The sequence below is a fragment of the Lepus europaeus genome, chromosome 2 (assembly GCF_033115175.1).
Source record: "Lepus europaeus isolate LE1 chromosome 2, mLepTim1.pri, whole genome shotgun sequence".
Classification (NCBI taxonomy): Eukaryota; Metazoa; Chordata; class Mammalia; order Lagomorpha; family Leporidae; genus Lepus; species Lepus europaeus.
Genome location: NC_084828.1, coordinates 83390605 through 83531059, shown reverse-complemented (window position 1 = coordinate 83531059; position 140455 = coordinate 83390605). Strand labels below are relative to the sequence as shown.

At 50.8% G+C, this 140455-nt stretch overlaps 5 protein-coding genes and 1 non-coding gene across 9 annotated transcripts; 3 read left to right on the top strand and 3 right to left on the bottom strand.

The window, feature by feature from the left end:
• Positions 1-2840: 2840 nt before the first annotated feature.
• On the top strand, positions 2841-22138 carry MELTF (melanotransferrin). The gene is made up of 16 exons (XM_062209705.1): positions 2841-2982; positions 3799-3953; positions 5382-5481; positions 6435-6617; positions 7562-7718; positions 8368-8435; positions 12000-12187; positions 12579-12759; positions 13338-13489; positions 14363-14459; positions 16422-16616; positions 17385-17541; positions 17627-17694; positions 19311-19498; positions 21581-21779; positions 22053-22138. Exons 1-16 carry the CDS (start codon positions 2934-2936, stop codon positions 22124-22126), a joined length of 2211 nt encoding a protein of 736 aa, XP_062065689.1. The 5' UTR covers positions 2841-2933; the 3' UTR covers positions 22127-22138.
• Positions 22139-77878: 55740 nt separating this feature from the next.
• Positions 77879-81915, top strand: PIGZ (phosphatidylinositol glycan anchor biosynthesis class Z). Its single transcript, XM_062209668.1, has 2 exons — positions 77879-78064; positions 80348-81915. The coding sequence occupies exons 1-2, from the start codon at positions 77947-77949 to the stop codon at positions 81913-81915; spliced, it is 1686 nt and encodes a 561-aa protein (XP_062065652.1). The 5' UTR covers positions 77879-77946.
• NCBP2AS2 (NCBP2 antisense 2 (head to head)) lies at positions 77879-84022 on the bottom strand. Its single transcript, XM_062209690.1, has 2 exons — positions 81931-84022; positions 77879-78279 (listed from the first exon to the last, which is right to left on the bottom strand). The coding sequence occupies exon 1, from the start codon at positions 83924-83926 to the stop codon at positions 83627-83629; it is 300 nt and encodes a 99-aa protein (XP_062065674.1). The 5' UTR covers positions 83927-84022; the 3' UTR covers positions 77879-78279; positions 81931-83626.
• A 70-nt stretch (positions 84023-84092) lies between these two features.
• On the top strand, positions 84093-97454 carry NCBP2 (nuclear cap binding protein subunit 2). Its single transcript, XM_062209678.1, has 4 exons — positions 84093-84246; positions 87691-87872; positions 93355-93493; positions 93894-97454. Exons 1-4 carry the CDS (start codon positions 84169-84171, stop codon positions 93963-93965), a joined length of 471 nt encoding a protein of 156 aa, XP_062065662.1. The 5' UTR covers positions 84093-84168; the 3' UTR covers positions 93966-97454.
• A 54-nt stretch (positions 97455-97508) lies between these two features.
• Positions 97509-137707, bottom strand: SENP5 (SUMO specific peptidase 5). Of its 4 annotated transcripts, none has more exons than XM_062209636.1 (10): positions 137543-137707; positions 125591-127131; positions 119421-119526; positions 119138-119276; positions 118832-118879; positions 116000-116077; positions 109477-109614; positions 103746-103829; positions 102351-102401; positions 97509-100647 (listed from the first exon to the last, which is right to left on the bottom strand). In XM_062209636.1, exons 2-10 carry the CDS (start codon positions 127098-127100, stop codon positions 100537-100539), a joined length of 2265 nt encoding a protein of 754 aa, XP_062065620.1. In that variant the 5' UTR covers positions 127101-127131; positions 137543-137707; the 3' UTR covers positions 97509-100536. The 4 variants fall into 4 exon arrangements, with proteins under 4 accessions (XP_062065620.1, XP_062065630.1, XP_062065610.1 ...); XM_062209646.1 differs by having other exon boundaries at positions 137565-137707; XM_062209626.1 differs by lacking the exon at positions 137543-137707 and adding an exon at positions 132793-132906.
• LOC133752941 (small nucleolar RNA SNORA8) lies at positions 101003-101089 on the bottom strand. The gene has a single exon (XR_009865003.1). It is a non-coding gene; the product is annotated as a small nucleolar RNA SNORA8 (small nucleolar RNA).
• Positions 137708-140455: the final 2748 nt, after the last annotated feature.

The following is a 140455-nucleotide window of genomic DNA, read 5'->3' as shown; positions in this document are numbered from 1 at the left end:
TACCAAAAGGTTTTCTAAATCTTGTGAGAGTCGTTGCATCAAAAATATCTACTTCCCCAGTGGTATTTAAGACGAGAGAATACATCTTTTGAGGATAGATCACTCTGAAACTTCAGCGCACAGTTCAGATCAGTTAACTGACTGACACATGCGCTCTTGCTAGGGTGAAGCGTCGCTACGCTGACCTTGCCACTGCTTTTCTACCAGTGCCCCAAGTGGGGGCGCGGGCTTTGTGACGCGTGCTCGGGCACCTGAGCTCTGACCATCGGGCTTTGGACACTTCCCTCTCGCCCTCCCTCCTGCTCGTCACACTGGTTATGCTCTCCTCTCTCCCTGCTGTCCCTCCAACCCAGGTCCCTGCCCACCCCCACCACCAGGCCCAGGTATTGCTGTGGCCCCTTCCAAATCCCCTCCCAGCCTCTGCTGCTCCGGCAGACTTGTCCTCGGGGACCCTCTAATTAAGCTGCCTGTCTCCTCTCTGTGGCTGGGAAAGCACCTGCCGCACCACTTCCACACCTGCAGCTTGTCACCACCCTCCGACTGCTGTGTCCCTCTTCCTCCTGGAGCCCCTGATGCCTGACACCTGCAGTGTTTGTCGGGTGCCCACTCAACCCTGAGCGTCTGCTTCCCGGGCCACGTCCACCTGGTCTGGTGGCTCAGGACAGGGGCCACCTCTCCTTGGTTCTGCTGCCTGGCAAAGCACCCAGGGCAGGTGCTCCTGTGCTGGTGCACCTGCCCATGGCGGGTGGTGTGGGAAAGGCCCAGCTGCTATGGTGGGAGGGAGCGGGTGGAGGAGGAGTGGGAGGGGATAAAAGGCGGCCAAGTTTTTGTCTAATTATGGTCCTTTCCTTTCTGATTCCTGCCACAATCGCCTCCCTTCCTGAGCCCCTCTGTGGTTTTCTCTTTTTGCATCGGTTTCTCTTCCTTGCGCATGTGTGTTTTCATTCTAAGCTGAAAGGCTGCCTGGAAGGAGCTGGGGTATAAATAACTTCCCTGCTGGCCTCGCTGACAGAGCCAGATATAGTGTGCGGGGGTGGGGGGGGCTGCCTCACCCCAGCTCAGCCGCACTGCTCCCGGCTCGGCTTCAACCCCCAGGCCCGCGAAACCGCTGCAGGTGCCTCCGTAGCTGTCAAGCTCGCTCGCCTCCTGTCAGCTCTGAACCTTTAGGATCCTCTTCTCCACCTGAAAATCCACCGCAAGGAAACCTCAAGGAAAAGGAACACCCACGGTTCCATCACCGATGTAAGAAACGGAGCGCAGGGTTGAGGGGCCCGGCCGGAGCCCTCGCCGGTCCTGCCTGGTCCCAGCCTCAGGACAGACACGCCGCCTCTCCTTCCCCGTCAACCTCTCTGCCCCTCCCGACGGCTTCTCACCTCTCCAGGGAGCCCCCCCAACACACTTCTGCTATATCTTCCTTTTTTAAGTTTATTTATTAGAAAGAAAGAGAGACAGAAAAAGGAAAATCTTCCATCTGCTGGTTCACTCTCCAAATGCCTGCAAACAGCCAGGACTGGGCCAGGCCAGGCCAGGAACCTAGAACTCCATCCGGGTCTCCCACATGGCTGGCAGGGGCCCAAGCACTTGGGCCATCCTCTGCTGCTTTGCTAGGGGCATTTGCAGGACGTTGGACCAGAAGCAGAGGAGCCAGCCCTTGAACCAGGCACCTTGAACCAGGCACTCTGACGTGAGCCGCGAGCCACCGTGCCTGCTCCTCCCCGCTCTGTGTCTTCAGTCCCCGTCCTGGGCTGTTCATACTCTTGGCTATGTGAGCGAATCTCCCCTCTTGAATAAAAACTTACTCTTGGCCCTGAACTCCCTGGAAACAAGCCCTGTCCTCGCTGACAGCCTGAGAGAGACCCTCCATCCTCCACCCTCGTCTCCGTTCGCTTATGAGCAGTAACGCCCCGTGGTGAGGGCTCTGTTCCACACGCGGTGGAACAGGGGGCGCTGGCGCACTCCCCCAGCCTCTGGGACCTCAGCGTCCAGCCCGAGCCTCCGCCCTGGCCGGGCACGCCGCTGCAGCCCACGGGGCCAGACCCTGAGCGCTTCCCACGCACCCACCTGGCTGCAGCAGAGCCCGCTAACGCTAACGGTGCTGGATAACCTGCGGCACCCCAGGGCTCATGCTGGGACTCGCGCTCCGCGTGCTGGCCCCTGTGTCGAGCTCTGGAAGACGCCAGAGCTTCCCCTCCCCAAACTGGCTCACTCCGTCCGCCCCGTTCTCAACACGAGATCGGCGTGCCGCCGGTCAGCAACAGGGGTAAGAAAGTAATCTCTTTAAAAAACAAAGAGAGAGAGAGCTCCTCCGACACCCCCAGGTACATCTGTGCCCCAGAAATGGCAGAGCCGGGCTCAGGCTGCCCATGATCCAAAGCATGCTGGAAGGCCCCAGCTCAGCTGGGCACCGGGCGTCTGGTTCCAGCCCGGCTGCTGACCCAGTGGGTGACCCGGGGCAAGTCGCTGGCCCTCTCTAGACCCAAGGCGAGGCTGTCGCCTGCACGGTGCGTTCCCGCGGCCCGCCAGCTCACCTGGCTCCACCTGGGCTCGAGGGAGGCCGGTGGCTGCACTGGGCGGCCTTTGCGCATCCCTCCAGCTCAGACCTCGGATTGCGGCCCCTTCCCCCTCCCCAGTCGACGGGACATTTGGGACGCTCTGCCTACCCACTAGGAATGCGCCGGCAGCCACCGCGGGACCCCCACGCCTGCCGAGGCTCCACCAGGGGGCGCCAGAGCGAAAGTCAAGGCCAGCCGGGTCAGCCCAGGTGTCCAGTCCAGGCTGGGGACTGTGCCCAGGGGCGTGGACGCCGCCAGGCCCGCCCGGACAGCGCTTAAGTAGCTGCGGGCCCCTGCGAGGAAACAGGAAGCCCGGGCCGCCGCTCACTCGTTCGCACTCGCACTCGGACTCAGACCCAGTCCGACCCCCTGGACTGCGCCATGCGGTGCCGAAGCGCTGCTGTGTGGATCTTCCTGGCCCTGCGCACCGGTGAGACCCCGCCGCCCGGCCGTGAGAGCAGGGTCCCGGGGGTCCTGAGCCCGCGTCCTCAGGGCAGGGGCAGAGAGCCAAGGCGCGAAGCGAAGGCGTCCAGCGAGGATGGTGGCGGGGACTGGAGGGCTTCTTGGAGGAGGCGGCCTTGAGCCTGGCCTTGCAAAAACGAAGCTTTGGACGCGTCAAGGAGCGGTGTCGGGAAGGGTCCCAGGGTGGGGGGAGCTCTTGATGGGCGTAGGGCGGGGACGTAGGGGTTCGGCGAGGAGAGCCTCGCAGATGCTCGCATACGGGAGACCGGGAGACCGAGGCAGCCGGGGGAGTGCGGGCTTGGGAGGCCTGCAGGGATGCGATTCACAGGGCCGGGAACCCGCAACACCGGCTCCCGCCTTTGCGGTTGCCGCCTCGGGCAGGGGGCCTGGAGTAGCTGCAGGGCGAGCAGCCCGGCTCTCCGGGGTGCCAGGCGGGGCGGGAGCCTGAGCCCAGCCTGCGCGCTCCTCCCACGGCGCCCTCCGCGCCCCCTGACAGCCCACCCCAACCCCCTCATCCTGCTCTCCCGTCCTGGCTGGTGGGGACGGCCAGGGGACGCTGCAGAGAGAGGGACCGGAGCCAGCCCAGACACAGGCCACTGCTCCAGGCGCGTGGGGCAGGCGGCCTCCATGTGCCAAGGGCTGGGTCCCTCCCTGGCCACAGGGCTGGGCTCAGAAACCCTCAGTGCCTCCCACTCCGCAGGACGCGCCCCTGGGGGCCCCTGGAGGTGCGGGAGTCGCTGGGTCCCCGGCTGCCTCACCGTCCCCCCTGTCCCCGCGCCCGCAGCACTCGGCAGCGTGGAGGTGCGGTGGTGCACCGCGTCCGAGCCCGAGCAGCAGAAGTGCGAGGACATGAGCCGGGCCTTCCGCGAAGCCGGCCTCCAGCCGGCCCTGCTGTGCGTGCAGGGCACCTCGGCCGACCACTGCGTCCAGCTCATCGCGGTGAGTCCTCGCCGCCGCCCCCGCCTGGCGCAGCGGGCTCTGAGTCAGGAGCGGGTGCACAACAGGCTCATTCACCGCGTTTCCTGCCGCGTGCTGCGGGAGGGGGACCCCGCCCACCCCGCCAGGGGGGCCCGGACCTCCGAGACACCCTGCCCCGGCTTCCCAGAACAAGTGCTGGGGGGTTCTGGGACGGGGGAGCCAGCGGTCCTGGCGGGGGGGGGGGGGGGAGCAAGTCAGGAGATTCGGGAAACTGGCACGGGAGGTCTTCAGAGGGGACAGGAGGACCAGCCCCAGGGCAGGAGGAGGAGGCCCCTGATGCGCCCCCAAGACCTAACACAATCAGGCCCCACTGTGAGGGCAGAAACCACTTACACTGAACTAGAATTCCTTTTTGTATTTTGTTTATTTTAGACACACAGGTCTCCCATCTGCCAGTTCCCTCCCCAAATGTCTGCAATGGCCAGGGCTGGGCATACCAAGCCTGGGAGCCAAGAACTCCATCCGGGTCTCCCGTATGTGTGTGGCAGGGAGCCATCACCTGCTGCCTCCCAGACATTGGCCGGCAACAGGAATCTGGAGTGGCGTAGGGACTTGAACCCAGGCATCCTTACGGGATGCAGGCATCCCGAGTAGCACTGCAGCAAACACTTGCCCCTTGAACTGAAGGCCCGTGGGCTCCATGACGGCCACGTGCACCGCCAGCATCCCATTCGGGCACTGCGTCAACTCCTGGCTGCTCCACTTCCAAGCCAGCTCCCTGCTACTGCACCTGGGAGGGCAGTGGAAGATGGCCTGAGTGCTTGGGCCCCTGTGCTCATGTGGGAGACCCAGATGGAGTTCCAGGCTCCTGGATTTGGCCTGGTCCAGTCCACTGGAGCCATTTGGCCATTTGGAGAGTGAACCATGGGTTGTAAGATTCTCTCTCTCCCTCCCTCCCCTCTCTTCTCACCGTAACTCTTTCAAGTAAATAAAATAAAATCTTAAATAAATAAAGAGGGCCTTTATGGGATTCTGTCTACACAGGCCATCTTGGACAGAACACAAACCGAGTTCATCAGGGGCGGGGGGCTGGGAACAGGACCGTGGGAGCCTCACCTCCCCCTGCCTCTGGTGTGAACCAAGCACAGGCGCATTCCAAACAGCTGGTGGGAAGTACGCTCTGCCTTTTCAGTCCATTCCTCTGGGCACTTGTTGAAGAGCCCCCACATGCCTGCTAAGACTCCTATAAAGTCGATCGGTGATCGTTTCAAATGGCACAGTCAGTAAAAGGTGAGGCCTTGGCCTGGCGCGTGGGGAGCGGCTGCAGCCTGAGCCCACAAGGAGGACCGCCAGGACCGCCAGGCTCCTTGGGGGCCCTGGGCCCATGCTGGCTGTCGCCGAGTCCCCACTCGGGGGGCAGGAACGGGCTGACCAGTGGTTTCTTGCCAGGCCCACGAGGCCGACGCCATCACTCTGGACGGAGGAGCCATTTATGAAGCGGGGAAGGAACACGGCCTGAAGCCCGTGGTGGGCGAGGTGTACGACCAAGGTACGAGGGCGGGGTGGGGGGGGCGGGGTAGGGGTCAGCCTCAGGGGGCAGCTCCCCCCGCCCTGGCTGCCCTGGCACAGCCCCTGAGCTGGTCATCGGCCCTATCTACCCCACAGTCCCCAAGTCCCAGCTACACAAATCCTCTAAAGACCTCTCTCTCGTTCGCTCTCTTGTTCTCGCTCAAGATTTAGTTATTAAAAGGCAGAGTTACAGGCAGAGAGATCTTCCATCTGCAGGTTCACTCACTACCAAATGGCTACAACAGCCAGGGCTGGGCCAGAACGAAGCCAGGAGCCAGGAGCTCCATCCCAGTCTCCTACGTGGGTACAGGGGCCCAAGCACTTGGGTCATCTTCTGCTGCCTTCCCAGGCGCCTCTGCAGGGAGCTGGGTCAGGAGTGGAGCAGCTGGGACTCGGGCCAGCACTTGATGTCCGACACCAGTGTCACAGGCAGCAGCTTAACCTGCCGCACCACGGTGACAGCTCCAGAACCCCACTTCCTTCTGCTCATAGGCACCCCAGGATAGGCATGGTGCGTCTTGTGGGCACCCCTCTGGGCCACGCTCAGCCCAGGGCAGTCTTTTGCAAGACTGTAGAGCCCAGCCATTCGGGCTCTTGAGTGACGTGGGGCCACACTGCTACTTCTGTCTCCAGCTCTGTTTCTCCCTCGTACTCACTCCACTGTGCCCACAGCACCAGGAAGTCACCTGCCCTGCTCCCCACCCTCCCCGCCACCCCCAATTCCTCCAAGTTCTCCGAGCACCTAGGCCTTCGGAAAGCAAATGACACGCTGGCTGCTCCTGCTCTCTCTGCAAACACAGAGCGCCGCCACGCACAGCCACAGACCCAGTGAAGCACCAGCTGTGCACACACACACACACACACACCTCCCAACTCCGTCTGGGCAGCGGGGGCAGGGCGGCCTCCCTCAGGACTCCTCCTCTCTGCTCCTAGAGGTGGGCACCTCCTACTACGCCGTGGCCGTGGTCAGGAGGAGCTCCAACGTGACCATCAACACCCTGAGAGGCGTGAAGTCCTGCCACACGGGCATCAACCGCACGGTGGGCTGGAACGTGCCTGTGGGCTACCTGGTGGACAGCGGCCGCCTCTCAGTGATGGGCTGTGACGTGCTCAAAGGTGGGGCGCCGGGCCGGAGGGTCTCCTGACTGCCGCCTTTCTCTGCTCACACTCACCACATCACACCAGGGGCAGCCCCTCCGTCCTCACTGCCACCCCGCGGCCCCTTTAAAGTGAGATATAGCCCCGCCTCCTCCAGGGCCCCCCCCTCACACGTGGTCAGTGGACTCACACCCTCTGCACCCCCGGCCAGCCCTGTACGGCTGCACCTGGGCTTCTGGCTAACCCGTCCCCTCCAGGGCACGGCTCCTGCTCGCTCATCCCAGGGGCATGAGACCCAATCCACAGAGGGCCAGGCGGGTGAGCCACGAAGGAGTGGCCGCCCCTGATGGGCCTGGAGCAGGTCACGGTGTCAGGAGGCAGGTCCCCGGCTTTCCAGGGTTGGAGACACTGACCAGCTTCTGACCCACCCCCAAAATCTCCCAAGTGGCTCACAGCCCGGCCAGCTGCGGCAGCCACACAAGCCCAGGTGGGAGCCCTGGCTCGGCCACTCACCGGACTTATGTGGTAGCTGCCCTCTGGAGGGACACAGGGGACACACCAAGAAGGGGGCTGGCCAGGGAATAGCGAGGCCCGCTGGGGGTGCAGGGGCGCCTGTCTCGGAGGCAGCGGGACATCCGCCCTCAGCTCAGCGCAAGTATTTGCCGAGGGGCGGACAGGGGCCTGGGCACCGGCCGCGGATCCTGACCCGGGCCGCAGGGCTGCTGCCCCGCCTGGGCTCTGAGAGGTCGCTCGGGAAGTCGCGCCTTCGGTCACCCTCCACGTGGCTGCGCTGGAACTGCAGCCCCGCGCGGCAGCGTTTGCGAGTGGGCCGCCTCTCCGCAGCACTCCCTCCCAAGGCGCCTGGCTCCTCGGGTGGCGCGGTCTGAAAAGACTTTTAGGGGAGCCCCGGCGGGGTCCCCCGGGGGGCGGGGCCGCCGAGTGACCTCTGTCTCCCCCCGCAGCGGTCAGCGAGTACTTCGGGGGCAGCTGCGTCCCTGGGGCAGGAGAGACCAGATACTCCGAGTCCCTCTGTCGCCTCTGCCGGGGCGACACCTCCGGGGAAGGCGTGTGTGACAAGAGCCCCCTGGAGCGGTACTACGACTACAGCGGGGCCTTCCGGTGAGGGGGCCGTGGGAGGGGGGCCCTGCAGGGCGCACAAAGAGCCTCTATTCAGTGCCCTGGGGAGCTTCCAGAGGAGCCGGGGAGTGTGCCAGGCTGGGCCTGCTCAGAGTCAGCAGGCTTGGTGGATTGAGAGGCGCGGGCACAGAGGGAGCAAAGCACACCGGCCCTACAGGCGGCGGCCGCAGGTCCCCTGTCCCCGGCGCAGATCGGCAGGCCCGGGGGTGAGGCAGGGGAGGGCCGCTCCCGGATGGAATATGCCCGACCCACAGCTTGCCCCAGAGTAGGGGTGGGGCTGCGGGTTCTGATACAGCACCTCCAAGTGGGAGACCCTGGCCGGCCCCCTCTCCAGTGTCCAGGCCACCGCGGTTCTCCCCCTCTCTCCCAGCCCTCAGAGCTCGCCCCCACCCCACCAGGGAGGATCCTGAGCAGGCCCCCACTCCCTCCCACAGGGGGCAGTGAGAATAAGGAAGGTGCAACCCCTGCCTGGGCGCTGTCATCTTCAGAACTCCCCGGAGACCAGGCTGCTGTGATGGGGGGAGGCTAGGAAGGGCCCACACAGCCAGCGAGCGGGGGGGCCACGGCTGTGGGGCCTGTGCTCCCGGGCCGGCACACAGGCAGGCTCCGCAGCACGGCTTCTCCTCTGCAGGTGCCTGGCAGAAGGCGCTGGGGACGTGGCCTTTGTGAAGCACAGCACGGTGCTGGAGAACACGGATGGTGAGTGGGCGGCTCAGGCCAGGGCCACCCAGGCTCGCGGTCCCCAGAGGCAGCGGGGAGTGGGTGCTGGAGTGCAGGGCTGCTCTTGAGGAGGTCCCAGTGCCCCAGGACCTTCGCGCTCCCATCTGCAACAAGGGAGAGGCGGGTCTCGCCCGCCCACAGGGTCCCCAGCGCTGTGAGGGCAGAGGGCCAGACGCCGCTGCTCTGGCTCCCCCTCCCCTCAGACTGGCATCTACCATTCAAAAGAGTTTGCACGAGGCCTCATCCACTGTCCCCCGGGCACCTTGCTCCCCTGAAGAAGCCACTCCTTGTGCCCCCGCACAAGAGGCCACTAGGTTGGCAATGTGTGGGTCCCTTGGATGGATCCAATTTACGTTTGAAAGCCGAGTTTTGGAAAAGTTCTAAGAGCAGATTACATGCTGTCTGTTCTTATATTCATTTATTGTTTAAGATGTATTGTTTATCTGAAAGGCAGAGTTAGAGAGATAAGGAAAGACAGAGAGATCTTCCACCCACCATTTCACTCCTCAAATGACCACAAGAGCTGGGTCTGGGCCAGGCGGAAGCCAGGAGCTTCATCGAGGTCTCCCATGTGGGTGGCAGGGACCCAGGCACTTGGGCCAGCGTCTGCTGCTCCCCCAGGTGCATCAGCAGGGAGATGGATTGGAAGTGGAGCAGCAGGGACCAGCACTCACATGGGATGCCGGGGTTGCAGGCAGCAACATAACTGGCTGCCCCTTCCAATCCCTGTGTGCGTGTGTGTGTGTATACGTGTGTGTGTATATACGTGCACGCTGGCACATTCAAGCCGGCCTCTGCCTGCTTCTTCCACCGTGAAAACTTCCCGGAGATGTGTGCCTGGCCACAGTCGAGTTCAGAAGCTGTAATGCTGGCCGTGTGGCCCAATCTCCCGGCGATGTTGCAGGCTCACCACTTGTCCCAGGCTGTCCCCCGTGGCCGGGATTCACCTGTGGCCTCACCTGTGGTGGCGCACGGTCTGTCATTGTTGGAGCGCCTTCGTTTCCCCTTATCTCACAGCAGTTTCTAGTTGCTCCATGTTTTGTATGACACTGATGTTTTTCAAGAGTCAGGCCAGTTATTTTATAGCCTGTCCCTGAATTTGGATCTGCCTGAAGATCATTTCTTTTTTTAAACTAGATATCATTTACATGCTGCAAAATACACTCTTTTTTGAAGTACAATTCTGTGCGTTTTTCCAAAAACATGGAGTTGTGTAACCACACCAGTTGGGGTGCTGGTGGGGACAGACTTTCACCCCAAAGCTTCACTCCTGCCCTGCTTCCTATAGATTTATTTACTTCTTTATATACTTGAAAGTCAGAATTGCAGGGTGGGGGGGATCTTCCACCTGCTGGTTCACTTTCCAAATGGCTTCAATGGCCTGGGCTGGGCCAGGCCAAAGCCAGGAACCCGGAGCTTCTTCCAGGTCTCCCATATTGGTGGTGGGGCCCAAATACTTAGGGCATCTTCCACTGCTTTCCCAGGAGCATTAGCAGGGAGCTGGACAGGTGGAGCATCCAGGACTTGAACTGGTGCCCATCTGGGATGCTGGTGTTACCTGCTACACCACAGCGCCAGCCCCACTCCCGTCACCCCCCTCTCCCCCAGTGACACCGGCAGCCTTCTGTCTCAGGTCTGTTCTGGGATGTCTGACCGGCGCGGTTTCTTGCTAACCAGTGTCTTGCTGTTGCTCAGTGCATTTCGAATCAGAACGTCCGCCGTGTTCGCAGTCAGCACTCTCGCATGAAGGCCCGCTGGGCACAGATCCGAGACAGAGGAAGGCAGGGGACCTAGAGAAGGAGAAAGCTAGCAGAGCTCTCCAGAGGGCAGCCCTATGAAAGCAGGCACGCCTGGGTGGAGCCCCAAGACGAGTGGAGCCAAGGAGAATTTGGAAGGTGAAAGGAGTAAGGATGTGTTGTGTTTAAGTCAGCTTTTTTAAGGCTTTAATGGCCATCACCAAGACCCAAGGAAGTCATTTTTTCCAAAGAGGGTTTTTATGCCAAAGGAGCCGAAGAGTGGGATGGACAGAAGGGTCTGTGGTCGCCCCCAGCTGGCGGGAGGTGGAAGTGCCTGGCTGGTGCATCGGCCTCACCGGGGCCACACTACCCCAGGGTCTACCTAGAGACTGTGCAGCTGTTTAAAAACAGAGAAAGGTTGGGAGCAGGAGATGGGGAGAGCATTGCATCCAGCCGTTAGGAGTGCCAGGAACTTCCAGGCAGCCTTTACAAACAACCTTTATGGAGTTTTCCAAACGCTTACGCTGTTGTTTTTGGAGTTTTGTTTTAAAATAGCTTGGGAGTGAATATTTTCATGACCCCACAAATTATCCTTTCCCGTCTACTCCCTGATGGAGGGTTTTAATTTAAAAGTCATCCAAATGGGGGTGGGCATGGGGCTCAGAGGTAAGATGCTGCCTGGGCTGCCTGCCCGGGTTCAAGGCTCAGCTCCACTTTCAAGTCCAGCTTCCTGCTAACATGTGCCCTGAGAAGCAGTAGTGATGGGTCAAGTATTTGGGTCTCTGCCACCCACATGGGAGCCCTGGATTGTGTTCAGGGCTCCTGGTTTCAGTCTGGATCATTCTCTCTCTCTCCATCTCTCTGCCTTTCAAATAAACAAAAAATAAAAATTTTTGGCATAAAAATACTGTTCCATAGGACCATTGTGGTTTTGTTACAGTCCATTAACTTTAGTCTTCTTAATATTCCTATTTGGTGTCAATAGTCACTCTTCCAAACAGATCTTGTTTTCTATTAAGACACTAACGAGTATCAAAAACTTCTGGTACTGTGGAAAAACACCTTATAGAGAGAAGTGGGGGAAAAAACAGGATACAAAATTGCCTGTCAACTATGTTCTTGACCATATTAAAAATGGTTAGAGGAGGCGGTGCTGTGACACAGCAGGTAAAGCCACCTGCAGTGCTGGCATCCATACCGGTTCGAGTCCCAGCAGCTCCACTTCAGATCCAGCTCCCTGCTAATGCGCCTGGGAAAGCAGTGGAGGATGGCCAAGTGCTTGGGCCTGGCCTAGTCCCAGCAGTTGTGGCCATTTGGGTAGTGAACCAGCAGAGGGAAGATTGTGTGTGTGTGTGTGTGTGTGTCCTCTCTCACTGTAACTTTGCCTTCCAAATAAATAAATAGAAGTATTTAAAAAAAAAAAAAAGTGGTTAGAAAAGGTGAACAGAAACAACAGTAGGAGAAAGGCCTTCAGGAGACACAGCAAACCGTGGCCAGCAGGGCTGCAGGTAAAGCTTCAGGGAGTTAACCTCTTGCTGTCCAGAGCGCAGTTCCAGGAAGATTCTGTGGGGCTTGTCCCCACCCTGCCCCAGCCCCTGCCCCTGTCCCACCCTGCCCTGCAGCAGTGAGCTTCGCCTGGACTCCTGGTGCCTCCCCCTCTCCTCCCCAGCTCTTACTTCGCTCCTGTGGGTCTAGTTGGCAGAGGCCTCCCTCGGGTCCAGTTTATTAACAGACCTTGGTGAGAGGTAGGAGTCTGTGCAGACGGCCAGCCCCTCGCCCTCGGCTCAGCCCGGCTCCGTCTTCCCAGGGAGAACACTGCCCTCCTGGGGCCACATGCTGATGTCACGGGACTTCGAGCTGCTGTGCCGGGACGGCAGCCGGGCCAGCGTCACCGAGTGGCGGCGCTGCCACCTGGCCCGGGTGCCCGCCCACGCCGTGGTGGTCCGGGCCGACACCGATGCGGGCCTCATCTTCCGGCTTCTCAATGAGGGCCAGGTGAGTTTGGGGCCTCCCGCACCACCGCCCTACACACAGCTCCCCAAGTGGTCACTCCCGGGCTGAGACCAGGAGGGCCTGGAGGAACAAGCCCGAGCTGGGGAGCCAAGCTGGTGAGGGGCGGAGGGCAGCGAGGAGGGTGGCCAGAGGGGCCAGGCATCCGAGTGGCTGACTGTGGCGGGGCCCAGTGAGCTCGAGCGAGGCCCAGAGGAAGAGAGCACGGGAAAGGCAAGCTCCGACCCGGGGAGGCTCCCTGGAGGAGGGGTCTCCCTGGCCCTGAGAATGGGTACCTGGCTGAGGTCACAGGGAGAAGCAGGTGGCGGCTGAGCTGGGGAGGGAACGGCGCACCAGCGGCACCCTCTGCAACCCCCACCCTCACCCCTCGGCACAGCGGCTGTTCAGCCACGAGGGCAGCAGCTTCCAGATGTTCAGCTCAGAGGCCTATGGCCAGAAGAACCTGCTGTTCAAAGACTCCACGCTGGAGCTGGTGCCCATCGCCACACAGACCTACGAGGCCTGGCTGGGCCCTGAGTACATGCACGCCATGAAGGGTCTGCTCTGTGACCCCAACCGTAAGTGCACTTGTCCACCCACGTCCACCCACATGGACTGTAGCATGGCAGGGCTCCCTGGTGAGGTGGCAGGGGAGGTTAGCAGGGGTCTCTTGTCTCCATGGGACCCTGTCACGCCTCACCCCTTCTTCAGGGGTGTAGGGAGGAAGCGTGTCTGCAGGTGGACGCCCTCTGTGCTCCCGGGGCTGGGGTCCAGGTCTGTCTTAAAGGTTGGCCACCGACTCCTGCCAGTGCTCCCTCTTTTGCCTCTCACTGCTCCCTCTCTCCACCCCGGCTGCAGCCATGGCTCACGTGTTCCTCTCGCCTGGACTGGTGCAGTAGCTTGTCAGTGGGCTTCCTGCTTGCAGCCCCACTGTGCCTGTCTGACACAGACCCGGAGTCAGGTGCATGGCAGCCGGGCTGCCTCCAGGCCAGGTGAGACGGATACTTAGTCCCGCTCTGTGTAAGCAGAGATCAGGTATTTAAATAACTTAACCTGACCACGCAGCCAATGAGAGAAAGGCCCAGAATTTCCCTTGGGTCTGACTCCAAGTTCTTCCCACGAATGTGCCGGCCTCCCACGCCCACCACCGCCACAGGGCTGCCCCCATACCTGCGCTGGTGCGTGCTGTCCACCCCCGAGATCCAGAAGTGTGGAGACATGGCCGTGGCCTTCAGCCGGCAGAGGCTCAAGCCGGAGATCCAGTGTGTCTCGGCGGAGTCCCCCCAGCACTGCATGGAGCAGATCCAGGTGGGAGCCGTGCCCCCCCGGGGAGGGGAGGAAGGGTGGGTCAAGTGGGCAGATTGCAACCACACAGGTGGTCCTTCCCGCCGGCCCCTGTGCCCTGGGAGGAGAGGGGCATCTCTCCTGCACAAAGCCCACTGACATGGGGCCAGCAAGGCCCTCCGGGAGCAGCAGCCCTCTCCAAGGGAGCCCCGCCTCCTTAATGAGCAGGGCGCTGCGGCCGACCCCTGGCCTTGGACAACTCCCTTCCCCTTTCTGAATCTCGGTTTCCCCTTGTGCACAAGACGGGGTGGGCTTGGGTCATTGTATGTTAAATGTTTTTTGATATTTATGTATTTATTTGAAAGGCAGAGTGACAGAGAGGAAGAGGCAGTGAGAAAGAGAGCTATCTCCCATTTGCTGGATTATAACCCAGATGGCCACAACAGCCAGGAGTTAGGAACTCCATCCACCTCTCCCATGTGGGTGGCAGGGGCCCAAGTACTTGGGCCACCATCTGCTGGCTTCCCAGGCGCATTAGCAGGGAGCTGGGTCAGAGGCAGAGCAGCTGGGACTACAACTGGTTTCGTAAGCGGCGGCTTACCCACTGAGCCACAAGAGGGATGCCTGTGTTAAACCTCTTTGATAGCAGCCTGCACTTAGGAAGAGATCTTGCATCCATCACAATCTAGCGCAAGCAACATGCAGATACAGACAGACCCAGGGCCTGGAGAGAGGGGAAGCAGGGTGACTCCGGATGCTGGGGCGCTCGCTGCTGCACTGCACTCTGCTCTTCATCCTGGCCCCGCCAAGACCAGAGCCGGCCCCTCCATCAGATCCTGACACCCAGAGCCGCCGAGGGGCCCACGCCAGCCCAGTGGTTCTTCCTGTTCCCTTTAGGCTGGGCACATCGACGCTGTGACCCTAAACGGGGAGGACATTCACACGGCGGGGAAGATGTATGGGCTGATACCGGCCGCCGGGGAGCTGTACGCCGGTGAGTGCCCTGCCAGCGCCTGGCCTCGGCTGGGTGGGCCTTGGTTTTTTTTTTGTTTTGTTTTGTTTTGTTTTGTTTTTTAAGATTTTATTTTTATTTATTTGAAAGGCAGAGTTACAGAGAGAGAGACAGAGATCTTCTGATCTTCCATCTACTAATTCACTCCCTAAATGGTCACAACAGCCAATCCAAAGCCAGAAGCCTCATCCGGGTCTCCAGCTGAGTGCAGGAGCCCAAGAACTTGGGTCATCTGCTGCTTTCCCAGACCATTAGCAAGAAGATGCTTTGGAAGTGGAGCAGCCAGGACTTGAACTGGTGCTCATATGGGATGGCAGCAGAGCTGCAGGCCATGGCTTAACCTGCCATGCCACAATGCTGCTCTGGTGTTGACATTGTTATGAATGCAAACGCTTGCCCCCTGAGCCATTTTTGGAAGCTCCAGCTCTCCCTCCATGCCTCTGTGTGCTGCCCCCAGGCCAGCCCCTCTGGCCCAGCCTCAGTCCCCTACCTGTTCAGCAGATGTCTCCAAGGAATCAGAGTAAATACGCCAGGCTTTGCAGATAGTCCAGGTACATATTCTTCGTTTTATGTATTTGAGAGGCAGACTGACAGAAAAGGAGAGACAGAGATCTTCCATCTGCTGGTTCACTCCCAAATGGCTGCAACAGCTCAGGCTGGGACAGCCTGAAGCCAGGACCCAGGAGCTTCATCCGGGTCTCTCACATAACTGGCAGGGGCCCAAGGACTTGAGCCATCACCTGCTGCCTCCCAGGATGCATCTGCTCTCCCTGGATGGGAAGGTGGAGGCACTACTCAATCCAGAAAGTTCCATATGGGCTGTGGGCATCCCATGTGGTGGCCTGGCCCACTGTACTGCAACACCCACCCCAAGTCTTCCTTCAAAATAACCCTTAGAGAAATACCTAAGGCACTCAGCTTGCAACCCAGGCCACAAAGCTGGCAGACCGTTGCGTGCCTGAGGCTCCCCAACCTCGTGCTGCCCTGCCCATCGTGACCTGTGGAAGGGGTCTCAGATGTTCCCTGGTCAGCCAGCGCACACCTTCTCAGGCCTGGGCAGGAGCTTTGGTTTATCTCTTAAAAAAAAAAGAAAATTAAAGGGCCAGCGCTGTGGTTAGCGCTGTGGTAGAGGGTAAAGCCGCTGCCTGCACACAGGCATCCCATCTCGAGTCCTGGCTGCTCTTCTTCCGATCCAGCTCCCTGCTAATGCACCAGGGAAAGCTCAAGTCCTTGGTCTCCTGCACCCACGTGGGAAACCGGATGAAGCTCTTGGGTCCTGGCTCCACTCTGGCCCAGCTCTGGCCATTGTGGCCATTCGGGAAAGTAAAGACCAGCAGATGGAAGAGTTCTCTGTCTCTCCCTCTCTGTAACTCTGCCTTTCAAATAAGTAAAATGAATCTTTAAAAAAAATTAATTTTACCTAAGAGGTTAGCGGGAGACAGCGAGAGCTCCCACCCACTGGTTCACTCCCCGAATGCCTCTATTTGGGGCTGAGCCAGGCTGAATGAAGCTGGGAACAAGGAACCCAATCCACATCTCCCACGTGGGTAGGACCCCAATTCCTGGGGCCATCGCCACTGCCTCCCAGGGGCTGCACCGGCAGGAAGCTGGGAAGCAAACCCAGGCACCCCGACGTGGCCAGGGTGTCCTGAACACCAGGCCAAACCCCCTACTGGTTTGTCCCCTAAGTGGTGACCTCCGGGCCTTGTGTGCCTCCCACCTGGATGTGAGAAATCTCTGGGTTGAGGGAAATGCTTCTCCCAGGAGGTGAGGAAAGTGCCTCCTGGGTGTAAGGAGAGAAAGGAATCCCTTCGGGTGAGGGCTGCTGGGAGAAGTGGGGGCCACACAGGCTGCTCCCCGCCCTGGGCAGGGCAGCGGCAGGCTGGGCTGTGCCCCCGCCCTGGTCGCAGGGGAGGGGCGGCTCATGGCGCCCGTCTCCCCCAGCGGACGACAGGAGTAACTCGTACTTCGTGGTGGCCGTGGTGAAGCGAGACAGCGCCTACGCCTTCACCGTGGACGAGCTGCGCGGGAAGCGCTCCTGCCACTCCGGCTTCGGCAGCCCGGCCGGCTGGGACGTCCCGGTGGGCGCCCTCATCCACAGGGGCTACATCCGGCCCAGGAACTGCGACGTCCTCACAGGTACCGCCTCCGCGGGGCTGCTGCAGCCAGGGCCCAGCACAGGCGCTCCTGACAGGGCGCCGGCCCCTGGGGAGGTGGGGGGTGTGCTTGGCCACCTCTGCGACCGGCAGGGTGTCAGGTGTTCTAGGGGGGACACCGTGGACCACAGCCCATCGTACCCCTGGAATGCGGCCAGCAGCCCTGGCCCCAGGGGTTGGGTGTGTGCATAGATCTGTGCCTGGCTGTGTCACCATGCACGGTGGGACTGTCCCCAGCCTCTGGCAGTGCCTGGATGCCTTATGGGAAAGCAGCTGGGCGCCCACCCAAGTGTCCAAGCGTCCCCATGAGCGCTAGGCTGGGGACAGAAGGAAAGCCCCATCCGTGTGTTCACGCAATCCTCGTGGCAGGGGAAGGCGGTGGACAACAGGCAGGACCCATGTGCCCGGGAGGGACCACACCCTTCTGTCCCCCACTGGTAACTCAGAAGAAATGGAAAGGCTTTTCTCAGCCGGCCCCTGGGGTCGCAGGGACAGCGACAATAGCTTATGAGGTGGTGAGCTCCCTGTTCCCAAGGGAACTCAAGCACAGGCTGGCTGACCACAGTTCCTCCCCGAGGCTATAGCGACAACCTCTGCCTCCTGTCTGTCCTTGCGCCCTTCCCAGGGGGACGCGCCCCCTCCCATGGAAGGCAGGACAGAGGGTGGCCTGGAGCCCCAGGGCCAGGCCAAGCGGAGGTGGGGGTGGGGACTCACGGGCCCAGCCACTCACCCCCATCCCACCCTCCCCCAGCGGTGGGCCGCTTCTTCAACGCCAGCTGCGTGCCGGTGAACAACCCCAAGAAGTACCCCTCCTCGTTGTGCGCGCTCTGCGTGGGCGACGAGCAGGGCCGCAACAAGTGCGTGGGCAACAGCCAGGAGCGGTACTATGGCGACAGTGGCGCCTTCAGGTACTGGGCCACCAGGGGGCCTGGGGCCGGGGTCTGCTCAGAGGCCGGCCCCCTCCTGACTCCCGCCCTGCCCCGTGTGCGGCAGGTGCCTGGTGGAGGGTGCAGGGGACGTGGCCTTCGTCAAGCACACAACCATCTTTGACAACACGAATGGTATGTGAGCCGGGTCAGGGGGCCGCACCCCACCCCCAGCACTGTCCAGGCACCAGGATTCCCTAAGTTTGGGGGCCACGAGGCAGCTGGAGAAACTGAGTCAAGAAGGCCCTGCCTGGGGCATCCTGGGGACCTGGAGGAGCGGAGCGGGAGACACGGTCAGAACAGACCTCCAGCCACAGGCCTGGTGTGCAGGACGCACGGAGGCCGTTGCTGGTCCAGGATTCCAGTCCCTAACCCACTGGAAGGGTAAAAACTCGGACTCACTGCATTTGGAAACTCCTGCCTGCCCCAGATGAGTCAGTGGGCCAGGTGTGTCTGGGTGGGGATGCAGCAAGGCCTCGGGCACGGGTGCACATCAGCATCTGGTGTCAGGTCCTGAGCGGTTCACTGTCACACGCAGGGATGTCACTCTGCAGCCCCAAGCCACACGGAGGCAGGGCCCACCCCCGGAGCGTTCTGTTCTGCAGGTGGTGCTTCAGCCGGAGTAGCTTTCTTGGGCTCCAGCTGGGAAAAAGAGCCTGGAGATGCGGTGCTGCAAACCCTGAGGTCCAGCCAGAGCTGGGCTTCCCGGAGGGTGGCCCCGCCCCTCAGCCAGAGGACCCCATTGGCCCGGGGACAGGACGCTGCTGGGCCCAGCACCTGGTGCTTCTACCTTCTGCCTGCAGCCCAGGCTGTGAAACCCCAGCCTTCCCCACTCCATCCCAACCCCCCTTCCCAGTGGCACAGCCCAGAAGGGCCCAGCTGTGGCCCACAGTGATGGGGGAAGCCAGCCATGCAGGAAAAGCCAGTACTGGAAGGCTCAGATGCCCTCTGCCTCAGGTCACGCAGGTGGTGGGCTGGGCTGGCACCTCCAGGCCCGGAGCCCTCACTACCCAAGTTGCCACTCCACTACCCAAGCTCCCACAAAGACCAGCCAGGGCCAGGTCAGGGGCTCTGCGTACTCCTGCCGAAGCCACCAGTCCCACCTCGTGCAGGACCCCAGCCAGGTGGCCCCGGGAAGAGAAGGGTAGAGCCAGAGAAGCCCCTTAGGAGATTCACCTGCGGTGAGGCACCCACTGCCCACAGGCTCGCTTCCCTATCATCGTGGGCTCTACTGGGACCCACCTGGAGCTCCTTTGGGAGAGGAGACGAGGGTGGGTACTGAGTGAAGCACAAGCAGCACAGGGACCAGCCACCTGCCCCAGCATCACCTGGTTCAGAATGCAGATTCCTGGGCGCCACAGAGACCTACCAGACAAGCAGAAAAACGGCCCCTAAGGCCCTCACGTGGTGTTCTGCCCCCTCCAGTTTGAGGTCAGGCCCAAGGGTATAACACACAGATGGGACTCTGCCTGGGGCTGCTTAACAGCCCCCATTCCCTCACCTGGGGGCCGTGGGGCCTGCCCCGCACCACGGCCAGGAGGGTTGGGCAGTGTTGTAAAGCGCACATCACTCAGTAGGAGCGCCCACGCCCTGCCCATGGCAGCCCTCGCTCACAACGCAGCAGGGCTGGCTTCCCTGTGCTGCTAAGAGAGCAGGTGCTGGGACCACAGAGCACGCTGGGGACCCGAGCAGATGGATCCAGGGTCAGGAGCACAGCAGCCCCGAACACCGCCCCTGCTCCGTCCTCTCAGGCCACAATCCCGAGCCGTGGGCTGCCCATCTGAGGAGCCAGGACTATGAGCTGCTGTGCCCCAACGGCGCGCGGGCAGAGGCGCACCAGTTCGCTGCCTGCAACCTGGCCCAGATACCGTCCCATGCTGTCATGGTGCGGCCCGACACCAACATCTTCACCGTTTACGGACTGCTGGACAAGGCCCAGGTGAGCCAGCCCCGGGGCACAGGGGCACCAGGGCCCCCAGAGCAGCCTGGGGGAAACTCTGCGATTGTCACTTTGGGATGTCCCTCCAGCAACCCTCACCCCATCCCCTACATCATTCATTTTCCCTTTTCAACTGCACCATTCTCACCAATGTACAAATAGGTGGGTAATTATTTATAAAGATTTATTTGAAAGGCAGAGTTACAGAGGCGGAGGCGTGGGAGAAGGGGAGAGAGAAACAGAGATCTTCCATCCGACAGTTCACTCCCCAAATGGCTGCAATGGCTGGAGCTGGGCCAATCCAAAGCCAGGAACCAAGAGCTTCTTCCATGTCTCTCAAATGGACGCAGAGCCCCAAGGACTTGCGCCATCCTGTGCTGCCTTCCCAGGCCATAGCAGGGAGCTGGATTGGAAGTGGAGAAGCCCAGAATCAAACCAGCGCCCATATAGGATGCTGGCACTGCAGGTGGCGCTTTACCCGCTATGCCACAGTGTCAGCCCAAAACTGTTATTTTTATGAACTTTTAAAAAGTGAACTATTCCTCTCAGTTTCTCATCCTCCTGTAGCCATAATTCCACTCCCTCGCAGAATGAGCGCAGTCGGCTCGTCCGTCATCTCCTCTCCTGGTCTCGGGGGTGGACAGGCCCTTCGCAAGGCCACAGCAGTGCAGTTTGCTAGGTGCAGCGGTCGTCCCTCCGTTCTCCCAGCAGTTTTGGCCTCCTCCCACCGGAAGCACTCTGCCCCTGCCTCCCCCACCTCTCTGGCCACTGCTTTCAGTCCCTTTGGCTTCGCCCTCCTCACCTCCCTGTCCATGCTGGAGCAGCCAGGCTCCAGCCCCAAGCCTCCTCTCTGTGTACAACTTCTCCCTTGCTGATGCCACCCAGTTCTGTGCCATCAAATACCTTCCGTTCACAGAAGGGCCCTGCCTGTGCACCTCAGCCCTGGTCGGAGCCCAAGCTCGCGCACTGCACAACTGCCTGCCTGACACCCTACTTCCACCAGACAGCTCACTGGTCAGGTCCAAAGCTCTCACTCCTCCCAGCCTCCCCTGCTCTGGTCGACGCCAACCCCAGTCTTTGCGTTTCCTCAGGAGCCGTATTGGACTCCTGGCTTCTCCCCGACTCTGTATCCAGCCCATCAGCAGGTCCCAATGACTGCACTTCCAGAACACATCTGGAATTTGAACTCTGGTTCCTAACCCCTCAGCACCGTCTCTCTCTCTCTCTCTCTCTCTCTCTCTCTCTCTCTCTCACACACACACACACACACACTCTTTCACACTGATTTAGGCTGAAAGTGCCCTCCTGCCACCCACCTGCAGCACAGAACAGCGGACGCTGCTGGCTCTCCAAGAGCTCCCGTTAAACTTGAAATGACCTGTGTTCTTACCTCCTTCCCAGAGTCCCCCGTCCCAGCAGTTCTTTGCCCTGGGTCCCTGGGCTTCCCCAGGGGGCTAAGCGCCCTGTGTGGGTGCGTATTGTTCTTGAGGAAAAGGCTGACGGCTGCCACCAGCCCATCAAGAGCATCCGTGCGTCCTCTGGCAAGCGCTGACCGCCGCCCTGCTCCTTCTCCAAGTTGACAGAGGCCACGCCTACCCCCCACGCGGCTTCATTCCTAATACGCAGGCGGTTGAACTTTCTCATTCGGGCTAAAGCCATTGCACACTCAACCCCAGGGGTCTCTGCAGGGACTGGAGCCCAGCACTGCGTTTGGGACCCCAGGGAGGAGGTGTAAAGACCTCCCCCACTCGTCCACTCTTTTATCACTGTGATGGAACAGGCGAAATTGTTGGGGCTTGTGGGAAAGGACACCCATGCAGCCAACAGGGAAGGCATCTCAGGAAAGGCTGGGATGCTGAGCGCGCCCAGCAAGGTGCACAGGCATCCGCTCTCCTGGGGGGGGTCCCTTCCTGTAACCCTTCCGCTTCAGTTCTGCACCCACGACCTGGCTCGCTGGGTGTCAGCACCCGTGTCCACCCCAGCCCTCTCTGAGGAGACGTTGGTCAGTGGTGCCTTCTCTTGGGGCCACGGCGTGACGGCGTGTGAGCCGCGGTGGTCAGCAGGTGTGCTCTGTGCTTGCAGGACCTGTTTGGAGACGACCACAACAAGAACGGGTTCAAGATGTTCGACTCCTCCAGCTACCACGGCCGAGACCTGCTCTTCAAGGACGCCACGGTGCGTGCCGTGCCTGTGGGCGAGAGGACCACCTACCAGGACTGGCTGGGGCCGGACTACGTGGCCGCTCTGGAAGGGATGAAGTCACAGCGGTGCTCAGGGGCAGGTAGGCCGCGGGGACAGCCGAGGACCTGGCCGCTCCCCCCTTTGCCTCGCAATCCTTGGGGACCCCAAGGCGCCCTGGGTGTTGGTGCCCGAGCAAATCATTGGGGGGGAGACTCTAAGCGAGGGAGACGTGTCACCCAGAGAGCAGAATGCTGTAATTCTGAAAGGAATGAATACGTAAAAACAAGGGGGGGGGGTAACACGGGGGCGGGGGGCACGGCGCCAGCGGGCGCCCCGGGCGCTGAAGCCCCTGACCACGGTGTTTCTCTGGCAGCCGTCGGCGCCCCCGGGGCCTCGCTGCTGCCGCTGCTGCCCCTGGCTGCCGGCCTCCTGCTGTCTTCGCTCTGAGAGCAGCTCCGGGCAGCCTCGGCCCCGGCGCGGGAGCCTGCGCGAAGCTTCCTGAACGAGCCCGCGCCCTGGCTGGATGTGGTTACCTCGGTGCGCCCCGGGGCCGCGCCTCCCCCGTCCTCCCCGCACCCCGGTTGTCCTCCCCGCACCCGGGGCGTCCTCCCACCGCTCGCGCCCGGAACCGACGCCAGTGCGGGGGCACGGCCGGCCCCAAGCCTGGCAGCGGCGCCTCCCGCGGGCCTGGCGCGCTTCCCGAAGCCGGCGGCGGGGGCCGGTTGCCACGGGAACCGCTGCCCACGAGGCCGCCGAGAGCCCCTGCAGCCCGCACGCCGGAGCCCCTGGTCCTCAAGGCTCCGGGGCCGCCTCCCTCCTGAGGACACAGCCCAGCCGCCAGAGCATGGCAGCTGTTGGCCACGGTCAGCGCTTTGTCCTTGTCTGCTGAGGCCTGGCGTGGCCCCGGCTTTGCACAGGTCACTGTGCGGGGCTGCGAAGGGGCAGGAGCCAGGGTTGGACTCTAGGAACCCCCGGAAGAGACTTTGGTGGGAGGGCGCGGGCCGCAGGAGTGGGGTCCGCAGCTCCCTCTGACCCCCTGGTGTGGAAGTCTGGCCTCCCGCCTCTGCGTGCCCTGCCCCTCCCTGGGGTGCCCCGGGCCGGCTCCTTCTCGGTGATGGTCCTGCTGGAACCCCTCTCCTGAGTGTCCTGCTTAGCTCAGGCACTGCTTATCCTCTCCCTCCGCCCCCAGCACGGTGCCCATGACCCTCCCCTCTTGCTGGGCATGTCGGCCACGGTCGCCTCCGGGGCCTGGAGCAGGAGGTGACCTGGGCCTGGGAGTCCCCGGCCAGGGCTCAGTATCAGGGTGAGCTCCCGCTGGGCTCCCAGCCCGCACCTCTCGGACCCCAGCCACTCCAAAGGGAGCCAGCAGGTGGAGCCTGCAGTGGGGCCTCCCGTACCGCCATACTCCTGCCTTGGAGGAGAAGTTCCAGAACTGCCAGCTCTTACTCTGAAGTTTGCTCCCTTTAAAAAAAGAGAGCAGAAGAAAGAGGAGCAAGCCTCGCTGTCAGGAGCCTGGGGACAGCGTGGGCCTGGAGCTATTTGCATCCCGGTGTGCGGGGGCCTGGGGACACTCACGACAGGCTGGGTTCCCAGCAGCTCGCCCCCGCCTGTGGGCTCTGGGATCCCGGCCATCTCTCAGCACCTGAGGAGGCCCCAGCAGCGCCCGAGCCTCCCCCACGCTGTCCTGAGGGCCCAGCCACCTCCAGCCCCTTGCCCCAGAGACAGCCAGTGACTCTCACGACCTGATGATTGTTTATTTTCAGGTTTTTTTGGTTTGTTTGTAAAGGCAGTGTGTGCAGCGAGAAGCGTATATTTGGGTGGCTCTCCTGGGCTGGTGTGCTGCCCAGGCCGGGACACCGTGCCCTGTGCCGCTGGGGTGTGTCCTGTGTGAGTGCTTCGTGAGTCGTGTTCCTTTATCAGGCGCTGGGCCAGGCTCGTTAGTGCTAACGAAAGATGATGATTTGTTTAATAAATAAAGCTGAACAGCCCTGCCCAAGCAGAAGCTTGGATCCTAACAAACTCTGCTGCTACTCTGGGGTCTTTACAGGTGCTCACGAGTGGCAGAGTCGGCTCGGAGACCTTTCTCACAGAGCCGGGATCGAGGAGCACATGGGCCTCTGGCCGGCCCCCTGCCTTCTCCCATCTGTCCTGGCGCTCTGGCCCCCACAGCACCTCCGGCTGTCCCCAGGGCGTCCCAGCAGCCTCCGCCCCCTCGGACTCTTGGGTGTCCACTCCTCTGGGGCCCGTGTGCGGAGGACGCAGACTTCCCTGCTGCCCCTGCCCCGAGTCTCAAAAATAATCCACCCCCGCCTCTTCGGCAAGCTCCCTGCAGACTACACCCAAGCAAGAGTTGACCTGGCTTTGTGTGTAAGAGCAGTGCCCTCAGACAGGGGCGTGCACGCAGGTTCCTTTTAAAAATAGATTTATTGTATTTATCTGAAAGGCAGGGTTACAGAACGGGAAGAGAGAGAGAGAGAGAGAGAGAGAGAGAGAGAGATCTTCCATCTGCTGTTCACTCCCCAAATGGCTGAAGCCAAGAGCAAAGAATTCCATCCGGGTCTCCCACATGGATGCAAGGAACCGAAGCTCTAGCCATCTTCTACTCTGTTCCCAGGAGCATTAGCAGGGAGCTGTATCGGAAGTGGAGCAGCTGGGACTTTGAATGGGCGCTCACAGAGGGTGCTGGCCCCATTCAAATGTACATTCTGATTCTGCAGGTCTGGAGTGAGGCTGGGAGGCTGCAGCATAGTGAGGTCCTGGGTGGGCAGTGCCCAGGCTCCTAGTCTGGGACCGCACTCTGAGCCGCGAGCCTTCAGCGGTCTCTGCTGCAGGCAACTCAGACCTCGCTCCACCCACGGTGGGAGGGGTGCCAGAGAGGGGGATGTGCTGGCCCAGAGCCCACACCTCATCTTTCAGCCCATACTGCAAATCTCCAGGATCCTGGAATTCGTACCCTACACAGTCCTGGGCCAGCTTGCAGGGCTCAGATGGGGCCACTTTCCCAGGTCCTGCGTCCCAGGCTTGGGCAAGGGTGACTGTGCAGGAGATGCAGATGATCTGAGGAGTGGGCTGCAGGGCTCCCCTGCACGTGCCGGAGGCCCTGGGAACGCAGGCCTGGGTGGGCAGGAAAGGCGAGACCTTGGGGTGAGAGCGTGTGCTCTCTGTACCCCCTACACCTGCCTTCCAACTCTTTTTTTTTTTTTTAAGATTTTATTTATGTGCAAAGTAAAGTGACAGAGTGAGACAGACAGAGAAAAAGATCTTCCATCTACTGGTTCCCTCCCCAAATGGCCACAGTGACCAAGGCTGGGCCAGGCCGAAGACAAGAGTCCTGAACTCCATCTGGGTCTCCCATTTAGGGGGCAGGGGTCCAAGTAACTTGGGCCGTCTTCCACTGCTTTCACAGCGCATTAGCAGGGAGCTGGGTTGGAAGCAGAGCAGCCAGGACTCAAACCACCATAGAGGCCTGGTTCTGGAGCAGAGCTGCACCCCCCCCCCCAAGAAGAGCGAGGCCTGAAATTGAAGCAGGAGGGGAACTCAGGGGCCACGACCCAGAATTAAAACCTGGGAGGAGAGGCAGGCCACCCCTGCGCAGCCTGCGCACCTGCAGCCCCACCCTGGGGGCCCCCGGGAGGCCCCTGCTGGTTCTGGTTCTGCGAGCTGCTGGGGAGGAGCCGGGGGGGGGGGGGGTCCTGCTGTGTGAAGAACACACTAGACGCTCTTCCTGGGCAGAGGCACCAAGCGGAGGCTGGCACAGACGTCCCCTCAGGAACAGTCATTCGCCCCCTACACACAGGGCCAGCCTGGGGCTGTCCGTACAGTAGGGTCCCCAGCTCACTCGTGCCCGCCCTGCCCCTGGGGAGGCCTCCTGCAGACGCCAGCCTAGCCCTTGAAGCGGGGGCATGCGCACGGGAGGACAGCAGGTACGGCAAAAGCTCTGTGTCTTCCTCTCACTTTGCTATGACCCTGAAACTGCTCATTGAAATAACCCAGCGAGGGACAGGCATCTGGGGACGCCTGTCTCAGGAATGTTGCTGCTCCACTGGTGTGAGATTCCAGCTTCCTGCTGTGTGCAGCCTGGGAAGCAGCACATGATGGCTCAGGTGCTTGGGTCCCACACAGGAGACCCGGATGGAGCTCCAGGCCCTGGCTTCTTCCTGGCTGTCGTGGGCATTGGGAAATGAGCCTGTACGTAGCAGATCACTCTCTGTCCATCTGTTCCTGTCTCTCTGCCTTTCAAATAAGTGAAAATTTAGGAATAAATGCAAGCAACACATAAAATGAATAAGTAAAGATTACCGAAGAAGTTAATGTGTGGCATAGCCGTGGGCGCCCAGATCCCCATACTGAAGCACTCGGGTTCCAGTCCCAGCTCGTCTTCTGATCCAGCTTCCCACTAATGCACCCTAAGAGGCAGCAGGCGATGGCTCAGGAGTCCGGGTCCCTGCCCCCCACACGGAGTTCACGGCTCTTGGCTTCAGCCTGGCCCCGTTCTTAGCATTGTCGGCATTTGTGGCGTGAACCAGTAGATGGAGGATTTCTCTGTCGGTCTGTCTCTCTGCCTTTCAAATAAGTTGATTAACAGATTGATTATGTTAGTTTTGTTTTTAAGTTCCAGGGGCTTGCCTGGCCCGGGAGTGAAATTGGAGAATGCAGGGACTACAGCCAGCATCCTCCAGTCCCCACCCTCCTCCCCTCCCTGCCCTACTGCCCCTGAGAGCTGTCACCCTTATGACCGTCTCTGGGGACCCCTCTCCTACCAACAGTGACCCTGCCTGCTCCACCCACCTACTCAGCCCCGCCACACAGCCTGGCTTGCTCCATCAAAGAATGAACCTGCGCAGCACCAACCCAAGACATCCCGCCAGCACTTTTAGCCCCCTGCCCAGGCTGGCCCTGGGGTCCCCTGGAAGGAAGCCAGGCCCCTTGCAGAGCTGCAGGCAGCAGCAAGCCCCCCTACCCCCCCAAAACCCTGCAGCCTCGGCAGGAAGCTGAGCAGTTGGGTGCCTCAGGACAGCTGGTCTTGTCTTTGGATTTGAACTTAGAAACTCCACACTTCAGGGGCAAGGGCTCCTCCCTGCCCAGAACCCAGAACCGACCACAGTCCCAAAACTGCCCCCGCTACGTGTGTGGCCTGACTGCTGGCTTTGGTTCACCCAGGCTGGAGGCCATTGGCCCCTTGGGGGAAAACTGCAAGCTTCCTGGAAACCCAGGGTCCCCAAGTGGGCCGAGGCAGCAGTGCGGCCTCACGGCTGTGGGAGATTGCCCTTTGCTGCCACGCCCCTGCTCATTGTGCAAAATGCTGCCGGTGGCCTAAAAGCCACTGGGCTCTGGGCGGTCACGTGGCAGGGGCACTGATGGGTAGATGAAGGGCGGAGCTTGTCCACGGAGGGAAAGGGTCCCGAAACAGTCTGTAGCGTAGAAAGGGCAGGTTACGGAGCAGCACACCCACCCCCGTGGCCGTGAAATCCCACTGGCGCTCACGCACACGCAGGGCCTCTGGCAATCTGCTCGCCAGACCGTCAACAGCACTGTCTCCACCTGGCGGAATTTAAGGGTAATTTTCACTTTCTTTAGATTTTATTTTGAGCTTCCTCAACTCTATATTTTAAGTTTGAATGCACTTTAAGAAACTAATCATTTTCATTCTGGAATGGATCAATAGACAAGCAAACAGAAAAAGACACCTTCCACCGCCCTGGTCCCTGTCGTCTCACCTCCTCTTCTGTCTCTGGCTTAGCAACCCTGTGTGGCCTGGGGAGGAGCCGAGCAGCTACAGGAGGGGGCCAGGCTTAGGGCCACTCTGTCCTGGATGTGGACGTGGCTCTGCCACCAGCTGTGTGACCTCTGAGCAGTCACTTAGCCCTTCCAAGTCTCCACTTCCTCCCTGAGCGACTGCCTCGTGGGCCGGGTGTGGGGCGTCAACAGGTGGATCGAGTGCCTGGTGGTCTTCCAGGGTGGCTGGCAGGAGCCCTGCCTGCCCGGCCCCTTCCAAGGAGCTCAGGCTCAAGGCCCACAGACCAGAAGCCTGGGCTCGCAGCTCTGCCCTCATCACTACCCACCATTGTCCGTGTTCCTGCGCCCACAGCACCTGCCTGGAGGCAGATGTGGGAGAAAGAAAGAGAAGTTGATGGGACAAGGCTGTCCTGATCCAAGTGGACGAACATGTAAGCTCCACACAGGCAGCTGCAGGTGTCCCAGCGCCAGCATCCCCGGGCCTGCTGTGGGCTGGTGAGGAGGGAAAGGCCCAAGCCAGAATCGAGCCAACTGTGTAGGCATGGCGGGCGGGGGAGCAAGGTCCCCTCCTGGCCCCTCCATCCTCTGCCCCCGCCCGGCCCTCCCTCCTGAGCTCACAGCCCTGACTAGGGTGCTCAAGCTGGTACAGTCAGTGCACCTGCCCCTCAGCGCTTGGGAAACCAAGGCCACCAGGCTCAGGATCTGCTGCTGATGGGGGCTTCACTGTCTCAGCTCCAGAGCCTGATTCCACTGTGGGGTAAGAGGCCGCGGGGTCCAAGAGGCCAGCACGCCCTTCTACCGGTCCCAGTCCCGGCCATATGCATGAGCTGCTCACCAGCAGGTGGCCTAACACCAGCACCCACTTTACCTTCTGCCCCTGGGCTCCTTCCTGGCACCAGCTGTCACAGGTAGGATTGCCCAGAAGGTGTGCTCTGTGGGGTCCACCCAGGAACCACACCCACAAGGGGCAGGTGGCCATGGGTGGGCAGAGAGAGGTCGCATGGGTGCAGGCACCTGCAGAGGGATCCTGCCTCAAGCGACAAGATGCAGGTTTGGGAAGGCATGACCTGGGGCAAGGCGTTCCTCTTTGGGGAGCGCAAGTCCCAGAGGGGAGCCCGGGGCCCTGGGAAGTGCACCCCAGCCACCCTGGGGCCATGTAGTCAGCAAATGGTGGCATTGAACATAAATGCAGAGGGCCAAAGCCCACAGCTTAACCCCAATAATAGTGGGGATGTCTAACACCCTAAGGGTGCGCTTGTTGGGAGCTAGCCACTGCCTCTGAATGCAGTCATGATGTGCTGTGCCGTTCTGCGCATGGAGAGCCTGAGGCCTGCAGCTCCTCAGTAGCTTGCCCAAGGCCACTCGGCGGATAAGCCAGGACTTGAGCCAGAGCCACTGCAGAGCGAGGCCAGACCAACAGCTGGGTCTTTGCCCAGCAGTTTATGGAGAACACGTGTCCGGTGGACGATTTTGGAGTAAAGGGAGAGTGGCGAGCCCGGACCTCAGCAAGCTGCTCAGGGGTCTGCAGATAGCCAGGCTCTTCAACAGGCAGGCCCCCTGCTCTGAGCCCCTCCCCTGAGCTGCCGCACTTAAGGAGTACAGGCTGCTGGGAGGAGCCGGCCCCCTCGCCCCTGCTCTCACCCCAGGCCGCCTGGTCAGCCGCACAATCTGCAAGCTCTGGTCCCTGGAACGTCAGGAGCCTTGGCTCATAGAACTGCTAAACAACGGATCATCTCCTGTGGCAGAGCAGGTGCACTGGGGCTGGCACTGTGGCATAGGTTAAGCCTCTGCCTGAGGCACCAGCATCCCATATGGGTGCTGGTTCTAGTCACAGCCACTCCTCTTCCAGTCCAGCTCTCTGCTCTGGCCTGGGAAAGCAGAGGAAGATGGCCCAAGTGTTTGGGCCCCTGCACCCATGTGGGAGACCTAGAAGAAGCTCCTGGCCTCAGATCAGCCCAACTCTGGCTGCTAAGGCTATTTGGGGAGTAAACCAACAGATGAAAGACCTCTCTCTCTGTCTCTCCCTCTATCTGTAACTCTAGTTCTCAAATAAATAAATCAAAAGAAAAAAAAAAAAAAGAAGGCTTATGGTCTGCAGTACCACCACTACCTTGACACCCAGCACCTACATTCCTTGTGAGCATCCCTCCTGGCACCCAGCCCCTTGTTCCTCAAAGATGGGCCAGGAGGGGGAGGGGAGATGCTGGGGCGCAGGACCCACTGCCCCCTGCAGCCCAGCTCTCCTCTGTCCCACTGCAGCGAGCTCTGCCTCTGCCACAGGCCAGCGAGGTGTTCCAGAAGGACCCGGCACTGGGCACGCCTTCTGCCCAAGGCATCCCCAGGCCTGAGCGTCACCCGGAATGTAGCTGGGACTGGAACACGCTTGCTGAATGACTAAGCAAGCGCAGGAGATGCGAGCCCCAGAGTGGATGGCTCCCCCCCCCCACCCCGGAGTGCTGAGTGCTAGCCACGCCTAGAACTTGCAGCTGTCAAAGACAGGGATCACTGCTGTCCCCAGGTTGAGACCCACCCCGTCCCGTGCCATGCGCCTCGTTGGCCAGGGCTGGCCGGGGCTGCCAGAGCTGCTGGGGCTGCGTTCCACAACCCGGTGGCCTGAGGGACCCAGTTTCTGTCTATCGTCCTGAGGCCAAGGAGCTGGCGGGGTGGGTTCCTTCACCTTGGTGGGCATTCGACACCTGCCGTGTCAAGCTTTCCGACATGACACCAGCCACAGAGGGACCTCCCTCAGCTCACCTCATCACTCCAACCTGATTTCTGGACAAGGCGCTGGGGCTTAGGGCTGCCCCACCCGACACCAGCAGGGGCCCGAGTTAGCCCACACTGGCCAAGGCAGGCACCAAATGCCCCAGAGCCTCTCTGTCCCTCCCCTTGGTTCCAACCCCCCACAAAATACCCAGCTGGATGATGAGGGAGCCGCTGATGTAGGGACAAGCTGACACACTCAGACCCTCATCTGCGCTCCCAGGGTACAGACGCAGGGGCAGGCCCAGCAGGCCTGAGTGGCAGGTGGACCGGCTCAGAGCCCTCCCCGTGCCAGCCGTGGCATGTCTGGGAGGGGAAGGAGCTGGCTGTCCCAGTGCCCTGGTGGTGCTCATGGCCCAGCCCCATCGCCCCCACCCCACTGCCTGTCTCTTCCCCACCCCCTGGCTCCCCTCTCCAGCTCCAGCTGCCCCTAGCATTGTCTGCCGGTGCCTGGAGCCCAGCTCACCCATCCAGGCTGCAAAGGCAGCAAAGACAGGCAGAGGCAGTCTCCAAGGACATTGCTTTTTACCGTCAACTCCAAACCTAGAGCCACCCCTCCTCCCTCCCAGCGACCCCAGGGGAGCTAGTATTGTCCCCATCCTCTGGGCCTGGGAGGTGAGGCCATGGGCGTGGAGGGACCTGCTGGGATTTGAGCTTGGCAACAGCAGGTCTCCTCCAGGCCACATGAGGAAGCCAGCTCCCAACAGGGCTGGACCAGCTGCCTGCCTACCCACCTGCCTGCAGCCCCTGGCCAAAGTCCAGGTTCAGCGCCCTTATCTCTTCTGCTCCAGATCTCAGGGATCATCTCGGGGCCACGGCCGAGCGGCCCCCAGAGCAGGAGGCCTGGTCAGCATCTGCCGGGGTGGGGGCCCCCTCCTGATAACAGAAGTGGGGCCACATCGGGGTGGGGGCTCCCTCCTGATAACAGAAGTGGGGCCACACTGACTCAGGGACAGCAAGGGACTGAGTTTATCTCCGAGAGGACAGAGTCCCACACTGGTGAAGGCCAGCCCACGCAGGGGGCTTCCTCCTTGTGCAGGGGACCAAGAGCCCCCAGAGGTTCTGCCTGTGGCTCTGCCCTGCTGCTGGCCCTCCTGGCTTGGGTCTCTGAACCCGCATCAGAGGCAGGAGTGGCTGGGAACAGTGACCATGGGCTGGAAAGGGCCACTGGCACCAGCTCCCAAGGCACAGAGAATGACTTAATTTACCAACTTCCAACACTAACCCCCTCTCTATCCCCACTGGGGCCGGCCCTGTGACATGGTGGCATCTCATATGGGTGCCAGTTAAGTCCCAAGTGCACCACTTCTTTTTTTAAAGAAAGAAAGAATTATTTTATTTATTTGAAAGACATAGTTACAGAGAGAGAGAGAGAGAGAGAGAGAGAGAGAGAGAGAGAGGTCTTCCATTCTGCTGGTTCACTTCCCAAATGACTGCAACGGCCAGAGCCAAGTTGATCTTGAAGCCAGGAACCAGGAGCTTCTTCCAGGTCTCCCACATGGGTGCAGGGCCCAAGGACTTGGACCATCTACTACTGCTTTCCCAGGCCATAGCAGAGAGCTGGATCAGAAGAGGAGCAGCTGGGACTCGAAACAGTGCCCATATGTGATGCCAGTGCTGCAGGCTGAGGCTTTAACCAGCTGTGCCACAGCACCAGCCCCTGGTCGACTTCTGATCCAGCTCCCTTCTAACGTGCCTAGGAAAGCAGCAGAAGATGACCCAAGTGTTTGGGTCCCTGCACCCACGTGGGAGACCTGGAAGAAGCTCCTGGCTTCAGCCTGGCTCAGCCCTGGCTGTTGCAGCCATTTGGGGAGTGAACCAGTGGATAGAGGATGTCTCTGTTTCTGTCTCTCCCTCTGTCTTTGTGTGGTAGAAAGAGCTCCCATCTACTGGTCCACTCTCCAGATGCTCCTAATAGCCTGAGGAGGCCAGGGCCAAAGCCAGGAACCAGACATTCAATGCGGCTTTTCCACTGGATGGCGGGGACCCTATCACTGAGCCATCGCCACGCTTCCCGGGGTCTGCATTGGCAGGAGGTGGGCATCCTGGCCACTACACTAAATGCCCACTCCCTCCCTGCCCGTTCTGAAGACCCCTCATATGTGCATCTGGTGGTGGACACGTGGGGTGACTCCACCTTTTTGATGTCACTGTTTACACAAGTGTACAAATATCTGCTTGAGTTCCTGCTTCCAAGTTTGGGGCACATAGCCAGAAGCGGACAAATTCTCTGTTTAATTTGTAAGGAGGAGCCACCCCGTCTTCGGTGCCAGTTATACCAGTGCACATCCCACCGGCGGTGCACAGGGGTCCCAGTGTCTCCACAGCCTCCTCAACACCAGTTAGTTTCTATCTTAAATGTTTAATTTTTGTATTTTGTGTATTTGAAAGGGAAAGATGATAAAGACAGGGAGAGAAAAAGAGAGAGAGATTTCCCATCTTCTGGTTTACGCCCCAAATACCTGCAAAATCCATTCCTGGTTCAGACCAAAGCCAGAGCCCAGAACTCAGTCTGGGTCTCCCACGTGGGTGGCAGAGACCCAAGTACCTGGGCCATCACTGCCGCCTCCCGGGGTGCGCAGGAGCAGAAGTGGGGATCGGGAGTGCAGCCAGCACTGGGACACAGCACTGATGGGGGATGCCGTGTCCAATGCCTGCCCCGTGGTGCCTTTTCTAAACAGTCGCCCTCCTGGGCGAGGCGTGCTGTCTCACAGTGGTTTTGACTTGCGTTTCCCTGACGACGGATGAGGCTGCATGTCCTTCCATTCCGCGTGCTTCCTAACCACTCGCATGGCTTCTTGGAGAAACCTCAGCCCAAGTCCTCGGGCAACCTCGCAGTTCCTAAAAACTGCTCCCCCGATGCCGCGAAGGTTGTCATTGGGACTGTTTCTCTCTGAAGTTCTTGTGGCCCATCCCACAGGAAGCTCGAGCTGTGTATGTTGGGGGGCCGCCAGGGGAGGGCCAAAAGGAGACCCCTCGCCTGGCTTTTCCGGGATTTCAGCCCCATTGCTTGAGAACTCCTGAAACTCAGCCTGAGCTGAGCTCACCCTTGGATGGGGCCACGTAAGTGCACTGGGTCCCCCCCCCCCCAAAGACGGAGAGGCAGGGGAGGTGGGGGGCTGAGAAGGGAGCTGACCCAGCTCCCAGACTGGGACTGGGCAGTGCCACCCCTGGCCCCCAGTCACGACTTTCCAGGGACGCTGTGTTGTGTGCCGGCCACATGACACCCAGGGTCACATGCACATAGGAAAGACGGCCCTTGTGCCTGTCCCTGGAGGTGAGCGTGCAGGTGCTGATCTGTCTCGGTTCAGAGTTCAGCAGTGGCAGCGGCCACTCTCTTGTTTCTTGCCTTGTTTCCTGTCTCCCCTTCGTCCCTGGTTCAATTCCTGTCCCGCTTGTCCCTGCTCCGGGGGCATCGATTCTACTGTGTTCGTTGTGCAGCCTCGCATCTTCTTCTCTTGGGAGATTTCTTTATTTATTTGAAAGGCAGAGTTATAGAGAGATAGGGAGAGTCAGAGATCATTCATCCTCTCGTCCACTCCCACAATGGCCAGGGCTGGGCTAGGCTGAAGTCTCCCACAGGGGTGCAAGGGTCCAAACACTTGGGCCTTCTGCTGCTGCTTTCCCAGGCCATCACCAGGAAGCTGGATCGGAAGAGAGGCAGCTGGGACTTGAACCCAGACTTGAACCCATATGGGACGCTGGCACTTCAGGCAGATGCTTAATTTACTGTGCCACGGTGCCAGTCCTTATTTATTTTTAATACTGTTACATGAAGACTTATTTTATATACTCTATTTAGCAAACATTTTGTTAATGTTTTTTCTTTTTCTACCTTCAAGGTTAAATAGACCGATTTTCTTCTGTTGCCGTAAGTGGTTTTGTTTTGTTTTGTTTTTCATAGCCATGTAAAATACACCTCTGTGGGGCCAGCGCTGTGGCGTAGCGGGTGAAGCCGCTGCCTGCAGTGCTAGCATCCCATATGGGCGCTGGTTCAAGTCCCAGCTGCTCCATTTGCAATCCAACTCTCTGCTATAGCCTAGGAAGGCTGCAGAACCTTGGGCCCCAGCACCTGCGTGGGAGACCCGGTAGAAGCTCCTGGCTCCTGGCTTCGGATCCGCCCAGCTCCAGCCGTTGCAGCCATTTGGGAAGTGAATCAGTGGATGGAAAACCTCTCTCTCTCTCTCTGTATCTCTCTGCCTGTCCTTCTCTCTGTGTGTAACTCTGACTTTCAAATAAATAAATAAATCTTTAAAAAAAAAAAAATGCACCTTCCGTGAGGCAAGTGTTCCGCTCAGCGGTTAAGCCGCCAGCGGAGATGTCTACACCCCATGTCAGAGAACCTGGCTTAGGTCCCAGCTCCCCCGCTCCCAATCCCAGCTCCTTGCTAACGCACACCTGAGAGGCAGCAGCGACGGCTCAGGTACTGGGAGCTGCTTCCCACATCTGAGACCTGGATCGAGTTCCCAGCTCCGGCCAGGCCCAGCCCCAGATGTGTGAGCATTTGAGGAATAAACCAGCAGATGGGAGATCTCTGTGTATGTCTTTCTTGATATATATCTAGCACTTTCTTTCAAATAAATGTCTTTAAAAAAAAAAAAAAAGAAAGAAAAAGAAGGCCGGCGCCGTAGCTTAACAGGCTAATCCTCCACCTTGCGGCACCGGCACACCGGGTTCTAGTCCCGGTTGGGGCACCGGATTCTATCCCGGTTGCCCCTCTTCCAGGCCAGCTCTCTGCTATGGCCCGGGAAGGCAGTGGAGGATGGCCCAAGTCCTTGGGCCCTGCACCCGCATGGGAGACCAGAAGAAGCACCTGGCTCCTGGCTTCGGATCAGCACGATGCTCTGGCCGCAGCGGCCATTGGAGGGTGAACCAACGGCAAAAAGGAAGACCTTTCTCTCTGTCTCTCTCTCTCACTATCCACTCTGCCTGTCAAAAAAATAAAGAAAGAAAAGAAAAAGGGGAAGAAAGAAAGAAAGAAAGAAAGACAAAAAGAAAAGAAACCTGCCCTGGAGGAGAGAAAAGTTGACTTCAGGAGCAAGATAAGCTACAAGACAAAAGAGGAGGAGCCAGCACTGTGGCGTAGTGGGCTAAACCTCTGCCTACGGTGCCAGCATCTCATATGGGTGCTGGTTCGAGTCCCAGCTGCTCCACTTCCAATTCAGCTCCCTGCTAATGGCCTGGGAAAGCAGTAGAAGATGGCCCAAGTCCTTGGCCCCTGCACCCTCCTGGGAGACCTGGAAGTTCCTGGTTCTTGGCTTTGGATTGGCCCAGCTCTGACTGTTGCAGCCATTTGGAGAATGAACCAGCAAATGAAAGACCTCTCTCGCTCTCGCTCTCTCGCTCTCTCTCTCTCCCTCTCTCTCTGTAATTCTTCCTCTCAGATAAATAAATAAATATTTTTTTAAAAAAATAAAAGGAAATGCAGAATAAATAAGTGGAAAAAAATATATGTATAAATAACAATAATGATTGTATATTTTTAGATTGCTCTGCTCAGATGCTGCATGAGTTGGCCAGGTAACCTAAGCCGGTCCCGTTCCCAGCTCCGAGCAGCTGTTGTCAGTCTGTAGAGTTCTCATGGGACCCGCAGGTGGAATCAGTCCCTCGGGGAGGTCTTTCCTGTGCGTGTGACTCTGTTAGACACTGCTGCTTCTCTCCTGGCTCTGTCTTCACCGCTGCCGTTCTGAATTTGTTAAGGTAGTCAATTTTGTCCTTTCCTTTCAAGGCTGCTGGGTTCTACGCCACACTTCAAAGTGCCTTTCCACTTCCAAATTATTTTTATTGTTTTTTAAACATTTATTTATTTATTTATTTGAAAGGCAGAGTTACAGAGTGGCAGAAGCAGACAGAGAGAGAGAGAGAGAGAGAGAGAGAGAGAGAGAGAGAGAATCTTCCTTCCATCCGCTGGTTCACTCCCCAAATGGCCACTGGGCTGATCCAAAGCCAGGAGCCGGGAGATTCTTCCAGAGCTGAATCAGAAGTGGAGCAGCCCGGACTTGAACCAGCACCCCACATGGGATGCTGTACCATGCTTTTCACAGCACTGGCCCCCCAAAATTATTTTTTTTTGACAGGCAGAGTTAGACAGTGAGAGAGAGAGACAGAGAGAAAGGTCTTCCTTCCGTTGGTTCACTCCCCAAGTGGCCTCTACGGCCGGCACGTTGCGGCCAGTGCAATGTGCCGATCCGAAGCCAGGAGCCAGGTGCCCCTTCCTGGTCTCCCATGCGGGTGCAGGACCCAAGCACTTGGGCCATCCTCCACTGCCTTCCCGGGCCACAGCAGAGAGCTGGACTTGAAGAGGAGCAACTGGGACAGAATCTGGCGCCCCGACCGGGACTAGAACCCGGTGTGCCAGCACCTCAGGCGGAGGATTAGCCTAGTGAGCCGCAGTGCTGGCCCCCTCCCCCAAATTATTTTTAAAGTCATCCATTGCTTTGCCAGCATTTTCCGGTTTCTTATCCACATGCACACACTTGGGCCACTGGGAATCATTTTGCAGTAAGTATGAGGTGCTGACACAACTCTGCTTTTTTTGAATGAACATCACCTCACCAGAAGAGTTTTCTTGAACAGTTCCTCCGCTGACTTGGGATTTTGACTTTATCAACTACGAAGTTCCCATGTTTTGGAAGCTGTTTCCCTACTCTCTGTTCAGTTCTACCAGGTTGCCTATTCCTGCACCAGCACCATACCCACTTAGTGATCATAGCCCAGGCTGGTGTTGTGGCCCGGGGTTAAGCTGCCACCTGCAATGTCAATGGGCATCCCATATGGGCACTGGTTCAAGTCCCAGCTGCTCCACTTCCAATGGGAAAGCAGGAAGATGGCCCAAGTGCTTGGGGCCCTGCACCTATGTGGGAGCAAATGGATTTTCTTTCTTTCATTGGAAAGATGTATTTATTTATTTGAAAGGCAGAGTTATAGAGAGGCAGAGAGAGAGGGAGAGAGAGGTCTTCCATCTGCTGGTTCACTCCTCAAATGGATGCAACAGTGGAAGCTGTGTCGATCCATAGCCAGGAGCCAGGAGCTTCTTCCAGGTCTCCCTTGTGGGTGCAGGGACCCAAGGACTTGGGCCATCCTCTACTGCTTTCCCAGGCCATAGCAGAGAGCTGGATTGGAAATGGAGCAGCCAGGACTCGAACCGGTGCCCATATGGAATGCCGGCACTGCAGGTGACGGCTTTACCCGCTACACCACAGTACTGGCCCTGGAAAATGGACTTTCTAAAATTGTGATATGACTTTCTGTATATTTGGATCAACTTTTGAAGTCCTTAGAAGAATTTTAAAGTTTAATTCATAAATAGATTGTATGTGTCTCATTAAGTTTACCGCTAACAGTTTCATTTTGTTGTTGTTGCTGTTGTTTGCTCTTTTGTTGTCACTGCTGTTATTATAAACAGTTAAACACACTCGCTTCCCACTGGCTTCTCTAACTAGCTGCTATTTGCAATGTGAAGTCCGTAGTTTCTGGATATTAATCTAAGCCACTTACTGAATTATTTGTTGTTTGTAACATTTTTTAATTAGTAAATTATATTTTAAAAATTTTTTGTTTATTTTCAGAGAAACAGAGACAGAGATTCTCCATCCACAGGTTCACTCCCCAAAAGCCCTCAACACTCACAGCTGGACCAGTCTGAAGCTGGGACCCCAGAACTTGACCTGAGCCTCCCCCATGGGTGGCAGGGCTCCAGCTACTAGAGCCATCTCCTGCTGTCTCCCAAGGGCCACATCAGTAGGAAGCTAAATGGGAAACAGAATGAGTGGGGCATTGTGGTGCCATAACTGCTGCATCAACCCCTGGATTTTACTTTGGTTAAGATTTATTTATTTATTTCAAAATCAGAGTTATACAGAGAGAGGGAGACAAAGAGAGAGGTCTTCCATCAACTGGTTCACTCCCCAGATGGCTGCAATGGCCAGGGCTGGGCCAGGCTGAAGCCAGGAGCCAGGAGCTTCTTCCAGGTCTCCCATGTAGGTTCAGGGGCCCAAGCACTTGGACCATCTTCCGCTGCTATTCCAGGCCATTAGCAGGGAGCTGGATCAGAAGTGAGGGAGCCAGAACATGGACCGGCGCCCATGTGGGATGCCAGCGCTGCAGGCAGTGGCTTTAGCTGCTATGCCGCAAAACCAGCCCCTAGATTTTACTTTTTTTTTTAGATTTATTTATTTATTTGAAAGTCAGAGTTACACAGAGAGAGAAGGAGAGGCAGAGAGAGAGAGGTCTTCCATCCGCTGGTTTACTCCCCAGATGGCCGCACCGATCCGAAGCCAGGAGCCTGGAGCTTCCTCTGGGTCTCCCACATGGGTGTAGGGGCCCAAGGACTTGGGCCATCTTCTACTGCTTTCCTAGGCCATAGCAGAGAGCTGGGTGGGAAGTAGAGCAGCCAGGACTTGAACCGGCGCCCATATGGGATGCTGGCGCTGCAGGCAGCAGCTTTACCCGCTACACCATAGCACCGACCCCCAGATTTTACTTTTTAGTTTTAGGTTCCCAGCAAAACTGAGTGGACTTCCTACATGCTCCCGGCTCCCTGCTCACCTACCCTCCCGCACCAACGAGGTACATTGTGACTGCAGAGGAGCTGGCACTGACACATGGTTAACCTCTGCCCCCGTCCACAGGGGGAGCCGCTCCTGGCACCGCTCCTCTCGGTTTGGGTGCGTGGACAACGACACGCATCCACCACTGGAGCCTCGCTCAGAGCAGCCTCGTGGCCCCCAACTCCATGCTCCGCTGATTCGTCTCCCTCCTGCCCAGCGCCTGGCACCCGGTGCTCTCTGTGCCCTTTCCCAGGTCACGCGGCTGCAGTCACGCGGTGTGTGGCCTTCGCAGCCTGGCTGCTTCCACTGAGCAATATGCACTTCCAAGTCCACAGCTCACTTCCTGCTAGTGCTCCATAGTACTCCACTGCCCCGCTGTGTCACAGTCCATCCGTTCACCCTCTGAAGGGCTCCCGGGCGGCGCCCAGACTTGGATCAAATTGCTTACACATTCACGCGGAGGTTTGGATGAGGACATCAGTTTTCCGTTCATTTGGATGAACACCAAGGATCTGACTGTGGGATCGTGCAGCCAGAGAACGTCACGTTTTATAAGGAACAGTGGCGCCCTCTGGCAAACTGCCTGTTCCAGCGCGCGTTCCCCCAGCCGGGAGTGAGACCCTCTGCTGGTTCCATCGCTGTCGGCACCCTGTATGGAAGACTTCTGAAAGAAGAGTCAAAGCGTTTGGGTTTTCCAGGGGTAAAAGTATGCCTTCTGGAAATGATGATTTCCCTTCATTTTGTCTTCTGTCTGTCTTATCTCTTTTCAAATCTGGATGGCTAAAACATCCAGAAAAAAAATGTTAAATAATAGCCTTCAAAATGGACAAATCTCCCTTATTCTTGACTTCAAGTTGGGCTGGAAGGAGGCAGTTTCTGTCATATCCCTACTAAGCATGAAACTGGGGATCAGCGCTGTGGCGTAGCGAGTAAAGCTGCCGGTTGCAATGCTGGCATCCCATATAGGTGCCAGTTCAAGTCTCGGCTGCTCGACTTCCGATCCAGCTCTCTGCTATGACCTGGGAAAGCAGTAGAAGATGGCCCAAGGACTTGTGCCACTGCACCCACGTGGGAGACCTAAAGAAGTTCCTGGCTTCTGGCTTCAGATCAGCACAGCTCCAGCCATTGCAGTCATCTGGGGAGTGAACCAGCAGATGGAAGACCTCTCTCTCTCTCTGCCTCTCTTTCTCTTTCTGTAACTCTGACTTTCAAGTAAATAAATAAATCTTAAAAAAAAAAAAAAGCATGAGGCTGGCTTTGGTACAGCGATAAATATTTTTTTATCATATTAAGAGTGTTTACTGGGGCTGGGCCAGCAGTGCCGGCATCCCATATGGGTGCTGGTTCAAGCCCCAGCTGCTCCTCTTGCCACCCAGCTCTCTGCTATGGCCTGGGAAAGCAGTAGAAGATGGCCCAAGTCCTTGGGCCCCTGCACCCATGTAGGAGACCTGGAGGAAGCTCCTGGCTCCTGGCTCTGGATTGGCCCAGCTCTGTCCATTGCAGCCATTTGGAGAGTGAACCAGAGCGTGTGCGCTCTCTCTCTCTCTCTCTCTCTCCCTCAAATAAATAAAATAACTCTTCGTCCTGCACCCACTGGCGTTGGGTCGATTCTACTTCCTGGACAGGGAGAGGCCGGGTGCCCCGAAGGACTCTCAAGAGTACTGTCATTTCCGTGGCCCGACCAGAAGGGGGCGCTCGGGCCCCGCACCCTCTCCCGTTCCGCGGCTTTCATCCCCGCGGTGGCTGAGCTGATCCAGGGAGACGTGGCGAAGCAGCAACAGCTACCGAAGGACTTGAGCAAATCCACGTCAGGGAGGCAGCAGCTTGAGCCCAACTAACGGAAAGTAAGGTCGTGAGGAGGAGCTGGCTCCGCGCCACGGATCCAACCTGCCCTTTAACCTGCTGCTCCGGTGCCGGTTAGGCAGGAGCTGGGGGACTGGGCCACAGCCGGGAAGAGGCTGGACTGCATCACGGCTGACAGCAAGCGATGCGAATCCCAGCTGCGGGACAACGGAGGGAGACCCCTGCTCAGCTGCGGCAGGCGCCCGAGGCAGGGGATCCTGCGAAGGCCTGACCTCGTGGCAGGGGTGAGGGTGGGACGGGGCCACACTAGCTAGTAAAATGTAAAAACACCTGGAAAAAAATAAGTAAAAATAACTAAAATCCTTAACAAAAAAGTGCTTACCAAGAATAAGCTGTTAGAGTTTTCAGTATCTATGGAGATGCTCATAACATCTCTCTCCTTTGATGCAGGAACAAGCTAAGTTACACAGACTTCCTAATAGTAAACCAGTCTGCAGTCTGATAGTTCTTTTTTTTTTTTCCCTAAGATTTATTTATTTACTTGAAAGGCAGTCACAAAGAGAGAAGGCCAGAGTTCTTCCATCTGCTGGTTCACTGTTCAAATGGCTGCACTGACCCGGGCTGGGCCAAGCTGAAGCCAGGAGCCTGGACTCCATCTTGGTCTCCCAAGTGGGTGCAGGGGCCCAAGCACTTGGTCCATTATCCTTTGCCTTCCCAGGCACATTAGCAGGGAGCTGGATGGGAAGTGGAGCAGCCGGGATTCAAACCAGCATCCAAATGGGATGCTGGCACTGTTGATGGTGACTTAACCCACTGTGCCACTGCACCGAACCCCATTCTTATATTTCTGAATGGTAACCTTTTTAAAAACCCTCCTGGAATTCTTGGAAGGGAAAAAACTTTGTTATCTGAGCCTTGTGAAATAAGTGCATAGATATGAACATTGGCTCAGCCAGCGTTCCTGTCTCTTCCACGCCGGCAGGTTCATCTTTCTGGTCTTGTGTGGGAGAGGCCCGGGGGAACGCCCGCAGGTCCTCCCTCGTGACAAACACGCGCAGCTTAGGTCAGGCAGGGGATCCGAGCCGGGGGTGCTGTGGGCACCCTCAGCTGAGCCCCTCCCGTTCCCGGGGTCACCACTCCACTCTGTTAATGATCTGCGATCTTCCCGAAGGTTTCCCAACTTGTTTTACAATGGAAGGGCCCAAAGCCAGCCCCGCTGCTGGGGGACACGAGGCAAGGAACACAAGTTCAGGTCACCTGGCCATGGTGTGTCCTTTGGTTTCTCGGGAAATGTTCCTGGGCACAGCGAGGTGAGCTCTGCACACGTGACAAGGTTAAACTGCCGGCCCCGCCAGCGCGGCTCTGACTTCCGCCGCTGCTGTCCCGGCGCTGCCTTTCCGCTTCGGGTGGGCCCTTGACCCCAGACTCTGGGGCAAGTCCTGACGGGCTCCGGGGAGCCCTGGGCTCCTGGACGGCCCTGCAGCTCGGGCAGCACGCGGAGTCCTAAGGGGTGTGCGGAGCCCCAGCCGGCGCCTCCACGGAATGGGGCGGTGTTTAGCTGAGATAAAGGAAACAGCCAGGGCAGGGGCACCGCAAACTGGCTAGAACCTACGAAACTGCCCCTAAGTTGCTGTTTTTGAACTAGGAAAAAAGGCGCTGTACGATGGTCAGCCGATCCCAAAAGCTGCCCTTGAGACCAAAACAGTCACAAAACCCAGTCTGTGGCTCCACCCAGCGGTCAGAGCAGGAAAACAGTTTTTATTTGATCAGTAATGGGAACAGTAAGAGAAGAGCTTCCAAGACCCCACCGGCACAAGTGGCTATTTAGTGCTATTGTGTTTACAATAATAATTATCTATAGGAGCATACTTCAATTATGAAAAACAGAATTAAAAGATAAGTTTATTTTGATGAAAAATTTGGAAACCTATACATAGTTTTTTTTGTTTTTTTGTTTTGTTTTGTTTTGTTTTTTAATTTATTTGTTTGAAAAGCACTTTACAGGGAGGGAGGCAGAGAGACAGGAAGAGATAATTTCTCAGGCCAGTGCTGTGGCCTAGAAGGTTAAGCATCTGCCTGTGGAGTCGGCATCCCATATGGGTGTCAGTTCGAGTCCTGGCTGCTCCACTTCCTATCCAGCTCCTTGATGATGACTTGGGAAAGCAGAAGTTGGCCCAAGTGATTAGTCCCCTGCACCCTCATGAGAGGCCTGGAGGAAGCTCCTGGCTCCTGGCTCCAGATAGGCCCAGCTCTGGCCATTGCAGCCACTTGGGGAGTGAACCAGCAGGCGGAAGACCTCTCTCTAACTCTGCCTCTCACGTAAATAAATCTTTAAAAAAAGAAAGAGAGAGAAACATCCATCTGCTGGTTTATTCCCAAAATGGCTGGGGCTGGGAGAAGACAGGAGCCTGGAACTCCATCAGAGTCTCCCACGTGGGTGCAGGGCCCAAGTACTTGGGCTATCCTCTGCTGCCTTCCCAGGCACATTGGCAGGGAGCTGGATCAGAAGTGGAGCAGCCAGGTCTTGAAACAGGGCTTGGGTATGGGATGCTTGTGTCCCAGGCAGCGCTACAACACTGGCTCCCATGAATAGTTTTCTCCTAAAATATATTTTCCATGAACTTTTGAAGGACTTTTCTACAAACAGGTTTTCTGTGGTGAGTAGCTATTACTTTAATCATCCCCATTTTAGTGGCGAGAAAAATGAGGCTCAGAGGACTGAAATGAGTGGGACAAAACCCCCAGGTGAGAGGAGGCAGGCTCAGGCTGAGCTCAGGGTGTGGTAGGGAGTCGTGCCCCCAGCTGTAGATCCAGCCTCTGGAGTCCCGTTGAAGCCCATCCTGCAGTCCCAGCCCGTTGCAGTATAGGGAGAGCATGGATGGGGGCCGAGGGTTCGGTGCAGTGGTCAAAGTGCTGCTTAGGGCCTTGGCATCTCACAGCAGTGCCTGGGTTCAGCTCCACTTCTGATTCCGGCTTCCTGCCGAGGCCCAGCCTGGGAGGCAGCAGATGATGGCCCAAGTGCTTGGATCCCTGCCACTCTCGTGGGAGAGCAGCAGATGGAAGACCTTTGTCTGGCTCTCTGCCGTTCAAATAAATAAATTAATTTGTAAATGTAAATTAAAATGAGAAAGACCAATCAGACCCCAGAAAAAGCACTGCCTAGTCAATCAGGAAGGGGAAGACACCCCGCCCCATTGGGGGCATCGGCCAGCGGGGCCAGAGCAGGGGAAGGGTTACACGGGGGTCGGATCCTGCCCTGCAGGTGAGCCCACATCTCCCAGCCTGGGACCCCCTCGTGAGAACAACAGCTCATGCATGCCACGCACACAGCCTCACTCATTCCCTGGGCTCCTGGGCTCCTGGGCTCCAGGTAGGAGCTGCGTCTGTTCACTGACTCCAGCCAGACTGCTTGTGTCGACACTCTGATCTCCAAACCCAGGCGTTCAGCTTCCTCTGCAAATGTCCTGGGATAGCTCCCACTGGAACTTGGACTCCTCCCCCAGCACTGGCGCCGCCTCCACGTTCCCCCTGCAGGTACTCGGTTGCTGTGTCCAAGGCCTGCCAACAGCCTGGAGTGGGGGTTCAGAATCTACTCCTGAAAACATGAGGCCTGGGCCTCCCCTTCACCACCAAGTCAGAGTCTGGCCGGGGAGCCAGCATGGCCAGTCCAAACGCGTACACAGCTTCCTTCTCTCGCTCTCACTCCGGACACTGAGTCCTGTGGCTTCTCCCTGCTGAGTTTCACGGCTTTTGTTTTGAGTGGGTCATTCTAAAACATGATAGCCAGTCAAAGTGCAGAAAAGGATGGCCAGGGGCCAGCGCTGTGGCACAGCCAGTGAAGCCACCGCCTGCCACACCAACATGCTGTGCTGACACCAGTTCACGTCCCGGCTGCTCCACTTCTGACCCAGCCCCCTGCTTATGCACCCCAGAAAGCAGTGGAAGATGGCGCAAACCCTTGGGCCTTTCACCTGTATAGGAGACCCGGAAGAAGCTCCTGGCTCCTAGCCTCAGCCTGGCTGAGCCCTGGCCAATGTGGCTATATGGGGAGTGAACCAATAGATGAAAGATATCCCCCCGCCTCCACACACACACCTAGTAGCTCTGACTTTCAAATAAATAAAGAAAAGAAAAAGATAACTAGGGCCCAGTGTTTGATATAGCCAGCATCCCATATAGGGTGCCAGTTCTAGACCCAGCTGCTCCACTTCCAATCCAGCTCCCTGCTAATGCACCTGGGAAAGCAGCAGATGACGGCCCAAGTCCTTGGGCCTTTGCCACCCATTCGGGAGAGAGACCCAGATGGAGCTCCTGGCTCCTGGCTTCCACCTGGCACAGCCCTGGCAGTTGCAGCCATTTGAGGAGTGAATGTCTATCCTCCTCTCTCTGACACTGTCTTTAAAATAAATTCATAAAAGAGAGCTGGCATTGTGGTGCAGCCGGTTACACTGCCTCCTGGGACACATGCAGCCTGTAGCAGAGAGCCTGGGTTTGAGACCCTCCTCTGCTTCTTATCCTGCTTCCTCTAATACACACCCTGGGAGACAGCAGATGACGGCCTTAGCCCTTGGGTCCCTACTACCCATGAAGGACATTCAGATTGAATTCTGGGATCCTGGCTTTGTCCTGACCCAGCCCCAGCCATTGCAGTCATCTGGAGAGCAAACCAGTGGATAGAAGGCCTCTCTCTCTCTCTCTCTCTCTCTCTCTCTCTCTCTCTCTCTCTCCCCTTTCCCTCTCCCTGATGCTCTGCCTTTCAAATAAATAAATCTTTTTTTAGAAAAAGGATAATCAGAGGCTAGTTCTCGCTTGTTATCACATTGTTAAGTTTGGCCTCAAGTAGCCCCCCTACATTGTAAGTTTGGCTTAAAGATTTCTCTGTACATGGCAGACTGGAGCTGGTGAGCACACGGAAACTGCTCTCGGAACAAAGCAGCTGAGGCTCAGCCAGTCACCAGCAGCCAACGCTTCAAACCGCAGCCAGGGAAGACAGCGGTGGGCAGCTGGTGGCCTTTCATTGGTGCCGTGACTTGGATCCAGGCTCCTCTGCTTTAGGATCCTGGATTCCTGCCAACCACAACTCACCCCAGACCTCCTGATTGGCTGCCAAATGCTCTGTGATTCTTACCCATACACCGACCCTCCAAGACCCTGAGCTAAGACAGGGAACAGGGAACTCTCCCTGGCAGCCTTTACCTCGGGTTGTGGTTCCACTCTGCTTCCTCTTGAAGTCCTGGTACCAGGCACCACAACCTCCACGGGCTTTGTGCCTCGGGCCCCAGTGGGCATGGGTGATGACCCCCACTCTCTGCTCCCTCACTCTCCTGGTCGCACTGCTGAGATCCCGGTGATGCCTGCTATCCACCAGCCTGACCCTCAGGTCACTATGGGAGCTTCCTCGTCCCACGTTCCAGCCAACTCTACACTCGGTTGTCTCCTACCTTGCTCCTCTCGGCATTCAGGCGTGGCCCATATATGACTAAGACAACCAATCCAAATGGCCACTTAATGGCAAGTTTGACCCAGACATTATCCGAGATCTCTATCATTTCTGTGAGCATTCAGGAAAGTGGAAGGAGACTCTGTTAGGAAACTGGCGCAGTTTTAGCCAGGTGGCCACACGGCCCTGCTACCTGAGCCAGGCTCCACCCCCATCCTAATGGGATTCCCTGCTCCTGCTTCCCTGCCCACCCTCAGGCAAAGTTTTAAAAGGGCCTGTTCCTGAACACGTGCTCTCTTGGCTCCTCTCTCTTGGCCCTTCTCTCCTGTGCTCTCTAGGTTCTCCTCTCTGCTCTCTCCTCTCTTGGCTCCTCTCACCTCTCTTCTCTCCTCACTAGCTCCTCTCCTCTGGCTCTCTCTCTTATACTTTCTCTTCTCCCTCGCCACCCCTTCACTCCAGTCTGTAGGGTGTTCCCCAATAAACCCTTTCCCTTACTCTGGTGTTCGGTGTGTTTTGCGACGGCTAACATTAATATATAACAGACTCCCATGTCTAAGCCTTCTCCTATCTCCACTCTAAACCTTCTCTCTTTTTTTTTTTTTTTTTTTTTTTTTTTTTTTTTTTTTTTGACAGGCAGAGTGGATAGTGAAAGAGAGAGACAGAGAGAAAGGTCTTCCTTTTTGCTGTTGGTTCACCCTCCAATGGCTGCTGCGGCCGGTGCATCTCGCTGATCCGAAGCCAGGAGCCAGGTGCTTCTCCTGGTCTCCCATGGGGTGCAGGGCCCAAGGACTTGGGCCATCCTCCAGTGCCTTCCCGGGCCATAGCAGAGAGCTGGACTGGAAGAGGGGCAACTGGGATAGAATCCAGTGCCCCAACCAGGACTAGAACCTGGTGTGCTGGCACCGCAAGGCAGAGGATTAGCCTGTTGAGCTACGGCGCCGGCCAATAAACCTTCTCTTTACACCTCTGCTTCCTCAGCTCAGGTTCTCTTAACTTCCAAAGTTCCCACTAAATTGCCAAAACCCCTTTCTTCTATTTTCTTTTTATTTTTTTAAAGATTTATTTATTTATTTCAAAGTCAGAGTTACACAGAGAGAGGAGAGGCAGAGAGAGAGAGAGGTCTTCCATCTGCTGGTTCACTCTCCAATCAGCTACAATGGCCAGAGCTACAAACTATACCCATCAGGAGCTTCCTCCAGGTCTCCCATGTAGATGCAGGGGCCCAAGGATTCAGGCCATCTTCTACTGCTTTCCCAGGCCATAGCAGAATTGGATCGGAAGTGGAGCAGCCAGGACTTGAACCAGCACCCCATGGGATGCCGGCTAACACCCTCCTCCCGGAGGTGAGCTTGGGAACAGGCCAGTCTCCATGCCTATAAAACCTAGCAAATTGACTGCCTTATGTAGAGTCCCTCCAGCGTACTAACCTAGACCCAGAATCCCTTGGCCAGTCATGGCCTTCTTATGAGTCATTTCTTTGCCCAGAGATCTCCAGACATCAAGGCAAAGTTAAAATGGCTAGAAAGGTGCCCAGGAGCCTCTCAGCAGAAATCCTAGAGGTGGTCTTGAAGGTGTACAATGGGAGGGATGAGGGAACCCAAAGGCAAACTTTCCAATACTGGCCAAAGCCTTTCACCCGCTGCCTCCAGCAGCCCTGCTGACGGCAGGAGGCCTCCAGGTCTGTGGCCAAACTATGCCCCAATCCTTGAGACCTGTTGGGTCCAGTAAAACCTGCTGCCCCCAGTAGCCCACTGCTGCAGGAGGCCTCTGGCAGCCCACAGGGTCCCTGGTGTCCGTGCTTTAAATGTGGCCAAGGGGACCCCTGGGCCAGAATGTGTCTCAATCCTAGGGACCCACTGGGTCCTTGTCCTAAATCTCATCAAAAGGGCCACTGGGTAGTGGACTGTCCTCTTGTCCATTGGGTCAGTAGGTTAGGTAGGAAGTCAGAAATGAGCTTATGTGTGCTTGACAAAGGCCTAAGGCATTGACATCCAGGTCCAGCATCTGCATCTCAAATTCATCCCAAAAACCTTCCAGGTGCAGCCCAGTATCTGCACTTCAAACATCCTGCCCCTTCTACCCGATAACCATCCTTCCTCCATCCTTCCTCTAACTGGGGTGATGCCAGAGGAGAAGAGGCAGGAAGGCAGGACCCAGACCCTTAAAAACCCCTGGCCTCAACTGGACTGCACGCTCAGCCCTCTGCCTCTCTGCTGAGCTGCCGGCCTGGCCTGCCCAGGGTATTCTCTCTACTCAACCAGGTAACCCCGCTCTCCCCCAGCCTGAGCGACTGGGCACTCTCTCTCAGGTCTGTCTGGAGAGGTGCCCATCCGTTCTTAGGGATGTCCCTGCCCTAATAAACCTTGCTATTTTGCTTTCCAGTTACTCTCTGTCTCACGCCTGAATTCTTTCTTGCGCGAAGACAAGAACTCTTGCTTTCTCCGGTGATAATGAAGGACTTGTACTTGTGAAAATTTACCAGAACCTAACCTGCTGAAAAACAAGGAAGTTTCAAGAAAGGTCAGTTAGAAAGTTTCAAGAAAGGTCAGTTTCTGGGAAACTGCAACTTAGCAGATAACAGGGAATACCAGTTTGGAAACCCCCCTTGTGCAATGGTTAAGATAAGTAAAACTGATGTGTACTGAGATAAGTAAAACTGCTGTATACTAAGATAAGTGAAACTGCTGTAAACAAAAACCCCCTTCCCCTTTGTATTCACTTGCTTAAGATAATTTTGTGGTTTTTGCCTTTAAATACTGCCTGTAACCCTCGTCTGGCACCTCACTCTCTCAGGAGGGAGGGATCCGTTTTGCGCAAAATGTAAATAAACCGCCTTTTGTGTCCGGAGTCTGAATTTCTGGGTCCCCAGGGTGCTACCCAGGACCCCGCCAGCTTTGGGTCCTTCAATAAGTAAGCCACCACTCCACCGATGCCCTGAGTTGATCTGTCACCAGAGGAAAGGCCATGGACGCTGTCTTCACGCAAGAAAGAATTCAGGCTGAGACAGAGCGGAATGATAAGGCTTTATTGGGCACAGGGCATCCGTCAGAATGGAAGGGACAGAGAGAGAGCGCCCAGTCTTGAAACCCAGCACAAAGGCTCGGATTGGGGGAAGGCGAGGTTACATGGTTGAATGGAGAGAATACACTTGGGCAGGCCAGGCTGGCGGCTCAGCAGAGAGGCAGAGAGCTGAGCTGCAGTCCATTTGGACTCCCTAGGGTTTTAAGGGGGTCTGTTTACCCACCTCCCCCTCTCCTCCAGGACAAAGGATGGGGAGTCCTAGGGGAAGGGTCTGTCAGGTGAAAATGAAAAAATTCCTCCCCAGATTTGCTGGCCCTGTGAGACCTGAGCCCGGATCAAGGTGTAACTATCTTTAATTAGGCCTCCATCTTGTAACTTGGGCCTGATCAGGCCCTGAACCCTAAGCCAGAAGTTCCTAAAAGTAAATAAATGAACTCCCCTTGCAATAAACTCTCCTAGCAACAGCCAATTAATAGATAACAGAGAAATAGCTAGAATTCCTGGTGTCTTCTCAGGACTGCAGCTCGGACCCTATGCTTCGGCCAATCAATTCAAAGGCATCAACCCCAAAGCCATCCAACCACCTTTAGTAGGGCCGTTCCCGCCACTGGATGCCCTAATCAATTCTAGGAGATGTCCTTTGAATTTCCCGCGGGATGAGGTGATTTGCTACATGGTACCATGATGTATAGAATGTCTCTGAAAACCCTATAAAAACCCTGTTAACTGAAGGGTTGGGGCTCTCAATTCAGACCCGCTGCATCAGCGTTGATTGAGAGACCAGGCCCGGACCTGCAATAAAACTCTCGGGTGCTTTACAGCGGTATCGGCTCCTTGGTGGTCTTTGGGGATGACTGAACTGGGCATAACAGCCCCAGCAGAGCAGAGGGCTTGGGGCTTCCCTTAGGGCGTCTGTACCCATTTGGTCCAGAGGAAAGAATTCTCCTGAGGGGAATTACTTGGGGGAAGAGCTGGGACCACCTGGAAAGTTATCAGGGTCTGGGCAGGACTTTGAAGTGCAAGATGCTGGGTTTCTGGAGCTTCCACAGTAGGTGCTGGCCTTCAGGCCTGTCTCCACACACACATAGGCTAAATCTGACTTCCTGCCTAACAGATCTTCTAGTGTTGGGTAGGAAGTCAGATATGAGCTTATGTGTGTGTGGCAAAGGCCTAAAGAGTTGACATCTAGGTCCAGCATATGCATCTCAGTCATCCCGATAACCTGCCAGGTGGGGGTCCCCGCCCCTTCTGCCTGATAATTTTCCAGGTGCAGCCCAGTATCTGCATTTCAAATATGCATCCTGCCCTGCCCCTTCTACCCGATAGATAACCATCCTTCCTCTAAGGCTCCTCCAAGGCTGGGCGATGCCAGCCAGGCTTCCTCCTGTCTGATAACTTCAGGGGGAAAACTCAGATAGGAATTTTTCATATTTACATCCAAAAAGTCCTTTGTTCCAACAGGAGCAGAGGTGGGGAGGCAAGACCTATCCCCTTAAACCACCAACCTCCCCCCAACCTCAACCGGACTGCGCGCTCAGCCCTCTGCCTCTATGCTGAGGGGCCGGCCTGGCCTGCCCAGGTGTACTCTCTCCGCTCAACCAGGTAACCCCGCTGTCCCCCAGCCTGAGCGACTGGGCACTCTCTCAGGTCTGTCTGGAGAGGTGCCCATCGTTCTTATGGATGTCCCTACCCTAATAAACCTTGCTATTTTGCTTTCCACTTAACTGTCTCACGCCTGAATTCTTTCTTGCACAAAGACAAGAACCCTAGCATTCACCGGTAACACTAGGACTGGCAATCAAGGATCAGAGCCCGGACTCCCACCACCCGACTACGACCATCCCGACTACGACCATCACCCCGTAGGAGCCCAGGGTAACTGTGATGGTAGTGTTACCGGAGAAATTGCAGGGTTCTTGTCTTCACGCAAGAAAGAATTCAGGCATGAGACAGAGAGTAGTGGGAGATAAAATAGCAAGGTTTACAGGCAGGCGGACGGCTCAGCAGAGAGGCAGAGGGCTGAACGCGCAGTCCAGTTGAGGGGGGGTGGTGGTTAAGGAGATGGGTCTTTGTCTTCACACATCTCCTCCTGAAACAAAGGATTTATGGCTGTAAATATTAAGAAGCTCCTATCTGAGTTTTCCCTTGAAGGTATCAAACAGGAGGAAGCCTAGCTGGTGCCATCCTGGGTTCAGAGGAAGGGTGAGCAGGACCCCCTAGAGAATGGGGATCCGGAGCAGGGTGTTTGAAATGCAGCTACTGGGCTGCACCTGGGAGATTGTGGAAGATTTGTCAGGCAGAAGGGGCGAGGACCTCCACCTGGCAGGTTATCAGGTAGAAGGGGGCAGGGCAGGATGCAAAGGCTGGGCTGCCCCTGAAACATTGTCAGGATGACTTTGAGATGGAGATGCATATGCTGGACATAGATGTCTTCTCTTTAGACCTGTCACACACACACAAGCTCATACCTAACTTCCTACCTAACAGTCCCATTACTGAGAATTGCCTAGATATTTTGTTTGTTAGCTCTGGGTTACCAGCCAAAACTCACTCTCTCTCTTCCCAAACCCTCCTCCTCCATTCTGCCACTCTGTCCTCCTGAGTACAAAAAACACTGTAAAGGCTAACCCTCTAGAAGCCCTGCCCCTGGGACATTCCAGGCGGCTGGAACAATACACCGTGCACTTCACCGAAGAGCCTTCTGCCCCCCTCGCCAGGGCCCTGGCAGTGCTCTGCACCTCCCCCAACTAGCAGCTCTGCTCTTCAAGCCTGACTTCAAACACCCCCACCCCCCTCTGCCCGCGCAGACTCAGCTCTAAATTCTTCTCTCACAAGCACCTCTTTGGACCCTAAAGCCTCGAACCTACCAAAATAAAGGTCCCTCTCCAAAGACAGCATTACCCTGAGAGACATCCCTCCCAACCCTTGAGAGATAATGATCAAGACTACAGGCCTTTCAAGCCAGCAGGCTCACCGGGTAATTACTGTTTCCAGAACATCTCCTTTTCCCTAATTGCCCCTTATTCTGTCACCTATCAGATTCTCCTTAGGCATCTCTGGAGGGGTGCCCATCAACTCTGAAGATCGCCCTCTCCCGTTAAACTGAACATAATGATGAGCAATAGCTTGCCAAACTTGTTTTGCAGGTTGATGTGACAGGTTTCTGATAGCAATGGGTATCTCTGGTTTAATGTCACTGATTCACAGCTAAAAGGAGTAGAATTCCATATTAATGCAATTTTGACCTTAATTCAGGTGGACGTATGATATAATACCAACATCTCCAGTCATCTAGGTGTAATTGTTAAATGTAAATTGGGTTAAGGCAAATGATAAATGTGTCTTATATTCTACAGAAAAACTATTTGGATTTGTTAACAAATATGTTTTCATGGGGCTGTTGCTGTGGTGCAGTGGGTTAATGCCCTGACCTGAAGCGCTGGCATCCCATATGGGCGCCAGTTCAAGTCCCAGCTGCCCCACTTCCAATCCAGCTCGCTGCTATGGCCTGGGAAAGCAGCAGAAGATGGCCCAAATGCTTGGGCCCCTGCACCCACATAGGAGACCCGGAAGAAGCTCCTGGCTCCTGGCTTCAGATCGGCACAGATCCAGCCATTGCGGCCAATTGGGGACTGAACCATCAGATGGAAGACCTCTCTCTCTCTCTCTCTCTGCCTCTCCTCTCTCTGTGTAAATCTGACTCACAAATAAATAAATAAATCTTTAAAAACAAATAAGTTTTCATAAACTATGAAAAATAGTTCAACACTGCTTGAAAGTAACTAAGGCTAAAATTGTTATGGGAAAATGGGAGTGGAGAAATTATTGTTACCTTGGTTCTTTGTCTCACATGGAAGAAGAGATTTAATAGTATTTATTAGAATCAAAGACCTCCAGACAGAGTGGTACAGAGAGGGGCTTCCAAGAGAGGAAAGAACCCAAAAGGCCTCGTAGCATTCGGGTTTTTAAGCACAATTTCAAAGGGAAAAAAAAACTTGACAATCAGATAGGTGTTCAGTTACCAGGTCGAGAACAAAACCACCAAAAGGCCTGGTTTATAACTCTCCATGCTGTCTGGCCTGCTAATGGGCATAGGTGACTTGTTTTCACAATAAGCTGTGAGCTCAGGAAGAGCTGATCTCATGGTAAATTTGGAGATTCTGAAGGAAGGAAGGAAGGAAGGAAGGAAGGAAGGTGGCCTGTTTTTTGTTCTTGGGGAAGGAAGCAAATATTTTACACCCCAAATTCCACTGGGATCCCCTGAATACCTGTTAATCCATCTGACTCTTCACAAAATCAGATGTGTTCTTATTTTTAAAAATGTTGTCTTAATTTGGAGATTTTTAAAATGCTATTTCAAAATGTAAATCAAGGAAATCAGATGGAAAAGGTCACAAGTATAGAAATGTGCTGTTGGTAAGAAAGTCACAGGAGGTTATAAAAGAAAGAAATTTTTGGGTACAAAGTCTATTAATCTATTTTTCTCTGACATAAAATTAAAATCTGATCCTCTGCTAAAGCAATGAGGTTTTTGCAGTACATATATGCTCGTAAATATTTTAATGTCATCTTAAAAATCTGTTTAAACCTGCAGCTCTCCTTTCGATAGTTTAATTGGTGACTCTGTCAGTTTTCCAGCCAGCTCCAGTAAGATATTTTCTCTTCCCTAGTTCTGACTCTGTTAAAATTGTTCCAAGTTATGGGATGATTCCATGTGCTAATTAATTTAAGTTTTTAATTGAGATTCTTAAAATGACCAAAGAGACATATTTTTTGTTCTATTAAAGTAATCTATTGTGTTCTCTTAATGTCTCTGTTAAGTTCTGATTGTTTCTTGTTGCTTAATGAGTTTTATAATTGTAAACATGGCTATTTTAAGTCTTTTGTCCTTCACAGTTTTGTATATCAGATTTACTGCTCACGGAAGTTAAAACTTTGTTGGATCTGTGTTTAAATGTGTCCTCTTAGGTTTCAAAAGACTTTTTTCTCCTGACCTCCATTGTATCCAATACCTTAGGACAGTTTTTGTAAACAGATAGAGCCAATAATAAATAATAAAGCCAACTACAGTTTCCAACTTAAAAAGTATGGTTAATTCAGATTACTAAGAGCAGAAAGAAATTCTAATTGATTGATGGTAACTAAGAAACAGATTTTAAGAAGCTATTATTGGGGCCAGCACTGTGGCACGGCGGGTTAAAGCCCTGGTCTGAAGTGCCAGCATCCTATATGGTTGCTGGTTCTAGTCCCGGTTGCTCCTCTTCCGATCCAGCTCTCTGCTGTGGCCCGGGAAAGCAGTAGAGGATGGCCCAAATGCTTGGGCCTCTTCACCCATGAGAGAGACCGTGAAGAAGCTCCTGGCTTCAGATCGGCACAGCTCCGGCCATTGCGGCCATCTGGGGAGTGCAAGCGGATGGAAGACCTCTCTCTCTGTCTCTCTCTCTCTCTCTGTTACTCTGTCTTATAAATAAAATAAATCTTTTAAAAAAAAAAAGCTATTACTGACAGTGCTTTATTCTAGCTTGTGTAAGTCTGGACCTCACACCTGACAAGGCCTTAAAGCCCACCTGATTATTATCAAGCCCCATCTGTCAGTTTCTATTTGCCTCTCAATGGGAAAACTTGCTCATGGTTTAGACAGCACCTTTCTTAGTGTTACCAATTTACTTATTAATAATTTAAAATTAATAAGCTGTGTGGGTTCTTGCCACGAATTCAGAGAAGAATTCTGAATACTGGCACAAACAGACCAGGCAGCATGATAAGTGTTTAAGCTTTTTACTCAGTGAGAGAAATGCATAGGGGAACCAGGCCCTATCTGAGAAAGAAAGGGGAATCTGCGTTCATACCCAGCACCAGGAGCACCCGGAGCCAGCCGCGAGGAGGAGCCTGCAGGCTGGGAAGCATGGAGCAGCTGGCCGAAGGCCACGCGCCCTGCAGACGTGGGGCTGCCAGGGACCAACGGCAGGGAGGAAAAAGAAAGGCCAAGAGGAAAAAGGGCAACAAGAGCTGGGCCCACCCTGCTACAGGCCTTTAATCCACTTCCAAAGGGGAGCAGTTAATTAGTGTGATTGGCAGGTGAGTGCACAGGTGTGGCCAGGTAGGGGCATGAGATCACACAGGGGGCGTGGTGAAGGTGTGGTCTTCAGGCTCACAAATCCAATCCATTTTTATCCTATACGCCTGCCTACACCATTAGATCCTCTAATAATGACTCTGTCCTTTGTTTGAAACCCTGTCTAGCCCACTTAGGGCCGCATTGCTTTCTAACCACACCCTCTACTCTCACATCAATGACTCTACTCCCAGCCCGTGTGTATTGGTGGACCTCTCCCCCAACTTAACATTGTATGCTTATTCAGAATATTTTCTACAGACAAACCCCTCTACCCACAAGAGATGGGTGGCCTTCCTCCCAGTCTTGGTTGGGACCAGCTTTGCAGCCTCACTCTCCTCAGTAGTGATCTCAGGAACAGCTTTGGACCACGTTACCTCGACCAACCGATTCCAAAACAACTCTTACAGTTACAAGAGGAAGTTACTAGGTTCATTAAGACCTCAGCCGAAGCTGGCGCTGTGGCTCACTAGGCTAATCCTCCACCTGAGGTGCCGGCACACCGGGTTCTAGTCCCGGTCAGGGTGCCGGATTCTGTCCCGGTTGCCCCTCTTCCAGGCCAGCTCTCTGCTATGGCCAGGGAGTGCAGTGGAGGATGGCCCAAGTCCTTGGGCCCTGCACCCGCTGCAGCCGGCGCATCTCGCTGATCTGAAGCCAGGAGCCAGGTGCTTCTGGTCTCCTATGCGGGTGCAGGGCCCAAGGACTTGGGCCATCCTCCACTGCCATCCCAGGCCACAGCAGAGAGCTGGCCTGGAAGAGGGGCAACTGGGATAGAATCTGGCGCTCCAACCAGTACTAGAACCTGGTGTGCCGGTGCTGCAAGGTGGAGGATTAGCCTGTTAAGCCATGGCGCCGGCCTAAGACCCATCTCCTTAACACCCCCACACACACACACACACCACCACCACCCCACCCCCCACCCTGGCCTCACCTGGACTGCTCGCTCAGCCCTCTGCCTCTGCCGAGCCGCCCGCCTGGTCTGGCCAGGTGTACTCTCTCCACTCAACCATGTAACCTCACTCCTCCCCCCACCCGCCCAGTCCCAGCGACTGGGCACTCTCTCAGTCTCAGGCTCCGTCTGGAGAGGTGCCCATCCGTCCTTACGGATGTCCCTTCCCTAATAAACCTTGCTTTTTTTTTTTTTTTGGACAGGCAGAGTGGACAGTGAGAGAAAGAGACAGACAGAAAGGTCTTCCTTTTGCCGTTGGTTCACCCTCCAATGGCCGCCGCGGTAGGCGCGCTGCGGCCGGCACACCGCGCTGATCTGATGGCAGGAGCCAGGTGCTTCTCCTGGTCTCCCATGGGGTGCAGGGCCCAAGGACTTAGGCCATCCTCCACTGCACGCCCTGGCCACAGCAGAGAGCTGGCCTGGAAGAGGGGCAACCGGGACAGGATCGGTGCCCCAACCAGGACTAGAACCCGGTGTGCTGGCGCCGCAAGGCGGAGGATTAGCCTAGTGAGCCGCGGCGCCGGCCTTAAACCTTGCTATTTTACCTCCCACTACTCTCTGTCTCACGCCTGAATTCTTTCTTGCACGAAGACAAGAACCCTGCAATTTCTCTGGTAACACTACCTATACTCCCACCCCTCTTCCTCCTCCCTCTCCCTTTGCCAATCCAATTCTCCATTAAGATTCACTTTCACTTAACTTTGTACACAGAAGGCCAACTCCATACTAAGTAAAGAGTTCAACAGTTTGCACACACGCACACACACACAATGACTGACAACTAGGTTTACAGTAAACTTTCATAATACAACTCATTGAGGACAGAGGTCCTGCATGTGGAGTTAGTGCACAGTGATTCCTGTTGTTAATTTAACAATTAACACTCTTATGAATGATGTCAGTGACCACAGGGTGTCATTTTACACTGCCCTGGCATCTATTCTGAGCTCTGAGCTAACTGTGTGTAACTCCCTCACCTTTGACACGGGCTCCCCTGTGACCCATCGGGCTATCTGTAACTGCCTCTTGGTAACCGCCTTCCCCAGGGAAAATAAAAAATTTTAATATGCAATAAAAATTGCATAAGAAGGCCGGCGCCCTGGCTCAATAGGCTAATCCTCCGCCTTGCAGCGCTGGCACACCGAGTTCTAGTCCCGGTCGGGGCACCGATCCTGTCCCGGTCGCACCCCTTCCAGGCCAGCTCTCTGCTGTGGCCAGGGAGTGCAGTGGAGGATGGCCCAAGTGCTTGGGCCCTGCACCCCATGGGAGACCAGGAGAAGCACCTGGCTCCTGCCATCGGATCAGCGTGGTGCGCCGGCCGCAGTGGCCGTTGGTGGGGGTGAACCAACGGCAAAAGGAAGACCTTTCTCTCTGTCTCTCACTGTCCACTCTGCCTGTCAAAAAAAAAAAAAAAGCATAAGAATGCAATCTACCAGGCCCCAGATGCCCACACACTTACCTAACCAGCCAGATAAGCACAGTGGCCACGCCCAATCCCACATGGCCCCAGGGGATTCCAGCTCTCAAGAAGCCATTTAGAACCTCCCTGGGGACAACTTCCCTTGGGAAAACTGCCTGTGCTAGCTCTCCAGGAACCATTTAGAACTTTCCCTTGGGAAAACTGCTTGTGTAATGGCCTGTAATGACAAAGGCCTCAGCCCCCACCCTCCCATCTCTCTCTGCGCCCCAGCTTTCATGGATCTGTAAGCAATGCAATGCTTCTGTGACTCCCCGTGTTTGGTGGGCAGCCCGCTCTGTCTCTGTCCTCATTCAACACTCAAGCCTGAATGCATTCAGGGCTCTCAGTGCGTAGCTGTCTGCCTTAGAGAAGAACCCACCAGAACTTCCAGCGGCAGCCAGGTGGGTGGGACACGGGTGCTGGGCTGTGGCCAGGAAGAAGAATCAGCCTGTGAAAGGCACGCAGTAAACACCCACTGAGGAACCCTTGGAGCCCATTGGGGTGAAGCTGGAGGGCGTGGCCACTCCGCAGGGAGACTGTGGAGAGACTCAAGACCCTGTCAGGGAGCTCCAAAAGCGTCCTGCTGAGTGGAAACCCCTCCCATAAACTCTGTGGTTCTATTGCTAGGAAGTTATAGGAAAGACAAGTGGTGTGAGGGTTGGGGTGGGGAATACTGATTGCACAGGGCTGGCAGGAGGGTTTGGGAGGTTGGGGGCATGCTAGCCTGGGGTTTCCATTCATCAAAAATCATGGAACTCTAGACAGTTTTTTTTTTTTTAAGATTTTATTTATTTATGTATGTATTTATTTGAAAGGCAGAGTTACAGAGAGGGAGAAAAGGAGAGAGATCTCCATCTGCTGGTTTGACCCCAAATGGCTGCAACAGCCAGGGCTGGGCCAGGTTGAAGCCTGGAGCCAGGAATTCCATCTGGGTTTCCCACATGGATGCAGGGGCCCAAGCACTTGGGCTGTCTAACCACTGCTTTCCCGATGCATCAGCAGGGAGCTGGATCACAAGTAGAACAGCCAGGATTTGACCCAGTGACCGTATGGGATGCCAGCACTGCAGGCTGTGCCACAGTGCCAGCCCTATAGGTTTTAAAGTTTCTGGTATTTGTTGTATGTAAATATTGTGGACTGCAGAATGCAATGGTTGGGACAAGTGTTGTGGTGCAGTGGGTTAAGCAAGCCCCTGCTTAGAGCACTCACTTCCCATCCTGGGGGCCTGCATTGAGTCCTGACTACTCCACACTTAAATCCAGCTTCTTGCTAATGCACTCAGGAGTCAGCAGGTGATAGCTCCAGGGCCTGGGTTCCTATCACTCACCTGGGAGACCAGGATGAAGCTCTTGGCTCCTGGCTTTGGCTTAGCCCAGCCTTGGTTGTTGTGGGCATTTCGGGAGTGAACCAGTGGATAGAAGATTCTCTCTCTCTCTCTCTCTCTCTGACTGCAGAGGACTGCATGCAGCCAGGCCAGGGATATCGGGTACAAAGCCTTTCAGCAAACATCAAACTGCAGCCTGTACCTTAAGGGGGAGCTGGGCATTGTGGTGCAGCGGGTTAAGCCACCGCCTACAGTGCCGCCACTCCATATGGATGCCAGTTCAAGTCTGGGCAGCTCCACTTCCAATCCAGCTCCCTGCTAATGTGCCTGGGAAAGCAGGGGAAGATGACCCAAGTGCTCAGACTCCTGGCTTCAGCCTGGTCCAGCCCTGGTCATTGGGGCCATTTGGGGAGTGAACCAGCAGATGAAAGATCTCTCTCTCTCTCTTCTCTCTCTCTCTCTCTTTCCCTATCTCTCTGTAACTCTGCTTTTCAAATAAATGGATAAATCTTTAAAGAGGAGGAGGAGGAGGAAGAGGAGTGGTGAGCTTTACAACCTTAGAGGAAGAGAGGTTAAGCCCCAATTAGCCAGTCCTCAGCGAGTCCGTTGCCTGTTAACCCTTTCCAGCTCTCTATGAGTTTCGCTATGATTGGTAACCACACAGAAACCTGCACATTTTGAACTGGACTCAACGCTGTACCCACCCTTAATAGACGTACAAAACCATGCCAGTATGACCAGCTGACTGAACTTCAACCATTTGTTTCCAACTAGACTGTGACTGTTTCAGCACAGTGTTTCAGAGAAGCACTTCTTTGGTTGGGTTTTGCATTTTTACAGGAGCTTTGCTGTGCAGCAAGAACCCAGGTGCAGGGGCCCTGCTCATGACCTTCCCAAGAATCACCAAGGGGAAGGGAGGAGCGGGCAGGCCCGTCCCCTCTGCCCGCCCTCCCCACAGTGTCCACGCGTGGGCATGGACCAGAGGGACTGGGTGGCCAAAGATCCCTTTTGTGGAGGGCTGAGGACTGGTGGAGGCTGCCTGATTGGCCAGGGCCAGCAGAGCTGGTGATCTGGACCCGAGTGCCTGAAAGCCTCACTGGGCAGCACCCGATGTCTGGGGCCAGAACGACCTCCTTCCAGGCCGGATGCCAGCGGCCTAGGCTCAGCAACCTGTTTCAGTCTGGGAATGCAGAAAGAGCAGCGGGTCACCGCTGGGCGGTTCCCAGGCCGCCGCAGGGCTGGAAGCACCTGCTCTAGGGCGCCCCTTCCCAAACCTGGCCAGCACAAGGACTGGCAGCGGAGCCCCAGAAATAAGGAAAAACTGATAATGACAAAAGAAGTGTGACCGAGAAGTGTTTGTATTTAATTGTCGCTTGTGCTAAAAAGGCGTGGTTAGCCAAGGAAGAGGCTGCTGGGACGCTGAGTTCGAGCGCGCACAGGGCCAGGGTGAATTCTCCCCCGCCTGCCAAGGCCCAAGGGGCCCAGGACCCCTAGATGCACCCAACCGTGGCCACGCTCACCCCGGGACCGGCGGGCACAGGCGGGGCCGGGACGCACGCGGGTAGCTCCGCCCGCCCGGGCGCCGGTTCCCATTTCTCTCCGCCCCACCCGGCGCACAGCGAGGTCTGCCTAATTCCCCCAGCGCAGCGCAGCGGGAGCCTCTCGCCTCGGGCCCGCAGGACGCCGCGGCGCTGCAGGTGCAGCCCAAGGGCAGCGCGCGGGTGAGTCGGCTCCAGCCGCTGCAAGAGAGCCGGTGGGGGGCGGGAGCGAAGGGGACGGCGGTTGTCTCCATCCCTTTCTCGGCTGGAGCCGGGAGAATCGCAGGTGCCAGAGCTTGGCCGGAGGGCTGGGGGTGGAGGGTGGGCTCGGGCCCTCACATTGTCGAGGGCCGCTCTCCCTGCCCTGAGCCCAGGGGCGCTGTGAGGCTCGCGGTGGCATTTCCGCAGCCTCCGCAGAGCTCCTGGGCCGGAATCCTTTCCTGCCACGGCTGGCGTTCTGAGGTGCTCCTGTAAATCGACCCTCACTTTCCCCGCAATGAAACCAGTAGCATAATGCTCACTCCCAGGCCAAACGACGCAGCCAAGCGCTGAGTGGAGCCTGTCACTGCGGCCGGGGGGAGTGTCCCTTTCTGGCTCTGGCGCTGCCCTCCTGGCCAGGCCTGCCCTCCCCGGGAGAGAGGGTGGCCTCCCAGCGGGGGGCCTTCGCCGGGCGCGCACAGTGCGACAGGGGCCCTGCTGCTTTCCTTAGGGAGGACGTCCCTCGTCTTCCTCTCAAACAGCGCCCTCCACCCCCACCCCTTCACCTAGGAAAGCCAGGAGCCGCTCAGAATCAGTAACACCCGGGATCTTCCTGCTACCAGGCAGAGCTCCCGTTTTGCGCATTGGAACTGCGTGGTGACCAGGGCTAAATCATGTGCCCGGGCAATGAAAATGCTTTGCTGTCTCCCTCTGTCCTTACAAGTGTGTAGTGCTGGGCAGTAACGCCGTCCCCTGGCGGTCACGGGAGGACCAGGCGCCGAGGGGAGGACGAAGCGGCACCCGCGAAACGGGAAGGGAGAGCCGCTCGCACCCTGTGCGCCGGGGCCACCCAGAGCTGTGGACGAGGGAGAAGCGCTGGGTTGTGTGCGGGGGCCTCTTCCTCCCTGCAGTCTTAAGACCCTCTCCAAACGCCCGCGACGGGGCCGTGTCCTCTCCGTAAGCAGCGACCCCCGGGCTCGGTCAGGGAGTTGAAATTCCAAGGTCACATGTCCCAGGACTGGCTGAGCTTGGGGGTGCCCGGCCGTGCGGCGCTGGCGCACTGCACTGCAGCGCCGGCTCGCGGCTGCGCACAGCCCGCGCGCGGGAGAGACTGCGGCGGCCGAGTGGTCCCTGTCTGCGCCCCCGGCGCGGCGCCTCCCGCAGGGCAGCGCTCCTGCCTCCCAGACTGTCTCTCCCAGCCCGCCCTGCACATTCCCCCACATGCACGCATGCGGGTCTCCTGGGCTGTCGCACCCATCCCTGCCTGCGCTGCAGTCCAGCCTCCGCGGTCCCGCGACCGTCTTTTATCCAAAGGCCTTCCGCAGCCCTGCTCTGCCCTCCTGGACAACGTACCCGGGCATTTGGGCCCTCGCGCGACCCTCACCCAGACAGATCCGCGTGTCTTTTGCACGAAAAGGCATCGCGATTGGGTGTAGATGAGTAGCTGTCACGCCCCCTGGAGCTGTCGCGGCTTCCTGGGGGCCCCCTGAGAAGGGCGGCCGTTATACCGGCTCTGGGCGGGAGCTGCCGAGCGGGCAGCGGACCGGTCTTGCGCGATGGAACTCCCACACTTGCTTTGGCCACGACCCTGGCCTCCTTGCTCGCCACCTCCTCCGTGACCCCCGCCACCGCCCCGTTCTTCCTTGCCAGGCCGCACTGGGCCCATCAAAGCTGGACTGGAAGGGTTGAGATGGACCCGAATGGACCCCAGCCCGGGGACCTCAGCTAGGCGGGGCGGAGAAGGCTCGGACATGGCTCACGGCTGGCGGCTGGCGTGGCGCAGAGCTCTGCGCAGCGCCCTCCCGGGCAGGTGCAGGAAAGGCTTCTTGGGGCCGGGCAGCCGAAGCTAAATGAACTGTGAAAGCAATCAGTTATGTTTGCCCTTTAGAAAAGAAAACAAAACTGTCTTCAGAGCAGCTCTGAGGTAGGGGCTCATTTAGCCCTGGGGCTTGGGGAGGTGAAGCGCTGTTGACCACGAGCCTGGACTTGAGACCTGGTTTTCTTGACGGCCCCGCTGGCGCCAGGCAAATGAAACAACGCGAGCAAAGAGGCTACGGGTGAGCGGGGGTGCAAAATAGTGGGGCCGAGGGGTACAGACAATTACGGCTGCCGGAGCCCCGAGCTGCGCTCCAGCTCGCAGAGGCTGGGCGGGAGTGTGCGCGCACGCGTTGCCTCTTAAGCCGGTCAGGAATGCCGACTAGGGCTCCAGTGTGGACCGGGAAGTTGACCAGGGGCCTGGGGCGGTCCGCTAGGAAGCCAGCCCAGCTAGCCGGAGGGGGACGCGGAGAAGGCGGCCCCCCGGCCACTCGGCCCCTCCACGTCTTGCTTCTCGGGCACCCGTTGAAAAGAAGTCCCCTTACAGCACACGCTGGTTAATAAAGGAGGGGGCTGTTTGCAGGCGGGGGCTCCGGCCACCTGAAGTCCCTGCACGCAGCCTCCCCGGGCCTGAGGAGCCCCGGGCGGCCGTGCCTACCCAGTCTCCCGTGCTGACAGCGAAGGATGAAGAATGATTAAAAGCAAAGTTGCTGTCACATACTGGAGGTGTCAGAAGGTAGATGACCCCGGGGTTTTCGGACTGGATACCTCGACGTGGTGTTCTTGCAGGCCACATGCCCATGAGACCGGCCTGCCCCACAGGTCTTACGCCAAGGTCCCAAGTCCAACTTGCCCATGCTCCAGTACAGGGCTGCCATCAGCTCTGGACCCAACTTCAGGGCTGGGCAGAGGGTGCCCCGGCCCCTCACCATGGACAGATGTCTCCAACCACTGTGGGGACCTCCAAGCTGCTCACAATACTCTTGGGCGCATCTGTGCAAAGTGCTTCTTTTTCATTCTCCCCCAAATCGTGATCAGAAAGTCCCACTGACCAAGTAATGAGCATACTTCAAAATGTTTGTGAAAAAATAAGATTGAAAGGCAATTTTATTTTGTTGCAAAAAAGCTAAAATTCATGCATATGAGGAGTCTTCAAATAATTCATGGAAATGCATATTATGGGAAAATTACCCATGGGTTTCAAAATCTTTCACACCAAAATAAACTGTTGATTCTTTTTTCCATGAACTTTTTGAATCCCCTTATGTACAACTTCACTGAAATAATTAGACATGGCTTAAACTAGTTTAGCTTTTCTCATCCTGTCTTCTCACTCAACATAGCTATTTCTAATGCCAATCTTATGCCAGCCTGCATTTATATAATAAACAGAAATGCAAGCCTGTATTTCCCAAGAATATCAAGCTGTTAACAGTGTTTTTCTCATAGGAAGTGAATGCAATTTCTTTTTTCCCCCTTTTGTTTGTTTTTTCCTATAACAATCTTCATTTGTTCCTATAAATAAAAAAGCAATGAAGGTTGCTAAAAAAGACACAAGTGGAGAGTTGCCCGTCAATTATAAACAGTTATAGATTGCTGAGAATACCTACAATGCTGGATAAATTAATAAGCGGGCTACTGAAAAGTAACAGCCAGGCATGAGGGCAGGACTGCGAGAGGCTACAGACACCCAGGCAGATCTGGACTTACTGGGGGAACCTGGGCATCAGTTTCTGTGGCCTCTAGGGACTGTTGGAAGGGGGCGGGGCGAGTGCTCACCCAGAGGGGGCCTGCTAGGAGACTGCCCCTGCTGGGGCTCCGGAGGACCACAGCCTCAGCGTGAGGTGGCCTAAACTCTTCCAGGCCAGACTGCAAGCAGCACTGCCTTTCTTGCATCCTGTGCTGATCTAACTGAGGTGGGGGAGAAGGACCTCGCTCACACAGGCCTTCAGCCTGAGTTCACATAACCAGGCCTCCCCAAAGGAAAAACCAAAAGACCCTGAAGCCAACGATTTTGATTAAAATTACTCATGGGCCAAGTGGTTGGCCTGTTGGGATGCTGGATGGGGCACCCCTACCTCATATCAGAGTGCCTGGGTTTGGCTCCCAGCTCCTGATTCCAGCTTCCTGTTAGTGCAGACCTTGGGTGGCAGCAGGTGACCACTCAAATGGCTGGATTCCTGCTACCCATGTGGGAGAGCTGGGTTGAGTTCTGAGCTCTTGGCTGTTGCAGGCATCTGGGGAGTGGACTGGCTGATGGAGGATTTCTCTTTCTCTCCATCTCTCTGCCTCTCAAAATGAAAAACAAAGGTCTTGGCTTTGTAATGCCCACAGGTGCCAGCAGGGGCAGGTGTAAGTCCTTCCCAGTAGAACTCACAAATTTGCTTTCATTGCTGGTCTTAAAGAATTCCCACAGGTAATGTTACAAAGGAAATGAGCTGCCTCCAAAGGAAATAATTCACCAAATCTACAAGCAAACAGGGCACTATGAGAGAAAGACAGCAGGAGCAAGATGGAAGACCAAACTTTATATGTGTGAATTATCAGACCTAGCTTATAAAATAAGTATGTTTGATGTAATTTAATAAGTAAAAGAGAACTTGAAAATATGACAAGGGACCAGCATTGTGGCACAGCAGGTTAAGCTGCTGCCTGTGATGCCAGCATCCCATGTGGATGCCAGTGTGAGTTCCAGCTGCCCAACTTCTAACCCAGCTCTCTGCTAGTATGCCTGGGAAAACAGTGGAAGATGGTCCAAATGCTTGGGCACCTGCATCCATGTGGGAGACCTGGATGGAGTTCTGGGCTCCTGGCCCAGCTTGGGCCATTGAGGCTATTCGGGGAGTGAACCAGTGGATTAAGATATATCGCTCTATTTCTCCCTTTCAAATTCTTTTCAAAAAATAAAATAGGAAATCAGCAAATAAGAGAGTTATTTGCACCTCTATGTTTATTGCAGCTCAATTTACAATATCTAAGACATGGAATCAACCTATATGCCTGTCAGATGAAGACTGGATAAAGAAATTATGGGATATGTATTTTATGGAATACTACACAGCAGTAAAAAAAAATCTGGAAAACATCATACTCCATGATCTGTGATAACTAATAGAGTACCTAAAAGGAAATCTGTAGATGTGAAATTGACTCTGAGAAGAAATGACTTAAACAGCCCTTGTCTTGACTGTTGAAGAACAGTTTTTTCTTTCTTCTTCACACTATTTGTTGAACTCTTTACTTAACATAGAGTTAATCATATGTGTATAAAGTCAACAGAAAATAGATCTCAGTAAAAAATAAGAGTGGGAATAAGAGAGGAGGAAGTTTGTAAAGTTGTATAGTTCTGGCTGGCACCGCGGCTCACTCGGCTAATCCTTCACCTGCGGTGCTGGCACACCGGGTTCTAGTCCCAGTTGGGACACCAGATTTTGTCCCGGTTGCTCTTCTTCCAGTCCAACTCTCTGCTGTGGCCCGGGAGGCAGTGGAGGATGGCCCAGGTCCTTGGGCCCTGCACCTGCATGGGAGACCAGGAGGAAGCACCTGGCTCCTGGCATCGGATGGGCACAGCGTGCTGGCCGTAGCAGCCATTTGGGGGATGAACCAATGGAAGGAAGACCTTTCTCTCTGTCTCTCTCTCTCTCACTGTCTAACTCTGCCTGTCAAAGAAAAAATAAATAAATAAATAAATAAAAGTTGTATAGTTCTGCATACATTCCTATGGACTTACTTTTAAGGGTACAGTTTAAAAACTTGCCATTGGGGCCCCAATCCCATTAAGCCTGATGGTAAGAATGCCCTATTAAGTGTTAAAGTGATCCGGCCGGCGCCGTGGCTCAACAGGCTAATCCTCCGCCTTGCGGTGCCGGCACACCGGGTTCTAGTCCCGGTCGGGGCACCGATCCTATCCCGGTTGCCCCTCTTCCAGGCCAGCTCTCTGCTGTGGCCAGGGAGTGCAGTGGAGGATGGCCCAAGTGCTTGGGCTCTGCACCCCATGGGAGACCAGGATAAGCACCTGGCTCCTGCCATCGGAACAGCGCGGTGCGCCGGCCGCAGCGTGCTACCGCGGCGGCCATTAGAGGGTGAACCAACGGCAAAAGGAAGACCTTTCTCTCTGTCTCTCCCTCTCTCACTGTCCATTCTGCCTGTCAAAAATTAAAAAAATAAATAAATAAAAAAGAAAAAAAAAGTGTTAAAGTGATCCTATTAAGTGTTAAGGTGATCATATAGATATGATTAAGTGTTGAAGGGATCATATAAATAAGATCAAGTGTCTGGTAATAATAATAGATAGAATTAAAAAGGGGACGGTTGCCCCTCTTCCAGGCCAGCTCTCTGCTGTGGCCAGGGAGTGCAGTGGAGGATGGCCCAAGTGCTTGGGCCCTGCACCCCATGGGAGACCAGGAGAAGCACCTGGCTCCTGGCTTCGGATCAGCAAGGTGCGCCAGCCGCAGCACGCCTACCGCGGCGGCCATTGGAGAGTAAACCAACGGCAAAGGAAGACCTTTTCTCTGTCTCTCTCTCTCACTGTCCACTCTGCCTGTCAAAAAAAAAAAAAGAATTAAAAAGGGGAGAATGTTTCAACATGGGAAGCAGTCCACACAGCAGACTCATAGAATGACAATCGATTTAAATAGCACTCTGACCTAAGAATCAGCCCTTAAGGCATTCTAGTCTGGCTGAAAAGCCCATGAGAGCATTTCAGGCATGAAAAGCCAAGACACTGTGGCAAAAAAAATGTTCTACTAATTAAGGATCTCTGTGACAGAGACGCCAGTGGAAAGAAGTGGCCATCTAAGAAGGATCTACTTTTCTCTGGAGGAGAGAACTCCCACTTTGCTTATGACCTTGTCTAAATACTGCTGGAGATTGTAGATTCAAAAGGCTTCCATAGCCTTGGCTGTTCATGTCAAGAGCCTCAGATGATCACTGATGTCATACATAAGAGTGTTAATTGTTAAATTAACGGCAGGAATCACTGTGTACTTCCCATGCAGGACCTCTGTCCTCAATGAGTTGCATTATGAGAATTAACTATAAAAATTGTTCCCAGTTTTTTTTTGTATGTGTATGTGTGCAAATTGTTGAAATATTTACTTAGTATAGAGTTGGTCTTCTGTGTATAAAGTTAATTGAAAATGAATCTTAATGCAGAATTGGACTGGGAATGGGAGAGGGAGGAGGAGGTGGGGTGGGAGTGAACGTGGGAGGGCAAGTGTGGTGGGAAGAATCACTATATTCCTTAAGTTGTACTTATGAAATTTATACTCATTAAATAAAGGTTTCTTCAGGAAAAAAAGAAAATAGGACAAAAGTGAGAAGATACAAAAAAAACAAACTCCCAGAAATGAAAAATATAGGGGCTGGTGCTGTGGCATAGAGGGTAAAGCCATTACTTGCAGTGCTGGCATTCCCTTATGGGCACCATTTTGAGTCCTGGCTGCTCTACTTTAGATCCAGTTCCCTGCTAATGCATCTGGGAAGGCAGCAGAGGCCGGCCCAAATGTTTGGGCCCCTGCACCCACCTGGGAGATCCGGAAGAAGCTCCTGACTCCTGGCTTCTGATCTGCCCAGCTCTGGCTACTGTGGCCATTTGGGGAGTGAACCAGGGATGGAAGCTCTCTCTCTCTCTCGCTCTCACTCTCGCTCTCACTGCCTCTGTAACTCTACCTTTCAAATAAATAAATAAATCTTTTTTAAAAATATGGCCGGCGCCGCGGTTCACTAGGGTAATCCTCCGCCTGTGGTGCTGGCACTCCGGGTTCTAGTCCTGGTTGGGGTGCCGGTTCTGTCCCGGCTGCCCCTCTTCCAGGCCAGCTCTCTGCTGTGGCCAGGGAGTGCAGTGGAGGATGGCCCAAGTCCTTGGGCCCTGCATCTGCATGGGAGACCAGGAGAAGCACCTGGCTCCTGGCTTCGGATCAGCGAGATGCGCCGGCCGTAGCAGCCATTGGAGGGTGAACCAACAGCAAAAAAGGAAGACCTTTCTGTCTGTCTCTCTTACTATCCACTCTGCCTGTCAAAAAAAAAAAGTCAGATTTTTAAAAATTTTTTTTTAAATTTTTATTATTTGACAGAGTTAGACAGTGAGAGAGAGAGAGAGACAGAGAGAAAGGTCTTCCTTCCGTTGGTTCACTTCCCCAAATGGCCACTACAGTCGGCGCTGTGCCGATCCGATGCCAGGAGCCAGGTGCTTCCTCCTGGTCTCCCATGTGAGTGCAGGGCCCAAGGACTTGGGCCATCCTCCACTGCCTCCTGGGCCACAGCAGAGAGCTGGACTGGAAGAAGAACAACCAGGACTAGAAACCAGCGCCCATATGGGATGCTGGCACTGCACGTGGAGAATTAACCAAGTGAGCCATGGTGCTGGCCCCTAAAGTGAGGCAGAGAGAGTCTTCTAACCACTGGTTCACTCCCCAGTTGGCTGCAAAAGCCAGAGCTGCACCAATCTGAGGCCAGGAGCCAGGAACTTCTTCCAGGTCTCCCACGTGGGTGCAGGGGCCCAAGGACTTGGGTCATCTTCTACTGTTTTCCCTGGCCATAGTGGAGAGCTGGATTGGAAGTGGAGCAGCTGGGATTAAAACCGGCACTCTGGCCGGTGCCGCGGCTCAATAGGCTAATCTTCCGCCTAGCGGCGCCAGCACAATTGGTTCTAGTCCCGGTTGGGGCACCGGATTCTGTCCCGGTTGCCCCTCTTCCAGGCCAGCTCTCTGCTGTGGCCAGGGAGTGCAGTGGAGGGTGGCCCAAGTCCTTGGGCCCTGCACCCCATGGGAGACCAGGAGAAGCACCTGGCTCCTGCCATCGGATCAGCGCGGTGCACCGGCCACAGCACACCGGCCGCGGCGGCCATTGGAGTGTGAACCAACGGCAAAAGGAAGACCTTTCTGTCTGTCTCTTTCTCTCACTGTCCACTCTGCCTGTCAAATAATAATAATAATAATAATAATAATAATAATAAAATAAAACCAGCACTCATGTGGGATGCCGGTACTGCAGGTGGTGGCTTTACCCACTATACCACAGCGCAGGCCCCTCAGCACACATTTCTGTGGTTGATAAAATAATCAATAGAGGAGCCAGTGCTGTGGTGTAGTAGGTTGAGCCTCTGCCTGTGGCACAGGCATCCCACATGGGCACTGGTTCATGTCCTGGCTGCTCCTCTCTAATCCAGCTCTCTGCTATAGCCAGGAAAGCAGTAGAGGATGGCCCAAGTGCTTGGGCCCCTGCACCTGCATGGGAGACCTGGGGAAAGCTCCTCGCTCCTGGCTTTGGATCGGCACAGCTCCGACCGTTACAGCCATTTAGGGAGTGAACCAGTGGATAGAAGATCTCTCTCTCTCTCTCTTTCTCTCTCTCTCTCTCGCTTTGTGACTCTACCTTTCAAATAAATGAAGTCTTTAAAAAAGGGTAGAAAATCAATATGGCTATAAAAGACTATCATGATTAACAATTGCAATCTAATGAACATATATAAAATTCTATACACAATAGATATAGAACATGAATATGAGGATACCTCAAAAATTTCATGAAAAGTGTTATTGCAAGACAATTTTATTTTGGTACCAAAAGTCTGTAATACATGCAGTTATTTTCATAATATACATTGCCTATGTACTTTTTAAGAAAATTTGTGTATTTGAAAATAAGAGTTATAGAAACAGAGAGAGAAAAAGAGAGAGAGAAAACTTCCATCCACTAGTTGACTCCCTAAATGGCTACAACAGCCAGGACTGGGCCAGGCTGAATCCAGGAACCAGGAACTTCATTTGGGTCTCCCATGTAGGTGCAGGAGCCCAAGCCCTTAGGCCATCTTCTGCTGCTTTCCCAGGCATGGAGCTGGATTGGAAGTGGAGTGGCTGAGACTTGAACTGGCACCCAAAAGGGCTGCCAGTGTTGCAGGCAGCAGCTTCACTCACTGTACCACAATACTGGCCCTGTCTGAACTTTTTAAAGACTTTTTCCATGTGTTTTCACGTACTCATGGAATGTTTACCCAAAAAAGACCATTAAGAGGCAGGCGTTGCAGCCCCATCTGACACAGGCCTGCATTCTTGTCACGCTCTGCTGGGCCTCAGCCTGCCTGAGAGGAGGAAATGCTCTGCTGTGCAGGCCCCAGGGCCGGCTGACACACAGCGCTCTGGATTCTGGAGGCCTTGGCGTTTCATGGCCTGGACGCATGAGGGACGAGCAGAGAGAATCGGGAAGGACCCCAGTGAGCTTGTGCCACTGCTTCTAAGCGCCTTTCTCAGGAAGTGTTGAAAGAGGGTGGAGGAACAGCCACCACACACTTTCCCGGGTTGATGGCTGCCACACCCAGCTTATGCCCCACCGCTGTCAGGAGACGTTGACCGGAAGCTGCTCCTCTCCCTGAGCCTCTGGAACCTAACTGAGGGCAGGCTGAAGGGAGAGCCGGGATGGAGACGCTTCAGAGGAGCTGGTCCTGGGACCCTTCAGAGTATTTTCCAGGTGCTGTGTGAACACTCCTGCCATGGGCCTCCTGCCTGCGGCAACCTTGGCCGCTCTCCTCCCAGGAGAAGACAGCTCGGGGAGCCTGCCCTGCCTGCCGCACCATCCTTTGACCTGAGACTGGGGGTCACTCCAGTTGCTCTGTGTTCCACGCTCCTGGGAAACATGTGTACCAAGAACTGGCCCCTGGCTACTTGCAGAGGCTGGCTGGCTGTGTTCTGTTACATTGAGGGATAAATAGAAATGTGGCTTTGACCAAAAAAAAAAAAAAAAAAAAAAGACAGGTTTGTACTTAGCAGTTACACTGCCCACATCCCACAGCAGGTGCTTGGGTTTGGGTCCAAGCTCCAGCTCCTAATTCCAGCTTCCTGCTAATGCAGCCCCTGGAAGGTAGTGATGTGTAGATGCCTTAAGTAGTTGGGTTCCCGCCACCCACGTGGGAGACCTGGACCAAGTTCCTGGCTCCTGGCTTCAACCTGGCCCAGCCCTGGCTTTGGGGGGCATTTAGGGAGTGAACCATCAGATAAAGATCAATCTATCTCTCTACTTTTCAAATAAAATGTTTATTTATTTAAAGATGTATTTATTTGACAGAGTTACAGAGAGAGAGGGGAAAAGACACAGAGAGATCTTCCGTCCACTGGTTCATTCCCCAGACTGGTTCACTACCTAAATGGTCGCAACAGCCAGCACTGGGCCAGGCTGAAGTCAGGAGCCAATAGCTTCATGCAGCACTCTGATATGGGATGCCACTGTCACAAGTGGAGGCATAACCCGCTGCACCACAATGCTGGCCCAATTTCAAATCTTTGATACAGACACATAGTTCATTAATTTTGAAGCTCATCTGTTTTCTATGAGAGGTATTTAAGTCCATACAGTTTTCTTTAAATATGGTATTGATTGAATCCCAAAGTTTTTTTAAAAGATTTATTTTATTTATTTGAAAGACAGAGTTACAGAGAGATAGGGACACAGAGAGAGAGGTCTTCCATCCGCTGGTTCACTTTCCAGATGGCCGCAACAGCAGGAGCTGCACCGATCCGAAGCTAGAGCTAGGAGCTTCTTCCGGGTGCAGGGGCCCAAGGACTTGGGCCATCTTCTACTGCTATCCAAAGCCATAGCAAAGAGCTGGCATCCCAAAGTTTTCACTGTGTAAGAGTTTCAGCATCTTTCAGTTCTAAATATTTTATTCTTAAAGATGTATTTATTCATTTGAAAGGCAGAGTTACAGAGAGAGAGAGTTTTCCAGCAGCTGGTTCACTCAGCAAATGGCTGCAATGGCCAGAGCTGGGCCAACCCAAAGCCAGGAGCCTGGAGCTTCTTCCGGGTCTTCCACATGGGTACAGGGGCCCAAGGACTTGGGCCGTTTTCCACTGCTTTCTCAGGCCATACAGAGAGCTGGATCAGAAGTGGGGCAGCAGGGACTTGAACCAGTGCCCATATTGGGGGTGGGGGGGGGTGCCAGTACTGCAGGGAGTCGGCTTTACCTGCTATGCCACAGTGTTGACTCCTGAAATTTTTTATTTTTAAAGATTTATTTATTTATTTGAAAGGCAGAGTTACAGAGAGAGAGAAAGAGAGATCTTTTATCCACTGGTTCACTCCCCAAATGGCGCTGGTGGCCAGGGCTGGGCTAGGCCAAAGCCAGGAGCCAGAAGCTTTATCCAATTTCTCGCACATGAGTGGCTAGGAATCAGCACCCATAAGAGATGCAGGCATTGCAGGTGTAAGCTTAACCCGTTATGCCACAATGCCAGTTCTGATAGGTATTTTTTTAAAAGCAGCAAAATAATTCCCAAAAACTGGGGCCGGTGTTGTGACGTAGCGGGTAAAGCCACCACCTGCAGTGCTGGCATCCCATATAGACGCCAGTTCAAGTCCCTGCTGTTCAACTGTGTGTGTGTTTTTTTTTTTTTGTTTGTTTGTTTGTTTGTTTTTGACAGGCAGAGTTAGACAGTGAGAGAGAGAGAGACAGAGAGAACAGTCTTCCTTTTTCTGTTGGTTCATCCTGCACCGGCACTCCACCGATCCGAAACAAGGAGCCAGGTGCTTCTTCCTGGTCTCCCATGTGGGTGCAAGGCCCAAGCACTTGGGCCATCCTCCACTGCCTTCCTGGGCCACAGCAGAGAGTTGGACTGGAAGAGGAGCAGCTGAGACAGAATCTGGCGCCCCAACCGGGACTAGAACCCAGAGTGCTGGCGCCACAGGCAGAAGATTAGCCTAGTGAGCCGTGGTGCCGGCCCCTGCTGCTCACCTTCTGATCCAGCTCTCTGCTATGGCCTGGGAAAACAATGGAAGATGGCCCAAATCCTTGGGTCCCTGCACCCACATGGGAGACCAGAGGAATTTCCTGGCTCCTGGCTTCAGATAGGCGTAGCTTCCACCATTGCAGCCATTTTGGGTGTGAACCAGCAGATGGAAGACCTCTCTCTCTCTCTCTCTCTCTCTGCCTCTGCCTCTCTGTAACTCTTTCAAATAAATAAATAAATCTAAAAAAAAATAATTCCCAAAAACTAAAAGGAAGAAAAAAATGAGAAAAGAAATCAACTAAAAAGAATAAAGCCACAGTTGGTATTTTGAAAAGACTAACAAAATCAACAAAATTCTAGTGAGAATGATCAAGGAACAAAGCCACAAAAGCCAGTGTTAGGAATAGAAATGAGTTAGGAATATAAGCCACAAATAGGAAAAACATATTTGCCATGCAATGAAGAATTCCTAAGTATACTAAGAAAAACTCCATTTAAAAATTGGGCAAAAGGAACACCAAAGGGGCCACCGCTACAGTGCTGGCATCCCAAATGGGTGCTGACTCGCCACCTGGCTGTGCAATTCCGATCCAGCTCTCTGCCATGGCCTGGGAAAGCAGTAGAAGATGGCCCAGGTCCTTGGGCCCCTGCCCCCGACGTGGGAGACTCGAAAGAAGCTTCTCTTCTGGCTTTGGAGAGGATCGGCTCCAGCCCTTGCGGCCATTTGGGGAGTGAATCTATGGATGGAAGACCTCTCTCCTCACCACCCCCCTCCCATCTGTCTCTTTCTCTCTCTGCCTCTGCCTCTCTGTAACGCTGTCTTTCAAATAAATAAATAAATCTTTTTTTTAAAAAAAAGGAATTCCAAAGAAGAAACAAATATATTCCCACATTTGAAAAAGTTTCAGCCTCATTAGTAATCAGAGAAATCCATATTAGTGCTCACAAGAGTCACAAAATCAATATGTCAGACAACCCCCAGTACAAATGAGCGTGTGAAGCCATGGGCACTCAGTCCGCAGCAGCTGGCAGGGGCCTCTGGAAACAACTAGGCACCACTCAGTGATGCTAAGTGTGGGTACTCCATGACTCAGCGGTTCTACTTCTAGGTATACACATCTGGGAACTCTTATATAAGATGTTTATACCAGCATTGTTAGGAAGGTGGGGAGGAGGAAGAACTGCGCTAACCTAGCTGAGGAAACCAGTCAGAGGGATAAAAAGGTTTCAGTAATGTTAACCCATATAGCAATGCCATATAGCAATCAAAAGGAACTACAGCTGCAGGTAACAACCTGATGTTAACTTAACAGAATGTTAAAGTAAACAACTTGATGTTAATTTAAGACAATGTTATTTTATTTATTTATTTATTTATTTATTTATTTATTTTGACAGGCAGAGTGGATAGTGAGGGAGAGAGACAGAGAGAAAGGTCTTCCTTTTTGCCATTGGTTCACCCTCCAATGGCCGCTGCAGCTGGCGCATTGCGCTGATCCAAAGCCAGGAGCCAGGTGCTTCTCCTGGTTTCCCATGCGGGTGCAGAGCCCAAGCACTTGGGCCATCCTCCACTGCACTCCCGGGCCATAGCAGAGAGCTGGCCTGGAAGAGGGGCAACCAGGATAGAATCCGGCGCCCTAACCGGGACTAGAACCCGGTGTGCTGGCGCCACAAGGCGGAGGATTAGCCTATTAAGCCATGGCACCGGCCAAGACAATGTTAAATTAAATAAGCAAGCAATCAATGAGTTACATGAAGGCTTACCAACTGATCTAAAGTTCAAACACAGGGGCCCAGCACTGTGGCGTAATAGGTTAATCCTATGCCGGCGGTGCCAGCATCCCATATGGGTGCTAATATAAGTCCTCACTGCTCCACTTCCAATCCAGCTCCCTGCTAATGGCCTGGGAAAGCAGCGGAGGACGACCCAAGTGCTTGGGCCCCTGCACCCACATGAGAGACACAGAAGAAGCTCCCAGCTTCAGCCTGGCCCAGGCACAGCTGTTGTGGCCATTTGGGGAGCAAATCAGCAGACAGATCTCTCTCTCTCTTCTCTCCTTCTGTCTGATTCTGCCTTTCAAATAAATAAATAAAATCTTAAAAACAACAACAAAAAATAAAGTTCAAACACAGTGACACACACTGCATTACTTAGGTAGGGTGTGATGGTCAATTTCCTTTATCAGCTTGGCTAGGCCACGGACCTATTCATTCAAAGGCTGATCTAAGTATTGCTGAGAAGTTGAGAAAAAAAACCCATCCTCAGCTGACCTGAAGGGAGATCATCCTGGATTTGTGTGGACCTGACCTGATCTGTTGAAGGCCCTTGGCGCACCCCACTGCGGCCTGCAGCCTGCCCTTCCTGATGGCTGCCCCACACTTCAGACTTGTCTAGCCAGGCAGCCCCCACAAATGCACAAGCCAGCTCCTCGCAGTACGTGTTAACACGTGTATCTCATCCTGGTTCCTTCTGGCTGAACCCTGACATATATATTTGGGGACTGGAAGTGATTCTAGAGAAACAGAATCTTAAGGATGAGTTTTCCATAGGTTCTAGGGTTTTCTGGAATTGATTGTCTAGTCTGCATAGATTTAACAGCACACACGATGGTTTCCATAGGTGAAGGGAACACTGGTGGCCCACAGAGGCATTAGAGACACCCAGGCTACCACCCTGGATACTCCAGGCAAGGTTCTGGGTGACCCAGTAACCTGATACTTTGGACCACTTCAGTAAAACGAATGAGTGTCTCAAGACCTGGCTGGACGCTCCAGGTGCTGACCGAACAGGGAAAGGATGGGCTCAAGGCTTCACATTCTCAGCTCAGGTCATCAGACGACTGAAAGTGTCTAGGCCTGCCCTGGAAGAGACCCTTACCTCCTGTCGCCAGAGGGCTGAGACAGCTGGAAACTAAACCCAGATTCTGGCCCCGCCGTGACTTAATTAGGGGGAACTCTACATTCCTGGTGGTGCAGCTATCCACCATTAAGAGTCGGGCATTTGGGAGTGCAGTGGAGGATGGCCCAAGTGCTTGAGCCCCTGCACCCGCGTGGGAGACCAGGAGGAAGCACCTGGCTCCTGGCTTCGGATCGGCACAGTGCCGGCCATAGCGACCATTTGGGGAGTGAACCAACAAAAGACCTTTCTGTCTCTCTCTCTAACGCTTTAAAAAAAAAAAAAAAAAAGTGTGGGCACTGACTGTGAAGGAATGGGGTCTTGGCCTTGTTGGCTCCTCTCTCTGACAGCATCCCTGACAGCACTAGTGACTTAAGGGCAGGCTCTGAAGTGGCCCAGGCCGGAAGTCACCATTTCTGGAGGAGTACCAAGCAGGCTGTCACACTTGTTTTCCGGCCTCCCAGAGAGGGGACTGAAGTACCATCCAGCATGCGGTGGGCTCAGGTTCTCACCGACCTCCGAGAAGAGGGAGTTAGAATTTCTATTGCAGGGAGTTAATCAGTTCTCATCAGTTCCCAAGAGGCAGCTTGTAGGGTTGTGGAAGTGGGCTGGAGACAGTGGAGGTGAGTGTAGCTAACTTTTGTAGGGAAATGGGTAGAATCCACTGTGGTTCCCAAGTTTTCATTAGTACAAGAAACCACCTGCCATGCTGGCTGTGGATAGGAGGTGGTGATCAGGATGGGGCTGTGAGACCCAGATCTGGGGGGTACCCTAACATCTTATCAGTCCGAGGTCTCCAGAGAAGCACAAGAAACAGGGGATGTATTTTTTTTTTTTTTAAGATTTATTTATTTGAAAGACAGAGTTACGGGGGGAGGTGTCTTCCATCCTCTGGTTCACTCCCCAAATGGCCACAACAGCCAGAGCCGAGCCAATCTGAAGTCAGGAGCCAGGAGGTTCTTTCGGGTCTCCCACATGGATACAGGTGCCCAAAGACTCGGGCCATTTTCCACTGCTTTCCCAGGCCATAGCAGAGAACTGGATCGCAAGTGGAACAGCTGGGGCTAGAACCAGTGCTCACATGGGATGCCGGTGTCTCAGGCCAGGGCTTTAACTCGCTGAGCCACAGCGCCAGCCCCAAGAATGTATACTTTACCATGGGAACTGGCTCATCCAATCACGGAGGCCAAGAAGTCCCAGAATCTGCCATGTGCAAGCAGGAGACGCAGGAAAGCTGACAGAGTCCAAAGCCTCAGCAGCAGAGGAGCCTGAGTAACTCCCAGTCCTAGCCCAGGGGCCTGAGAACCTGGGCTGGGGAAGGGAGCCGGGGCTGGCCTAAGCCCAGCGTTCCAAGGCCCAAGAGCTACTTCTGAGGTCTGAAGGCAGAGTTGGGTGTCCCAAATCAAGAAGAGAGCCAGTCCACTCTGTCTTTTGTTCTGTTGACTGGATAATGCCCGCCCATGTTCGTGAGGCCGATATTCTACCCACTCCGGTGTGCATCTCTTCCTGAAACACTACCACAGACACCCCAGAAAAGGTGTGTAGCAGCTCTCTATGGCAGCTCTTGGCCAAGTCAAGTTCACACATAAAATCAATGCCACAGACCCTTGGCAAACACAATTAGCCAATAGCCCAGGTTATTCAACAGAGGCCTCAGTTTCCCCACTTATAAAATGGGAATAAGACCCACTGCCCTAGAGTGTGGAAAAGATGAAGTGAGACATGCATGACAACTGTCTGGCATTTGGCATGAACTTAGTTAAGAAGTAACTTTTATCAATTTTCTTGAGTGGCGATCCATTTTGAGTTTGTTCAGACAGTTGGACACCTTGTTCCTGACGCTGTTGTCACAAATGTTATCCTCAGCAGGTGCAGATCTGTGGATCCAGAGCAGCAGCTGCTACAGCTCTTGGCTCAGTGTGTGGTGACAGTCTGCTCTGAAGATGGCAGCCAGGGGGCTCTGGGGCGGCCTCAGCCTGCTCCGAGTGCTATGGTGTCTCCTCCCGCAGACAGGCTACGTGCACCCTGATGAGTTCTTCCAGTCACCTGAGGTCATGGCAGGTAAAACTCCCCACGTGCGGCCGAGCTAAAGTGCAGCAGAGTGAAGAGTGGAGTGGATGTTCTGGGGGAGGGAGAAGCCCATCCGTGCACATGAGCAGTAGCTGCAGCCCTTCTGTGATAATAACTGGGAAGTGAGGACTTCACGTCTCCTCCCTGAGTGGTAACACTGACCTTTGGGATGACCCTAATAAAACGCTAGCCTCTTTCTGGGTTTCCTGTTGGGACCAAGAGTACAGATATTCAAAATGAAAGCTGTGTTGAACTTCTTGGTGGAACAATTTTAGAACTGGGTTTCCCCACCTGTAGAGGGTGTGACCTGGCATGATGAAACTTTTCTTGTGTAGGTTTGAGTGCAAGGTGAGGGAACCTAAACCCAGGATACTAGCTTGTTAGACTAGAGCTGCTAGGTGGTATAGCACATACCATGAGGATGGCTGCCAGCAGCCTTGAGGCTTTTCAAAAGCTGTGGGTATGTGGCTTCCTCCTCATGGTTCTATACGGCCTCTTGAGCTCCAGCTATCAAGCTTAAAAACAAGTCTTTCCAGCAACAGAAGAGATGTATATGCCTTTTCTTTCTAAAGTCATATTTTTAAAAGCCACATATTTTTTGTCCATTTCTACCCTACTGGTAAGAATGTATCATAAAGGAAGCTGAGAAACGTGGTCTTTATACATGGACAAGTGCTCAGAAAAGGCAGGAAGAGGGGAGTGGGATTCGTGTAGAGGAGACAGCTACTTCTGCCACAGGACTCAACAGGTACATTTATCTTTTCAGTTGAAAGTTTCAGCCTCCCTTTGCACTCTTTTTTTTTTTTTTTGACAGGCAGAGTGGATAGTGAGAGAGAGAGAGACAGAGAGGAAGGTCTTCCTTTTTGCCGTTGGTTCACCCTCCAATGGCCGCTGCGGCCGGCGCATCATGCTGATCCGAAGCCAGGAGCCAGGTGCTTCTCCTGGTCTCCCATGCAGGTGCAGGGCCCAAGCACTTGGGCCATCCTCCACTGCCTTTCTGGGCCATAGCAGAGAGCTGGCCTGGAAGAGGGGCAACCGGGACAGAATCCGGCACCCCAACCAGGACTAGAACCTGGTGTGCCGGCGCTGCAAGGTGGAGGATTAGCCTGTTAAGCCACGGCGCTGGCCTGCACTCATTTTTAAAAACCTGAGCTAGTAAGCAACAGCCAGATTGACCCTAGATTTTGTTTCCTTTTCCCCTTCTGACACACACAGATACAACGGGCCAAAACCCTGGAGGGACTAGCAGAAGCCAAGAGCCTGTCAGGCCTTATAGTCAGCTCTAGACAGCCAGAAAGGCTGTCAAACATGGGATGCTGGGCACTACAGGCCTTGGAGTGGAGCACAGAAGAGTCTGTGCCCCAGCCCTTGACTCTCAGAGCTCCAGGACATGGGTGCCCAGGGTCACAGACCAGCCCTAGGTGGCAAAGATCCTTTAACATTACCTAAGTACTGCTTTAATACATTCTTAGGAGAAATTTTAAGAATCTGAAGCAGAACTAAATCGCCTTGAATGTAACCCTGCTTGCTCATTCCCTGACCCCATTCTCACACCACCTCCCCTGGAAAACCACCACTATCATGGAGTTTCTGACTTGGACTTGTAGATCTTTGAGCCCCAAGACAGGGACCACACCCCCTTTCCAGGGTACAGTTCCCCTTGCTCCCTTCACAAGGTGGAGCCTCAGTCATCAGGGGTTCCCGCTATTTGCTTCTGTCGCTGCAGGCCCAGTCATCACAAACCTAGCCCTTTAAAATGGCACTCAGCTGTCAGTTCCCAGTCCCGTACTGTGGAGTCCAGCCAAGGTCAAAATCCAGGAATGGGCTGCACTGAGTTCCTGTCTGGAAATTCTGAGAGAAAACGTTTCCATGCTCATTCTTGCTGTTGGCAACACTGTGGTTCCTATTCCCTTGCTCTCAGCTTCCAGAGGTCACCTACACTCCTTGCCAGTGGCCCCTGCCTTCCTCCAGTCAGCAGCGCCACAGCGAATCTTTCTCAGGCTATGAATCGATGGCCTCTTCTGCATTCAGCCGAAGACAATGCTGCTTAGCGGGATAGGGGGATGAGGGTCAGGCCCTTCTGACAACTCTTCCCTGTTACAGCCAGCACCCCACGGAACATAACCCAGTCACAGGACCAAAGTCCATCTGTGCACAGTCCCAGGTTGTGCAAGTGTGCACACTAGAGGGTGGGAAATCTCAGGTGCCATCCTGGAATACTGCCCACCGCACCCTGAGCTTGGAACTGGCTCACCTCTGCCTCTCTCTCTGCAGAGGACATCCTGGGCTTACAGGCCACACGGCCCTGGGAGTTTTACCCCAGCAGCTCCTGCCGGACAGTGGTCTTCCCACTGCTGACTTCTGGTTCTACCTTCTGGCTGCTCAGGCTCTGGGAAGAGCTGGGGCTCCGGCCTGGCCGGGTGAGTGGCTATGCACTCCTGGTGGGGCCCCGGCTCCTTCTCACTGCCCTCTCCTTTGCCTTGGACGGGGCCGTGTACCACCTGGCCCCACTGTGGGGGGCAGATCGTTGGAACGCCCTTGTCCTGCTGTCTGGTTCCTACGTCATCCTGGTCTTCTACACAAGGACTTTCTCCAATGCCATCGAGGGACTGCTCTTCACGTGCCTGCTGATGCTGGTGTCCCCCCAGGCAGCACGGAGCCACACACCCAAGATGCCTGCTCCAGGTCCTCGGTGGCACAGCTGGCTTCTTGGCAGCATCGTGGCTGCTGGCTTCTTCAACCGGCCCACCTTTCTGGCATTTGCTCTGGTCCCCCTCTTCCTCTGGGGCTCTCGGGGAGCCATGAACCCTGGCTTCAAGTCCCTGATCTGGGAGGCCCTGCTGCTGCTCCCAGGGATGGCCCTCACTGCAGTGGTGTTTGTGGCCTCGGACAGCTGGTACTTCTCCAGCCTCTCTGGATCCAGCACCCTAGTGCTTACGCCTGTTAACTTCTTGCACTACAACCTGGATCCCCACAATCTGGCAAAGCATGGCACACACGCGCGGCTCACTCACCTGGCAGTCAACGGTTTCCTGCTCTTTGGGGTACTGCATGCGCAGGCCCTGTGGTCTGCATGGCAACAGCTACAAGTCTGCCTCCAGGCCTTTGCCCAGGTGGGCCTCCGAAGGAGGCTAGGTGCACATGGCTCGCTGTCCAGCCCCAGGTCTAGCCTCCTCCTCCTGTACTTCACACCCCTGGCCCTGTTGTCTGCCTTTAGCCATCAGGAGGCTAGGTTCTTGATCCCCCTCCTGGTCCCTGTGGTCCTGCTCTGCAGTCCACGGACACAGCCTGTGCCCTGGAAGGGGGCTCTGGTCCTTTTCAATGTCCTAGGTGCCCTCTTCTTTGGCTGCCTGCATCAGGGGGGCCTGGTGCCCAGCCTGCGGTACCTGGAGCAAGTGGTCCACACACCTGTGCTCCCGAGCATGCCCACCCACTACACACTCCTCTTCACCCATACCTACATGCCCCCCCAACACCTCCTCCACCTCCCAAGCCTGGGCTCTCCTGTGAAGGTGGTAGACATGGGTGGGACCGAGGACTGGGTCCTATGCCAAGCCCTCAACAATCTCACTAGACAACCAGCCTGCCAAGGGGCCGGGGGACCGTGGCTCTGCCGCCTCTTTGTGGTGACCCCTGGCACCACGAGGCGTGCCGTGGAGAAGTGCAGCTTCCCCCTCAAGAATGAGACACTCATATTTCCCCACTTGACCCTGGAGGATCCACCAGCCCTGTCATCTCTGCTGAGTGGGGCCTGGAGGGACCACCTCAGTCTCCACATCGTGGAGCTGGGAGAGAAGCCTGACAACACAGCAGAGCAGCCACTGCCCAGGATTCGGCCATAAAAGGAGCCACCATACCTTCCACATGGGTAGCTGGACTGGGCTGCTAGGCCACAGCCACGGGTCTCTTTCAGGATTTCCACTGGTGCCTCTCTAAGGCACAGCTGTTGGGTGTGCGGCCTTCTTGGTGAGCTGGCACTTCTCTATTGGAGAACAAAGACCTGATGAGTCATGGTCCTGGTGTCAAGGTCCCCAAAGGATCCTGATGTGAATATGGCACCTGCTGTCTGCGCCTGCCCTAGTCCTTCGGGCCACCATGATGTTTTAAATACGTAATAGTGCCTGGTTGTGAAGACAGGAACTACTAATGACAACTCTTTGGCTTCCTTAGTCAATCTGGCCTGTCGGATCCTGGGAGGGCAATGTGGTGACACAGAGAACAAGAGGCTCCGACTCAGGGGCGCCCTCTAGTCCTAGACCTGCCACTCACAGACTGTGTGTGACCTTGACAAAGCCCCTTCGGCTCAGAACACACTAGGCCAAAGGATCTCTGCAGAATGTGCCAGCTAATTTTGTCATTCCTGGACTCCACAGCACATGTCCCCTGGCTTAATAGGCATCTCTCCCACAAAGCCCTTTAAGAATGCAAGTGGGAGTGGCAATGCATCTAATGGCACCTTGGTACCTGCTGTCTCTGTGTTCGGTTATTATCCAAAAGAGTTATTCTGGAAGTTTTCTCCCCTCTCCTACTCCTGTTCCTAAGCCCTCTGGCCATTGCTGCACCTTGCCCTGCAGGCTCACTCTCACAGAGGAGGGAGCCCAGGTGTTCTCCCACCTCAGCGACGTCGCTCAGGTCCTTCCAACCTGCCCTGTGGGAACACAGGAGGCATGATGCTTGGTCAGTACCGGTTACGTTTAAAGGCTTCAAGCTTCCTAGATGGAATGATTAATTGTGTAGCCTAAGTAGAGCCCATCAGACACCCAATGAAGAGCCGGAAATGACAGGGCACTTCTGTATACAATTAGCATCCTAATTGTAGGTCCGTTAGCTGGACCAGTGGTTTGTATCCCAGACCCACAAAAGTGAACAGGAATCCTGGTAGTCTTAATGCCTGGTGGTGACGGCGGTGGAGGAAGACAGGCACTGGGGCAGGGTAGCTGCTGTAGAGAGCTGTGATTACGGATTTAGGCCCCGGAGTCAAATGCCTGTACTCACATTCCGCTCTGTAAGGCTCTGGGCAACGTAAGAAGTAATATCCACTTCCTCCCACGAACACGCTGTGAAGAGTTAAGTGTGATAACCCACACTGAGAGCGATTAGCAAACGCCAGCCCAGAGTAAGCACTCACTGTGTGTGCGGGCCTACAGAGCCCAGGCCTCCCAATCCACCTGGTCTGAGAAGCACCACACTCATGCCGGTTAATCAGCTCACGCATTTAATCAGGATTTCGGCAGCTGCAGGGCCGTGTTTCCATCCATGATCCTCCCCGCATATCTAGCCCGAGTTCTTGTCCCATTTGTAGAGGGCAGGCTCCCTTTCTGGCTGCGTCCCGGGGCAGCCCCTCAGGCTTCGGGGTCTTTGGCCACACGGAGCCCTGCCCGTCACAGGGCTTCAACGAGGAGGTCCGTTCGGCTTGGGCTCTTCGGAGTGGGACGTCTGCAGGCCGGAAATCTGAGTCAGGGTTTCGAAGCTGTGCCCAGTGCCCGGGATGACTCCTCAGCGCCGAAGCCACTGTACATCCCCGAAGCGAAAGTAGGCGACCTCGGCCCGGGCTCAAGGGTTTGCGCCTGGACCCCTCTGGCTCCCCGGTGGTGTCCCCGGGCGATCCCGGAGGCCACGGCGTAGTTCCTGTGCGAAGGCGTCTCGGAATCGCGCGGCGCGACGACCCAGCGAGCCGGCGGGCCCCGCCGCGAGGCCCCGCAGACGGCGGGCCGCGTCCTGGCCGCGCAGCTGGGCCTGCAGCAGCGCGAAGGCCGTAAGCTGCGCCGCACGCCGGATGGGCCGAGACTCGGCCAGCCGCTCCACCAGCTGCGGGCTGTGCAGCAACACGGCCAGCAGCCGCCGAAGAACCATCCTCGGGAGAGCGTCCCGGAACCAAGAGCACGCCTCCCCCGCGCCCGGACCGGCGACGCTGGCCCGCGGACTGTGCCCGCCTCCGCGCCGCCTGATGACGACACTGCCGCGCTCGGATTGGTCTGGACACTCCCACTGTGCGCCGCGTCCGCGCCTTTCCGTTTCCGCCGCCGCCGCCGCCGCCGCCGCCCCAGTCCGGTTGTTCTCGGGAGTCGGCGCGTCGTTGTGCAGCTGTCTGAGCCATGTCGGGAGGCCTTCTGAAAGCGCTGCGCAGTGACTCCTACGTGGAGCTGAGCCAGTACCGGGACCAGCACTTCCGGGTGAGGGAGCCCGGGCCGCGCGACGGGCAGACCCTTGAGCCAGGACGCTGAGAAACGGTTTGCTCTTGCACATTGCTGCTGCCCCGAAACGGGCCATGGGTCCCCGGTGCCTGCTGGGGAGGCAGCGATGTTGGAGGGGACCCCACTCTGTTTCCGAGAGAGAGTTTGAGGTTCGCTTTCCCGTTGCCTTGCAGCCGCTCCTCGTGCGCGGCCGGCGCAGAGGGCTCGAGCGGCGTCGTCAGGCGTCGTCAGCGCTGGCTGCTGTTCCTACAGGCCGTGCGCCGGGAAAGTGACTTGTGATGAGGGCAGAGCAGACCTTTTCATTCCTGGAGCGTGTGGAGGAGCCTTTCTGACACAGATACCGGTCGGCCCCCCCCCCCCCCAATCTTAAATAATCAGTGTTCTTTGGTGCTTCGGACCCTTTTTAATTTTTTTTCTGTTAATGGCTCTAAGTGGTGGATGGGCTACACAAAATTGAGTCCTGTCTCTAACGATGGGGAGAGTTCGGAGTGGGGTGGCGGATCGGCCAAGCTACACCTAGAGGATGCCCGCGTGTTTAGATGGAAGAATGCTGGATTTCAGAAGAGGGGTTTTAGGCTGTATTACAACATACTTTGGGGCAGCCACAGATACTTAAAGATGGGCTTTTCCGGTGACAGCGAGGATGGCCAGAGGTTGCGGCAGAGCAGCACTCATAACCTAATCACTAGGTAAACTATTGAACACTGTGTCGCAGTGTTTCGTATTCCGTTAGGCGAGCTGGGAAGTAAGGGGAGGCTGTTGCAGGCATTTGGGGAGTGAACCAGACTGCTTCTTTAAAAATCAGTGTATATTATTACATAGTCCAGTTGGTTTCCTATTTGAGAAACTGGTTCACTCCCCAAATGCCCGGGAGACAGGCACTCAGTGACTTGAGTCCTCACCCATTGCTTCCAAGGGTGCGTATTAGCAGGAAGCTGGAATCAGGAGCGGAGCTCGGGCTTGAGCCCAGGCACTGTGACGAGGATGTGGGTGCCCTAACTGCTGTGCCAAACACCCACCCCTCAGTTTTCTTGTGTGAGTCAGATGGTTTCACTATTTCTCTGATTACCACTGAATGCGATCACATAAAAATGTTTTTCCAAGTAATGCGCTCTAGAGCACTCAGAGACAGCTTATGCAGAGTGATTCTTGGAGTGAAGAGAACTGATCAGCACTACATGTAGAGCAGTGACTGAAGAAGTGAGGGCCATTGCAACAGCACCCTGTGCGTGCTGGTGTGGATCTACTCACGGCCCTGCAAGCCGGAATGTCACTGATGTGGGTAACTTGGACTCTTAAGCTAGATCAGAGCGGCGGGAGAGTAAGTCAGCTGATGGGCCTCATATTTAATCACATGTATCCTTCCCAGTGTGGCGGCTGGAAGGTCCAAGACAGCCATATATGGGTTTCTTTCTTTAAAAAAAAAAAAAGAAAAAAGAAAAAAGATTTTATTTATTTGAGAGGCAGAGAGGGAGAGATAGAGAAAAAGGTCTTCCATCCGCTGGTTCACTTCCCAAATAGCTGCAACAGCTGGGGCGCAGCTGATCCTTCCTCCAGGTCTCCCACAGGGTTGCAGGGGCCCAAGCACGCAGGCTGTCTTCTGCAGCTTTCCCAAGCTATTAGCTAAGACCTGGATTGGAAGAGGAGCAGCTGGGATACAAACCAGTGCCCTTATGGGATGCCAGCGCTGTAGGTGGAGACAGCCTATTACACCACAATGCCAGCACCCAAGATACTGGTTTCTGTGAAGGCATCATGTCTAGTCCATGATGAGCCATCTTGTTCCCAGGGATTGTCAGGTGTCTTGGTTAAAGCCAGTTATAAGGCCGGCGCCGTGGCTTAACAGGCTAATCCTCCACCTTGCAGCGCCGGCACACCGGGTTCTAGTCCCGGTTGGGGCGCAGGATTCTATCCCGGTTGCCCCTCTTCCAGGCCAGCTCTCTGCTATGGCCCGGGAAGGCAGTGGAAGATGGGCCAAGTGCTTGGGCCCTGCACCCGCATGGGAGACCAGGAGAAGCACCTGGCTCCTGGCTTCGGATCAGCGAGATGCGCTGGCCGCAGCGCCACTGGAGGGTGAACCAACGGCAAAAAGGAAGACCTTTCTCTCTGTCTCTCTCCCTCACTATCCACTCTGCCTGTCAAAAAAAAAAAAAAAAAAAAAAAGCCAGTTATATATTCCTGTCTCTGGTTTATCTTCCAAGTCAGGAACCTCGTTAAGGAGATCTTTTTAGTGATCATTATCTTTTTTCCTGAACTCTGACCTTGTAAGTCATCTAAGCCATTGTTGCTTTGACAGTTTTATAAGGGAAACTTGATCTTTGAAAATCCATTTTTCTCTACAGAGAAAAGGGCCCTTCCTTATATACTGGGGTTTTTCTTTCTTTTTTTTTCTTTCTTTCTTTTTTTTTTTTTTTTTTTTTTGACAGGCAGAGTGGACAGTGAGAGACAGACAGAGAGAAAGGTCTTCCTTTGCCGTTGGTTCACCCTCCAATGGCCGCCGCGGTAGGCGCGCTGCAGCCGGCGCATCTCGCTGATCCGATGGCTGGAGCCAGGTGCTTCTCCTGGTCTCCCATGGGGTGCAGGGCCCAAGCACTTGGGCCATCCTCCACTGCACTCCCTGGCCACAGCAGAGAGCTGGCCTGGAAGAGGGGCAACCGGGACAGGATCGGTGCCCCGACCGGGACTAGAACCCGGTGTGCCGGCGCCGCAAGGCGGAGGATTAGCCTAGTGAGCTGCGGCGCCGGCCTCTTTTTTTTTTTTTTTTTTAAAGATTTATTTATTTATTTGAAAGGAAGAGTTACAGAGAGGCAGAGGCAGAGAGAGGTCTTCCATCCGCTGGTTCACTCCCCAGATGGAAGCACAGCTGGAGTTGCACCAATCCAAAGCCAGGAGCTTCATCCAGGTCTCCCACGTGGGTGCAGGGGCCCAAGAACTTGAGCCATCTTCTACTGTTTTCCCAGGCCACACCAGAGAGCTGGATTGGAAGTGAAGCAGCTGGGACTCGAACCAGTACCCATATGGGATGCTGGCACTGCAGGCAGCGGCTTTACCCACTACACCACAGGACTGGCCCCTATACTGGAATTTAAACTTGGGCCATTAGAGAAAGATCCAATGCTGAGTATATGGAGTGTGAAAGAAAAAGGCACACTGCTTGTCTGGCAGTCTAATGCAGGAATGGAAAGGTGGCATACTACAGTGTCATTATTTTGAGCCTGACCCTCCCCTCTGGACCTTGCTTAAGTACTTTACAGAATTTGAATTCCCCCTCTTATTGGCAAGTTTTTGTGGTGGATTGGAATGATAAGGGAGTTTTATTTCCAAATCAGAACTAATGTTTTATTGTACTTGGGGATATTATTTAAGCAAGGCTCTCTTTAAGTAAGTTGTATTGTTTAACTCTGTCTCTATTTGAAATTCTAGGGTGACAATGAAGAACAAGAAAAATTACTGAAGAAAAGCTGTACGTTATATGTTGGAAATCTTTCCTTTTACACAACTGAAGAACAAATTTATGAACTCTTCAGTAAAAGTGGTGACATAAAGAAAATTATTATGGGTCTGGATAAAGTGAAAAAAACAGCATGTGGATTTTGTTTTGTGGAGTATCCTTCCTGTGTTATCTAATGTAGCTGCTGAACTAGGATAGAGCCGAGAGTGGCTGGCTGCCTGCTATTTAAAAAATGAGGGGGTAGGCACTTGATGCAGCAGTTAAAGCCCCTGTTTAGGATGCCCACATCCCATACTGGAATGCCTGGTTCAAGTTCACCTTCCTATTGTGCACACTGGGAGGAAGCAGGTGATGGCTTAAATGCCTAGGTCTTTGCCACTCACATGGGAGCACCCGGAATTAATTCTGGGTTCCTGGTTTTGACCTGGCCCTGGCCAACCAGTTGCAGGCATTTGAGTCAGTGGATGGAGTGTGTCTGTCTATGCCTGAAAATAAATACAAAAATTTTAAGTGAGGCTATTAAGCAGCCATCACTACCTCTTTTTCTTTGTATCTATACCCCTGTATTCTGAAAGTTGGTTATACTTACATTCTACTCTGAAATCCATCCTTTATGGTTGATTCTGTAAGAAAACATTCCGAGTTGGGCCCTGGGCCACAGCAGGGCAAGCTGCTATTTGACATACCTGCACCACACACTGGAGTGGCTAGTTTGAATACTGGCCTGATTCCTGCTAATGTACCTGGGAAGGAGGCAGATGATGGCACAAGTACTTGAGTGCCCGCCACCCATGTGGGAAACCCAGATGGAGTTGACTGTTGCCTGGCCCAGCCCTGGATGTGAGCAGTATTTGAGGAGTGAACCAGTGGATGGAAGATAGATCTTTTTCACTCTGCCTTTCAAATAAACAAATCTTTAAATTAAAAAAATTTTAAGTATATGAGGATACTTCAAAGTTTGTTGAAAATGGGATTAAAGGATAAGGTTATTTTGGTGGAAAGCTCTTTAAATTTTATAGTATTTGAGAGACAGAGCCCCTGTCTCCTCAGATGCCTGCAACAGGTGGTGCTGGACTAGGTGGTAGCCAGGAGCCAAGAACTCAGTTTAGGTTTCCCACATGATTGTCAGGAACCCAACTACTTAACCATTAGCTGCTGCCTCCCAAGGTGTGCATTAGCAAGACACTGGAATCAGGAGTGGAGCCAGGACTTAACCCCAGGCAATACAAGATGCAGGTGTCCCAAGTAGCATCATAACTACTAGGCCAAACATGTGCCCCTGATACAAAAAAAAAAAAAAATATATATATATATATATGTATATGTATATACATATACATGTATATGTATATGCATATATATTGGGTTTTCAGAAGTTTTGGAAAGTGCATTTTATTGAAAAACTGCATGGTTTTCAGCTTTTTTTTTAACACCAAAATAAACTTACCCTTAACTCCATGTAATGTGAACTTTTTGAAGTACTCTTGTACCTTTGGTGTTTTAAAGTCCAGAAGTTGTAGTGAAAATAAAATCCCCATGCTGTTCTAAACCTGTATTTCCTTTCCCTAGAGGCAGAAGGTACCAGTTTCTTGGGTGTCTTCTAGAAACAATCCCATGGCCGTGAGGTAGCTTACTGCATGTGCATATAGACTTCCATGTCGGCACATGCAGGCCTCTTTTTAAAATGACTGTATAAAATTTCATTATGTAGGCATGCATAGGTTTCACAAGTAAAAAGAAAACTATTTATTTATGATCATTAATTTTTTTTGAGACCCAGTAAATACTGCCCTCCTAGTTTTAAGCTAACGTTACTTAATATTACCAATAGTTTATTATTGCTTAATTTATTACTGATTTTTTGGAAATTTTCTACTTGATCTAATGTCTTTTTTTTTTTTTTTTTTTTAAAGGTTTATTTGAGAGGCAGAGCAATAGAGAGGGAGAAACAGAGCAGTCTTCCATCCGCTGGTTCACTCACATGGATACAATGGCTGGGGCTGGGCCAGGCTGAAATGAGGAGCCAGGAACTTCCAGTCTCCCCTTATGGGTGCAGGGGCCCAAGCACTTGGGTGATTTGCTGCTTTCCCAGGCACTAGCAGTGAGCTGGATTGGAAACAGGGCTGTCAGGACTCAAATCAACACTGATAGGGATGCAGGGATCAACCCACTGTGCCATAATGCCAGCTCCCTTATGTCTTTTAAACCTTTTTTTTCTGTGCCTTGAATTATGTTTATTTTGGTTGTATTGTTGTTGTAATTTTTTTAAAAAAAGATTTACTTATCTGAAAGGCAGAATAGGAGGGAGAAACCTAGAGAGATCTTCCATCCACTGGTTTATTCCCCAGATGGCTTCAATGGCCAGGCAGAAGCCAGGAATCAAGAACTTTATCTGGGTCCTCCATATGAGTGGCACAGGCCAGAGTACTTGAGCCATCATCTCCTGCCTCCCAGGGTGTGTCAGCAGGAAGCTGGAGTGGAAACAGAGTAGCTGGGACTCAAACTGGTACTCCAACACGGGATGTGGCCACCCCAAGTGGCAGTTTGACCCACTGTGGTACTGTACTTCCCCCAAAGCTGGTTCTTTGAACCCCAGACAGGGCTTCCCTGCGAAGGTGATGACATGCTTTTGGAATATGTGAGTTTCTGAGAAGCCAGAAGGAAGAGAGATTTTCTTATGGCCTACTAACATCAAAGATGACGGTTCATCCAAATACCTCATTCAGAACCCCTATTTTTTTTTTTTTCTTTGACAGGCAGAGTGGATGGTGAGAGAGAGACAGAGACAGAGAGAAGGGTCTTCCTTTTTGCCGTTGGTTCACCCTCCAATGGCTGCTGTGGCCAGTGCATCTCACTCATCCAAAGGCAGGAGCCAGGTGCTTCTCCTGGTCTCCCATGCAGGTGCAGGGCCCAAGGACTTGGGCCATCCTCCACTGCACTCCCTGGCCATAGCAGAGAGCTGGCCTGGAAGAGTGGCAACCGGGATAGAATCTGGCGCCCTGACCGGGACTAGAACCCGGTGTGCCGGCGCCACAAGGCGGAGGATTAGCTTGTTGAGCCACGGCGCCGGCCTCAGAATCCTATTTTAAGAGCTGGTGCCTAAGGTGCCAGCATCCCATATGAACAAAAGTTTTTGTCCCAGCGGTTCCATTTCCAATCCTGTTCCCTACTAATGCGCCTGGGAAAGCAGTGGAAGATGGCCCAAGTGGCTGGGCCCCTGTACCCACATGTGAAACCTGGAAGAAGCTCCTAGATTCGGATCGGCCCAGCTCTGGCCCTTGCAGTCATTTGGGAAGTGAACCAGCAGATAGAAGACCTCTCTCTCTGCCTCTCCTCTGTAACTGACTTTCAAATAAATAAGTAATGAATCCTTAAAAAAACACATTTTTATTTGTTTAAATGTTCCTACATATTTAAAAGAAGCTTAATTAAACTATACAGTATCATTTCTTACTCAATTTTGAATTAAGAGCCTCCTGTGATTGCTGTCTAATCTTGTGCCAGTTTCATCTATTAGCACTCTTCCACTGGCTTTTGTTAGTCCCTAGTTGGCTGATGGGCTCTTCTACTTGTTGGGTGTATGCTTCCTTCTTGTCATTCCAATGAGGCCTCTAGGAAGAAAGGAGAAACCTCCTTCCATTCTTCCTTCATAGGAAGGGACCAGACTGCCCACGCATACCAATGGGCATAAAATAGTTCTCTGGGAACAGGGAGGAGAAACAAAAGTCCATGTGGCAGCTTGTTATTCTGATAGCCAGAGTGTTTTTGCAGATTAACCTGCTAAGTTAAAGATCAACAGTCAATGGCAGATGCTCAGAAAGAGACGTTACTGCCAGCTGTTTTTCTGTCCTAACATTCGTTTCATTCATTCATCAAAAGTTAGAGAGTGCTGTGTACGAGGTCTTGTCTCAGTGTTAGAGATGGAATTTTTTTTTTTTTTTTGACAGGCAGAGTGGACAGTGAGAGAGAGAGAGAAAGGTCTTCCTTTTGCCGTTGGTTCACCCTCCAGTGGCCGCCGCGGCTGGCGTGCTGCGGCCGGCGCACCGCGCTGATCCAAAGCCAGGAACTTCTGGTCTCCCATGCGGGTGCAGAGCCCAAGCACTTGGGCCATCCTCCACTGCACTCCTTGGCCACAGCAGAGAGCTGGCCTGGAAGAGGGGCAACTGGGACAGAACCTGGTGTGCCGGCACCGCAAGGTGGAGGATTAGCCTAGTGAGCTGCGGCACCAGCAGATACGGAAATTTCACCAACTAGTTCCTGCCCTGTGTAATAAGATGGGGGAAAAATATAGATCAGCATTTCCCAAACCCACAAACACTTTTAATCGTAACTGTTTACAGAGATTTTTCAAAATACTATCTCAGTGTGTTATTGTGCAGTGGGTTAAGCTTCTGCTTGGGATTCACATATCTTGTGTCAGTCCCTAGGTTTGAATCCCAGCTCTGCTTCAGTCTAGATTACTGCTAGTCCACACTCTGGGAACAGCACATGAGGCTTAAGTATTCAAGAGCTAGGAAGTATCTGCTACCCGAGTGGATGACTCCGATGGAATTCACCTGGCTTCTGTCTGGCTCAGCCCTGGCTGTGGGGAACATCTGGGGAGCAAACCAGCTGATGGAACATCTCTTTCTCTGCGTTTCAAATAACAGTAAATAAAAAGATACCCTCCCAAGTAGAGCTGATTAAAAAGGTTTGAGGGCTACTAACCTAGCTTGTGCTTTGAGTCTTTGTAGTGAAATGCAATGAGTTCCATGTGTACTGTGACCTCCTTTTAAATACACTGTGTCCAATTTCATTGTTTCTTGGGTAAGCAGTATGTGATTTATGGTCCAAACCTGTGCTGAATATATTTTGTTTTACAAATAAAAACAGGAACAGTGGGACCAAATTTTTTTTAAAAAAATTTATTTTATTTGAAAAAGCAGAGAGAGGTCTTCCATTTGCTGGTCACTCCCCAAATGACCACAGGCCAGAGATGGGCCAGACAGAAGCCAGGTGAATCCCATCGGAGTCATCCACTCGGACAGCAGAGACTTCCTAGCTCTTGAATATTTGAGCCTCATCTGCTGTTCCCAGGGTGTGGGCTAACAGTAACCCAGACCAGAAGCAGAGCTGGTGTTCAAACTCAGGGACTGATACAGGATATGTGAATCCCAAGCAGAAGCTTAACCCACTGCACAATACCCACAGAGATAGTACTCTTAAAAATCTCTATAAGGTTTCCCACATAGGTGCAGGGACCCAAGGATTTGGGTCATCTGCTGTTGCTTTCCCAGGCACATTAGCAGGGAGCTGGATTGGAAGTGGAGCAGCTGGGACTCAACTCGGTGCTCATATGGGATGTGGGCACTGCAGGCAGTGGCTTTACACACTACACCACAGTGCTGTCCCCAGGACCAAATAATTTAATGAGTATCTAAGGAATGACTGTTAACGTAGCCATGGTAAGTGTCATATTTAACTCCCCACGTGCATCTGGACCAATCTCAAAACTGCAAGCTGCATTGTCTACGCTCGGTCTAGTTGGATTCGCTTTTGTACTTTTTCCTTAACAACTCTGTTTTATTTAGATGTTGCTTCCTGTATTTCCAAACATTTAGAGAAATGTTAGTGTTCCTTAATACTTAACACTTAAGATACTATTCAAGAGCAGATGCAGAAAATGCCATGCGGTACATAAATGGGACTCGTCTGGATGACCGGATCATTCGTACAGACTGGGACGCAGGCTTTAAGGAGGGCAGGCAGTATGGACGTGGTCGCTCCGGGGGCCAGGTATGCAGCAAGGGTCTCTGGGCTCAGCCTTTGCCTGACATTCCAGTCCTAACGACTGTTGTTTTATCAATTAATATCTACTCTTGTAAATGATTTGCCTATAACTTTGGCAGAAACCTCCCATTCATTTTGCAAAATTTGTTTAAACCTTGAAATGGTATATTCTGAGCATTTCCACAAGCCCCTATCTCCTGCTAGGGGCTAGGTACTTTATAACTGCAAGAGTGCCTACAACAAGAGCAAAGTGTACTAAAACCAGTTTTTAAAAGTTGCATCACAAATGTCCTACTTGAGTGTTCCCACTATGGCATCTGAAAAAGTTCCTGTGAAATGTTAGCGGGAGGCACTTTTGTTACACTGGTATTCTCTATACTGTAACTTAGTATTCTTTTTGATTAAGGTGCGAGATGAGTATCGGCAGGACTATGATGCTGGGAGAGGAGGATATGGCAAACTGGCACAAAACCAATGAGCAGCGAGAGCCCCATCAGGAAAAACTCTTGCCTGTTCAAGAACATTACCCAGGGTCTGCAAATCAGCCTGTTTTTTTTTTTACCAAGCTTCAATCAGTGTCTACAGAGCTTGAAGCCCTTCAGTTCTCTGAGGATTATTAGACAGAACCAAAAGAATGCCTTTAATTCTAGCCTTGGAATCTTGGCCACGTGTCAAGATTACCAGAGTGATTTTGTTACCAGGTCAGAAATTGTGTTCCCTGGCAAGAGACTGAATCCGAAAAGTTGATTAATCTGTCCGGCAAAACATACTTCTTTTAGGAAGATTAGAAAAATCTAAAAATTGTTTTACCATGTTTGAGTCAAAGTAGGTTCATGATCCACATTGGGGCCTGGAATAACTGGTTATTTTTTATTGTTAAGTCTACATGTTTAATAAATGGAGTTTTGTATGTTGCATAGCTTTGTTCTTAGAAACAGGTGTTTGACAACTGAATTTCAAGTCTCTGAAGGCAAACTTACAGGTCAACTGAGCATCCTCAGTAGTTGATGCAAAAAGTTAGCCTTGGATAGTTCAAGGGGACACCACTTGTTTCCGTGTATCATGAAATTAGGTACAGAACTTACTGTATTCAGAAGATACAACTAAAGGTAAAAAAGGCCAAGGTTTAGGGGTGAGGGGGCATTGTGGTGCAGCAGGTTAAGCTGCTGCTTGGGATGCCTGCATCCCATATCAGAGCATGGAATGGAGTCTAGCTTCCTGCTAATGCACCTGGGAGCCTGCAGACAATGGCCCAAGTACTGTGGTTTCTGCCACCCACATATTCCTGGTTTTAGCCTGGTCCTACCCCTGGCTGTGGGCATTTGGAGAATGAACCAGCAGATGGAACACCTCTCTGTCTTTCCCTATCACTCTGCCTTTCTAATAAGTCTTTAAAAAGAAATAATTTTAAAATGAAAAAAAAAAAAAAAGCTAGAGTTTATAATACAGAGAATCTCAAATACTCTATGGGGTGGGAGTGTGGACAGTCTCAGAAGTGGAAGGAAACCTCAAGAGTTGCGTTGGGGCCTGCATTGTGGAGCAGCAGTTAAGCTACTGTCTATGATGCCAGCATCCCATATGGGTGTCCATTTGAGTCCCAGCTGCTCCACTGTCAGCTTCCTGCTAATGCACCTTGGAAAGCACTGGAAGACGGCTCAAGCTTAAGCCCCTGCCACCCATGTGGGAAACAACCCAGATGGAGTTCCAGGCTCCTGGCTTGAGCCTAGTGCAGCCCTGTGGCTGCTGAAGCCACTTGGGGGGTGAACCAATGGATGGAAGATGTCTGACTCAACCTTTCAAGATTTAAGACTGCAATGGCTGGAGCTGGGCTGTCTGAAGCCAGGAGCTTCTTCTGGGTCTCCCATGCAGGTTCAAGGGCCCAAGGACCTGGGCCATCTTCTACTGCTTTCCCAGGCCATAGCAGAGAGCTGGATTGGAAGTGGAGCAGCCAAGACTCAACCAGCAGCCATATGGGATCCACAGCACTGGCCCCCTCAAAAATTTTTTAAAGATGCCCTTCCTTACCAAAAGAAAAGTTAAAACATTGCCTTGATATGAAAGTTGCTGTTAGGGCCATCAGATTTATTATTTTCATTTTTCAGAGTGATCTTGGGAATACAGTGTGTTTTTAATAAAGTTTGAAGATTATGAGGATACTTAACAAAAACAGACACACTTCCTGTATGAAATGTCTATTTCAGCCAATTCTCATGCTGAAGTCTACTTTACTTTTTCCCCAGATTGTGCTTATTGAGGTTGAAGCCATAATAGTGAGCTGATAATTTCTGCAAAGGGGAGTCTAGAGAACTTGCATTTGTTAGACAGTAGGTCATTTCTAATATTATGTAAAGTACTACTCACTTAAAACTCCTAGTCTAAGAACTTTTCCTGATAAAATGCACATTAAAAAATCTAACAACAAAATACCTTCTAACTTCAGTAGTTTGTAAAGTTGAGGGTAAAGTATCTTGGTGTGAATGTTTTTAATGTTATAATACATTGAACTTTTAGGTTCTCTTAAATTCTAAAAGAGCTATAATTAGTTTTAAGAAACCATTCACAGGGGCTGCCACTTGTAGTGCCGGCATCCCATATGGAGGCGGGTTCTAGTCCCCGCTGCTCCACCTCCAATCCAAACATCTTTCCTGGGAAAGCAGCAGCAGATAGCCCAAGTCCTTGAGTCCCTGCACCCGTGTGGGAGACCTGGAACAAGCTCTGGCTCCTGGCTTCAGATTAGCACAGCTCTGGCCATTGCAGCCAATTGGGGAACCAGTGGAGGGAAGACCAACTCCTCCCTCCCTCTCACACTCCCTTCCTGTTTCTCTCTGCTTCTGCCTCTCAAACTCTGCCTTTCAAATAAATCTTAAAAAAAAAATTCACAAATAATTTAATGAGGATACACTGTTCACTTTCTTACATTGTAGTTTGAACCAAATATGTTTTATATATTTTTGTAGTAAAACGTAAGTTTGGTTTTTAGGCCTGTAGAAATCTAAGACAGTGGCTCCTATTGAATTGTGTCTTCTGTCACAGATTTTAATAAAGTTGGGCCAACTTACTGTCTGTCTCATTGCCTACAGAGGAGGACATGTTCTTGAACTCCCTTAAACTATGAGTGACTTTTAAGGGGAATCTATGAATAATGTGTAATTTGTACATCCATTTTGATTTGACACTTGCAACTAGTTATGATTTTATTTGAAGAGAAAACTTGGACTTCTTGTGAAAAAGATAAAAGATGCACCAAGCAAACTTGTCTAATGATAGGATAAGTCTTCCAGAAAACGTACTTTGGGATGATTAGAGAGGAAGGGAAATTAAGAGGACCTCATGTTTCTTGGGCTTGAGGATGCTAACTATGACAGTCTGCATTGCACCCCACTTTGCTATTTCTCTCACTTTTAATCAAAGTGAAAATTCAGACACGTATACTAAGTAGGGAATGCGATTAGGTGAAATGTCAGATCTGGCTAGACTGAAACCTGTAAACTTACTGGGTCCCTATTATTCATTATTAGTTAAAGTGAGAAGCTTGAGAGTTGCTTTAGAGCTGTGCCACCCAGTATGGTAGCTAACCACTTGTAGCTATTTCAGGAAAATAAAGTTAAATGTTCACTTCTTATTCACACTAACCATATCTAAAAGCTCATTAGTCACATGGGGCTAGTGGCTGTAGTTGGGACAAAAATATGGAACATTGCCATCACTAGAGAAGATTTTGTTGGACAGTGCTGCTCTAAGGGTAGGCTGCGAAGGGCCTACACCATTCGCTGCACTTCAGTGAGCCTTCTCATGACTGGACTATCACTGGGAATAATTACTACTCCACAAATAGTACATGTTATTCAACACAGAGAACACAAGTTTATAAAGGCATTTATTTTTCAAAAAAATATTTTGCTAGAAGGGTTGAGTATTGTAATTTTACATGATCATAATCTTTTAAATAAATTCTTTTTCTGACCAACAGGTACCATTTAAGTGAACAACCTGTCTAGATCTGCTTTTGTAACACCCAATACAATTAGCACTTTGATGGTTTTCCTTAAATCCTCTTCAGGCCAGGAGGCAGAGCCTAGCACATAATGTATGTGCTTTGTAACTGCTAATTAACTTGGTTTCTTAACATAAGTAAGTTAAGCAGAGCAGGTAATACGTGTATCTAATTCACACTGTTAATACACTTTTTCTTGCCTGAAGGGACTGATACCCCACAGACCCCCCCCCCCCCCCATTACTTCTAACCCAGAGAAGCAGTGAACCACAAGTGTAGAGAAAAAAGGGCAACTTAGATTAGGCTAGCGTTGGCTGTGAACCATTAGGTCTGTTACTGTTTTATTCCACCTGCAAATCCAAGATGACCATGTCACTCAAATTCAACGCTAAGTAGAAAATACAATGCAAAAGCCAGAAATGGGGTTTGGGGGATTATTAGCAGCAACTGCTCCTTTTCTATCTTTAATGAAGCTAACTGAAAGTTGGCTCCCTATAAGTGAACTTAACTAAAAGTTGACTTAAACCCTATGTTCATTGCTATTAACAAAAGAATGGCCACTAGAAAAGAAGCGACTATATAGCCTGGTAAGTTTGCTCACAGGATTGGACAACTTGTTGAAAGCCTTCATAAGCAGCTTTTAAAGTTTGTACAAGCCCTGCATTCAACCCCAAAAGCGTAACGGCTGCCTACCTTGTGGGCACCCAAACAGTTCAGTGCCAAGCTGATAACAGTAAAGCAATGCCTGTCTTTTTCACCAACAGCCAGGGGTTATTTCAAAAATACCTTTATTGCAGGAAGCAGTTATTGCAAACATCAAGACAAAAGACATCCTATTTAGGACTTGAGCTAAATAGAGGTTTATACCTAATTACAAGAAGAGAGAGGAAAGCAACTATTTGTGCTGAAACCAAGTTTCATAAATGACAAACACACTTGTAAAACAGACTTTCAAAATACTCAATGTTTAGGTTAAACCATGCTGGGCATCACACATTAAGGTGCCCAATTAAGCTGGAAGTGAAAAAGTAACTGCACTTGGAGAGCTCACGTAAGGGTCACTATGCTCATCCCTGCAGGCTCAGTGCTAACATGACACACATTTCTCACACTGAAGGAAATGGCAACTCAAGTTCTGGGCTTTAAGACTCTGGCAGGAACACAATTCAGTCTCTGGTATGGCTGGGCTGTCAGTGGGGAAGTGAGTTACCAGCTCACTTTGAAATAACAAGACATTTTGTATCCAAAGCCATGTTATTGGCTACTTTGGTAATAGTCTGGGGGTCGGAATGAGAGGCAGGTGTCTTGCAAACAAATTTTGAAAAATCTCCTGTTTTGCACAATTATGTCTGAAAACCTCAGCAAAACATCTTCCTCACTTTAAAATGTCATCTTTCCCAATGCTGACACAACCCTGCCAGTAGCAGCATGAAGTGCCTCTACTCTCAGTCTTTTTAATCACCTGAAGCATAGTAAGAAATACTGACCCAGTTCTAGGCTAAGAGCTTGGTCTGGAGCACTCCAGAGAGGCGCGGGGGCTGTTTCCCAGGGTCAGCACTGGTGTGAAGAACTCTGTGTACACATGATCTGACTCAGCCCTCAGCTGCTGGCAGTCAGCCTTTCCCAGCTGTCCCTCAGGGCCAAATTCAACTAAACATCTCAGCTTTTTCTTTTCAACACCTTTCATGCCTAAACAGATTTATCTTCTGCTGTATAACTGCTTATTTTTCTGAAAAAGCTTCTGAGTTTCTTTTATACACATTTGTTGCCCCCCACACCCAGTTCAGAAAAGGTAACTGAATAGGTTTAATATACTTCTTTCCTTATTGCCTTTCTTTTGAAAATACGTCATAAAAGGCCACATTAATGATTTAAGATCCATTACTTTAATGCTGATGCAGTTAAGTGGAAGGTCAGGGCCACTTTACAGCCTTTCCCCAGATAGGTTCAGTAGAAAAGATGAAAATCCCTGTGCTGGAGTGCTGGGCTGGTCACGCAGAAGCCAAGCGTGCCTCCCACGTTGCTGACATGGCTGAAGACAAGGGGACATTTACTGTACTCTTTATTACTTACTTTATTCTCATTCCACCTGCAAAGACCTGAAATCAGTCTTCAATGTTGGATATTCACATTTCTGAGACCCTGGATATAGAACTGTATTTGGTAAATTGTAATCTTCTGCAGTGGAAACAGAGGAAGTGACAATTTGAAAATTACTCCTAGAGAGGCTGAATTCTCATTAGACCACTGATTTGATGGATAAGATTTTTTTTTTTTACAGGTCAAAAACCAGAAAAATCCAGGTAATTCAATGTCTTCGCAAAAGTCTTGATGCAATTTAGGCTGTGTTTGATAATTCTTGAAATTTCACTTAAGATAACTGGCCCACACAGTCACTATCTTTTTCTCACACCTTACTTAATGCTTCCCAAAGCAGGCACTGTGCTTCCAAGTGTACCTCCATAAATAGAACACACCATCAGTTTACAGTCACTTCCATTTCACCCTTCAAAAGGAATGCATCTCTCTAGGATTCACTAGGAGAGAGAAGTCAGTGAAAGGTGCTCCTGGTAAAAGTAAAACAGGACTGGCGTTGTCAAAACCACTCCTGGCTACCCTTTATGCCCCAGGGAACGTCTATTAGAGTTAAATTGTATCAAAAACATCTTGCATTTTTAGGTTTTGGGAATAAATTTTAAACCTGTATTCAGTTCATGTCTAACTAGTTTCAAAAGCTGCACCAAATCTACTAGGCTTTTTTAATACTCTTCACTGCATGCTCTGTCTATATGCATGCGTTCGGATAATAAATATTAAATATGGGGGGGACGCGCGGAATCCATAAAATTAAAAATGAAACCAAACTGAACATTAAAAAATAGTACATGGTATAGCTGGAGAAATGAATAAGGGCAAAAAACAAATTTGAGGTAACAATAGTGGCTCAACACCACTGATCTGAAATATCTGTAAAAATTCAAATAAGTGTTTGGAGATTCAAGTAACAAACCATCTGCTCCAATGTGGCCAGACTTCCCAGAGTCCTTGCTGAGTTTCAGTCCATAAGCCGGCACTCACACAGCTCCTTATAAATCCGCTTCCGGACCCGAGGCATATCTTCTTGGGAAAACTGGAAAGGCTGCTCTAAGGCGAGGCACTTGCAGTACTGCAAAGGTCCAAGAGACACTTAACTGGCGTGTGGACTGGTTTGCCAGCCCAATATGTTTTACTGGATGCAGGCCTAATAGAATCTAAGGCAGCATCTCATTAAAGTTTGTTGAAACTTGTAAAAAACAATGTTTTAACATATTTACTTTCAGGTACATGGCTAGGAAACTCCCCTCCCTGACCCAATCTGGGAAAACAATCCTGTGAAAATAGCAGCCAAAGTACAACCTGCTAAGAATATAGCCAGACCTAACATGGCTGCTAAGTGGGAACCAGGGTTTGTGCACAAACCCCAAACAATGGTAGGGTACGTGAATGGACCCTAAGGTCCAAGATCTTTGAAGTCTCTAAATTCATGAGTTACAAGTTTTTTTCTGTTGCAGTGTCCTGTGAGCACCCCAGCAGAAATAAACCGCTGCATGCAGATCCCATGCAGTGCAGTACTGACTGAACTGTAAAACCCTCTCTCAAGTTTGTGCTAATGCTGCCTAATGCTGCCATCTGAGAAATACGTTCACCAATCTGTAAAATTCAGATCCCTAAAACAGATACAATAATCTGACCTTTAGAATCTCTTGCCGTTCCAATGGGGAAACGACATTAACACTATCCTAGTCATTATCTTTATCCAGTCTTTGACAGATCAAACTATTAAGTCACTAAAAGAAAACACAAGTGTCAAAAACACCAGTGCTCAAATTGCCAAATTATTAAGGCTGAATTCCTTTTGATCAATTCAATATCCCTTTTGTAATCAAGATATCCACGTAGACACACTATTAGATGAACCATGTGGAATTGCCACTTGATTAAGGGGGAAGGTACAAAATATTCTTGATAAAAATTGGGAAGGTGAACCAATAGAAGGAAGACCTTTCTCTCTCTGTCTCTCTCTCTAACTCTATGTATAACTGATATTTTAATAGCCCTTTTAGTCCTCTCAGGAGATCTAGAGCATGAGATGACAGCTTTTGAATGTGGCCCTTATTTAAAATCTAATTATGTCAAAGGTCCATAGGTTGCATGCCAAAGATTTTTTTTTATTAATTTTTTTTTTTTTTTTTTGGACAGGCAGAGTGGACAGTGAGAGAGAGAGAGAGACAGAGAAAGGTCTTCCTTTTTTTCCACTGATTCATCCCCCAATGGCTGCCGCGGCCGGTGCACTGCGCCGATCCGAAGCCAGAAGCCAGATGCCTCTCCTGGTCTCCCATGCGGGTGCAGGGCTCAAGCACCTGGGCCATCCTCCACTGCACTCTCGGGCCACAGCAGAGAGCTGGACTGGAAGAGGAGCAACCGGGACAGAATCCAGTGTCCCAACTGAGACTAGAACCCGGTGTGCCGGCGCCACAGGCAGAGGATTAGGCTATTGAGCCGCGGCGCCGGCCAACCCTTTTAAAAAGTTAAAAAACCACTGCAGATGCCAATGGTCTATGACACAGACAAACTCATGTCAGTCTCCAATATAGGTATTCATAACCCTTGAGAAAGATAATTATGTGTTGTTTGCCCTTGGCCTTAGGAGACAGTTCCTCCAATGAGAACATCTGAGAATGCAGAAACTACTACTACTCAGCAACAGAGAGAAAAAGCATCCTCTGCCTGCATCTAGAATCATGTCCACATACATGGATCACCATCTCTCCTTTAAATCCCCCAAATTTAATTTATACATTGTAAATTGCAGGAAAAGTATTTCTTTACCTGGAGCACAAAGACTCCACAGTCACTGTCATTCTTCTGTTGTGGAATACACTAAGGGAAAAACAAAAAGGTAATTATGGTAATATTAAATACTGTTCATATAAGAAAAAAATTTTATGGAAAAATGAACACAAGACGGAAAATTCTTTCTACCCTCTATTACACTTCTAGATCTTAAGCATCTAATTTTATGGAGGCATCTATCTACGTGAAGAGAGCCATCAAGTGGGAACTGTGATTTATAAAACAACATTTTACCTAAAAACAGGAAATGAAAAACAAAAACAAAAAAAAAACATTTTAAAAACATCCATTTGGATAATTAGTATCAATTCAATGGTACTGGAATCAAGATGGAACTGTGGGTCAGAAAATATGCCTGGATTCTGAGTATTTAGGTGGTAAAAACTCTGCTTAGTTATCTTGGTTTTTCACCTCATATCACCCAACTATGTCCTGTTGTTTGAGAGAAATCACAAAGGCAAACTGTTTCCAAAAGAACCCGTTTTTGATTGTGCCTAAAGTGGGAATGTGAACAACCCTGACTGAATCCCGGAATACCCAAGTATTCTAGTTAGGTACATTCAGAAAATTTCCAGCTTTGGGTCTGGTTTGAACTACTTTATCAGGTTACTTATAAAACATAAGCTTAATTTTAGAACTTAATATTTGGTTTAGTTCAAGGGGGAAGTAGTAAATCTTATGCATCATGGTCTGGGTGAAAGGTTTATTTTAAGACCCTGCCTGCAATGTTGTCTATGACCCAGAGATCTCCATTCAAGAACCTATATGTTCAGTTTCCTTACCTACAGAATAAAAAGAAGGCTTCAACCTAAATGACACAAAAATACTATGAAAATAATACAGCACCAACCATAAAATTGAAGAAGCTGGTATTCATGACAAGATTAGGAGGTTAGGCAGAGGCAGCTGCCTCATACACAGCTTTACTGTCCACAGGCCAATCATGGTGCTGCATCCAGACACTGCTTAGACTGAAGCTCTTCCCCATATGCTTGGAAAGTAGCCCAATGCTTTGCTTCCTCAGTGGATTCAAGCAGTCATTTTGGCATGTCCCTGGGTCCATGAGTCGGCTGGAATTAAGAGCCATGGCACCCATTAAAAAAATCAACTTTTCTTTAGTATAGCAACGTCATCATTAGCAGCTGCCCAGATATAAAATGAATGAAGTTATATATTTCCACAAGCACTGGGAAATTGAGCAGCCAGATAATGAGCACTAAAGGGAGGTTTATTCTCCACTCTCCTCACTGAAGCCTCCAGACTCTCCTTGGTATCTTTGTCACCAGTCTTCAAAAGCTCTTCAGGCAACCCACCCCTGGTGTCACTCCATGCCCTGGAAATGCCTGGGTTTCATTTGCATCACATACTTACCTTCGTAACAGCAGTCTGCCAACCCTGAAGAAATTCAGGTCTATTTTTTTCTCTGGCTTCAGTCAGCAAATACTTTCTTATATTCTGGTTAAAAAGAAACCACAACACAAATGCTGTGTTCCATCAGTGAAAAATGGAACCTGCCCACAGCAGACAGAAGCAAAGGAGGAGCTACGGCCCCAGAATCGGGCAGAGTACGTAGTAAAGAATTTGGAGTTTCATAATTTCCCTCATGCCTTCAATCTCTTTGTATGTATGTAAATTCATAATAAAATATAGGCAAAGAAGGCTGTTCCTTACAATGGTCAACTACATTCAATATTTACTAAACATCTATATATAATGTGTCAAGTGCTGGGGACACAGTAGTGAATAAAGTGGCTATCCCTGCATTCATGGAATCTACACACTTGTCTGGTGATTGTTTAAAACATTTTCACCAACTCTTTGGAGATACAGGCTCCCAGCTCTCACAGCCACTTTTGACTCCTAAATCCCATTAAAACAAGTTTCTAATCCCATTTGCCTGAATAGACTGTACTTGGTTCTAAATGACTTTTAGTTATTACCAAAACAAACTCTGCTCTTAGTGTTTTTGCAAATGTGCAAAATTATCAAGCCAATTATAATTCTGCTTAAAAGGTAAGACCTCTGCAGGAGGGTTTGGACAAAATTTCAGAAGAGGAACTTTTCAATGACTCAGAAGAATCAGGCCCCCAATAATCCAGCATTGATTTGGAAACCAATTGCCTGGTTTTTAAAAAAATATCCTTCCATCCTTTCTCTTTCCCTCCCTCCCTCCTTCCCATCTATCTATCTAAAAGGCAGAGCCTCAGAAAGAGAAGAGAAACAGGGAGAAAGGAAAAGACACACACACACACACACACAGAGGCAGAGATCTCCCATCTGCTGGTTCATTCCCCAAAAGGCCATAGCAGACAAAGCTGGACTAGGCTGAAGCCAGGAGCCAGAACTCCATCCTGGTATCCCATGTGGGTGGCAGGGGCCAAAGCACTTAGGCCATCATGTGCTGCCTTCCCAAGCATGTAATCAGGAAGCTGGATTGGAAGCAGAGCGGCCAGAACTTGAACCGGTGCTCTAATATGGGATGCCAGTTTTGTAAGCAGCAGCTTAACCTGCTGCACCACACTACAGGCCTCTCAACTGAATGCTTTATAAACAAAATTCTGTTTAACCATCATTTGATACACGAAGGCAAATGTAGGTCTAGCCCTTCCCTGACTCCCTGGGATTACTGTCTGACACACAGCAGAGGACCAGTAAGTATTTCCTAGATGAAATGATTTTCCTAACACCCTTGGCCCTCCTCTGCGTGTCAGAATCTGATTCTTGAAAGCACTAATAACAGCTATACTTGCTTATCTCTCAGAATTGTCCAGGGAAGAGACAACATAGCCAGACTCTGGCAAGCGGGAGAATATGTTGGTTTTGGGACATGCTGGGCATTAAAGGAAGTGAACTAGAAAACACAGTTAAACCTGATATTTACCACTTCTTCTGGGCCACAGTTAGAGAACTCTAGGCCAAGGAGGATTCCTCATTTTTTCCCTCTGGATTTCTTAGAACCAAAAATTTGGATTTCAAAAACTTGATTTTCCTTGCCATTAGCTTTTTTTACACTAAGTTTTTAAATGTAATTTTTAACAATAGGAATGGGTGGGTGGATTTATGGCTCATCCACTAGTAGCAACACCCACAGCCCATATCAAAGTTCCTGGCAATGAGTTCTAGCTCCACTCCAACTGCAGCTTCCTGATGATGCACAACCCAAGAGGAAATGGTGATGGCTCAAGAGATTGGGTCTCTGTCACACACACAGGAGATCTGGATTGAATTCCCAGCTCCTGGCTTTGGCCTGGCTTAGTCTCAGCTGTTGCAGACATTAGGGGAATGACCCAGCAGACAAAAGATATCTGTTTGGCTGGCTCTCTCTCTGCTCAAATAATTAAAATTTTAAAAATTAATTATGCAAAGCTAACACAGCATAGTGGGTAAAGCTGCCACCTACAATGCCAGCATGTCATATAGGAACCGGTTCAAGTCCTGGCAGCTCTACTTATTTTTATTTTTGACAGGCAGAGTGAACAGTGAGAGAGAGAGAGAGACACAGAGAAAGGTCTTCCTTTACCGTTGGTTCACCCTCCAACGGCTGCTGCGGCCGGCGCACCGCACTGATCCGAAGCCAGGAGCCAAGTGCTTCTCCTGGTCTCCCATGCGGGTGCAGGGCCCAAGCACTTGGGCCATCCTCCACTGCACTCCCGGGCCACAGCAGAGAGCTGGACAGGAAGAGGAGCAACTGGGACAGAATCCAGTGCCCCGACCGGGACTAGAACCTGGTGTGTCAGTGCCGCAAGGTGGAGGATTAGCCTATTGAGCCGCGGCACCAGCCCTGGCAGCTCTACTTCTGATCCAGCTCCTTGCTGATGGCCTTGGAAAAGCAGATGACCCAGACCCCACAACCTATGTGGGAGGCCTTACATGAAACTCCTGGCTTCAGCTTGGACATTGAGGCTACTTGGGGAGTGAACCAGCAAATCTAAGTCTCTCCCTCTCTTTCAAATAAATAAATAAATCTTTTAAAAATTAATTATGCAAGTAATATCTCCCAAATGAGGAAAAACAGCCTTTACCTAGTAGCTGTACTTCTTTTCACATTTACCCTTCAAGGTAATCACTGATATCAAAATGGTAAGCATCCGTCCCATCTTTCTATTTGCAAATACATATATATGCACATGTACACAACACAGGAGTGTGTATTTGTATATATACATACAGACATGTATTCATACATGTATTTTTTCCATAACTGTATTACACTGAATCACTCTGCAATTGGTTTAAAACTCAGTTATTTCTTGGACCTCTTTCTACTTTAGAACATGGAGGTCCATTACATTCCATTTAACTGCTATGGTCATCTTAGTAATGGATACACTGAAGTGCATTTAGCTAGTATTTTGATAGAACTAAATTTAGGTTTTATTTTTCACTGTTGAAGTGAGATGCCGCAATGAATGACCAGGTACATGTCCATCCTTGTGTGCATATGGAAGCATTCTTTTTTAGAAGAGTTATTTTTTAATTATTGGAAAGGCAGAGTTACAGAGAGAGATGGAGAGACAGAGAGATCTCCCATTAACTGGTTCACTCCTCAAATGGCCATAACAGCCAGGGCCGAGGCCAGGAGCCCAGAGTTTCTTCCAGGTCTCCAATGTGGATGCCAGGGGCCAAGCACATGGGCCATCTGCTGCTTCCCAGGAGCATGAGCAGGGAGCTGGATCAAAAGCAAAGCAGCTAGGTCTAGAACTGGTGCCCATAAAGGATGTGGGCATCGTAGGCAGAGGCTTAACTGCTACGCCACAACACTGTCCAACACGAAAGCATATTTATGGCGTAAATACTAGAAATAGATCTGGTTTGCAAGAGGAGATGCATCATTTCAATTATAAGGTACCTACAACATATTGGAATGCCAACTGTCCCCAAGTAACTAAGAATTTATAGATCCCATCAGAAAATACGAAAATGCCCATTTCCTTACACCTATATAACTATATATCAAACTTTTTCACATATCATGGGCAAAAAATGAAACCATGATGTAGTTTTAATTTGCATTTCTGTTATTTCTAGAGACTGAACATCTCTCTACGTGTTTAATGATTATATGCATTTTTCCTCAAAATTATTTGTATTATCCTTTGACCATTTCTGTTAGGTCCACTTTCCCCCTTATTTATTTGTAGGAGTTCATTATGTATTCTGCACAGTATTATATATATCACAGACATATTCCCCAAATCTTTCATTTGTCTTCTAATTTATGATATACAGTTTTAAATAATATGGCTAAATCTACCAAACTATTCTGTGTATCTTTTTTGTTTCATTCTTTCTATGTAAGAAGGAATTCCTTACTCCAAGAATGCTACTGCTGCTTCTTAAGAATACAGTACTGGGGCTGGTGCTGTGGTGCAGTGGGTTAAAGCCCTGGCCTGAAGCATAGGCATCCCATATGGGTACCAGTTCTAGTCCTGGATGCTGCTCTTCCAATCTAGCTCCCTGCTATGGCCTGGGATAGCAGCAGAAGATGGCCCAAGTCCTTGGGCCCCTGCACCAGCGTGGGAGACCTGAAAGAAGTTCCTGGCTCCTGGCTTCGGATCAGCGCAGCTCCATTTGTTGCGGCTATCTGGGTAGTGAACCAATGAATGGAAGACCTCTCTCTCTCTCTCTACCTCTCCTCTCTATGTAACTCTGAGTTTCAAATAAATAAAATAAATCTTAAAAAAAAAAAAAAAGAATAGGTTGAAGATCCTGGCTCCTGGCCCAGGGCTGGCCACTGTAGCCATTTGGGCAATGAACCAGCAGATGGAAGATCTCTCTCTCTCTCTCTCTCTACCTCTCTGTAACTCTGCCTTTCAAATAAATATTTAAGAAAAAGTACAGCACCTTCCATATTTTTTCAAATATTTTTACAGTTTTGTGTTTTATGTTTAGTTCTTTATGCCATCTGAAATTTGTTTTTATGTAGTATGAAGAACGAACTTATAATCTTCCAAACAGACAGCTAATTTTCCCAGTGCTGAAACTAGTTCTTTATGCCATCTGAAATTTGTTTTTATGTAGTATGAAGAACGAACTTATAATCTTCCAAACAGACAGCTAATTTTCCCAGTGCTGAAACTAAATAACTTGTCTTCCAACCATGACCACATACCAAATTCTCAAATATACCTGACTTACTTCTGGATTCTTTACGCTTTTCTACCGATCTACTTGTCCATTCCTAAGCCAATATAAGTGCAGTTTTAATGACAAAAACTTTGTAACATGGTTTGATACTCATTTTTTGTTCTTTAGCTGTTGAGCACACATATTATACAAAATGAATTCTAGAAGGTGTTTATCAGGTTCCAGTGGAAGTCTTGTTGGGAAATTAATTAGGATGAAAATCAGTATATATTTCTTTGGAGAGAATTTTTCCCCCAATATGCAGTCTTTCCATCTATTCCAATTTCTTTTCATTCTCTTGGGTTATAGTTTATTCTACATTTTTTAAAAAAGATTTTATTTATTTACTTGAAAATCAGAGTTACACAGAGAAGGAGAGGCAGAGAGAGAGAGAGAGAGGTCCTCCATCCACTGGTTCACTCCCCAACTGGCCACAACGGCTGGAGCTGCGCCAATCCAAAGCCAGGAGCCAGGATCTTCTTCTGGTTCTCCCACATGGATACAGGGGCCCAAGGACTTGGGCCATCTTGTACTGCTTTCCTAGGCCATAGCAGAGAGCTGTACTGGAAGTAGAGCAGCCAGAACATGAATGGACACCCATATGGGATGCCGGCACTGCAGGCAGCGGCTTTACCCGCTCTGCCACAGCACCAGCCCTGTACAGAACATATTTTGAAGTTACAAGCCAATTTTAGCTCCAAGAGAAAATGATGAGAATAATTTCTAACCACATTCATAATGCAATCTTAAGGGAAAAGCAAAGATAATTTGCATCTGATAAAATACAAATAGAGCATGTATCTCAGACCCCTCTCATCTTGGACAGCTACCTCTCCCCACCTGGAGATTCCTGCTGAAGTCCTTTTCTCTGCCAACAGCACCTCCACGGTACTGCTTCTGGTGGTCTACCTAGAGCTAGGATGTTATTTGGTTAATCATGAGATAAATGAACAAATTAGGCAACACATTAACTTACCTCTACACAAAACTTAAAATGAATGCCTTGAGAATCGTAGAATGAAATAATTCGATTAGAGAGCGTCACAGTAATGAGAGACCAGTGGACTTCCAAGTGAATAGGAATCAACAGAAGACTCTTTTTGAACAAATCCACCTGATCAAGAAAAGACAAAGAAATGCAGCCATCACCACAGAACCAACAACAAAGCAACAGCTTCCACTTATTGACCTTTAATCTGCTCAAGTTCATGAAACTAGGAAGAATGAACTGGAATTTGAGCCTAGGTCTTACTGTAAAGCCTATGCTTATTAACTACTAAGTTATAAAACACACTAATATGAAACATGAAAATACAGAAGTACTATTTTTCAGTTACCCTACTAAACCTGTGTTTAATCAGACATCAACTGTCTGATGTCACTTTGCCCCTTAATTTTATGCTTACAAAATTTTCTTATGCATATTTTGACTTAGATTCAACAACTGTCCCAGAAGAGAACATGATATGAGAAAACAGTGTAAGGTATACTTAAGTCTTCTATTTTTCTTTCTAAAGACTCAGTACAGCAGTTGAAATCATGGGTTCTATCCAAAGCAGGTCGACTCAAGTTCAAATATTGGCTCTTCCACTTACTGGCCAGATGACTATGGAAATTTTCTCAGCTTGTTTGTGCCTTGATTTCCTCAATTATAAAATGTAGAAAACAACAGTACCTATCTTATGAACTTATTGACAGTAATAACAGGATAAATATAAAATTCATAAAGCTATGCTCAGCACATTTTAAGTAGCAAATAAACCTTAGCTATTATTACTCACTTAGATCTCCCAGGTGTTGAAATTGCAAAAAGATCCTTGATAATACCTTACACGTCCATTACTTCCTATTATAGCCTTTATAACCCTAGTATACCCTTCATGTTTCAATATACATCTGTTTACAATCCAAAAATATTCGCTATTCCCCTGACAATTCCAGTTGTGGGTTGGATGATCATAGTAGATGTTTCATAAACATCTGTAAAAGAACGAATGAATGTCTTTATTCAGCTATTTTTTGAGAGTATTTTAGTGATTCCTTCTACATCAAATTTTCAGAAACTAATCTCTTGGGCCAAGGCCAGCGCTGTGGTGTAGTGGGCTAAGCCTCCATGCTATCATCTCATCCAGGCACTGGTTTATCTCCCAGCTGCTCCTCTTTTGATCCAGCTCTCTGCTTATGGCCTGGGAAAGCAGTGGAGGATGAACCAAGTACTTGGGCCTCTGCACCCGTCTGAGAGACCAGAAGAAGCTCCTGGCTACAGACTGCCATTGTGGCCATTTGGTGAGTGAACCACTGGATGGAAGAAGACCTTTCTTTCTATCTCTCCCTCTCAGATAAATTTTTTTTAAAGATACAGTCCCAAATGGGCTGATCCGAAGCCAGGAGCTTCTTCCATGTCTTCCACACAGGTGTAGGGGCCCAAGCACTTGGGCCATCTTCCACTGCTTTCCCAAGCCATAAGCAGAGAGCTGAATTGAAAGAGGAGTAGCCAGGACACAAACCAGCACCCATACAGGATGTTGGTGGTATAGGTGGCAGCTTTACCCACTATGCCATGGTGCCAGCACCAATAAATAAATCTTAAAAAACAAAACAAAACACAAGACGGATTTCTCAAGTTTTCTTTCTTGCATTCTGATACCTAGATAATATCCCACACTAAATGAATCTATTAGACTATGTGACCTTGGAGAAAAACACCTTAGCACTTTTGCTTTTCAGTTTCTACATCCATAAACCTGGGAGGGGTATGTGGCAGGTATGAAAAGATACATGTTGACCTTCCTGACATAAAAATCCAAAATCCGGCCGGCACCGCAGCTCAATAGGCTAATCTAATCCTCCGCCTGCGGTGCTGGCACACCAGGTTCTCGTCCCGGTCAGGGCACTGGATTCTGTCCCGGTTGCCCCTCTTCCAGTCCAGCTCTCTGCTGTGGCCCTGGAGTGCAGTGGAGGATGGCCCAAGTGCTTGGGCCCTGCACCCACATGGGAGACCAGGAGAAGCACCAGGCTCCTGGCTTCGGATCAGCGCGATGCGCCAGCCGCAGCACGCCGGCCATTGGAAAAAAAAAAAAAAAAAAATCCAAAATCCAAAACATTTCTAGAACCACCACACATTTAGAAGAAATCTACCTAAATTCATATGACACATCACACTCAAAACGCAGGCACATGGTCAGGCATTTGGCCTACCAGCTGATGCTCATGTCCCTATGAGTGCCTAGCTTTCATTCCCAAATCTGGCTTGGTTCTGGCTTCCTGCCAATGCAGACCCTGAAAGGCCATGGTGATGGCTTAGGTATAGGTCCCTGCCATCCAAGTGGGAGACCTAGATTGGCTTGCCAGTTCTGACCCTGGGCACAGCCTTGGCTGCTACAGGTATCTGGTTAGGGAACCAGATGCTAGGGGGGTTGGGGGAGAGCACTTGCTTGCGTGCGTGCTTTTGCGCTCTCTCTCTCTCTCTGCCTCTCAAATAAATAGTAAATAAAAATGACAAAAGTTTGCAGACAAGGGCCGCCAGTGTTGTGGCACAGTGGGTTAAGCTGTCACTTGTGACATCTGCATCCCATTTCAGAGTGCCAATTCAGGTTTCCAGCAACTGTTTTGATTCAGCTCCCTGCTAATGACCTGGGAAGATATCAGAAGATGGCCCAAGTACTTGGCCCCTACCACCTGAATGGGAGACCTGGATGGAGTTCCGGGTTCCTGGTTCTGTTTGGCCGAGCTCTGGCAGGTGCAACCATTTGGGAAGTGAACCAGTGGATGGAAAATTTCTCTCCCTCTCTCTCTCTACCTTTTTACTCCCTCCTTCCCCTTCTCTCTCTGTCACTCTTCCTTTCCAATAAATAAATACATAATTTTTTAAAACTGTAGGTACACTAAAAAGTATTGTGGGGGTCAACACTGTGGTGTAGTGGGTAAAGCCCCCACCTACAGTGCTGGCATCCCCATGTGGGTGCTCATTCGAGTCCTGACTGCTTATATTCTGATCCAGTTCCCTGCTAATGTGCCTGAGAAAGCAGAAGATGGCCCAAGTACGTGGGCCCCTGCACCCAAGTGGGAGATCCAAAACAAGCTTCTAGCTTTCAATCAGCCCAGCCCTGGCTATTGCAGCCATTTGGGGAGTGAACCAGGGGATGGAAGATCTAATTCTGCCTTTCAAATAAAATAAATCTTAAAATAAATAAATTTCTCTTGGTGGTGTATCAGAGTTCAAAAAAAATTTTGAAAGCCTCTGCTGGTGCTGGTATTGTGGCACAGCAGGTTATGCCACTGCCTGCAATGCTGGCATCTCATATGGAAGTGCTGAATAGAGAACAGAGTCCCAGCTACTCTGCTTCTTATCCAGCTCCCTACTATTGTGCCTGGGAAAGCAGCAGAAGACCGTTCAAGTACATGGGCCACCCTTGTGGGAGACCAAGATGGAGTTCTGGGCTCCTGGCTTCAGCCTGGAAGAGCCCTGGCCATTATAGCTATTTGAAGAGTGAACTAGTGGATGCAACACATCTGTCCCCCAACCCACACCAACCCCTACCATCACTGCTCAGCCTTTCAAATAAATTTTTTTTTGTTTTTTCTTTAAAAAGTATGCCTCTGCTAACAAACCTACCAAATAATAGCAGCTCTTATTCTATCATTCCCCTGTACTTGACACCAGGAGTCAATTAAAGATCTTCTTGATTCCACTGAGCTTTCAGCCTGTCAATCTTTTTTTTTTTTTTTTTTTTAGATTTAAAAGCAAGATTTATTAGAGTCAAACACCTCCAGCCAGAGCAGCAAGGAGCGGGGTTCCAAGAGAGAAAAAAACTCAGAAGTGGTCTGTGGCAGTTGAGTTTTTAAGCACAATTTTGGAAAAAAAGCTTGACAATCAAATTGACTTTTTTTGTTGTTTTTTTGAGATTTAAGCTGTCATTCTCTTGCTCCAACACCCTTAGCAATATAGGAAGCTTCTTGCTTCAAGAATTTTTTCTGTATCCTTGTCAACATCAACAATTGATGCCCATAATCCCTCACTTTACTTTGGGTTCAATGTCCATTCTACTTCATCCCTCAATATTATTTATTACATAAACATTTAAAGAGCAGAGGCACTAGAGTAATAAACAGATATATAGGGCTAAAATAAGATTCCTAGCCTTAAGGGACCTAAATTTCAGTAGGAAAAATAATTACAATAATCATATGATAAATATTATACAGTTTTATATATAAATGAATACAGGAAATAAAGTAATACGAAACTACTACTACTGGTACCAGGACCACAAAGTATAAATATTTGCTGAGGTAAAAAGAGAACCAGGAAGAAAGGGAATGTCTTATCTAACGCCTGACTTCACACTCCTTATACTTCCATAGTGGTAAGATCTCAGAAAAACAACAGAACTATGGAAGTCATATACTATTTTTAGTTCTTACACAGTAATTACCCTTATATCCCTAAATTACTTCCTTCAACAATACGGCTCTGGTATAACTACATGAAAATAAATACACTCTCATGCAGCATTCATCCTAATGGAGGACAGAAAATGAATACTATAAATAAGATAATGAAAACTATCAGGGGGAAAAATAAAGCAAGGTAAGAAGAGAACACTGGGGAGCATGAGTTTAGACAGGACAGTTCAGGATGGCCTCTCCAAGCAGACAGCATCTGAGCAGAGGCCTTCATAAAGTGAGGAAATGAATTTTACATAAATCTGGGGGAGAAAAGCATTCTAGGCAGAAGGAACAGGAAGTGGAAAAGCCTTTAGATAAGAATGAGTGAAGCAAGGAAGCCAGTATGAAGGTTCTTCAAACAAATTCATAGAAAATTCACATTATGAAAAAGCTATGCATGATTTAAAGTGTTTTTTGCACCAAAATAAACTTTTAATTCCATTTTCCATGAACTTAAATGGCTGGAGCATGTGACTGAGGGAATAAGAGTTAACAGGAAGTGTGATTTAATCTGTGTTTTCCAATTTATTGATTCTTTTTTTTTTTTTTGACAGGCAGAGTGGATAGTGAGAGAGACAGAAAGGTCTTCCTTTTTGCCGCTGGTTCACCCTCCAATGGCCGCTGCGGCCGGCGCATCGCGCTGATCCGAAGCCAGGAGCCAGGTGCTTCTCCTGGTCTCCCATGCGGGTGCAGGGCCCAAGCACTTGGGCCATCCTCCACTGCCTTCCCGGGCCATAGCAGAGAGCTGGACTGGAAGAGGGGCAACTGGGATAGAATCCAGTGCCCCAACTGGGACTAGAACCCGGTGTGCCGGCACCGCAAGGCGGAGGATTAGCCTGTTAAGCCACGGCGCCGGCCTCCAATTTATTGATTCTAGAAACACTCTGATTGCCCTCCATAACAAACTTAAACATGACCTTTCCTCCCTTATTTTGTTAGCACTGTATCAGTTTGCAATACATTTGCAGTAAGAAATAGTGACTGGGTACCACCAACTAACAACATATTATTCCATGAAACCAATGTCAATCATTTTAATTTCTGCTACTATAAACAGCAATCTGATGAAGTTTTTTTACATATAGAACATTCCTTTTTTAAAATTATTTTTCTTAGAATAAATTTCTAGGAATTGTATTACCAAACCAAAGAACTAAAATTCATATTTGGTGGGTAATTTCCTAAATCATAATGTAACAATTAGCACTGTATTGTATGGTTATCGTGTGCTTAATGATTTGCATAATCTCATTTAGTCCTCACAACAAAGTAAACACCATAGATGTTCTTATTTTAAAGATGATGAAATAAAGTTTGCAGCGATTAAATAATTTGTCCAAGATCTTACAGCTCGTTCAGGGATCAAACTGGGGACTGAACCCAGCTCTGATTCCTGAGTTCATTACACCTGTTTCTCAGGTTTGTACTCCTCAACCACATTTCATTCACCTTGGAGCTATTAATGACTACCTATGCAGCAATGTTCAATCAGGTGCTTGTACTTTACAAAAACTTATTTTCACTTACAACTACTTACGCTACTTAAGATCCCTTAATTATCTAACCCATCAAGCAACAAAAGGGAGAAGTTACAGCATCTCTAAGTCTGTGACTCTGGAATCTGAACTTGTAGGTAATTTCATCAAAATATCAAAAATGGAATATAAATGGACTTTTAAAACGATGTTTCTTGCACAGTTACTGAATAGAGAATTAGAAGGTGCTTTAGAGAGTACCCTGATTTATCACTGTGTTTTGCAAATAAGTAATCTAAGGCCTAGGCAAGTTAAATGTCTGGTCCAGCTTGCACAGTAACTAGTATTATTAACTCTCAACCTAGTGCTTTTTCACTTACAGTGCATGCCAACCAACTGGACAGATTCAAGAATTTCACTTAGTATCTTGTCTTTCAAATAGAAAGATTTAGAAGAAGTTACTAAAAATCTGTCACTTCGAATTCAACATAATGCTGGCATTAAAACCCTTATCCTTCATCAAATGTGGCTTCTTTCTCATTTCAAATTTAGGATAAAAAGGAATAAAGGGAATACCTTTTTAGTCCATCTTTTTACTCCATTGTATCCTTTGGTTACCAGCTGTCTGTGAAAAAAGCTGTTGAAGAAGTGAACCTGGAACAGATACCAAATAAAAGCAACAAATATATTAGGCAACACTCAGATTAAACATCAGAACAAAATGGAAATTTTAAAATGTTTTTGAAAGAAAAACAGACAAGAGGAGGAAAAGTTTCTCCTTAAAAAATGAATGAAATACAGACAATACATAAGATTTACATAAGATTCTATCCCAAATTTTCATCAGAATGACCTTATGGGCTATAGTCTACAGTCAGAACTGGCATGGGGAAGTAAACTGATTATCCAAATCCAATCAAGTAGAGAAGCAACCTGTCAAATTTCTTCAAATCAACTGATAAAGTTGAAAGAGGCTATGAAAAAATGAGGTAACCATTACCTTGAACTCAGGGGACATGGATTACAAAACTAACCCCCTCTGAATGTGGATTTCAAGACTCCTGTTGTCATAACAACTGTGAAAAGGCATGAATTAGCATGATCATTTCTGCTAACAAAAGAATTATTCTGGCCATATAGAGCAAATCTGCATCCTTGGCTTCAGATTTCTGGCTTGTAAGTCATTTACACTATCAGCCCACCTGTGATAGTTGTGGTTCTTAGTGTGGTCACCAGACCAGTAGTATCAGCATCACCTGGCAATTTGTTAGAAATATAAACTCTGAGGCCCCACCCAAACCCACTACAGCAAAAACTCAAAGGATAAAGCCCAGCAATCTGGTTTTATAAACTTTCCAGATGATTCTAATGCACATTCTTTTGAGAACCATGCAGCCTAACATTTGGATAAAAAGAACTTGTAGTAAAAGTTTCTAAAGCAGTGAATCTCAAACTTGGTGTGCATCAGAATCCTCTGGAGAGTGTTAAAAAAACACACTCCTAGGGGGCCAGTACTGTGGTGTAGCGGGTAAAGCTGCCACCTGCAGTGCCGGCATCCCATATGGGCACTGGTTCAAGTCCCAGCTGCTCCACTTCCAATCCCACTCTCTGCTATGGCCTGAGAAAGCAGTAGAAGATGGTCCAAGGCCTTGGGCCCCTGTACCTGCGAGAGACACACGGAAGAACTCCCTAGCTCCTGGTTTCTGATCAGTGCAACTCCGGCTGTTGCAACCAACTGGGTAGTGAGCCAGTGGATGGAAGACCTCTCTCTCTCTCTGCCTCTCCTTCTCTGTGTTCTTTCAAATAAATACATAAATCTTAAAAAGTTTCTGACTGAAAGAACTAGACAAAAAGTAAAATTTGACTCAGCCTCAATATTCCAATTAATCACATGTAACAGATTTGTGACTTTTAAAAAAATTTACTTATTTTTATTTATTTGAAAGGCAGGATGAGAAAGGGAGAGATCTTCCATCTGCTGGTTCACTTCCCAAATGCTGGCAATAGCTGGCACATGACCAGGCTGAAGCCCAAAGCTAGGAACTCCTCTTGGGGCTTGCCAGGTAAGCAGGAACCCAAGTACTCGAGCCATCATCTGATACCTCTCAGGGTGTGTGCTGGCAGAAAGCTGGATCAGAGGCAGAGAAAGGAGACAACCCCAGACATGGGATGCAGGCATTCCAAACAGTGGCTTAACTGGCTGCACCACAATGCCTGCTCTAGATCCGTGATTTAAAGTGGAAAGCTATATATTTCCCATTTATTCATAAACACTGTTGGAATCTGAGATTCATATTTACCCATTTATGCGATTTATGAAAACTTTAGATTCCATTGGTATGAATACTTGAATAGAAACATTAATGTTAAATTAAAAACTAAGTTTAGGGGCAAGCATGTGGTTCAGCAAGTAAGACACTGCTTGGGATGCCCACTTCCCATAGAGTGGCTGGGTTCTAATGTCCACAGTGTTTCTGATCCAGCTCCTGCAAACGTGTACCCTGGGAAGCAGCAGTGATAACTCAAGTAGTTGGGTCCCTGCCACCCACAAGGGAGACCCATGTGGAGTTCTGGCTCCTGACTTCAACTGGGCCCAGCTTCAGCTGTTGTGGGCATTTGGGGGAGTGAACCAACAAATGGAAATGTGCACTGTCTTTTTCTCTTCCTGTAGCTCTACTTTTCAATTAAAAAAAAAAAAAAAAAAGAGCTTAAAAAAAAAATCTTAGTACCTAACCAAGCTCTTAAAGAGAATTCAGAATTTATGGGGGTTGAGCTTGTATTTGAACTGAGTATTTTCACATCAATACTATTTCACACTTTTAAAGAGAGTAAGACTCAAATGCATCTCCCCACCAAAAAAAAAAAAAAAAAAAAAAGAACCTCCGCCTGCAGCACTGGCACCCCAAGTTCTAGTCCTGGTTGGGGCGCCAGATTCTGTCCCAGTTGCGCCTCTTCCAGTCCAGCTCTCTGCTGTGGCCCAGGAAGGCAGTGAAGGATGGCCCAAGTGTTTGGGCCCTGCACCCGCATGGGAGACCAGGAGGAAGCACCTGGCTCCTGGCTTCGGATCGGCGCAGCGCACCAGCCGCAGCAGCCATTTAGGGGTGAACCAACAGAAGGAAGACCTTTCTCTCTGTCTCTCTCACTCTGCCTGTCAAAAAAAAAAAAAAAAAAAAAAAACCACACCCTTGACAATACCAATGAACACACCCACCTTAACACAAATAAGCAGGAAAACAATGGCACTGTGGGTCTATGGAGAACAGAATTTACCCCCAATCCTAGTAACTGAGCAAGACAAAATCCTAACCTTTTTTCAAATATCTAAGGAATATCAAATAATTACATTAAGTTCAAAAACTACTCCTTTAATACACAGACTCTCCTGAAGAAGAGGAAGTTTTCACTTACTTTGTCTGGTACTGCATCCATTATCAGCTCTCCGTACATATTAATGACCTATAAAAAGTAAAAATGGCTTACTAACCCTATGCAGTTCATATCATCGCGATCAGAATGATTAAAATTGATACTGCTGTTATAAAACCTTACGGATCCTGGGTTAATGAATGAGTAACTTGGGTATCACTTTGGTATCAAGGAACAAAGAATCCTTGATACCAAAAGATAACTGAGGCCAACCAGGTGGTTACATTTTATTTTACTGACCAACATCCTCTGCAGCATTCCAGTGCTGAGAGCATACAACAGACTAACCTGGTCATTCAGCCAATTCTGACCATCCAGGGTTGCCAGATCATCCATGTCCAGCATGTGCTTATTGTAGAAGATGCGAAAGTTGCATTTTTGATGTCTGGCCCGGTAGTTTGTAATTTCCCTATTGATAAATGGTTTTCTGAAACAGGATTTTGAAACAACAGTTAAAAATATGAATTCTACACAATCTATTGCTGAGTATCTCTTTTCCCCATATATTAAGAAAAAGTCATATATTGCAAACAATTTTATTTTCAAGGGCTTAACCTTATCACTCACATACCTATTAGAAAAGTCTTCATTAAAGACATCTTTTAATCTTCCAAGGACATCTTTTTCACTAAGTGGAACCAAACTGCCATACTTCTTCATAACCTCATCTAGGAATCCTTAAAGAAAGGGGGGGAAAAAAGCCATTTTCCTCAACAGTTAACTTATACACAATAAATAACATATATTTCAGTTTTTAAACTTTAAATTTATTATCTCCTAGAAAAGTAGATTTAGCCCTCACCATTATAATCTACAGAGAAATGCTGTGAGGCAAGACTGATTTTTTAAGATTTTATTTATTTATTTGAGAGGTAGAGTTACAGACAGTGAGAGGGAGAGAAAGGTCTTCCCTCCGTTGGTTCACTCCCCAAACGGCCACAACAGCCAGAGTTGTGCCGATCCGAAGCCAGGAGCCAGGAGCCTCCTCCTGGTCTCCTATGCAGGTGCAGGGACCTAAGCACCTGGGACTAGAAATTCCTAGCTTCAGATCGGTCTGGCTCCAGCCGCTGTGGCCATTTGGAAAGTGAATCAGAAGACCTCTCTCTCCATCTCTACCTCTCAAATAAATAATAATAAAAGATATTATCTCTACAAATGGAGAAACTGGAAGTTTAGGGAAGCTAATTTACTCCCAAGGGCATTTAACTATCAAGCAGAACTAAGACTTTCATGATGGTCATCCTATGCCACCTCCAAAGTAGGAAGTATCTATTGTTTTTTCTGTACACAATCTTGGATTTTCACTTCTCTTTCAGGACTGGAGTCATGGTATGGTGGGTAAAACCACCACTGGCATCCCACAGGGCACCTCAGCTGCTCCATTTCTGATCTAGCTCCCTGCTGATGGCCTGGGAAAGTGGCAAGCAGATGGAAAAAGAAAGAAGACTGTCTCTTACAAACGAACTTTTTAGAAAAGATTTATTTATTTGAAAGGCAGAGTTACGGGGGGGGGGGGGGGGGGACTGACTTTCACCTGCTACAAAAACAACTTTGAAATCCATCCATATGAAAGGGTCTTCAGAAAGTTCATGAAAAATATGTATTATCTAAAACCATACCGATATTTCAAAGGGTTTCTTTTTTGCACTAAAATTTATCTTTTAATTCTATTATACAGGCCACTTCTGTGGCATGGTAGGTTAAGCCTCCACCTGTGGTGCTGGCATCCCATATGGGCACCAGTTTGAGTCCCAGCTGCTCCACTTCCAATCCAGCTCCCTGCTAACGAGCCTGGGAAAGCAGTGGAAGATGGCCTAAGTGCTTGGGCCCTTGTACCCATGTATGTAAAATACCCTTATATGTAAAATTACTGTATTGATTAAAAATATGTATTTTTATAAAAATTTATTTTATTTGAAAGGCAAATTTACAGAAAGAGAGAGAATTGATCTATCTTCCATCCACTCGTTCACTGCCCAGATGGCTACAATAGCCAAAGCTGTGCCAGGTTGAATCCAGGAGCCAGAAACTCCATTCGTGTCTCCCATGGACTTGATCATCTGCTGCCCTCTAAAACCATTAGCGGGGAGCTGAATCAGAAGTAGAGCAGGGGCCGGCATCGTGGTGTAGCAGGTAAAGCTGCCGCCTGTTATGCTGGCATCCCAAATGAGCACCAGTTCAAGTCCTGGTTGTTCCACTTCCAATCAAGCTCCCTGCAAAAGTGCCTGGGAGGGTAGTGGAAGATGACCCAAGTCCTTGGCCTCCTGCAGCCACATGGGAAAGCTGGAAGAAGCTCCTGGCTTCAGACCAGCTGTTGTGGCTGTTCAGGGAGTAGACCAGCAGATGGAAGATCTCTTTCAAATAAGTAAGTTTAAATAAATAAATAACTAAAAGTAGAGCAGCCTAGACTCAACTTGGGGCTCGTTTCAGGTGCTGGTGCCACAATGCCAGCCCCCATTGGTCTACTTTCTACTTCTACATATTTGCCTAGTCTGGATACTTCAAATAAATGGAATAACACATGTGCCTTCTTTAACTTAGAATGTTTTCAAGGTGCATCCACATTGAAATATTTAGCAGCATTTCCTTTCATGGTAGAATAAAGTAGATAAACCAAATTTTATTTATCCAATCATTAACTGATTAACATTTAGATTGTTTTCCACTTTTTGGCTGTTATGAACATTTGTTTTCAAGTTTTCGTGTTTGCACCATTTCTATTTAGTAAAAAAATTTAAATTAATTTCACCTACTTGAAAAGCAGAGTGGACTCAGCATTGTGGTACAGCGGGTAAAGCTGCCAAATGCAGTGCCAGCATCCATATGGGCACTGGTTTGAGTCCTGGCTGCTCCACTTCCAATTCAGCTCTCTGCTGTGACCTGGAAAAGCAGATGATGACCCAAGTCCTTGGGCCCCTGCACCTGCATGGGAGACCCGAAAGAAGCTTCTGGCTCTAGATTGGCAAAGCTGACTGCTGCAGCCATTTGGGGAGTAAACGAGCAGATGGAAGATCTAACTCTGCCTTTCAAATAAATAAATAAACCTTAAAAAAAAAAAAAAAAAGCAGAATGACAGAGAAAGATATCTCTCACCTAATGGTCACTCCCAGACCGAACCTAGGAACCCAGAACACCAACCAATTTCCTATATTGGTGTCAGGGGCCCAAACATTGAAGCCATCACCTGCTGCCTCCCAGGATGAGTTAGCAGGAAGCTGGATGAGAAACAGAGTACCTGGCCAGCACCGCGGCTCAATAGGCTAATCCTCCGCCTGCAGCACCAGCACACCGGGTTCTAGTCCCGGTTGCTCCTCTTCAGTCCAGCTCTCTGCTGTGGCCCGGGAAGGCAGTGGAGGATGGCCCAAGTGCGTGGGCCCTGCACCTGCATGGGAGACCAGGAGGAGGCTCCTGGCTCCTGGTTTCGGATCAGCGCGGTGCGCTGGCCACAGTGGCCATTGGAGGGTGAATAAACAGAAAAGGAAGACTCTTCTGTCTCTGTCAAAAAAAAAAAAAAAAAAAGAAAAAGAAAGAGTAGTCAGGACTGAAGCTTGCACTCCAATTTGAGATGCAGGTGTCCCAACTGGTGGCTTAACCCACTGTGCCACAACACTTAACCTTAGTCAAATTTTTAATCTACCTGGAATATACCATGGTATAAGAATCTATTCCTTTTTCTTCTAAAACAGTTAGCTAATTATTCCAGTTATTTCCCATAATTCTCAAGGTACTATTTTTTTTTTTTTTGGACAGGCAGAGTGGACAGTAGAGGGAGACAGAGAGAAAGGTCTTCCTTTTTGCCGTTGGTTCACCCTCCAATGGCCGCTGCGGCTGGCGCGCTGCCGCCGGCGCATCGCGCTGATCCGAAGCCAGGAGCCAGGTGCTTCTCCTGGTCTCCCTCGGGGTGCAGGGCCCAAGCACTTGGGCCATCCTCCACTGCACTCCCTGGCCACAGCAGAGAGCTGGCCTGGAAGAGGGGCAACCGGGATAGAATCCGGTGCCCCGACCGGGACTAGAACCCAGTGTGCCGGCGCCGCAAGGCGGAGGATTAGCCTATTGAGCCACGGCGCCGGCCTCAAGGTACTATAATTTTAATGAACAAAATTTAGTGGGGGTCTGTGTATGTATATCTTCTAATTTTGACTTCTAGTTCTTAAAGTCAAAGAACTTAAAGACCATTTGCAAAATAATCTGAGTACAGATTTTCACATACTCCCCCAAATCCTGTAGTCATCTTGCACATGCATTTAACTCAGCATTAAATTTTTTGCAGCAGCTCACAATGGGAGCATCTACTTATTGTCCTATAATGATTCCCATTCTGATTGCTCCGTTAATCCTGCTTACTCAGGTTTAGTTCTTCTGTTACTGTTGTTAAATTTGTCTCTTTCACTGTGTTAGCTTTTCTCAAATGATGGTGATAGATTTGAGCTCATCTCTATTTGGGTAATTTGCTAGGGAAGGGAGGAGGGGTCTGGGATAGGTAGCAGATACTGCTTGAACTATTTTCAGTGGGAGTGGGTACACAGAAAAACGCCAGCATTATTCTGGACATTACACAACAAAACCATCACACAGTACCCTATAAATATGTACCATTTTTATGTGTCAGTTGAAATTTTTTAAAAATTAAGATGAAAGGCCGGCACCGCGGCTCAATAGGCTAATCCTCCGCCTGCAGCACCGGCACACCGGGTTCTAGTCCCGGTCGGGGCACCAGAATCTGTCCCGGTCGCTCCTCTTCCTGTCCAGCTCTCTGCTGTGGCCCAGGAGTGCAATGAAGGATGGCCCAAGTCATTGGGCCCTGCACCCGCATAGGAAACCAGGAGAAGCACCTGGCTCCTGGCTTCGGATCAGCGCGGTGCGCCGGCCGCAGCAGCCATTGGGAGGTGAACCAACGGAAAGAAAAAGGAAGACCTTTCTCTCTCTGTCCATTCTGCCTGTCAAAAAAAAAAAAAAAAGAAAAGAAAACCCTCAGAGTTGCACTATTCCCTGTACTTGTCTTCTGTCCCTCTTGTCTTTCCCACTGCTTTCAGCCTTGCGACAGCATCTCAGTTTCTGTTCACCAAAACTTTCCACCTTGTTTTTGAGTACTGAGATACATATGAGGGGTCTCCAAATCGTTCATAGAAAATGTATATTGTGAAAAATCTATGCGTGGGGGCTGGTGCTGTGGTACAGCGGGTTAACGCCCTGGCCTGAAGCACCAGCATCCTATATGGGCGCCAGTTCTAGTCCCGGCTGCTCCACTTCTGATCCAGCTCTCTGCTATGGCCTGGGAAAGCAGTAGAAGATGGCCCAAGTCCTTGGGTCCCTGTACCCGCATGGGAGACCCGGAAGAAGTTTCTGGCTTCGGATCGGCACAGCTCCAGCCACTGCAGCCATCTGGGGAGTGAACCAGCAGATGGAAGACCTCTCTCTCTCTGCCTCTCCTCTGACTTTCAAATAAATAAATAATTCTTAAAAAAAAGAAAAATCTATGCATGGATTTCAAAAAGTTTTTGCACCAAAATATCTTTTAATTCCATTTTTTCATGAACTTGTTGAAGGATCCTTATACATATCCTTAATATATTTTTCATAATTTCTATGGATTTGGTAAAAGGAAGAAGAGATTCCATGTGCTTACTTCATCTTAAACCTAGAACAACTATTAGTTTCTGACAAACTTTTTTTACAAACTTTTTTCCTCTATCACTGTCTGAATATACCATCACCTGTGCTTCAATTGTTATTTCACTGTTTTGGTTGTTTTCAGTTTTAACTACAATAACATAAGTAATTCCCCTTCAAAAATATACACAAGTATTTGTACTATTTTATATCTAGGATAAATTCCAAGAAGAAAATGCATCAAAGACTGAACTGCCTTGTTTTCCAAAAACGTTTATACCAATTGGTCATGAAGTAGATTCTGACAAAATAAGGTTTTTTAAAGCAAAACATTAAAAAAAAGCATGATGTAAAAAACTAGATGCCTTAATAGTCAAAGACAAATTTTACTGTGCAGGAACTCAAATTTTTTGTTAAGCCAAATATTAAACTATGTTGGGATATTGAAGCCTTTTAACTTTTGGGAGGAGCAAGTCTAATGACATTTATAATTATCAATTAATTTAAGATCATTACAACTAGAATGACACTATGGTATATAAAGGTAGGAATCAGTATATCCTGTTTGTTGCAATATTGGTAGAAGCCAATACAGTGTTTGACACACAAGAGCTTCTCATATATTAAAATAGAAACAACACAAAAACAGGCAAAGGAAAGCCAAGTACCAACAAAAACTGGCCAATAAACACAGAAAAAGATATCCAAAATTAAACAAATTAAAACGAAACTCATATGATCTGTAAAACTGGCAAAGCTTAACAAATATAAACTAATTCAATCTTTTGGAGGGTAATTTAACAATTCTCTTGAAGTTAAAAGTGTGAATATCCTCTCACCAGCAACTCCAATAGTGGGACTATTACTTACAGAAACAATCATTTAAGTATAAAGAAATGACTTCATTACATCCATTTACCAAAGGAACAACTGGAATCAGTACATATGTCAATCAATCAAGGATTAGATAAATTACAGAGCAGCTATATAGTACAGCAATATGAAAGGCTGCAAGAAGAATATCTAACTGCTTAAAGGTGAATCCATGTATGGGAAGAAAATATAGGACTCTTCTAGAAAGGTTAATGGACACCAACTGTGGGTGAAGCTGAGGGAATAAAGAGTGCATACCAGAAAGGCAGATTGACAGCTGTTCATCATCCACTGGAGAAGCTTCTTGACTCTTCTTCCCACCTCCCACTTGATTTTCTAGTTTGAGTCCACCACACACCAGCGGAGCCTCCAGTGGACTTTTACAGTAAGGGTGGTCCAGCAACTTAGAACTGAGAATATTCTGCTTGACACATCCATCCTCTTCCATCTGACATGAGTTCTCATTTGGCCCAGTTTCTTCAGACACAGGCCCATCCACATTACTCACAGATTTATCTGTTCCAGACACTGACAGTTTTATCCCATCATCACTGACAGTACTTGTCCGATTTTCCTGACCCAGAGTCACAGTTTCTCCTTCAGTTTCCGAGGTGAACATGTTACTAGAATGATGTTCTGACAAGGGGATATCATGAATCAGCTCTGTACACTCCCACTTAGGAGAGGAACAGCGTGACTGGTCCCAGGCATATGTGGCACTGCCATTCTGTTGATCAGGGAATGCTTCATCTAAACTACGCTCCTTGCCCAAAAAAGGGCTTCCTTTAGTGTGGCCATCAGGCATGTGAGAGTTCTTTCCTTTCACCACAGCACTGCTGTCCATATTTGGAAAGTATGGCTGATGCCAACAGGAAGTGTCTTTCTCTTCTGGAGAAGGGAATGGACTACAATCGCCACCCTCACCGTTTTCCCTAAGAGTCTCTTGATGGTCCCCAGTGACCTTCTGTACCCAGCTTCGCTGAGCTTTCCGTAGTTTGCAAACTTTGCTTTTTGTTCTGAAGTGCTGGGATCTTAGAATCCTGTACCGAAATCTAATCATGGATAATTTCTCATACATCATAAGAGGAGACCCTTTTATTCTCCTATGTTGGTTAAGTTGGAACTTTTTTGGAATCAGGGATCCCCCATTCCTGTGATGTTCCAGCCCTTGGCAGCAGCCATAACAAAAGCGCTTTCTCTTATGGTTGCTCAAGGTGACCACAATCGTGCCGCTCTCAGCTGGACTCTGGCTCTCTCCTTGGAACTTCATGGGAAAGTCAGAAGCTTGTGGCTCTGTCCTGGGTCTGTGACCACTGGCCTGACTTAAAAGACTATTTGCTGGTAAGTCAGCAACTGCCTCCAAGACACTTTCCTCTCCGCAGAATTCATGGTCAGAGTTCTTGGCTGATGACAGCAACTTTTCTGCTTGGAGTTTCAGAAGATTCCTTGAAGAAGAAATTAAGTGCTTACTATCTTTTTTCACTTTAGAGGACAAAGTACTAACATTCTGAGTAGCCACACTAGACTTGGTCTTCCCATAAAGTGGTTCATCCTGGATCCACGTTTTCTGGTTTTGAAGGGCTTTCTTTTTACACTGGAAATGTCTCAACTGTCTATCACAAGTAACTGGCCTTCCCAACTTAGCTTTCAGAATGCACAAGTGTTGTTGAAAATAGAATTTCTTAAATCCTCCAAACCCAGTATTCCATTTCTCAGAAAAAGCTACATGGATTCCTTTCCTCCATAGAATTTTCCTCTGCTTTTTCATTTTTCTGATACATAATGAGATCTGAATGCAGCTGTAAAGAAGAAAATGAAAAGTTATATTTTGATTTAAACTTACATTTTGATTTAAAAAAAAAAAAGTATAGCTATTTCCACTTAGGCTATTAGACATAATGAAATCCCACCCAATCAAGGTTTTCATCACAATGAAAACTGGAGAGGATGGAAGACAATAAGTACTCAAAAAGATTCCATTTGCTGTACACCTGTTTCTGACACAAGTAACTTTCTAGAATGATTCCCCAGTATGTAGTCAGTTTCTGATAGAGTATCCAGGGCAGAGAATCAGAGAAAGTTTTCAAAGTGTTTGTTCTGCTTCTCATTACCTAAATAGCTTTAAGCAAGTCACCCAAATTCTGTATTCTCACAAAAATTTTTAAATGTCAGCAATTTTGCTCTGTAAAGCCATCCATGGGTATACATTCAATAAATACAGGATTATCAGTAAATAAAGAGGGAGACTAGACTCCTCTTTAGCCAAAGACTCTAACTATATGTGGACAGTACTCTATCGGATGCCCTCATGCAATTATTCTGGCTCTCAAGTGAATAATAAGGAAGAACCAACACAAGTATATACATGAACTTCATGAACACACACAGCTCTGCAGCTTAGAAAGGCACCAAGTCACTTCAGGTAGAGAAAAAGAAATATGAGTAGAAATAATACTAGACAATCAGAAACCAATATTCTAATTTCATCTTGTTAACAACTGTATTACATCTCTGTGTGTCAGTTCTCTCTAGAAAAATAAATGAAGTACTGAAGATATTTATTTCAGTACCCACTCCAAATCAAATTGAGATGATAGATTTGGATTTTTTTAAAGATTTATTTTATTTCAAAGAGTTAGAGGGAGATAAAGGGATAGACAGAGAGATCATCTGCTGGTTCATGCCTCAAATGGCCGCCAACAACCAGGGTCAAACCAGGCGCTTCATCCATGTCTCCAATATGCATGCAGGGGCCCAAGGACCTGGGCCATCTTCTGCTACTTTCTCAGGCACATTAGCAGGGAGCTGGAGCAGAAGTGAAGCAGCTAGGACTCAAACTGGGGCACATATGGGATGCTGGCATTGCAGGCAGTGGCTTCACCATTACATCACAACACCAGCCCCAGAAATTGGATTTTTAAAAGGCAAAAATCCAGGGCTTGGGGCTGGCACTGTGGCATAGTGGATTAAACTACCACCTGCAGTGCCAGCACCCAGTATGGGCTCTGGTCTTTGAGTCCCAGCTACTCCACTTCTGATTGACCTCCTTGCTAATGCAACTGGGAAAGCAACAGATGATGACCCAGGTCCTTGAGCCCCTGCACCCACGTGGGAGACATGGATAAAGCTCCTGGCTTTGGCCTGGCTGAGCCCTGGCCATTGTGGCCACTTGAGGAGTGAGCCAGCAGATGGAGTATCTTTCTCTTTGTAACTCTTTCAAAAAAAAAAAAAAAAAAGATTGGACAGGAACAGACATTATGGTATAGTGGATTAAGGTACCACTTGCAGGCCAGTGCCGTGGCTTAACAGGCTAATCCTCCGCCTTGCGGCACCGGCACACTGGGTTCTAGTCCCGGTTGGGGCGCAGGATTCTATCCCGGTTGCCCCTCTTCCAGGCCAGCTCTCTGCTATGGCCCGGGAGTGCAGTGGAGGATGGCCCAAGAGTTTGGGTCCTGCACCCCATGGGAGACCAGGAGAAGCACCTGGCTCCTGGCTTCGGATCAGCGCGATGCGCCGGCCGCAGCGGCCATTGGAGGGTGAACCAACGGCAAAGGAAGACCTTTCTCTCTGTCTCTCTCTCTCACTATCCACTCTGCCTGTCAAAAAAAAAAAAAAAAAAAAAAAAAAAGGTACCACTTGCAAAGCTTGCATACCATATCAGAATGTCAGTCTGAGTCCTAGCTACGCTGTTTTATATCTAGCTTCCTGCTAATGCATCTGGAAAGGTAGCAGAAGATGGCTTAGGTGCTTTGTGGGAGCCTTCTGCCTGGCTCAGACCTGGCTGTTGAAGGCATTTGGTGAGTGAACCAGTGGACAGATCTTTCACTGATTCTCCCTCTCTGCTGCTCTGCCTTTCAAATAAATCTTAAAAAGGAATCATCAAAAATAAAAAAGGGGACTTTGAAGTAAAAAAATGAGTAGACCTTTCTGTCTCTCTGTCCACTCTGCCTGTCCAAAAAAAAAAAAAGAGAGTAGAGGGGCAGGAACAGTTAAGATGTTACTTGGAATGTATGCATCCCATACTGGAGTGCCTAAATTCTCCAATTCTAATAGTTTTCTGCTAATCCACACCCCAGGACACAGCAGGTGATGGCTCAAGTAGTCACATGGGAGGCCCAGATTAAGTCCTGGGGCTGACTCCAGGTGTTACTAGCTTCTGGGGAGTGAACCAGTAGATGGGAAATATCTCTGCCTCTTTCAAATAAATTTAATAAATAAATTTTTAAACATAAAAATAGCAGGAAGACAACCATAGGGAGCTTGGAATTTTAAAAAATAAGTCAAGGGGCTAGTGCTGTAGCGTAGTGGATAGAGCTACCACCTGCAGTGCCAGCATCCTATACAGGCACCAGTTTGAGTTCCTGCAGCTCCTCTTCCGATCTAGCTCTCTGCTATGACCTGGGAAAGCAGTAAAAGATGGCCCAAGTCTTTGGGCCCCTGCAACCATGTGAAACCTAGAGGAAACAGATCGGCGCAGCTCTGGCCATTGCGGTCATCTAGGGGGTGAACCAGTGGATGAAAGACCTCTATCTCTTTGCTCTGCCTCACTGTAACTCTGCATTTCAAATAAATAAATCTTAAAAAAAAAAAAAAAAAAAGTCAAGACAACTCAAACTGGAAGATACTGGTAACATACAACACATAGGGCTAATACTCCTAATACATAAAGAACTTTTTTTTTTTTTAATATTTATTTATTTGAAAGGCAGAGCTACAGAGAGGCAGAGGCAGAGAGGGAGAGAAGTCTTTCAGCTGCTAGTTCACTCCCCAGATGGCTGCAGCTACACCTATCCAAAGCCAGGAGCCCGAAATTTCTTCCAGGTCTCCCACATGGGTGCAGGGGCCCAAGAACTTGGGCTATCTTGTACTGCTTTCCCAGGCCATAGCAAAGAGCTGGATCAGAAGTGGAGAAGCCGGGACTCGAACTGGTGCCCATATGGGATGTCAACATTGCAGGCAATGGCTTTACCCGCTATACCACAGTGCCAGCCCCAAGACCTCTTAAATTGAGGAATAAATGACAGTAAGCCTGACAATTCACAAATAGATTTCAAAATGAGTCTTAATATTAAGATAGTTAACTTCATTCATAAGAAAACTGGCAAACACATTGAAGAAAAAGAGATTTTCATAGTTCTGTTTTTATTTTTGAGATGCAGACACACAGAAGAAACTCCTATCCACTGATTCACTTCTTACATGCGTAAAATGGCCAGGACTGGATCAGGCCCAAACTGGAGCCAGGAACTCAAACCAGGTCTCCCATGTGGGTACCAGGGAATCAATTACCTTAGCCAACACATTACATACCATCTAGCACTATACACTTAGTGGGCTTAGAAGCAACATCAGTGTAGTAAAAAAGGAGCATTCCTAGCACTCAGATCTTGATTTCTAAGTATTATAAAACTTCATTTAAAGATGGAATATCAGCCGGTACCGCAGCTCACTAGGCTAATCCTCCGCCTGCAGCGCCGGCACACCGGGTTCTAGTCCCGGTCGGGGCACCGATTCTGTCCCGGTTGCCCCTCTTCCAGGCCAGCTCTCTGCTGTGGCCTGAGAGTGCAGTGGAGGATGGCCCAAGTGCTTGGGCCCTGCACCCCATGGGAGACCAGGAGAAGCACCTGGCTCCTGGCTTTGGATCAGCGCGGTGCACCGGCCGCAGCGCGCCAGCCGCAGTGGCCGTTGGAGGGTGAACCAACGGAAAAAGGAAGACCTTTCTGTCTCTCTCTCTCACTGTCCACTCTGTCAAAAAAAAAAAAAAAAAAAGGTTGGAATATCATTAGTGCATGAAAATAGAAAAGTGCTCAAAAAATAAAATGTCAAAACACAGGAGCCAACCCAAAGGAACTCACAATGGCCAAATGCATAATAACAGAAATGAGTCATGAAACCAGGGCTGTGGCACAGCAGATTAAGCTACTGCTTGTAATGCCAGCATCGCTTATGGGCACCAGTTCAAGTCCCAGGTGCTCTGTTTCCAATTCAACTCTTTGCTGATGTGCCTGGGAAAGCAATGGAAGATTATTCAAGTGCTTAGGACCCTGCCACCCATGTGGGAGACCCAGATGCAGCTCCTGTCTTCAGTGTGGCCCAACCCTGAGCATTGCAGCCATTTGTGGAATAAACCAGCAGATGGAAGATCTTTCTCTCTCCTTTTCTATGTAACTCTGCCTTTCAAATAAATAAAATCTTAAAGGGTTTATAACCAAAAATAAAATACCCTTAAGCTTACAGTGATACAAAAACCGACTAAACAGGGAAAAAAGGTGGCTCTTCCTCACACAGAATTTCAAGTCAGTAAATACTGAAGAAATGCAGAAAATGGAAAAAGGCAAAGTCACAATTTGCAATTCCTCTAAGAAGTAACTGACTCAGACAAGAAACAAAGATGCTAAAATTAGAGGGCAAAACAACAATCAGAAACAAGATATTTATACAGCCTTAAAGTATCTCCCACAAAGCACAGTATCCAAGTATTTCCCACAAGATACTTCAAATTAGGAAAGAATAATGACTCTGGATGGAAAAACCTGGCCAAATAGCTGTAACCAGTTGATCAGGTTAACATCATCAGTATGACAAATGGACATGATTTGTTTTCTGATATAGCACAAATATATATTTAACTGGGAGCAGGCATTTGGCTTAGTAGTTAAAGACACCTACAACCTATACTGCAGTGTCTTTCAGGTCCTCGTCCTGGCTCTTCATTCCAGTTTCTTGCTAATGTGCACCCTGGGAGGCAACAAGTGATAGTTCAAGTAGTTGGGTTCCTGCCACCCACAAAGAGGACCTGGACTGAATTCCCAGCTTAAGCCTTCTGCTGCATTTGGGAAATGAACCTGCAGATGGAAACTTTTCCTCTCAAATAAAATGAAATAAATGTAAAAAAAATTTTTTTCAACATATAACCTGGAGTTAATCATGAGGAAATTAGAAACCAACCCAAATTGAGGAATACACAGAATAACTGGCCAATACTCTTTAAATATGTCAATCAAGGTCAGGAAAGACAAAATCAGAACTGTCCTAGATACAAAGATTAAAAGAACCAGTGTTATGGTATAGCAAGTTAAGCTACCATCTGTGACATCGGCATCCCATATGGGCACCAGTTTGATCCCAATTGCTCAACTTCCAGTTCAACTCTCTGCTAAAGTGCCTGGGCAAGCAACATAAGGTGGCTCAAGTGCTAGGACCTCTGCCACCCACAGCAGAGACAGGATCAAGTATCAGGCTCCTGGCTTTGGCCTGGTCCCGCCCTGGCAATTGAGGCCATTTGGGGAATGAACTAGCAGATGGAAGCTCTTTCTGTCTCTAATTCTGCCTTTCAAAAAAAAAAAATATATATATATATATACATATACCCATACACACACATATATATATGCATATATATTTTTAAGAGGGGGAATGTATTCAAAGGAACTGAAAGAACTTCAGTATCAAAAAAGCACCTGGGGGCAGGCATTTGTCACGGTGGCTGAAACATGAGTTGGAGCTTCTGCATTCCACATTAGAGTGCCTGGATTCAAGTCCTGGTCCCATTCCTGATTTCAGCTTCCTGCTGGTAAACACACTGAGCAGTAGATGATGGCTCAAGTGATCAGGAGTACTGAATTGAGTTCTAAGTTCATGTGCATTTTGAGAACTGAACCAACAGTGGATGGGAGCTGCTTTTCTGCTTTTCAAAAAAATTTAATTTTAAGAAACAAAAGAGGAGCTGAAGAGGTAAACATAGAAGAGAAGCTAAATTAATGATGCTTTTTAAAAAAAATTTATTTAACAGGTAGAGTTACAGACAGTGAGAGAGAGAGAAAGGTCTTCTTTCCGCTGGTTCACTCCCCAAACGGCCGCCACGGCCAGCGCTGCGCCGATCTGAAGCCAGGAGCCAGGTGCTTCCTCCTGGCCTCCCACGCGGGTGCAGGGGCCCAAGAACCTGGACCATCCTCCACTGCTTTCCTGGGCCACGGCAGTGAGCTGGACTGGAAGAGGAACAATTGGGACTAGAACCTGGCACCCATATGGGATGCCGGAGCCGCAGGCGGAGGATTAACCAAGTGAGCCACGGCACCAGCCCAATGCTGTTATTTTAACATGAGGATGGTGTGAAGTCACTGAAAGAAAAAGAGGAATACAGGATCTCATTGATATTCTTGAAAGATTATTCTATGTGCAGTATGTAGAATGGCTGACAAAGCCATGGCAAAGGCAATGTTAGGAGGGTATTACAGACATGCTACAATAGCCACTTATATTGAGGAGGAAAACTGGGAAAGTGTAGCAAACTGAATTAAGATTTTTCAGGGGGACAGTGTTGTGGCACAACAGATTTTCGGATTAAGCCACTGCATGCAACATCAGCATCCCATATGGGTGCCAGTTCCAGTCTCAGCTGCTCTACTTCTGATTCAGCTCCCTTCTAATGTGCCTGGGAAAGCAGCGGAAGATGGGCCAAGTGCTTGGGCCCCTGCACCCATGTGGGAGACCTGGGTGAAGCTTCTGGCTCCTGGCTTTGGCCTGCTATTGTGGCCAATTTGGAGAGTGAATCAGCTGATGGAAGATATCTCCCCCCTCCCCTCTCGCAGTAACTTTGCCTTTCAAATAAATAAAATAAATCTTTTAAAAAAAAAGACTTTTCAGGCTGGCGCCGCGGCTCACTAGGCTAATCCTCCGCCTTGCAGCGCCGGCACACCGGGTTCTAGTCCCGGTCGGGGCACCGGATTCTGTCCCGGTTGCCCCTCTTCCAGGCCAGCTCTCTGCTGTGGCCAGGGAGTACAGTGGAGGATGGCCCAAGTGCTTGGGCCCTGCACCCCATGGGAGACCAGGAGAAGCACCTGGCTCCTGCCATCAGATTGGCGCGGTGCGCCGGCGGCAGCGCGCCAGCCGCAGCAGCCATTGGAGGGTGAACCAACGGCAAAGGAAGACCTTTCTCTCTGTCTCTCTCTCTGTCCACTCTGCCTGTCAAGGAAAAAAAAAAAAAAAAAAAGACTTTTCAGGACACCAAAAAGACAGGACTTGCAGAAAGCCTATATGGTCCCAACCTCACCCTCTGGCATTGTGGCTCAGTGGGTTGAGGCACAACCTGTGATGCTGGCATCCCATATGGGTGCCGGTTTGAGTCTTAGCTGCTCCACTTCCAATCCAGCTCCCTGCTAATGCACCTGGGAAAACATTGGAAGATGGCCCAAGTGCTTGAGCTTCTATCACCCACATAGGAGACACAGATGAAGCTCCTGGTTCCTGGCTTTGGCCTGGCCCAGCCCTGGCTGCTGTGGCCATTTGGAGAATGAACCAGCAAAGGGAGGATCTCTGCCTCCTCTTCTCTCTGAAACTCGGCCTTTCGAATAAAATAAATAAATCTTAAAAAAAAAAAAAAAAAAAAGAAGACTGAAATCTGAAGGAGGTGAGGATTCCAATATGAGTTACTGGATAGACAGTGGTATTATTTATACAGCACACAAACGAGGAACAACTGAGGAAAGGTTATACTGGCTATGCCCTAAGTTTCTGACATGTTGAATGTGACATGACTAAGAAATCCAAGTGAATGCATATTGTTGGATACACAGCTCAGATCTATTTAAATCAGATGTTTATAAGGCAGTTAGAAAAGCACAGAGCCCTGTTCTCAAATGAGCTTTGTAGGAAGCTGGTTAGTAATATAAATTAAGTGATCACCCATACCTGGCTAAGAAAGGAGGGAAAAGCCTATGCATAGAGCTCTGGGTTTGATAAGCCAAACATAAGCAAAATACTCTTTTTTTTTGACAGGCAGAGTGGATAGTGAGAGAGAGAGAGACAGAGAGAAAGGTCTTCCTTTTTGCCGTTGGTTCACCCTCCAATGGCCGCTGCGGACGGTGCATCTCGCTGATCCGAAGCCAGGAGCCAGGTGCTTCTCCTGGTCTCCCATGCGGGTGCAGGGCCCAAGCACTTGGGCCATCCTCCACTGCCTTCCCGGGCCATAGCAGAGAGCTGGCCTGGAAGAGGGGCAACCGGGATAGAATCCAGTGCCCCAACCGGGACTAGAACCCGGGGTGCCGGTGCCACAAGGCAGAGGATTAGCCTGTTAAGCCACGGTGCCGGCCAGCAAAATACTTTTAAACTGAATTTTTTCCATAGTTTTTATAGCGTAGTATAAAAGTCTATCAGAAATCAGCTTACACAGAGCTACTAACTAGAAGGACTGTTTTCCCCCTTCTGGAGTCAACGTATTATAAAATCGGAAATATTCAAATAAATAAGCTTGTTAAGGAAAGGAAGAAAGAAAAAATTAAGGAATTAAACTAGCTGGGCATCTCTGAGGCTGTTACAAACTAAAATGTGAAACTTTTTAAGCCTTTTAAAAAACATAAGTACCTGAGACCCATTCAGATCTACTGAAATGGGGACCAGACTTCCGGAACTTTAATTCCCCATATGACTCTAATGACCAGCCAAGTCTTAAGTTTGTTTGTTTGTTTGTTTGAAGAGGAGGAGGAGAGGGACAGATGGAGAGGGAGAGACGGAGGGAGAGAGAGAGAATGTGAATCGATCTTACATTCACTGGTTCACTCCCCAAATGCCCACAAGAGCCAGGAGTCAAGAACAATATTCAGATCTTCCACACGGGTGGCTAAGACTCAAGTAATTGAGCCATCATCTTCTACTTCCCAGACTCATTGGCAGGGAGCTGGATCCCGAACAGAGTAGCCAGGGCACTCCAACAGGGGATTGGGTGTGTGTGTGTGGGGGGGGGGTGTCTAACCCACTACAGCACAAGGCTGCCCCCACAGCAGGGTTTTGGAACTACTGGATCAGATGACATTTAAAGACCCTTCCGTGCGCATGACTTAAAATTCCAAACTGCCATTTCTGCTGTCACAGGAACTGAAGACTGCACTTGCCCACTGAGAAAAGGAGCACATCAGAGGCCTGACTGGGGACCTGTACAAGCCACCTGGTGCCCATTAAGCTACACGGTGGTGAATATTCTCTCTGGTACAGAAAGCCATCTCCTCAAACTAACTTAGACCTGTAACATCCAGTCACTCAAAGAAGTCAATGTCTGGCCCTCCATTAAGCCGCAATGTTTTACCGGCTGAATGAGAGGTCTTCAGAAACACGTGCAGAGGATTCCTCCTAGCGGGGGCAAGGAGTGAAGGAAGCCTCTCCATGGTTTCTCCCACAAAGCGCCCACTGGGCAAAAACCACCTTGAGTAAAATGCAAAACGGACATAAGTCGGCTCCTCTCGTAGACCAGGAATGCTTTATCAGTAAGCCTGAGGCAGGCGGGGACAGGACAGAGTCTGGCTTCCTCCCGGTGCTGCTCAGCCGAAGCACAGACTGCAGCTGGGTTCTGACCACACGGGATCCCGGCACCTCCGCCAGCACCCTTCTCCACAGCCACTTACGCTGTGCGAAAGGCAAAATACCTAACTAGGAAGCCACCATTAAGCGTCCTGGACATTCTTAAACCGCCTGAATTTGCAAAACATTTCTGGGCTAACGTTCTGCTTTTCTCCGTTTAATATCTCCCAACGAATTTATACAGGAGTTAAGAAACCAGTAAAAAAAAAAGTCGAAAAGTCTCCAACGTGAGGCAGGAATGGCATGCCAGGATTTCAACTCCGCTCTTCCGACTCCCACATCCTCTCCGCAACCCCCAACGTCGTGGCCGCACGGGGGCTGACACGGCCTAGCAGACAGACGACGAGAAAAACGCGGCTCGCCACCACCTAACGTGCAACCGTGCCCTAGCCTCCCACCCGAAAAGGCCCCCGGGAGTGCGGGGGCAGGAACCAAGGCAGGAAGGAGGCAGCGCTGTCCGACCAAACACGAGCCCTCGACTCCAAGACGGGAGGAGCCGAAGGGCCTCGATCAGCAGCGCTTCCTCTCGAAGCTTTCCCCGGCGGTATTAGAGCGGCCGGGGGCGCTAGCTTTTTCAGCGCCCGCATCGCAAGGCTAGGGCTAGGGAGAGAGAGAGAGAGAAAGAAGAGAGGAGGGCAACGGTCCGTCGGGAAGCGCTCCCTGCCCACCCCCGGAAAGGCACACAGTGCCGGGGAGAAACCGCTGCCTCGGGCTTGCAGCGTGGGGGAGGGCAGCGCCTGCGGCCTCCGGGCCAGGGCGCTGAGGTGGCGCGCAGCGGCGCGGCAGTGGCCAGTCAGCCCCGTCAAGCGGTCGCTCCGTCAGTCATTCGGCCGACTGGCCGTCCCGGCTCCCGCTTACCTACGTCCCCCGCTGCCCGCACCTGTTCTGCTGTCAGCCCAGACGCCGAGGCAGCCCCGACTGCGGCCCCGCCTTCGCCAGCGCAAAGGAAAGCTCCGCCAGCGAGGAAGGGTCCGGCCTGCAAGCAGCGGCCACGGCCGCCGGGCTTCCTCTGGAGCTGCCGCCGCGACGCCGGCGCTCACTTACTGCGTCATCTCCCCGGTGCCCTTTCGCCTGCGGCCCCGCCCGCATCTCGTGCGGGAGGCGGGGAGAGCGAGCGACGGCCCGGCGCGGGGGGCGTGGCGCCGCATGCCCTCGCTTCCGGCGGCCCGCGCGGCCCCGCGGCCTCCCCGCCCCGCTGGGCGCCCGGGTCTGCACGCGCGAGGACTTGGCGGAGCCGCGGCGGAGAAACTGGCGAGGCTGTGCGAAGCTCTGCCTCACGTGCTGACCCACAAAAGGACCAAGTCAGAGCACGACTGTTCGCCCGCTACCCTTCTGCACTGCACGCCGACTCCTGGCCCAGGCTTTCCCACTTTCCCGTGATCTTGCCCGTTGGTTTCCTAATTGCCTCGTTCTCTGCGCCCTGCCCGCCCCCGCTGGGGAGGTCTCAGCGTTGTAGCCCCAGCTCCAAATACGGACAGGCCTGCAAGAGTTCAGGAAGTCTGTGCGGTAAATCTGTCCTCTCTCTCTGACAAGAATAAGTGGACGTCAGCCTTAACTGCTGAGGCTGTATTCTTGTAATACACAGTTGTTGTTGTTGTTGTTTTTTAATGTGAACAGTCTTTGTCTTGCAAGACCTCACTCTAATAGTGAGGAAAGAGACATAAATAATCCAAAGTCCCGACAGGCAGAAAATACAGTAATAGATTTATGATGGAAGATAGCTTCAGTGTTAGCTACTTTTCATAATTTTTTACAGTTTTAAAAACTGGATTTCTGTAGGAAGAATTGCTAACCTCCTCTATGTCTCAATATCCCCATTGTCAGAAGTCTTATTCCATGATTTCAATAAATATTTACAATACAAAAATGTATCAATATTGTTGAATAAAGTTACTAAAACTATAAGGCAATATAACAAAAATATGGCCCAAGACAATTTTGCACAAAAAAACAATTTTTTTTTTTTACTTGAAAGGTTAGAAAGATCTTCCATCCACTGGTTCAGTCCGTAAATGACCACAGCACTGGGGCTGGTGAAAGCTGCAGCCTGCAGCGCAGGCATCCCACGTGGGCACCAAGTAGAGTCCCAACTGCTCCACTGCTGGTGTGCCTGGGGAGGCAGCAGAGGATGGCCCAAGCACTTAAGCTCCTGGCTCCTGGCTTCGCCCTGGCTCAGTCCTGGCTGTAGCGGTCATTTGAGGAGTGAAGCAGTAGTAGAGGGAAGATCTGTCTCTGTCTTACAAATAAATAAATAAACCTTTAAAAAAAAAAAATGACCACAACAGCCAGGACTGGGCCAAGCTGAATCCAGGAGCCTGAAACTCCATCTTAGTCTCCCACGGAGGTGGCAGGAATTCAAGGACTGGAGTCATCGTCTGCTGCCTCCCAGGATGCATTAGAAGGGAGCTGGGTGGGAAGTGCAGTAGCCATTACTTAAACTTGCACTCCATCTGGGACGCTAGAGTCCCAGGCAGAGGCTGAAGCCACTGCACAACAATGTCTCCTGAAAAATTATTCTGAGTGGCATGATGCAGCTAAAATGTAGACCTAACAGTTATACACGTGTGTGTTTCTTGATCTCTTTTGTAAGCCTATGATGCACAAAAGTATTTTTTTTTTTTTTTTTTTTTTTGGCAGGCAGAGTGGACAGTGAGAAAGAGAGACAGAGAGAAAGGTCTTCCTTTTCCATTGGTTCACCCCCCAATGGCTGCCACGGCCAGCGCGCTGGGACCGGCGCACGGCGCTGATCCAAAGCCAGGAGCCAGGTGCTTCTCCTGGTCTCCCATGCGGGTGCAGGACCCAAGCACTTGGGCATCCTCCACTGCCTTTCCGGGCCACAGCAGAGAGCTGGACTGGAAGAGGAGAAACTGGGACAGAATCTGGCGCCCTGACCAGGACTAGAACCCGGTGTGCCAGCACTGCAGGTGGAGGATTAGCCTATTGAGCCGTGGCGCTGGCCAAAAGTATTCTTTTTTTAAAATAAAAATTATCTTAGTGCTAAGGACGGATCAGTTTGCCTCATCCTGAGTGTATAATCAATGCAGCTTCCAAAGTCCTTTTTCCTGTCTCAAATTCCCGGGCTATGAAGATCAGAAGATGTCCTCCATCTAGCCATACTTGTGTGTTTCTTTCTGGTCAATCTTACAGGCATGGCCGCAGGATTTAAATTTTAAACTCTCATTACTTAATATTGGTTCATGAATTGTACTCAGCACTGCTCCTCCTCATCTCCGGCAAATCATCCTGTTCCAAAAATGCCTGAACTATTTCTTTTTCCTTCCCTATACTTGGACATCCTCTCAGCTTCACCCATTCTGGAGAGGTGACGCAACCTTGGAACATCCACTTGGCCCTAATAGGAAACTTGCCTGTGTCATGGCTTCCCATGGTGCTCCTCAAGACCAGCTACTCACCCCCCACCCAGGCCGGCTCTGGGAATGCTGCTCCCTCAGACCCTGAGCCTTCCCCTCTCAGGGCTCTCAGGAGGGAAGGTGATCAAACACCTCCCCAGGTCAGTCTAGCCCGGGTGCCTGTTAGTCACATCATGGGAAAGCTCCAGAGGATTTACGTAAACGTCCTGAACACTGGAATTCGAGATAGGTGGAGAACATGATTCTCTTTCTCAAAATTTTACTAATATCAAATGCAATGTAGTATTCTGGATTGGATTATGGAATGCAAAAAGGCCACTAGTGGAAAAACTGGTGAAATCCAAAGTCTATAGTTGGGACCTTCGTTGTGACGGCATAGCAGGTTAAGTCCCTGCCAGCA

Excerpts from the sequence above, each read along its gene's own strand:
- MELTF (XM_062209705.1), top strand. The coding sequence starts at position 2,934 with ATGCGGTGCCGAAGCGCTGCTGTGTGGATCTTCCTGGCCCTGCGCACC. Across the intron at positions 6,618-7,561 it reads GGGCTGTGACGTGCTCAAAG|CGGTCAGCGAGTACTTCGGG; the intron begins GTGGGGCGCCGG and ends CTCCCCCCGCAG. Across the intron at positions 7,719-8,367 it reads GACTACAGCGGGGCCTTCCG|GTGCCTGGCAGAAGGCGCTG; the intron begins GTGAGGGGGCCG and ends TCTCCTCTGCAG.
- PIGZ (XM_062209668.1), top strand. The coding sequence starts at position 77,947 with ATGGCAGCCAGGGGGCTCTGGGGCGGCCTCAGCCTGCTCCGAGTGCTA. Across the intron at positions 78,065-80,347 it reads GTCACCTGAGGTCATGGCAG|AGGACATCCTGGGCTTACAG; the intron begins GTAAAACTCCCC and ends CTCTCTCTGCAG.
- NCBP2AS2 (XM_062209690.1), bottom strand. The coding sequence starts at position 83,926 with ATGGTTCTTCGGCGGCTGCTGGCCGTGTTGCTGCACAGCCCGCAGCTG.
- NCBP2 (XM_062209678.1), top strand. The coding sequence starts at position 84,169 with ATGTCGGGAGGCCTTCTGAAAGCGCTGCGCAGTGACTCCTACGTGGAG. Across the intron at positions 84,247-87,690 it reads ACCGGGACCAGCACTTCCGG|GGTGACAATGAAGAACAAGA; the intron begins GTGAGGGAGCCC and ends TTGAAATTCTAG. Across the intron at positions 87,873-93,354 it reads TGTGGATTTTGTTTTGTGGA|ATACTATTCAAGAGCAGATG; the intron begins GTATCCTTCCTG and ends TTAACACTTAAG.
- SENP5 (XM_062209626.1), bottom strand. Across the intron at positions 103,830-109,476 it reads ATTTTAAGTTTTGTGTAGAG|AATATAAGAAAGTATTTGCT; the intron begins GTAAGTTAATGT and ends CTTTTTAACCAG. Across the intron at positions 100,648-102,350 it reads GTGGAGTCTTTGTGCTCCAG|TACTGCAAGTGCCTCGCCTT; the intron begins GTAAAGAAATAC and ends GGACCTTTGCAG.